Genomic DNA, 144,179 nt, shown 5'->3' on the forward strand with positions numbered 1-144,179 from the left:
TGCCGCCTGTCCTGTTCAGGGTCATAAGGAGCTGAAGCCTATCCCCGCTGATTTCAGATGAAACGGAGACTAGACCATGGAGTGGTCACCAGTCTGTCACAGGGCACATAAAGAGACAGACAACCATTTACACTAATAATTAGTTTACATCACCAATGACCTTTGTATTATGCACAAAGTGAAATTGGTGATATATTTAAAATGTATGTTACGTGTTTCCGCCATGGTGGAGGTCGAAATCGGGAAGATAAACTAGGCTTGTACTGACTCTTGTTTTCTGTTTTTTTTCTGTATACAGTAACCCTAATCAGTTCTTATTAGCTATGTTATAACTAGTTCAATCTCCTTACTTGCTAAGAAGAGGTCTAAAAAGTTGACAGAATATAGAGGAACGCAGGATGCAGTTGCAAAAACACGACACAATGACAAAGTGGCCGTTACACTTCCCTTCGGAATATTCCATAGTTTAACTTACTTTAGGTAAAACACCATTGAATTTGCCTAAATGTTAACCTCAATACTAGCAGTTAGCATGGTGCGAATCAGCTGCCATTCCGGTAATCAAAGTTACTTGTAAGTATGTCTAATACAACCCCACGGCCTGCCACCGGAGCTGCGGAGACAGTTCTACACAGCGGTCATCGAATCAGTCCTGTGTTCTTCCATCACGGTCTGGTTTGGTGCTGCTACAAAAAAGGACAAACTCCGACTGCAACGGACAATCAAAACTGCTGAAAGGATTGTCGGTACCCCCCTACCCACCATTGAGGACTTGCACGCTGCCAGAACTAAGACAAGGGCGTGCAAAATCCTCTCGGACCCTCCGCACCCCGGTCACCAGCTCTTCCAGCTCCTTCCCTCAGGTTGGCGCTACCGATCAATGCAAACTAGAACTAGTAGACATTCCAACAGCTTCTTCCCTCTTGCGATCAACTTCTTAAACACCTAACCTATAATTCCATTACAACAAGCTGAAAATTTTTTGACTTGAGTTCGTTGTCACATTTCTGTGGGGCCAATTATGTATTACTCGTGCACTCACTGAAGTTGTCTCGCCATGCTGCACTCTTTGCATATACTGGCCACTCATGCCAGATTAGCATCTGCTCCATTTGCACACTGATTGAGGAGTATCTGTAACATTTGCACAACCAACATTGTCCCAGATGATCGCACTACTCGTCACTTTAAACCGCATACACTCCTTGAAGTCTCAGCGCCCTTTGCACAATGATCATTGCACCGGACTATTGCAATATTAGTCATTCGAACTGCTCTAAGTGCTAGAGGACTCTGCATCTTTTTGCACAATTGTTTTTTGTCAGTGTCTTTATGTCTCCAAAGTGTTCTGTAAATTGACTGTCTGTTGTACGAGAGCGGCTCCAACTACCGGAGACAAATTCCTTGTGTGTTTTGGAGATACTTGGCAAATAAAGGTGATTCTGATTCCAATGAAGTTGGGAAGTTGTGTCCGGACTGTTATGGACGCTAAGTTCAAAAGCCAGCATCTGTAATGGTATGGGGCAGGTGTTAGTGCCAATGGCATGGGTAATTTACACATCTGTGACGGCACCATTAATGCTGAAAGGTACATACAGGTTTTGGTGAAACATATGCTGCCATCCAAGCAACATCTTTTTCATGGACGCCCCTGCTTATTTCAGCAAGACAATGCCAAACCACATTCTGCACTTGTTACAACAGTGTAGCGGACATGCACGCCGCAACTTTGAGGCGTCACAGAGACTTGCGACCACCTGAGAACTCTCACTCCTCCATGCTGCCCTGCTGTGAGACGGCGACTGGGACAGAGCCTGGTGCACGTCAAGTGGACCTTAACCTAATTAGCAGCTTCCCGTCAAATCTTGATTCCGGTCTTCAAAAGACACCTTCCCGGACCAAATGGTTGGGGAAGACAATGTGGTTAATATCCACCGATGCGCGTGAGGCTCCACCCACTGGTGTTGAGAGCAACAGCAAATGCCAGAACTTGTGAACGTGCCTCTGATGTTTGTTAACAGAATATAAAATGTCAATTTTTATATCTTGCGAATTCTGTAGAAATATTCTAAATGTATGCCTAGGTGTCTGTGTCCCCATTCTCACTTTGACAGGTCCTCTGCATGATTTTGAAAGCTGTTCATGATTTAAAATCAAAGAGTACGAAATGTTGTATCAGAATCAGAAACATCTTTATTTGCCAAGTATGTCCAAAAAACACACAAGGAATTTGTCTCCAGTAGTTGGAGCCGCTCTCGTATGACAATAGACAGTCAATTTACAGAACACTTTGGAGACATAAAGACATTGACAAAAAAAAAACAGTCACTGAGCAGTAAAGGGTTGCTAGTTATCTGGTAATGCCGGAACATTTTTTTTAAATTTTTTTGGACAATTGTGCAAAAAAGCGGCACGGTGGACGACTGGTTAGAGCGTCAGCCTCACAGTTCTGAGGACCCGGGTTCAATCCCGGCCCCAACTGTGTGGAGTTTGCATGTTCTCCCCGTGCCTGCGTGGGTTTTCTCCGGGCACTCCGGTTTCCTCCCACATCCCAAAAACATGCATAAATTGGAGACTCTAAATTGCCCGTAGGTGTGCATGTGAGTGCGAATGGTTGTCTGTTTGTATGTGCCCTGCGATTGGCTGGCAACCAGTTTAGGGTGTACCCCGCCTCCTGCCCAATGACAGCTGCGATAGGCTCCAGCACGCCCGCGACCCTAGTGAGGATAAGCGGCTCAGAAAATGGATGGATGGAATTGTGCAAAACGTCCTCTAGCACTTAGAGCAGTTCGAATTACTAATATTGCAATAGTTCGGTGCAATGACCATTGTGCAAAGGGCGCTGAGACTTCAAGGAGTGTATGCGGTTTAAAGTGACAAGTAGTGCGATAATCTGGGACAATGTTGGTTGTGCAAATGTTACAGATACTCCTCAATCAGTGTGCAAATGGAGCAGATGCTACTCTGGCATGAGTGGCCAGTATATGCAAATAGTGCAGCATGGCGAGACAACTACAGTGAGTGCACGAGTAATACATAATTAGCCCCACAGAAATGTGACAACGAACTCAAGTCAAGAAATTGCCAGCCTGTTGTAATGGAATTGTAGGTCAGGTGTTTAAGAAGTTGATCGCAGGAGGGAAGAAGCTGTTGGAATGTCTACTAGTTCTAGTTTGCATTGATCGGTAGCGCCTACCTGAGGGAAGGAGCTGGAAGAGCTGGTGACCGGGATGTGGCGGGTCCGAGAAGATTTTGCACGCTCTTGTCTTAGTTCTGGCAGCGTGCAAGTCCTCAATGGTGGGTAGGGGGGTACCGACAATCCTTTCAGCAGTTTTGATTGTCCGTTGCATTCGGAGTCTGTCCTTTTTTGTAGCAGCACCAAACCAGACTGTGATGGAAGAACACAGGACTGATTCGATGACCGCTGTGTAGAACTGTCTCAGCAGCTCCGGTGGCAGGCCGTGCTTTCTCAGAAGCCGCAGGAAGTACATCCTCTGCTGGGCCTTTTTGAGACGGAGTTGATGTTGGTCGCCCACTTCAGGTCCTGAGAGACTGTAATTCCCAGGAACTTGAAGGTCTCGACGGTTGACACAAGGCAGCTGGACAACGTGAGGGGCAGCTGTGGCGAAGGATGCCTCCTGAAGTCCACGATCATCTCCAGAGTCTTGAGCGTGTTCAGCTCCAGGTTGTGTCGGCCGCACCGCAGCTCCAGCCGCTCCGCTTCCTGTCGATATGCAGACTCGTCACCATCCTTGATGAGGCCGATGACAGTGGTGTCATCTGCAAACTTCAGGAGTTTGACAGTCGGGTGCACTGAGGTGCAGTCGTTCGTGTAGAGAGAAAAGAGCAGCGGAGAGAGGACACAACCTTGGGGCGCCCCAGTGCTGATGCTGCGTGTGGATGTGGTGGCCTCCCACACCCTGACCTGCTGTGTCCTGCCCGTCAGAAAGCTGTAAATCCAGCTGGTTTCTAGCTCGATTATACAGGGCCCTGTCCCCGCTCTGATATGCGTCCTCCTTAGCTTGGCGAAGCTGCTTAAGTTTAGCAGTGAACCACGGCTTGTTGTTGTTGAATGTGCGAAATTATTTTGTTGGTACACACACATCTTCACAGAAACTGATATAGGATGTAACAGTGTCCGTATATTCATCCAGGCTGCCAGCTGAATTTTCAAAGACACGCCAGTCTGTGCAGTCTAAGCAGCTTTGAAGTTCCATCTTGGCTTCATCGGTCCACTTTTTCACTGTTTTCACTGTAGACTTCGTGCATTTAAGTTCTTGCCTGTACGTCGGTATTAAATGAATTAAGCAGTGATCAGACGAGCCCAGGGCTGCACAAGGTATAGCATGGTATGCGTTTTTTACCGTAGTGTAGCAGTGGTCTTAAGTATTATTTTCCCTGGTGGGACAGTCTGCTTGTATTTAGGGAGTTCGTGGTTGAGTTTAGCTTTGTTAAAGTCCCCGAGAATAATGAGGGGTGAGTCCGGGTGTATTTCTTTCAATTTCGTTGACTTGTTCGGCGAGCGTTAGCAATGCGGCGCTTGTGTTAGCTTGAGGCGGAATGTAGACTCCAGCCAGTATGAATGATGCGAACTCACGTGGCGAGTAGAATGGTTTACAGTTCAAAAACAGCGACTCCAAATGCGGGCTGCAGTGTGTGCTGAGCTCCGTGACGTCCATACACAATTTTTCGTTGATATAGAGGCATATCCCGCCGCCCTTTGTTTTCCCCGATGATTCCATGTCACGGTCCGCTCGATGAATGTGGAAGCCGGGAAGCATGACGGCGCCATCGGGTACAGCGTCGCAAATCCAGGTCTCCGTGAAGCACATGGCCGCGGAACGTCCAAAGTCTTTACTGGTCTTTAACCAGTAAAGACTGAAGCTCATCCATTTTGTTGGGTAGGGAGCGTACATTCGCGAGGTGGGTCGATAGGAACGCCAATCTGTGTCCTCTCTTGCGGAGTTTCATCTGAATGCTGGCTCGCTTCCCTCTGTGGCGCCGTTTCTGTCTCCATGCGCCGAAAACCGCGGACGCCGCTCCGGTGAGTAACTCGGGGAAAAAACTGAGCGGATTTGCGAAAGTTGGTGACAGAAAGTCCGGAGTAGCCTCCTTGATGGTTAGTAGGTCTCCCCTTGTGTAAGTGAGTCGTGTTAGGTCTCCAAAGACGGACGAAAAACACAAAAACAAAACTAGAGAGCGCATTACCGAGGCGACCACACTGGTAGGCGCCATCTTGAACAATAAGCAACCCATCTGCCACGACCAAAATTTAAACAATGATCCTATGCGTGAGAGTACAAAGTTGGGAGTGTTTTAGATTATTATTATTTTAAAGTCCATTTACTCAAATTTGAAGACAAGATTCTGATGGGTGTGGTCTTCTCCAAGTTCTTCTTCTCTGGGGTATTTAACTCTAAACTCACACCTTTCTCAGGGAGTTGCGTTCAGGCTAATCTTGTTTTTCCTCTCCTCGTACCTTGCGGGCAGCTCGTCAGCCAGGCTGGCCATCGGCCACCCCTCCCCAATTTCCCCTTTTGTGCGGGCACACGGTTTCCCAGCCTAAACGTGGGCCTCCGCTAAGCGATTAGAGCCGCTAATACGAAGGTACCGGGTCCGCTCCCAGCCAAGCGGGATCGCGCTGAAATTGCCAGCGAGCCACGAAAGAGGCAGGAAGAGAGATGTCCAGTTCTCCCAAGAAGGTGTGACGACCAGCCATTTTTCTTCTCCCGCCTCTCTTGTTCCCTTTGTTTTTATTTTTCTACATATTTTTCGTCTGCAACCAAATCTGTCGCGTTGCTCCCGGAGCAGCTTCCAAAGAGAGACCACCCCCAAAGACCAGCTGATCTGCATTCGTGAGTCGACACTGCAATCCTTACTTTGATGTACAACATCAGTGCTTAATAATTGTGGGGAAATTACTAGTTTCACCAGCCCTTCCAGCTCCTTCCCTCAGGTAGGCGCTACCGATCAATGCAAACTAGAACTAGTAGACATTCCAACAGCTTCTTCCCTCCTGCGATCAACTTCTTAAACACCTAACCTACAATTCCATTACAACATGCTAGGAATTTTTTGACTTGAGTTTGTTGTCACATTTCTGTGAGGCCAATTATGTATTACTCGTGCACTCACTGTAGTTGTCTCGCCATGCTGCTTATTTTCTTTTTGTAGTTTGTGGTTGTAGTTGTGTGTTTCATTAAATATACCATAAAATTATGTTTATTGAATGTTTTTAAAAGAAAAGCTGATGTAACAAAGTGTTAAACATGACCCTGTCCCAGCTTTTTTGGAACGTGTTTCAGCCATAATATTCTACGTGAATGATTATTTGCTAAAAACAATAAAGTTTATCAGTTTGAACATTAAATATCTTGTCTTTGTAGTGTATTCAATTAAATATAGGTTGAACATGATTTGCAAATAATTGTATTCTGTTTGTGTTGTTATGTTTAACACAACGTCCCAACTTCATTGGAATTGGGGTTGTATAATACCATGGCAAGAATCAACCCTACTAAGCATCTAAAGGATGGATGGACTGGGTTTCTGTCTGAAGTGAGATCAGCTTTGCTGATTTGCAAAAGACAGAATCTCCGTCTTTTCCTTTTATTTATTTTTTTAACCTGCTCTGCTCGGCTGCTTGGTCATGCACAATGGAAGATCTGCATATGTACCTTTTATGCCATAGCAGTTTTTCTGTGCAACAGCGGAGTTTTATCTACTGCTTCTGTGGTTATTTGTATTATGATGGATATTTACTGAAAATTTAAGTTGGACAGAACAAGATTTGAAAACAGAGAGACCAAGAGAAAATAGAGGACAGAGAGACAAATAAGCACAAGACAGGACACTAGCTGTCAGAAAAAGAAAAAGAAACAAAACATTATACATATTCAGTTAGGCGGCAGCTGCCGCCGCCCGAGCACCCACGGAATGCGAGCAAATCCTATACACAGGGTGGACAGCCCAGGCGAATATCCCTTTAGGTCCCACCACTCCAATGCCATGCATAATTGAAAATACTATTATCTAGGACTCCTATCATTCTTGGGCCTTTAGAATTTTCAGCATTTTTCTTTGCCTCTTATGGCACCCCATGGTACACTCACTACACACTTCAGCAGTTTCCCCCCTTTTCATATATCTTAATAAGGTAATCAAGTAATGGTTGCATTTAAAAAGCCTCTCAGCACGACACATAATGAAAACTGAACCATAGCCACAATAGTAAACATTGTTAAATGCTCAGACAATTTTAATCAGAACTGTGCAGTATTATATTAAGAAGGTGGAATTTTTGATACAGCGCTATACGAATACTGTATCATTATTTTGGGTACGCAGACCTAAGGCTGTCATGTGTTGTGAGTGTGTGTTTGTGTAAAAATGACAAAAAATGACAAGACAGTATTTGTATGAATCAATACATGCTGACAAATTCCGTGTTCGAAGGTCACTGTAGCAATAGATTCAAACGGTTTCCTTTAGTTAAATTAGTTGCTCCATAAATACAGTACAGTATTGGTAAGATGAACAAACAAGGTAAATCACAACTTTGGTTCATGGTGAAAGTGTCGGTCGGAAGACCACACATTATTCACATGACAGCAAACATTCACAGTGACTCAGTGTTACAAGAAAGCCAATCAGCCTTTGCTGCTCTTTGTGGAGTGAGTGACGTTAATCGTCATTAAAGCCATTAAAAAGTTGGCAATGAGGCACTAATGTGCTTCCGGCTACAGGATTCAAGAGCCCCAGGATCATTATAGTGGTCAGTCATTACCTCAGCAAAATGGCTTGACACACCGACGACATTTTTTGTTCTACCTGCAGCCAGTGGTGGGAAGTAACAAAGTACGAATACTTTACTGTGCTTCGTGGTCTGTACATAAGTAGATTTTTCAGGTAAATGTACTTTAATTGATTATGGATTTTTTTTGACAACTTCCTGCTTTTAGAATCTACATTTGAACACATACTGTATGTGTACTTTGTACTTTTTTGTAAAATGGGCTCAGTACATTGTCAACCTCCACGTATGACAACACAACATAAAAAAGACGTACATCGAGAAAGGTAAAGTCAACTGCACTTGAGATCTTAATTGAGTGAGTGAGGTCTTTGGGGACCAAAAAGGGACAGCAGCAACATGGAGGAACGTGAACCAGGGAGCATTAACAACGTCAACAGATTATTGATATTCCAAGATATTCCCCATCCATGGTTTTATTTAATTAATTGTTTGATGTTGTCAACTGCAAGAATGATTTGTGGCCAACATGTTGTGCCAGCCTAAAAACCACAAGCTTTTATAATAAGAAAAAACACACACTGGTAAGCTGTACGTTTTCCAGTTATTAACTAATTCAGTTTTTTGTTGTTGCTTTTTTTGCTTTTTGTTACTCAGTTTACAACGTTAGCAGCACCATGGGAACATGTTTTTGATAGCGTAAATAAAAGACACAACCTATTTTGTGTCTTTTATTTACTTTATTTATTATTTTATTAATTTATTTTTATTTATTTTGTGCATAGAAGTTTTTTTTTGGTGCCAAATTAGCAAAACGTTATTGTATATAACTGACAGTAAAAAAAATAATTTTACTTTTGTTGTTAAAGGTCTCGTGCCCTCAAAATCATTTTTTTTCCCACTGTTTTATGCATAACATAGGTCAAAACCAGTCTGTAACCAGGTTTAAGTTTGACATGTACCGGTATGCAGTTTGTCAATTATGTAATAGCCTTTGAAAGGCACAAGGCTTGCAAAACAACCGGATGAGATTTCCGAGTCTTTGTGACAGAGTTACGCTGCTCATTTTTCAAGTACCTGCCCACTTCATGGTTGGCACACGCCCACTCAAATCAGGAAAATGGCCGAGTGACAAAGCAGCTGCATCTTGTGCAAAGCTTTGCGTCGCCTGCCAAACTCAAACAAGTCGAGGAATAAATGGGTCAAATTTATTTTTGGAGAAATGCCAGAGTATTTCGGGACCAAGACTGTACTGTGTTTGGGTACATTTCGTGGAGGACGACTTTGTAAACATAAGCTTTCACATGTGCTAAAAACACATTGCATTTAACTAAACGGGACACAGCCGACGAGCCTATACATACAGTATATTATGTTTTACAACAATACTTAACAACAGCTTGCAGTCATAATCGCCAAAATGTACACAAGCGGTCCGTGCAGTGGCGGTTACCTTCAGGTGAGAGACGCAATATGTCTCCACTCTCTTTTTACTTTCACCTACGTCCTCTCTGTAGCAACCCACTTCTTCCTTGATTATTACTCTTATCTTTTTATGGTTTAATAAAAGTGATAAAGTACAATACAGCCTACTGTTTGTACAGCCTCAAAAGCCTATACAGGCTCACCGTTCAGGGCGTCCAAGATCAAATCGCTCAATGTGCCAGCCAACATGGCCGCCACAAGATGCAGCGATATCACCAACAAGTAATCAGAACAAAGCTGTCTTCCATATTCAAATTATGGAGAACAGCGATCCAATCAGAGCAAAGCTCATTTACATATTGAATATTGGGAAGAAATCCGTCCTTGTTATCTGCCAGACGATTAAACTCAATTTCCAACCTAAATTATCTTACAAACCAGATAAAATGACATAAAAGTTTATTAAGAAAAACAAAACAAAAAAAAGGAAAAAAGAAAAACGGGTGTGGCATGGGAAAGTACATTTCAGAGGCTGCAACCTTTTACTTTTATCCAAGTATTGGAGTTGCATCATTTTCTTTTTTCAGAAGTATCAGCACTTCTACTGAAGTACAAAGTGTAAGTACTTAAGGCACATTTGCCTGCATCTGGCTAGTTTCCTAAACTACTGTTATGTCCTTTATGCATTTATGCAGTCACTCTCTTCCCTCCTCAATCCATTAGAAGCAACATCGTAATTGTTTAATGGAAGCTGTGCCACCTGAAAGCAAAGAGTATTGTGCTCCAAATATTAATATAATCTAGAAAAAAATACAATTAATTTGCAATTTTACCCCCCATTTTACTTGTTATTAGGGAGGGAATTACACCACTATGAAAGCCTGTACGCAAGGTAGACAGACATCATGATATTTAACACAGGAGCTGATGGCAATACACCTCTCTGTATGACCCAGAGATCATACAGAGAGGTGAGTCTCTATGTTGGTGAGTCTCTTCGCATTATTGTTGATCTATTGCCAACTTAGTCATATTGTACTGAGTAGGCATGTCCTGTCTGAGACTGTCTGTGGTGATCAGCACTCTGAGCCCCCTCTGCAGAGCATGGCAGTGCTCTGTTCCTCTCTCTCCCTCCCTCTCCAGCACTGATCATCAACCTCCTGCATTCTCCTGCTTCCATGGACCACCCTCACGCCTCTGGATTCTGGTCCACGCACAACTCCCAATAAAACCCCTTCCCATGACTTCTTCTGTCTCAGTCTGCTTTTGGTTTCATACCATAACACTGTCCCTATGTACGTAAAGGTCTATCGAAATTATGTAATTATTATTTAGTGTTTGTGCTCAGGAGGAGAGTTCCTTCTTGGCCTACATAACCATACGCCCTGAGAAGCCAGGACAGAGATGTGCGCACTACTTTCCTATGTTCGAATAAGTTTGATTTCTCTGCTCTGTGTACATCACATTTTTCCGCCATTGCAATACTTGTATCAGTATTTTTTGCACAAAAAAAAAAAACACTTGTACACCTATAAGATATGCGCAAGTCTCATGTAACATCATGCGTGATAGCAATTGGAAATCTAGATTTTTGTGTGACTTGAGAGGCATATTTTTCTAGAAATCTTCGTCGAATGCCAAATTATACATGATTAAGTGCGTAGGTCTCCTGTGGTTCCACTATATACTGGATGTATCGAATGTGTTATGAATGTGTGAAAGATATCCATCCATCCATTTTCTTTTACCGCTTAGCCCCACTAGAGTTGCGGGCTGCTGGAGCCTATCCCAGCTATCTTCGGGCGGGAGGCGGGGTACATCCTGAACCGGTAGCCAGCCAATCGCAGGGCACAAAAACAAAAAAACAAACCATTTGCACTCACATTCACACCTACGGGCAATTTAAAGTCTTCAATCAACCTACCATGCATGTTTTTAGGATGTGGGAGGAAACCAGAGTGCCTGGAGAAAACCCATCCAGGCATGGGGAGAACATGTAAACTCCACACTGGCGAAGCCTGGATCTGAACCACGGTCCCCAGAACTGTGAGGCAGATGTGCTGACCAATCGTGCCGGCATGTGGAAGATATTGAGATTACTATCACAAATCATTATCATCATTCTTCCTGCTTTAGCCTTCAAAGTTAGTTTTGGGCGTTTTTTTTCCTGTAGGGTTATGCTTTCCGCTCTTAAGGGATAAAAGACAAACAGAAGTGTGTCTCTATTAAAAGCAGTCATAGAGTAGTAGCATCAAGTGGAATCAAGCAAGTTTTTATTCTTTCTCTTGTCACAAGACGAGATAGTAATTTATGCATTTTCACAAAAGCAAAGCTATTTTAATTTAAATGCTGTGGGAGAGGCCAGCACCAGTCGCCAAAGTGCGCTGAAAAGACCCATACGCAGAATTGAAATCAGTTCTGTCATACGTGTTAGGGCATGACTCCTTCATTCGACTGGCTCCAAATCAGCCCTGAGCTCGTTCAGAAATTCCAAAATTGCAATCCTAAATAGACGTTATCGCGATAACCTTTGTTTGCGGCATCTCAAAAATGCTTACTTGAGCAGTAAAATTCTCCCCGCCTCCTCTTATATTACCCGCTCTACAGTCAGCGCTTTGCCTGCTGGTTTGCACCTTCCTTTTTTGATGCGCTTTTTAAATATGCAAAATCAGTCATTGTAATTTAGGTTTGTTAAATCACATTGGGTGTGCTAAATTAATGTATTTATCGATAGATCTCCCGCGTTGCACATCTGACAAATGCAATTCTGGGTGCGCCCAGTTAGTAGATCAGCTTTCATTTGCACTCGTTTTTGGACGTGCAAACCTTTGGTCTTTTACGCCCTAAGAGTTCAGCCTCTGCTTAGGTTTTACCCTCTTAGTCTTTCAGATAAACTTGGCTAGAGGGTTGAGGTTTTTTTCTCTTTAACCTGCAATAAAGGGAGGCTAAATCCAGTTCAGTCAGTCAAGGCGGCACGGTGGGCGACTGGTTAGAGCGTCAGCCTCACAGTTCTAAGGAGCAGGGTTCAATCCCCAGCCCCGCCTGTGTGGAGTTTGCATGTTCTCCCCGTGCCTGCGTGGGTTTTCTCCGGGCACCTCCCTCATCCCAAAAACATGCATTAATTGAAGACTCTAAATTTCCTGTAGGTGTGAATGTGAGTACGAATGGTTGTTTGTTTGTATGTGCCCTGCGATTGGCTGGCAACCAGTTCAGGGTGTACCCTGCCTCCTGCCCGATGATAGCCGGGATAGGCTCCAGCACGCCCGCGACCCTAGTGAGGAGAAGTTGCTCAGAAAATGGATGGATGGATATTGTGAAAGAATGGAAAGTTAGATTTCGGTCTTTGTATTTTCCAGATGGAAACAAGTTATGTGTTACATCTCAGTCCACTCACATACTGTAGGAAAAGGGTGTCAAACTAATTTTTGTCTCGGGCCGCATTGTAGTTATGATTTCCCTCAGAGAGCCATTAGAACAGTGAAATGTTTAATCACCAAATCATATTATTACCATTACACAACAAATTGAGGGATAACTAGTTTTGAAATCAGAAGACAAGGATAATAGTTTGTTCAAGTATTGTTTAGGTTACTGAAGAAGAAGGGTTTGGTAACAGAAAAATGCAATAAGACAAAGACCCCTAATGATGACGACAAACAATGGACTTCGTTTTCCCTTGCCCGGACGCGGGTCACCGGGGCCCCCCACTGGAGCCAGGCCTGGTGGTGGGGCTCGAAGGCAAACGCCTGGTGGCCGGGCCTGCACCCATGGGGCACGGCCGGGCACAGCCCGAAAGGGTAACGTGGGTCCCCCTTCCCATGGGCTCACCACCTGTGGGAGGGGCCATAGGGGTCGAGTGCAGTGTGAGCTGGGCTGTGGCCGAAGGCGGGGACCTTGGCGATCCGATCCCCGGATACAGAAGCTGGCTCTAGGGACGTGGAATGTCACCTCTCTGGCAGGGAAGGAGCCCGAGCTGGTGTGTGAGGTCGAGAAGTTCCGACTAGATATAGTCGGACTCGCCTCCACATACAGCTTGGGTTCTGGTACCAGTCCTCTCGAGAGGGGTTGGACTCTCTTCCACTCTGGAGTTGCCCACGGTGAGAGGCGCCGAGCAGGTGTGGGTATACTTATTGCCCCCCGGCTCGGCGCCTGTACGTCGGGGTTCACCCCGGTGGACGAGAGGGTAGCCTCCCTCCGCCTTCGGGTGGGGGGACGGGTCCTGACTGTTGTTTGTGCCTATGCACCAAACAGCAGTTCAGAGTACCCACCCTTTTTGGAGTCCTTGGAGGGGGTGCACGAGAGCGCTCCCGCTGGGGACTCCATTGTTCTGTTGGGGGACGTCAATGCTCACGTGGGCAATGACAGTGAGACCTGGAAGGGCGTGATTGGGAGGAACGGCCCCCCCAATCAGAACCCGAGTGGTGTTCTGTTATTGGACTTCTGTGCTCGTCACGGATTGTCCATAACGAACACCATGTTCAAGCATAAGGGTGTCCACACGTGCACTTGGCACCAGGACACCCTAGGTCGCAGTTCGATGATCGACTTTGTGGTCGTGTCATCGGAGTTGCGGCCGCATGTCTTGGACACTCGAGTGAAGAGAGGGGCGGAGCTGTCAACTGATCACCACCTGGTGGTGAGTTGGCTCCGATGGTGGGGGAAGATGCCGGTCCGACGTGGCAGGCCCAAACGTATTGTGAGGGTCTGCTGGGAACATCTCGCAGAATCCCCTGTCAGAAGGAGTTTCAACTCCCACCTCCGACAGAACTTTGCTCATGTTCCGGGGGAGGCTGGGGACGAGTGGACCATGTTCCACGCCTCCATTGCTGAGGCGGCCGACCGGAGCTGTGGCCGTATGGTGGTCGGTGCCTGTCGTGGTGGCAATCCCCGAACCCGTTGGTGGACACCAACGGTGAGGGATGCCGTCAAGCTGAAGAAGAAGTCCTATTGGGCCTTTTTGGCCTGTGGGACTCCTGAGGCAGCTGATGGGTACCGGCTGGCCAAGCGGAATGCAGCTCTGGTGGTCGCTGAAGCAAAAACTCGGGTATGGGAGGAGTTCAGTGAGGCCATGGAGAAAGACTTCCAGACGGCTTCGAGGAAATTCTGGTCCACCATCCGACGTCTCAGGAGAGGAAAGCAGTGCACCACCAACACTGTGTATAGTGGGGATGGGGTGCTGCTGACCTCGACCCCCGACATTGTGAGTCGGTGGGGAGAATACTTCGAAGACCTCCTCAATTCCACCGAAACGCCTTCCCATGAGGAAGCAGAGTGTGGGTTCTCTGAAGCGGGCTCTTCTATCTCTGGGTTTGAGGTCACCGAGGTAGTTAAAAAGCTCCTCGTGGCAGGGCCCCGGGGGTGGATGAGATTCGCCTGGAGTTCCTAAAGGCTCTGGATGTTGTGGGGCTGTCCTGGTTGACACGCCTCTGCAACATCGCGTGGACATCGGGGACAGTGCCTCTGGATTGGCAGACTGGGGTGGTGGTCCCCTTTTTAGAAAGGGGACCGGAGGGTGTGTTCCAACTACAGGGGGATCACACTGCTCAGCCTCCCTGGTAAGGTCTATTCAGGGGTGCTGGAGAGGAGGGTCCGTCGGGAAGTCGAATCTCAGATTCAGGAGGAGCAGTGTGGTTTTCGTCCTGGCCGTGGAACGAGAATGATGAGAATCAACACCTCCAAATCTGAGACCATGGTCCTCAGTCGGAAAAGGGCGGCATGCCCTCTCCAGGTCGGGGATGAGATCCTGCCCCAAGTGGAGGAGTTCAAGTATCTTGGGGTCTTGTTCACGAGTGAGGGAAGAATGGAACGGGAGATCAACAGGCGAATCGGTGCAGCGTCTGCAGTGATGCGGACTTTGTATCGGTCCGTTGTGGTAAAGAAGGAGCTAAGCCGAAAGGCGAAGCTCTCAATTTACCGGTCGATCTTCGTTCCTACCCTCACCTATGGCCATGAGCTGTGGGTCGTGACCGAAAGAACAAGATCCCGGATACAAGCGGCCGAAATGAGTTTCCTCCGCAGGGTGTCCGGGCTCTCCCTTAGAGATAGGGTGAGAAGCTCGGTCATCCGGGAGGATCTCAGAGTAGAGCCGCTGCTCCTCCGCATTGAGAGGAGCCAGATGAGGTGGCTGGGGGATCTGATTCGGATGCCTCCCGGACGCCTCCCTGGTGAGGTGTTCCGGGCACGTCCCACCGGGAGTAGACCCCGGGGACGACCCAGGACACGTTGGAGAGACTACGTCCTTCGGCTGGCCTGGGAACGCCTCGGGATCCCCCCGGAAGAGCTGGATGAAGTGGCTGGGGAGAGGGAAGTCTGGGCGTCCCTGCTAAAGCTACTGCCCCCGCGACCCGACTCGGATAAGCGGTAGAAAATGGATGGATGGATGGACAAATGCAATATCTCAACATTATTGTTTATTATTATGAAAATGTTGAATTTGGGTACAGATTTTAGCCAAAATCACGCAAGTTGACGAGCATGATTTGCTTTCGCAGGCCACATAAAAATGATGTGGCGGGCCGCATCTGGCACCCAGGCCTTGAGTTTGACAGCTATGCTGTAGGAGATTGTAATGATAAATGTTGTTCTGGAGGATTCACAAGGAGAATACAGAGGAATTCTTTGGCCCTTTCTGCTCAGTGTCTCAGCCCCTTCTGAGTCAGAGAGAAAACAGACAAAAAGGACAGACAAAAGATAAGGCTGCAGTGTGGATGAACTACTAAAAATAAGTTTCCTCAGAACGGAAACCTAAATAAATACTGGCAACCATCAATGTGGCAAATAACTATTCGTGGTAATTTAAAGGGAAATACGTAAAGATTACATTTGAACCTAGCTATCTCAAGCATCTGAGATATAATATAATTCAAAACCATTAGGAATCTCGCATAGAGCAATAATCCCTGGTTTGTAGAAAATGTTCAAAATTGTCACTGGAGTAAGGGGACAACAAGAACCCATTTGACCCCTTCATCTCAGATATAAAAATCATATTAGAAGGAAAAACAGTACAATCTGCTGCAGTACTGCCCACATCTAACGTATAGCTGGCACTACTTGTTGGACTGACCATACGTATATGCAGCACATAACCACAACATGGCGGTGGAAAATCGCATAAAAGGTCACCACTATGCGAGTTGGAAATGAAAATGACTACATGGGTGTTAACATGAATATATGACAATTTACTGGATTGATTACATTACTTAGGTAAATACATTATTATTTTTACCCTTAGTAAGTACTTTATAACAATATACTTTATAACAACTTATTGTCATATACTCTATGTTTAAACTGTCTGCATGACCTGATAGAATAATATTATTAAAATGATCTTTTGAAAAATTATCCCTATGTGGCACCATTTTATGCATTTAATTTAATTTTAATTATTAGTTTTACATCTGGTCATGGCTTGACAAGAATCGCCAATCAGAGACTGTAGAAACGGGAGCTGTGACCAAATAGTGTCGCAAAGTGTCACAAAGCCTCAGGGGGGCACACCGCAGCCTTTCGCAAAGGTGACTATTAGAGTTTACAGAGATTATTTAACTATGGTTAGCAACAAAAGTTAAAAAGAAGGAATTGGTCAGCTCTCAAAACAATCAAAGATAAACATATACAGCCCCAATTCCAATAAAGTTGGGACGTTGTGTTCAACAAAAATAAAAACAGAATACAATGATTTGCAAATCATGTTCAATCTATATTTAATTGAATACACTACAAAAACAAGATATTTAATGTTCAAACTGATAAACTTCGTGGTTTTTAGCGAATAATTATTAACTAAGAATTTTATGGCTGCAACACGTTCCAAAAAAGCTGGGACAGGTGGCAAAAAAGACTGAGAAAGTTGAGGAATGCTCATCAAATACCTGTTTGGTACATCACACAGGTGAACAGGCTAATTGGGAACAGGTGGGTGGCATGATTGGGTATAAAAGGAACTTCCCTGAATTGCTCAGTCATTCACAAGCAAAGATGGGACGACGTTCACCTCTTTGTGAACAAGTGCGTGAGAAAATAGTCGAACAGTTTAAGGACAATGTTCCTCAACGTACAATTGCAAGGAATACACACACACACACACACACACACACACACACACGCACACACACACACACACACACAGTGGGGCAAAACAGTATTTAGTCAGTCACCAAGGATCATCTACGGTCCATAATATCATCAAAAGGTTCAGAGAATCAGGAGAAATTACTGCATGTAAGCGGCAAGGCCGAAAACCAACATTGAATGCCCGTGACCTTCGATCCCTCAGGCGGCACTTGATAAAAAAATTACATCAATGTGTAAAGGATATCACCACATGGGCTCAGGAACACTTCAGAAAACCAATGTCAGTAAATACAGTTCGGCGCTACATCCTTAAGTGCAACTTGAAACTCTACTATGCAAAGCAAGAGCCATTTACCAACAACACCCAGAAACGCCGCCGGTTTCTCTGGGCCCGAGCTCATCTAAGATGGACTGATACACAGTGAAAAAGTGTCCTGTGGTCTGACGAGTCCACATTTCACATTGTTTTTGGAAATTGTGGACAATCTCGTCCTCCGGGCAAAGAGGAAAAGAGCCACCCAGACTGTTTAGGATGCAAAGTTCAAAAGCCAGCATCTGTGATGGTAAGGGTGCCAATGGTATGGGTAACTTACACATCTGTGAAAGCACCATTAATGCTGAAATGTACATACAGGTTTTGGAGAAACATATGCTGCCATCCAAGCAACGTCTTTTTCATGGACACCCCTGCTTATTTCAGCAAGACAATTCCAAACCACATTCTGCATGTGTTACAACAGCGTGGCTTCGTAGTAAAAGAGCGCGGGTACTAGACTGGCCTGCCTGCAGTCCAGACCTGTCTCCCATTGAAAATGTGTGGTACATTATGAAGCATAAAATACGACAACGGAGACGCCGGACTGTTGAACAGCTGAAGCTGTACATCAAGCAAGAATGGGAAAGAATTCCACCTACAAAGCTTCAACAATTAGTGTCCTCAGTTCCCAAACGTTTATTGAATGTTGTTAAAAGAAAAGGTGAGGTAACACAATGGTAAACATGACCCTGTCCCAGCTTTTTTTGGAACGTGTTGCAGCCATAAAATTCTAAGTTAATGATTATTTGCTAAAAATAATAAAGTTTATCAGTTTGAACATTAAATATCTTGTCTTTGTAGTGTATTCAGTTAAATATAGGTGGAACATGATTTGCAAATCATTGTATTCTGTTTTTATTTATGTTTAACACAACGTCCCAAACGATTACTTCCCACCCCTTTTAAATCCAAATATACTGTACATTTTGGGAAATACCACATCCACATGCCACATCAAGTTGCTTCAATTGGTCATGTGTCTGATTTTCCTCAAAAATAAAAATAAAAATCCCAACTATTGATATTAAAGATCTTGTGATGGTTTGTCAAGTGCTTTTTAATAGTTTTTCCGAGGCAAAACATAGGCTATACTGACAAATGTGTTGACAGCAAAAAGTACTTAGTCTTAAGTCAAATGTTTAAAAAGTATTGTTCACTATTTATCTGCGATTGGCTGGCGACCAGTTCAGGGTTTACCACGCCTCTTGGCTAGAGTCAGCTGGGATAGACTCCAGCTCGCACACGACCCTAGTGAGGAGAAGCATTACGGAAAGTGGCTGGCTGGATGGATGTTTACATTTTACTGCTGACAGAACAGACGTTTCCCTATCTTTTCCCAACAATGTATCCTTCTTCGGGGGTTTGCTTATAACTTTTTTTAAACAAACGATCGGTTGAATTGTGACGTCCCTGTGACACAGCAGGAGTCTAGTGATCTAATATTCAATGACAGATAGAAACGCTCCCTGCTCTACTTCTTATCAAAATTGGCTGCTATGAAGATCGAATGACAAGGAGGAATTATGAACGTATCAAAATGAAGGAAATTCTGAAGGTCCAGAGTATGTATAACCTGTTATAGATAACCTTACTAAAATAGTTGGAGCCATCATTCCACACATTTAATGACTTCACTCTCCTTCTATAAATAGGTATAAACCAGGTTTCACCATTCCAGGGCAATTTAAGCAATTTTCCTCAGTACTTGATCTTTAATCACATTAGGACAGGATATTTAAAGCAAAGCTATTATCTTAATCATAATATCATAAAACCAATGCAGCAGACATGCAGCTTACAGTAGATGGCTCGCTCATCACTAAAGCTTATGTAGCAGCAAGAGGGAGAGATCAATACAAATCCTTTTTGGGGGTCAGTAGAGAGAAGAGCCTCAATGTAAACAGTGGGATGCACAGTCAAAAACAAAAAATATTGAAGCAACCAGGAAATAAAATTCATAAACACTGAGATTGGATGACAAGGAGAAATAATTAGATTTTTAACTCGGGGGTTGTGCATCCAGTAAGGTCTGTAAAAAAGTAAATTGCCTGACTTGCAGGCAATGGGGTGACTTATTTGGTCACACTGGGATTGAAATCATCACAGTCAAGAAATTGTGTCGTTCTAATAATGACCGTCTTGGTCCTGATAAGAGATCTTCCTATGAATTACAGAATCTTCAATCTTGGGCTTGCTTTCATACTTGGTCTGATTGATCTTCTGTTAGTTTACAATGTTGATATGCATTTAACAGTCACTAACTACAGGCCACAAGATTACAGTACTACTGCACAATCTTATGACATCTTATACAATCCTGTCAGAGAGATGTGAATTAAAAAAAATATTATGGGAGCTTTGGTATGCAGTGGTATATAACACAAATAATGTAATAGTAGTGTAATTTCATGGCCGTGAGAGTCGTGACCTTGCAGAGGCATTATATGCGCAGGACTTGACTGGTTTTTGCTTTAAGTTTAATGACTGTTTACTCAGGCTCTACCAATACCAGCAGACTTAAATTAGTCTTCACATTTCCCTCTGCGAGAGTTCACATTTAGTGGTTTCACAGAGATGTTTACTTAAGAGAACAAAATCAGCATTCCTTCATGATTGCAGAAGGTAAAAAGACTTATTTTGGCTGTCTTACATTGGATGATATTTCTTTTTGAACCCAAAGCATAACTCTTTGCTCCTTGTGTTTCCAAAGGTGTTTGCATGGGTAGACAGTGAAACATTCGCAGCTGCAGCTAAAGCAGCATGGTTCCACTGTCCCCTCTTTTTAAAGTCCAAAATAAACATCCAACTTTGACGGTCTTCTTTTCATCAAACTATAAACATCCATGTGGTACTTGTATACCAACAAGGGCAACCACGATTAGAAAATGACAATGACATTACATTGAAATATCATATGTTGTCTTTTTAATGTCAGTGTAAGTTTGCCTATGCACAGACAGTATATAGTCCGGGCAGAACCATCAGTATTATAGACCACTAAAATGAGTGACCCAGGGTTACAAGCCAGTGTAATAATCAATAGATTGAGATGGATCCCTTGGGGGGACAAAAAAAAAAAACAAAAACAAAAAAAATCACATTGCTTCAAATGGTTCCTTTAATAACAAAACAACGATTTGCATTCCACTGGTTGACCTGGCCACATCTCTAAGGAGCACTGCTTGAATGCATCAGTGAGAGGGCAGAAAGTACAAGCGAAACAATATGGGCAAGCAATTTGGGCCTTGAGTGACTTTCTTTTCCAGGAACGATCAAAGCCAAACAGCAATCCCCTTTCAAATGTATTTTGACAGAAATAAATCATTATATGGATACAACAAATCAATAAAGCCCTGGAGAAATTCATAGATGTTTCTGTTGATGTTTGGGTCGTCAAACATGCATCCGTGCACAGCTCCTCTCAGAGAGCTTCAATCATTGATGAGAGCGTAATTGTTTTTCTGAAGACAGAAGCTCAAAAAGAATTGATCTCACAGTGGCATTGCGAGTCTTTGGATAAAGGAAGCTGATGTCATTAAGTATGAGCTAAGGTCATGAAGGTCTGTCTGTCTGTCAGGCATGTTTGTCTCCTCACTGAGCCATTGAGTAAATAGCTTTAAACGATACCCTCAAAGCACAGACGATCAATATTCTTTGAAATAACAGTGCATCACATTATGGTGTGTGTGTTGCATCATTTCCACTTATGAACAAAGCTACCGCGTGCCCTCAGTTCTAATGAGTTTTTTAGGGTCTTTCAAATAATAGGTTTGGTTGACCAACATCGCAGTGATCAATAGGCTTTTTCAGTCACAGAACCAAACAGTCGGATATGGATTGTAACAACCTGAAGACCAAAGCTATTGCTACTCGAACAGATTCAAAAATGAAATGTAAAAATAACTGCAGAAATGTTATTTGACATCTAAAGTGTTTGCTTCTATCTCAGCTTAGCAACATTAAACAATTCTCTAAATAAGGCCATGGATGGGGAATCTGTTGCTGGCATCGTTAATGCTCCGTGGTTCATGTTCCTCCTTGTTACTGCTATCCTTGTGTTTTTCCACCTAAGTCCAAGATCACAATTAATCAAGATCTCAGCCGCAATTGACTTTACCTCTCTCTAGTTACGCCTTTTGTTTTGACATTGTGTCCTCAGAGGTTGAAAAAAAGTAACAAGCCTATTTTGACAGGAGTAGAAAGTACAGATATGTTTTTAGATGTAAGGAAGTAAAAGTAAAAAGCAGGCATACAAATAAATACTCAAGTACAGATACCTGAATTTATAGTAAAGTAACAATGTATTTGTACTTTGTTACTTCCCAGTCCCACCACTGAATCGCCTCCATACATAAGAGCAAACCTTCTGGCCATATGCGCATATAGATGTTCCTTTATGGGGGACCTGCACTATCTGAGCAATTTCTGCAGGCTAACCTCATGTCATCACCAGTGCAATATAGTGATATATAAAACAACCCAGGAATCAGCCAGAAAGGATGATGCGACGGGAATGGCCTGTGGTCTCCACCTGCAAAACCATTACACCAAAACCATTAGGCTAAGGGAGTAAATAAAGTGTGTTGGATGAAGTGTTGATTCAGATGTATAACTCATGTCTGGTGTTTACGTGATGTGCTCCATAGTGACTCGTAATTTTAAGTTAAAGATAATTTCCACAGAGTTTTAATGTAACATTTCCCTGCTGCACGCCAGTCAAGCCAAGTCAAAGGATTTCTGAATTTACAATACCAAGGAAGCAAAGACAATATTTTGCCGCCCCCTAGTGTACACAGAAACCACCCAAAAATGGAAGTCCAAAATTCATTGTCTGAAACGGAAATCACATTTATTGTTTTGTTCTGGAGTTGATTCACCTAAAACTGTACAGTACAGTTGTTTTCTCCCTCAAAAATCTTTTTATCTTCTGCTGTCACTGTTATCTCTTTTGTCTGTTTGTACACACATCTTTTTTGTTTTTTAAAGGGGAACACTAAGGCTCACACAGTGACGCAAGAGTGCAAAGTAGTCCCATTTAAAAGCTTCTGTGGTTGCATTGATCCACGGTAAAATTAAAATATAAAGTTTTCCTCACCTTCAATCACACAGCGACATTCTGACCAGCACCAACAGTTGCTGCGACTAACAGATTAAAAATTTAGAAATGTTCTAAGATTCACTTTGCAGGACTGCAAGTACAGAAAATGCACAGGGAAAGAATATACATAGAACTAGAGGCTGAAATTAAATCACAATGAAGGAAGTAAGATCACTTCTTTTTTCAACTACTTGGCTAATATATGGAACAAAAACAAACGCAACACTTTTGTTTTTGCTCTCTTTTTTCATGAGCTGATCTCAAAAGATTTTAAGAGTTCAGCTCATGAAAAATGGGAGAAAAAAACAAGTGTTCGTTTAAATTTTTGTTCAGCGGAAAAATTGCTAACAGCTCTACTAGTGTCAACAACTTCTTAAGTACATGGAGTTATATAGTGTGTATCTAAATTCCATACACAGGGAAGGGGATCGTTTGAAGCAAACAGTCATGTTTAACATGGGCAACACTGGAACGAACTTTAAAAGTTTCAGCCTACTTATGTTTATGCTTCAGTTTTGCATTGATATAAGCACACTGAAGCAACTTTGAAGGACTAAAGCCCAAAGTTGGACGAATTTCTGTTTGGACTGTGAGCTGAGAGTTCTCCAGAGCTCTGGCTTGGAATGAAGTTTGGTTTATGTTCATGTTTGAACTGGAATCGTCTCCTGTTAACATGAATCCCATGGTGTCTCACTAGGAGGCTGCGTCCTTCAAACGAAGAAGCCGGTAGGCTGCATGTAAGTCGGATGCGGGTCACCGCTGTTCAGTCCATTATTCGGTGAGGAGCCTCGTCGAACTCTAATACTTCTTCCGTCTTCAGGTCCAATGCAAACATCTTTTACAGAGGCAAGACAAGGAAGTAAACAGACTCTTTGGCACAACCAAAACGCCAATGCATATACTGCACGTCCTGATCACACGACATACAATCAGGAGGCCACATAAGTCACAAAGATGTCCGATCAAGCAGTTTTTACTTCAGTCTTTTTTTCATTAAAAACAAAAGCAAATTTGTAATGTTCACCAACTGGCCACAGCATTGTAACCAGCCGCACGATCTAAAGAGAGCCAATAAAAGAGGTGTATCAAATATGCTGACTTAAAAAAAAAAACACTTTAGATTGACACCATCTGAATGGTATTAGGTCAACTATATATATATATATATATATATATATATATATATATATATATATACACACACACACACACACACATAGTGGGGCAAAACCGTATTTAGTCAGCCACCAAATGTGCAAGTTCTCCCACTGAAAAAGATGAGAAAGGCCTGTAATAGTCCTCATAGGTATACCTCACCTATGAGAGACAAAATGAGAAAGAAAATCCAGAAAATCACATTGTCTGATTTTTTAGAGAATTTATTAGCAAATTACGGTTGAAAAGTATTTGGTCAATAACAAAAGTTCATCTCAATACTTTGCTATATACCCTTTGTTGGCAATGACAGAGGTCAAATGCTTTCTGTAAGTCCTCACAAGGTTTTCACACACTGTTGCTGGTATTTTGGCCCATTCCTCCACGCAGGTCTCCTTCCTCTAGAGCAGTGATGTTTTGGGGCTGTCGCTGGGCAACACTGACTTTCAACTCCCTCCAAAGATTTTCTATGGGGTTGAGATCTGGCGACTGGCTAGGCCACTCCAGGACCTTGAAATGCTTCTTACGAAGGCACTCCTTCATTACCCGGGCGGTGTGTTTGGGATCATTGTCTTGCTGAAAGACCGAGCCATGTTTCATCTTCAATGCCCTTGCTGATGGAAGGACGTTTTCACTCAAAATCTCACGATACATGGCCCCATTCATTCTTTCCTTTACACGGATCAGTCATCCTGGTCTCTTTGCAGAAAAACAGCCCCATAGCACGATGTTTCCACCTCCATGCTTCACAGAAGGTATGGTGTTCTTTGGATGCAACTCAGCATTATTTCTCCACCAAACACGACAAGTTGAGTTGTTATCAAAAAGTTGTATTTTGGTTTCATCTGACCATATGACATTCTCCCAATCCTCTTCTGGATCATCCAAATGGTCTCTAACAAACTTCAGACGGCCCTGGACAAGTACTGGCTTAAGCAGGGGGACACGTCTGGCACTGCAGGATTTGAGTCCCTGGCGGCATACTGTGTTACTGATGGTAGCCTTTGTTACTTTGGTCCCAGGTCTCTGGAGGTCATTTACTAGGTCCCCCCGTGTGGTTCTGGGATTTTTGCTCACCGTTCTTGTGATCATTATGACCCCACGGGTTGAGACCTTGCGTGGAGCCCCAGATCGAGGGAGATTATCAGTGGTCTTGTATCTCTTCCATTTTCTAATAATTGCTCCCACAGTTGATTTCTTCACACCAAGCTGCTTATCTATTGCAGATTCACTTTTCCCAGCCTGGTGCAGGTCTACAATTTTGTTTCTGGTGTCCTTTGACAGCTCTTTGGTCTTGGCCATAGTGGAGTTTGGAGTCTGACTGTTTAAGGTTGTTGACAGGTGTCTTTTATACTGATAACGAGTTAAAACAGGTGCCATTAATACAGGTAATGAGTGAAGGACAGCGGAGTCTCTTAAAGAAGAAGTTACAGGTCTGTGAGAGCCAGAAATCTTGCTTGTTTGTCGGTGACCAAATACTTATTTTCTACCATAATTTGCTCATAAATTCTTTAAAAATCAGACAGTGTGATTTTCTGGATTTTTTTTCTTTAAATGTTGTCTCTCATTGGTGACGGATACCTGTGATGAAATTTACAGGCCTCTCTCATCTTTTTCAGTGGGAGAACTTGCACAATTGGTGGCTGACTAAATACGTTTTGACCCCACTGTGTGTGTTTATATATATATTCATTCATTCATTCATCTTCCGTACCGCATATATGTGTGTGTGTGTGTATATATATATATATATATATATATATATATATATATATATATATATATATATATATGTGTGTACACACACACACACACATCATTGCCACCGTAGTTTGCTGTTATTAACAACTGTACTGCATCATACTGAGAGCTGTCCCTAATATTCGGGCTATCTTGGTTAGCTACAGTAAATGAGATTCAAAATATTAGACACAGCTCATCAGCAAATGTAGTTTGACAACACTTCAATCTACAACCACATTAATACAAATTATAGTGTGTCATTCAAAATAGAGCATTATTACAATTAGGCTACAATAAGGCTTTTGTCTTTTTGTCTTGGATCTCAGTAGATTGTGCAGGTGTACTGTACCTAACATTGTGGCTGGTCAGTGTATGAATACACACACAAGCACGCGCACACGCGCGCACGCGCACGCACACACACACACACACACACACACACACACAAACACACTGCACTCGTGTAAATGTGTACAGTTTACCAAACAATCTAAAATTCTACTTAAGCTTTTACAATGAGCTAGTTTGCCACATTCAGGCGCATAATAAATAAATAATTATTTGGGTTATATTAAAAAAGGCAATAAGAAGACGCTAACACTGTGAATGAAGGGTTAACTTTAAAAATGTGTAACCAATATGTAATGGATAGTTTTTTATAAGGCCCCCAAATCTATAGGGGCATAATGAAAAAGATCTGCACAGCAGCAGTGGAATATCAGTGGTATAACATGGGACATATTTTTGAGTAATAAATTTGTGTATATAAAACAAAGGTATGGACAAGTGCTTTATGCTACATTCAAGCAAAATCTATATTTTGGGGTCCGTATTATATTGAGTTGATTTCCCTTTTTGGGTGTGCTTCCACTTCTTGCTCCTTTAAACAAAGATACATTATTCACAATTTCACCCGATCAAATTATTTTCATAAGTGCTCAGTGTCAATGTCAAAAGTGCCATGTCTGTTTTAACACTAAGTGTTAAGGTGTGTTTAAAGTCTCCATTGCAAGACTCACTGGATTAAGAAATCTCTCTCTAGTTTCAGTCAGGATCTTTGAGTGAGACCAGTGCTGCCAGCACGCTCTCTGTGAGAGTGTGCTGGTAGAAATGGTTCTGACCATCCAGGTGGCACAAAGTGTATAAGAATAAGAGAGCCGGAGCGTGATAAGAGGTGCATTAAACTCTTAAGCCACCCGATAAATGGGTTCTGGGGTACAGCAATGGTCCACGTCAACACCTGGACATTCGATATAAACAAGGCATAACAGTAGTTCATCTCGCCGTACAACCTTGGCTGCAAATCGCCCTTAAGCCAGGAGAGTTTCGTTCCCATGGTAACAAGACTTTGTAACAGTCTAAAAAGCTGCTTCAAAAGGTGCTCGTGGCTCAGAGGGCTCTTTGGCCTTCACCAAATGTTGAAGGAGAGTGTTCCCTCCAAAGGAAACAGACAGATGGACTAAAAGAAACTGAAAAGGCAGTAAAATAATAAAAGAAGAGGGGAAGGGGAACAAGGTAGTGAGAGATGATCTTACACGACCTGGGCAGGGAGGGGAATGGGAGCTGGGGTGAGCAATTCCTCTGAGATCTTGACTATCTCAGTGACACAAGGAGCAAGTTCTGCTGGAGGCTCAGGTGAGTGGCTGTTGGCAGCGAGGGAGCAAGTCATGGTGGGGGCGAGGGAGGTCGTTGAGGAGGTGCTGGCGGCGGAGCCCTGGTGGACTGGGGCCGGATTATCGGCCGCAACTTCAGCACAGGCTGCTTTGGATTCAACAGGCATGCTGTAGTTCATCTTGAGAATGTGTTGCTGGAGGTGCCTGATCCAGTCCTCTTGCACCGAGAGCGGACCGTGGAACTCCACCTCGCAGAATCTGAGAGAGCAAAAGGATTTAGGTGACCTGGGATAATAACACCTACAACACAAACTAAGGATGCTCCATTTGGGACATGTTCATACTAACGGTTTGGTTATCTGGTCTGAACCAAAGCAGAAAAATGTTACATCACAAATGCTGGTTCACTAGCGTTCACACTGATGCTTTTAACATTGGACCAGGAAGAAGCAAGACTCACAAACCAATTGGATAGCCTTTGTGACCCAAACGAGAATAAAAATGTTTTTTCATTTGTTATGATGTCATAATCAGCTTCTAAAATAAATTTTAATCGAAAAATAACCAGGAGTAGCATTGCTGCACACACAGATTGAGATATGTTGCAAGGTAGTTTTGACATTTGTAAATACAGTGAAGCCCCGAATGTTCGAGGTTCAGTATTTGCGAATTCGCCTATTTTCTGATTTATTTTTTGGGGAGCCTGTTCTCCATTATTCACTGAAAAAAAAAAAAAAAAAAAATCACCTATTTGCTGTTTTTGTGCTTAGGCCATCTGGTGGTAGCTTTGTACCAAAGAAACATTTTGAAATGAGCTGAGGCGCTTCTTTCGGGCAAAGCAGTCTTTTGCCGCCATCTTATGGCATCTATAGGCAATTACAAACCCTTACACTTTAATATAAACACTGGTCTGTCTGTGTCTTTGGTCAATTTAACATTCACACTTTGCTTGACCTGATCTGAACCAGCAGCATGGTGAAGTCATCGTTAGCAAATTTGCTCCAAAGTCGTGTGGTTGTGGGCTTGCATCTCGGCTCAGGCCTCCTGTGTAGAGTTTGAATGTATTCTCTCCTGGCTTGCATGCGTTTACTTTTAGAATAAATGAAGACTATAATTTGCCCATGGTTGTGAATGCGAAAGGTATTTGTGTCGTATGTGCCCTGTGATTGACTGATGACCATGTCAGGCTGTACACTGACTCTCACATTAATTCAGCTGGGAAAGTCTCCAGCTCACCCGTGACCCTAATGAGGACAGGAAAGGGGAAAAAAAGAAACTGAATGGATAGATAGTATGAACTTCACCAATTTGTTTACAATTTGACAAGAGACCTTTTTTTTGTGTTCACATATATGCACTTGATCTAACAAACCACACTATCGGAGTAACTGCACGAGAGCCTGTTTAAATTGGGGGGGAAACTGCCAACTGTGTACCTATTTAGAGCAGGAGGCATGCCATAACTCTCATTCCCAACAGATAACGACTGTTAGAGCCTCGGTGATAAGATTCTGCAACTGGGACTTGTCACTCACCGGCACTTCAGGGTGTAGAACTTGCCCACCAGCTTAACCAGGGGGTAGGCGGGTGGCTTTGGCACTAAAGCAGGGACTGTGCTTGTGCGTAGGGGCTTTGGGGGGCCACTGTCCCTCTCAGTTCCCTCGACGCTGGATGGGTGCTTCAGGGGCCGACGCTCAAAACCTTTGAGGAGGGGACACTTATTAATAACACTTATTTTTAAAACCATTATATCATTATGACATACTGTAGTTGCAGCTGTCTTTCTGATACCATAAGAGTACTTTTAAATAATTATTGCATATTTTATTTAGTTATTGTTGTACAGTAGACAATGGACTATCACTACAGGTTCACAAGATGGCATCAAATGAATATGCCTTGGCAGAGGTAATAACGATGGGAGCCATCCAGTATTTCGTGACCTTTCGTTTTGGTATGTGACTGTACAAGAAGAGCTTTAACAAAAATAAAACGTGTTAGGTTTTCTTCCAATTGTCACACAGAGTGGCCTGAGGTGTATCTAGCTCCACCGTTATGTTACCAAACTACTCAAGATGGTACCCCAATGACGGGTGCAAAAAGTGGTAAAGGTGACAAAAGTGGCACATTATTTTGGTTCCCTTTACAACTTATGCCAATGGAAAAAATAATTGCGTACCATTATGAGCTGCTTTCCCAGAATGGGGTTGAAAAAATATATAATTTTGCATTGAGTGGGCAACAGTAGCCTGATTTTCAGTGGAAATTTAGTTTATGAATTTTGCAAATATAATTGTACAATTGCATGTGAATAAATAAGAATGAATGAGGATTAGTTTCAGGTCATTTGCAGTATACAAAGTGTATCATATGCAAATAATAATGGCCATTACCTTTGACAAGTAAATATGCAAACAGCATTTTCTTGAATGCCTTTAACTAATTTTTACCAATAAGAAAAATGAAATATCAAATAAAACAAACATCAGAATGACAATAGTACTATAGTATTTATGTTTTCCATGTTTCAATATTAAGGAGGGATGCAGTGTGCATGCAGGTGGGTGTGGCTTCAAAGGGATTCTGAGACTGAAGGAGAAAGTCAACTGTTTTAACCAAGTTTATGATTCAAGATGTTTTTCTGTAATCCTGTCAAATTGATTCTGATTCTGAAATTTAGCAGACATTAAAATTAATTCTTATATATATCCCTGTTAATGGCTACTGTATATAAAGTGTAAAAGATCTGGTATCTTTACTTCCTGTAGCCTTGACAAGCATAAAGATACATTTGATTTATTGTGAAGGTGTATTCATATCCTTTTCCCCACAACTACAACACACAGCTAACCCCAAGTAACTTTTAAAGCAAACACTGGTACTGTGTTGGTAATCTTATCTACCATCTATTAATGTCCTTTGCGTAAGTCAAAGAGCAATGACTCATAATGCAGACAAACATAGTTGACACAACTATTGTTCATTCATTCCAGTGTTTGGATAAAGCACTTAAGGGGGCATTAGAAGTAGCATTTGATTAATATTTCGGGACTAGGATTGTTTTATTATAATATTATTATTACTCTGCAATACAGATTCCTTGATAGTGTTTTTGTTGTTGTTTTTACAAACATAAGAAGGCCAAAATGTAGCAAACACCTGCCACTTCTTTTAACAAAACTCTTGCAATAGATCTTATCAGATTGCGTAGGTTTATCTAACAATGCCGGTGAAAGAATCTTGCATGAAATGGTGTGTAGAAAAACAGAAAAAAAAACGTTTACACTGCTGGCTAAACACCTTTTCCTGGTCCCTGTTCTATATAAACAACACAAACATGGAATAGGGAGAGCATGTTGTGCCGACAATATTCTGTCCTCAGAAGCAGTATCTGAGCCACACAGAGGGAATGTAAAAGTAAATGCTTGAATGGCGGGATGTGTCTGTGAAGTTTCACTCACAACACTCAATTAATCTGCAAGGTCTCTGGAGACTTAAAGATGCCTAGTTTAAAACTTCTTAAGACCACCTGTGTCAATTTTAACAACTCACAGTCACTAAATATGACCACCAGGAGTAGGAAATATGGGCTCAATATTATACCACAATTGTGTCGTCGGGTTCTGTTTGTGTATTTTCCGTCAGTTGGTTCCTCCGTGTTTTTTCTTGTTTCCTTTAGGTGGCGCACTCATCTGGGTGGCGTGAGCAAGGAGGTGCGGACCTGAGAGCTATTGGTAATCAGCTCACAGTTCTGAACTCTGCACCCACATCAGGAAGATGCCAGATTGTTCTTTTTGTTCCTTTGTTCTTGCCATTTGCTGTGCTCCATGCTATCTTGTGCTCCCATTGACGTTTCCTGTTAGTTGGATGTTTTTTTTGTGCTCCTTGTTTTTCACTGTAAATTCTGGCATTTTTTAATCATTAATCTATAATTGTAATTGTTAATAAATTATGGTTTCATTATTTCTTATTTATATGTATTTACTGCGTCAACCTTATAAAGCAGTTGCAGCCTGAATCAAAGAGGATGAGATCTCATTGTGGCATCATCAAAAATATCTGTCTTTGGATTAATTAGCATTTACCGATTCTGCTTTCAACTGTATTAAAGAAAGCAAGTCTATTAAATCAGATTCATCAGATCTCAAAAGTCAAAATCAAAACTCGATCACCACTCTATTTTACAAACAAACAATTAACATGACTGATCGATTGGATCGGATAGTTTATGCATGGACAATAGTACGGTATATATTTATTATACTAATGTACTTTTAAATTTATAGGGCCCTGTACTCAGGTGACATATGAACTAATTTCTGGATCCGGACTGTGTTCTGTATTATTTTTAATACAGAATCTTATTAATTTGCCTATTTTGCTGTTCAAAGTTGGTTACTCTCCACTATAACGCGGTTCCAGCCAGACCTACAGTATGTGACAAGTGTATTGAATCCCTCAGTCACTTTATTTCAGTGTTTTGTGACTACATGTGACGGTAGCTTAGCAATTAGCATGGCTTTTCCATCTTTCTCCTCTTAATTACTCCTCGTGATAACGACACTTGTCACAAGTGTAGCTTATTTGCTGCCGTGGAGGCGATGATAAGTGACTTATGCTGCGTTGACAGCGAACGCGAAGCAAGCTTTTGCCTCCTTCGGCTCGGCATCGTATTTCGCCACGTTAGCTAGCCATAGGCAGCTGTAGCTCGTCTGTAGCTGGGGCAGTGAGAAATACTGTGCACCAAGCATTTCTCCTGTAGTACCATAACATCGGAAAGTACTGTTTAATGTGGATGTGCCTTTTTAAAAAAACAAACAATATAGTGGACACAAGCACGCGAGCATCTTTTTTCAGTAGTTTCATTTCTCTGACAAGTCGGCTGAAAATGCACAATGCCGTTTTCGGTCACCGAAATTTGGGTGTATCCCGAGTTCAAAGCAATGTTTCTGTCTTGACAATTATTTTATGGCACACTAGAGGCTGGCTCTGATGTTATCACAAATCTAATTATCTGAGTGAAGGATGCTGTTTTGCTGTATACAGTAAAAGTGCATGGACTTGCAGCAAAATCCCACCTTCACTGGGTTTTGTGTAAAAGGCAAAGGTGGATATTTTGTGCTAGGCAACATTCTAGGCTATCAAACACGCACTCAAAATGAAGCAAAATTTCCTGTACCTCTTGGTAGACGAACATTGAGTTCACTGCGAGCCACCTGTGCTTGAACTGGGAGGCTACTGACAAGCTGCGAGGGGCTGGGACTGCTGCTGTTAGGCCTGATGTGAGGGCCCCGAGGGTTAGGACCTGCTTCATCCTGTGAAGCCTTGACAGAGCGCTGGCTTAGATCACGGCTCAGCGGGCGCACCAGGTTCACCGCCAAAGCAGAAGACCATTGGGAGAAGGATGAAGATGATGAAGAGGAGGCCTTTTGTGAGGAGAAGGGGAAGCTATGATCTGAATCTGTCGATGCAGGGAGAGGTGAGCTGCTCTTCTGCAAGATGAGAGAAAGAAAGTTATCTAATCAGCAGTTTATGGACGTTATACATTGAACAACTTTGGGGGGAAAAAACAAAAACAACCAATAACAATCCAGTATACAGTGAAAACCCACTATACATCCATCCATCCATTTTCAACACTGCTTATCCTGGTTAGGGTCGCGGGGCGCCGGAGCCTATCCCAGCGGACTTCGGCGGACTACACCCTGAACTGGTCGCCAGTCAGTCGCAGGGCACATATAGACACGGACAACCATTCATACTCACATTCACACCGTCACTGAATGGTAACTGAACCCACGCTGCCCACACCAAAGTCAGGCAAGTGTACCACTACACCATCAGTGACTCCCCACTATACAGTATCTGCTATGTCACTGATTTTTTAAGCGACTGTTTATATGAGTTTTTTACAATATAAAGGCAAGTCCGAATTTAGAGTTGTTGTGCTTTGACTGGATGTCAACTGGATGACTGGATGTTTTTTCTGCTTTGACTGGATGTCTACTGGATGAGATGAGGCATAATTAACAGCAAGAAGAAGAGGCAGAAAGATCCCCCAACTCTCAGGTCTCGTAATAGTCATTCTCAAAGAGCAGAGAAAATACCGGTATATGCCTCAGAGTGTTGTTGTATGCTCTGTTGGTACTGTATGTGGTGCTACACCCATCCATCCAATTTCAACACCACTTATCCTGGTTAGGGTTGTGGGGCGCTGGAGACTATCCCAGCTGACTTTGGGCGAAAGGCGGACTACACCCTGAACAGGTCGCCAGTCAGTTGCAGGGCACATATAGACACGGACAATCATCCGCACTCAAATTCACACCGTCACTGAGTGAGAACTGAACCCACGCTGCCCGCACCAAAGTCAGGCGAGTCTACCACTACACCATCAGTGACCATTGCTAGACCGTGTGTGTTAAAGTTGCAGTTCTTCAAAGGCTTACAATTGTAACATCTATGCTAATTTCAAGTAGCCCATCTATAGCGTTTTGCATATTTGTCAGCATTAAGACAGCAGACTTGTTAGATCGAATTACCTGTAGATGGTTTGGTTGAACATTTTGGCGTTTAAATATGCAATGATTAAGTCACTTTTGTTTTTATGCATCAGTTTTAGAGTAAACTTTAACTGGGAGTGACAAAGCTTTGAAACTCTGACTCTTATTTGAATTAGCTACTTTGTAAGGTAGAGTGAAAACAAGTGCTTCTGTCATAAACGAAACAGAGGATAGGACCCAAAAATGCACGACTCCAAAACAAATGGACAGTTTCAAAAAGAGAAGTTTAATATACGGGCAGAGGTGGGTACAGAGGCAGGCAATCCAAAAAAGGCAACAGTATCCAAAAACGTGAGGCAAAAAGGCAAGGTCGATAATCGGAACAGGCTCTAGTCTTACTGTGAGTCGGTGACGTGGAAACAAGGAATGCTGGAATACGACGACAAGGTGCAACGAACTGGTGACGAGAACGAATGAGACACGAGGTTAAATGCAAGGTGTAATTAGGGTGAACGAGGCACAGGTGGTGAAGATGCTCTCAGGAGCAGGTGTGTATGAAACAAGGGGAAGACAAAAACCGGAACACACACCCATGACAGCTACGGAATTCTTTAAAAAGCGTGTTTTATTAAGTTTAAATTGTGGGTGCGTCTAGACATAACTTATCCCCTGCAATAACTGTGGGTCACTGTAGTTCAGTTCTCCACAGTAAGCATTGCACAGTACCTGTATAACAATAACAATAGTAGCTGAATCACTTGAGTGAATACTGTGACATCAACAGCTCAGTAAAGTGTAAACAGTCAACAAATTTAAATGTATATGCAAATGTGCACAACAAAATATACAATGGCCAACAATGGGGAATATCCTGCATCGCTTCTTTTTTCTTCTTGGTATGTGGAATGGTTATTACAGTATTGATAGACAAGAGACTTTGTTCCAGAGAATGCACATTTACTTTTTTTTCTAATTACATTCCAGTTCTTCTAATTACATTCCTTGACTACTCAAAGCACGTACTACAGTTGTTCCTGCCCGACATTTTGGTGTTGCGGTGTTTTATTATTAGAACTGCAAATTTCTTTAGTTATATTTGGAAATGAAAATGCATGAGTACATTTAGTAAATAAAGTAAGTATCTTACTGAATTGAACCAAACCCTGCATGGTGGAAAACAAGGAGAGGGCACTGGAATTCTATTTGTCATATGAATGTCAACATCAGTGACTTTTGACTAGCATCCAGTCTTGTTTTTGAAAAAAGAGGGATTGGACAGTTTTTATTAACTATGAGGGGACCCCACCGCCACATTGTGCCTGGAAATAATTATGCTACCTGGAAAGGAAGTTGACCAACTGTGAACCTCTTATTCAGGAAATAAAAAGTAGATGTAGGCCCTGGAACAATCCTAATCGTTATGTTTTTGAGGGAAGGTCCTGCGTGCACCAAGTTCATATTGATAACAGGGCAAAAAAAATCAAACAGTTCCCAGTTGGGAACTGTTTGGCGTTAACAATTTTGGGCATAATTGCAGATAATACTGCTCTGTTGGACAAATCAGATTGACCTTCAACTGAACGTAAAGTATCATTTAAGTACAGTTTTTTTAAAATCCTTTTTATCCTCTTATTGCTATATTTAAGCACAGTGTTAATGTTCATCCATTCATTAATTTTCTTTTACCGCTCATCCTCACTAGGGTCGCGGGCTGCTGGAGCCTATCCCAGCTATCTTCGGGCGGGAGGCGGGGTACACCCTGAACCGGTTGGCAGCCAATCGCAGGGCACATAGAAACAAACAACCATTCGCACTCACATTCACACCTATGGGCAATTTAGAGTCTTCAATAAACCTACCACGCATGTTTTTGGGATGTGGGAGGAAACCGGAGTGCCCGGCGAAAAACCACCCAGGCACGGGGAGAACATGCAAACTCCACACAGGCGGGGCCGGGATTTGAACCCCGGTCCCCAGAACTGTGAGGCAGATGTGCTAACCAGTTCCACCGTGCCGGCTGTTAATGTTCTAACTTTGCATACTGTTACAGTGGCTTACAATACTTTAAATATACTTCTTCGGAATAAAACCGTGATTGTAGTATCTGGAGAGCTAAGCATTTTTTTTAGGTGGTACTTACTTGCTCTAAAAAAAAAAAAAAAAAACTTAAAAAAAAAAAGAGAATGACTCTTACGCCTATTTCTAACAAGCAGCACAGTTTGGTTCAGTTCTCAGTTTACAGGGCAATTTTTCATCGACTTTGCATCAATCTTTCTTCGGGGTACTAGTCACAATACTGCGGTAAGGCACTTGTGTAGGGGGGTGGGGCGAGACATGCTGCTGTGTGACTGGTCCACACAGGATGTTGCTTCTGTGTTGGTAGGAGCGAAACATTAAAAAAAAAAAAACGTGACATCTGCAGAGATGCCGAGGGTGTACCTGCCTGTCATAGTAAACAAAAAGCTGAGCCAAAAGGCGAATCTCTTGATTTACAGGCTCCTATCCTTGCATATAACTATGAAGTCTGTCCTGAAAAGGATGTCCCAGAAAGAAGCGTTGGAAATGAATTTTCTCTGTAGCTTGTCTGGACTCATTCTTAGAGAAAGATTGAGAAGCTTAGTCATCCGGGAGGGGCTCGGAGTAGAGCAGCTGCAATGCCACATCAAAAGGAGGGAGTTGATATAACAGTGTTACAGATACCTTCTGAATAGGGATCGGCATAAAAATCGATTCATTCATTCATTACGTTTCTTTCAATTTCTTTCAAGCAATTGAGGCGAAATGAAGTGCATTACCCTGTTGATTTAGTTTCAACTAATTTGCAATTTCATGAAAAACAACATTAGGTCACCTGTGAGCAATAGAGCTACATCCACTAAGACTTCCTCCAGGCAACATTAATTTGCTTAATAAGACACTGGCATCCAAAGAGGAGTCCGAAACATTCTCAGTAGGACTCTCCATGAAATAAAAGGCATTCACTGTATTCATTTTCGACTACTTATCCAGTTCACGGTTGCAAGTGAGCTAGGCTCTATCCCGGCAGACTTTTCAGCAAGAGGCAGCGTACACCGTGGACTAGTCGCCATTCAATCGCCATGTATAGACAAGCAAACATTTCCAATCACACCAATGGGAAATTTAAAGGTCCCATATTTTGGCTATTTAGATCTTCATAGAGTGAGTCTGTAACATGGACTTAGTATTCATCCATCCATCCATCCATTTTCTGTACCGCTTATCCTCTCTAGGGTAAAAAAAAAACACCTTGGTTTTGTCACACGACCTGCCGTGTCCAGAAAAGGCCCCTCTGACAGCTACTTTTGTTTGGCCCAGTTTTGTATCCACTTTGTCCATATTTGGCTAAGACTGCCCCCTTTGGTTGATTGGTTGCCTTCGTGTAGAAGATCCACTTGTGAGAGCACACGTATTTGTTATGTTGAAGAGCTGGCTCGGGGGCGGAGATATTTGCTAGTGCCCTACATAAGCTCAAGAAATTTGAATGACTTGATTTCAGGCCTATCAGCAGAAAAATGTATGTAACTCAGGAATGTGTGGACAATTTTAATTCGTATTTCACATGTTTACTTAGGCACCATAGATCCCATATAATATCCCAAATACAGTACTAGAAAAACTTGGTTTGTTAAAATATAGGACTTTTAAAGTCTTCAGTTAACCTAACACACATGTTTTCAATCTCTACACAGGAAACCAAACTCAGATTTAAACCCAGAACCTCTAGATTGTGAGGCAGATGTGCTAACCAAATGCTCCATGGCGCATTTGAATAACAACAATTAATAAATTCAAGGATAATAGATTTTTGCTATAAATGGTGAAAAACATTTCGTAAAATGCCCGGTTGAGGGTACTAGGCATGTGCACTTTATTATTATTTTCTTTTTTCTTTTTTTTTGCTGAAAGGTACTGTTGTCGAAGATTTTTTTGTAACAGAAAAAAAACATTTCAAAACATCCATCCATCCATTTTCTGAGCCGCTTCTCCTCACTAGGGTCACGGGCGTGCTGGAGCCTATCCCAGCTGTCATCGGGCAGGAGGCGGGGTACACCCTGAACTGGTTGCCAGCCAATCGCAGGGCACATACAAACAAACAACCATTCGCACTCACAGTCACACCTACGGGCAATTTAGAGTCTCTTATTAATGCATGTTTTTGGGATGTGGGAGGAAACCGGAGTGCCCGGAGAAAACCCACACAGGCACGGGGAGAACATGCAAACTCCACACAGGCGGGGCTGGGGATTGAACCCGGGTCCTCAGAACTGTGAGGCTGACGCTCTAACCAGTCGTCCACCGTGCCGCCCATTTCAAAACAATGAATAAAAATGATTTTATTGCAAAAGTTTTAGAACACCCTAATTTTTCAATTTTTTTTAAATTTGAAAGTAAAGTAGTTAGTCCAATGGGTAGCTTGAATTCGTACAAACTAAAATACCGGTTAGTGGTGAACTGCCAGTGGTTAAAAACAAACAGGTAAGGTTACCAAACCTAAAAAATTCTGTACATTTTAGAATTATACGAAAGGGCACAGGCTCAACACTTTAACCACACCGAGCTGGTTTGGGATGAACTGGACAAAAGTGGGAAAGAAAAGCAACTTACAAGTGCCACTCAATTGTTGGAACGTCTGCAACAAAGTTGGGAAGAACTTTCTGAAGAATATTTGATTTCCATTGTAGAAAAATTTCACAAGTGTGTTCACCTGAAATATCTGCACAAAGTGGCTACTTTAATGAGTAAAAGTTTAGAATACTTTTTTTTATATACATAGATGGATTCCATGATTTATTTTGTAACTTAAATTGTTTATTTGTTCTGTGCCTTCATTTCAGATTATAATGAGACATCAAACTGCATGAATTTCAATTTAAAAATAAATAAAATTATATATATATATATATATATATATATATATATATATATATATATATATATATATATCTCATCATCATCAGCCATTCTCTATTCACTGCAGGATGAAGGCCTCTTCTTCATGTTTCCAACTACTACGACATTTTGCAATTTGTTGCCAGTGTATTCCGCTGTTCATCTATCCATCTACTTTTAGGTCTTCGCCGTGGTCGCTTTGTGTCCAGTGGAATCCAAGTGATAGCTTCTGTGGTCCACCTTTTGTCAGCTCTTCAGGCAACGTTGCCAGCCCATTTTCATTTAAGGTTTTTTATTTTTTGAATGACGTCGGTAACTCGCGTCTGCTGTCTTAACCAACTCCATCTTTTCTTGTCGTGAATGGTTATTTTCAACATTTGGCGTTCCATGTTCCTTTGGGTTACACGTAGTCTTTGTATAACTTTGGCATTCGTAGTCCAAGTTTCACCACCATAAGTGAGGACTGGTAAAATACATTGATCGAAAACATTTCTTTTCAAGCAAATGGGAAGATTGTTCTTCACTATAACACTAAGCCTCCCATAAGCCTGCCAGGCAAGCGTTATGCGGCGTTCGACTTCAGTGCTTGTATTTCCAGCCATTGTTACAAGTTGGCCTAAATAGATGTAGTTGTCGACGGCGTCTAGGACATAGTCCTCCATTTTGATATATTTTTTTGGACAGTAACGATTGAACATGACCTTCGTTTTGCTTTTGTTCATTTTCAGACCTGAGCGACGGCTTTCTAACTAGTTCCTGAATACGACGCTGTAGTTGTTCAGCATCGTAGGAGAATAAAATGATGTCGTCTGCAAAACGAAGATGGCTCAAATAAGTACCGTTAATCTTTAGTCCTTCTTTTTCCCAATTGAGCTTTTTAAATATTTCTTCAAGGCAAGCTGTAAATATCTTTGGAGACAGTGTGTTGCTTTACCTGACCCCTTTTCCTTGACTTATTCGCACTCTTTCATCATCAATTCATATTGAACCTGAAGAATCGTTGTATATTGATTGTAGAATGTTGATATAGGTCGGCTCTATCCCTTGATTTACTAGCGCCTGCAGTATCGAAGTCGTGGTGACTGAGTCAAATGCTTTTTCATAGTCGATGAAAGCTACACACAGAGGCATTTTGTACTCTTTGTGTCGTTTGATTATTCGTTGAACTGTCGATATGTGGTCCATAGTATTAAAACCGCTACGAAAACCCGCTTGTTCTATCGGCTGTGCTTCACCGAGTTTGATTCCAATTCGTTTGTCCAATATCTTTGCAAAGACCTTATAAATTGTTGAGAGCAGGCTTATTGGGCGATAATTTCTTAGGTCCATTTATCGTCTGATTTATGTAAATACCCCTTTGTCGTTGGACAGGAAGTAGTCTATGATGCTAGTGTTACCTTTGGGGCTTATCATGTCCACTTCCTGTTCCTATATATATATGAAAAACTAGGGTGTTCTAAAATGTTTGACTGATATGGCACATATACAATTACAATTCAATTACAATACAATTACAATCTGTTCGTTTCATTCATTCATAGTTATATCTGAAATACTGTGGGAGTCTGACTCAATCTATTTGAAACACAATGGCATCTCTAAGGTAATCCATTCTGTATGTGTGTCCCATCACAACCCAGGCAAAAGGTGTGACAGTGACGCAAATGCACCAGAAACTAATTCAGGAGGGAAGAAAAACATTGTCTTCAATCAGCAGCACACCATAATTTATGTGAAGATGAAACATAAGCTGCAAGGCACCCTGGTTACTATGGTAACTATCAAGTCAATAGCTCACTTGTGCTGGCATGTCTCCACAGTGATGTTTGCACAATGTAATGACACTGAATCTACATTAACACTCAAAGTTGATAGACAACACGTCTTAAGTATTCCAAGACACACAATGCCTATCAAACCACCAGCTCAGGCATATTAGATCTCCAAGCATTTGACGCCTATTTAGAGACGTAGAGAGCCAATTGAGTCAGATGAGCACTGCAGTGGGTTATGATTTGAGCGGCTTAGTTTGGTGTTTCGTCTACATTTATTTTTCCTTTAGAGCTCGCAATAGACTGAAGTGTCAAAGGTAAAAGATAAATGCAGTAAAGCCCAGGAGCTGAGCTTGTTGATAAAAGTATTGGCTGGGCTGACCTACTGGACTAACAAGAATAAACCAGACTGCCTCTACTTACCCTTTTGGAGGTGGGGCGGTTACCCTGCATGTAGCTACGGTGCATTTCCAACACCTTCTGTGGCCTGCTGTGAATCCATGCACTCAGTGTCTCAATGGGGGATCCGTTTACACACCACTCAGTCACCCCAAACTGCCTCAGGTGGGCTCGTGCATGGCTCGCTAGTGCCTTGCGGTTCTCAAAGTAGAAGCCACACAGCTCACAGCTGGGATCTGAAAATACAGGACAGGGGGAAGGGAAGATCTTTGAGAATAAAGACCATCTCAACATTACAGTTTTAAAATGCAGGGCAGAATTCTATCACTTACCCTTACGGACGTACTTGTCAGGGGAAGGTTTTTTTCTCAAAGGGAAGTCGTGTGGCAGTGGTGAAAAAGTCTTACGTTGATGCTGTACAGTATTGGAAGTATCCATAGGCTCTGCTTCTTCTGACTGTTTTCCTAGTGGGTAGATCCTGACAATCTTCGGTGAGGTTGGGATAGATAATGGTCCCACAGAGCTTAGGCCTTGCTTAGAAAGCCTGGACCCTGATGATAGCATACTAAGAGGGGATTTATACAGTTTGGATGACTGGAAGCCAGAGATACACAAACCCTCTGAACCTTTGATTGTGTTCCCCCATGAAGGACTTTTGACAACCTCCTTCTTCACTCGCTCAGACTGAGAGGACACACTTAACCCTCTCTTGTGCATAATATCCCTTAGGGTGTCAATGGGCGACCCATTGACTGTCCACTCAGTAATGCCCATTTGGCGCAGGTGGGATCGAGCATGACTAGAAAGACCTTTGCGGTTCTCAAAATACTCCCCACAGAACTCACAGCGAATATCTCTTGTAGGCTCCACCTCACGAGACATGGCTGTGGTGAAAGCAGAGAGAGATAGTTAGAAAAGGTAGCTAAATCCCCTGAAGCATTAATAAAAGCTTAGATGATAAAGCTTACCCAAGTTGAGGGGTAACGCACTGTCAGAGACGCGCCAGCTGGAGCTGAGAGGATCAGCTGAGAAACTTTTCACTGCTTCAGGAGTCGTGACCTCCAGCTGCATTGGTTCAGGCTTCAGCTTAAGGATCAGCCCGCTGGAGGACATTGGTGGAGTTGAGTTTGCCTTTGAACCTGGGGGCTGAGGAGGACTGGAGGAGCAGGGGAAAGTTAGGCGGCTGAGGAGGGCCGATGGCGAAGAGCAGGTCGAGAGAGGGGATTGAGGGTGTCCAGAAGAGGATGGAGGGGGAGTTTTGCGAGGTTTTAGAGGACGGGCGCAAGGCAAGCCACGTCTTGAGATGATTTCCCTTAGGGTGTCGATTGGGGAACCGTTGACCGACCACTCAGTAATACCCATTTGACGCAAGTGGGAGCGAGCATGGCTGGACAGTCCCTTACGGTTCTCAAAATATTCCCCACAGAATTCACAGCCTATTTCCTTTGTAGGTTCACCTGATCAATTAGAAAAGCAAACAGAATATTGCATTATTTGTGTATATTGCTGCACATGTTCGGTTATCCCAGTGAGCTAATGACAACACTCACTGTGTGGAAGGGCCATGAGCTCGCCACTGCTCAGGCGGAAGACCTGCATGGAAGATGATTTGAGACGCTTGGCCGGCGGGCCAAAGGATGAGGGAGAGGTAGCTTTGGAGTTCGACCCGCCTCCCGCTGTTGTCACCTTATACAGTAGGGATGGAGAGGAAGAAGGGAGCATTGCCTTCTTTGGGGAGGACAGCATGGTAGGAATACCTCGGGAATCAGTGTCAAGCTGGAATTCACTGGCTTTGTGCTTGAAGTCATCAGAGTCCATGAGCTGATTCAGGAGGGTGATAGGAGAGCCTTTAGATTCAGAGTACTCCACCCCAAAGTGCCGCAGGTGGGCCCGGGCATGGCTGGACAAGCCTTTGCGAGTCTCAAACCAGGCACCACACAGCTGACAAACTATGTCCTTGCTGGGCTCCACCTCAAGGGCTGTATATTTAGAAAGACATTTAAAAAAGAAATATTGATTAAGAAACATCTTGTTCATTTGAAAAAAAATAGACAATTAGAGACTTACTGAGGTTGAGAGGAGCATCATTTTCGTGTGGGGCCCAGATTGGTTTGGATGGTGAAATGGTGGTGGAAGTTAAGAGGTTTGAGGTCAAGCTTTTCATCCCCCCGGTCTTGTGCTCTATGGAGCGCAAGGGGGAAGAGGCTGGCAGTAAAGAGGAAATAGGGGCTTTCCTGACTACTGAAGACGGAGAGCATGCATGAGCCAGAATGGGAGAGTGACCAGGAGAAGAAGTAGGTGTAGAGCAGGAAGGGGACGTCATTGCTTTAACTGCTTTGGTCAATATGGAAAGGGATATAGGTTTCTCATCCAAGTCTTCTCCTTCCTCATGTCCTTTGTCCTTATGGTTCTCTGAGTCAAACAGAGAGGAACTCTTAGCTGAGTGAGGCTCCAGGTGAGGTGAGCTTATTTGGCTGTCTCGGTTACGCTGCTTTGCAGTTTGGCAGGGAAGGTCAATGGATGCAGCACCGCTCTCAAAAACACTGAATTCCCGCTGCCTCAAGTGAGAGCGGGCATGGCTGGACAACTCAAGCCTGGTCTCAAATTGAGCGCCACACAATTCACACTTCAAGCCATGAACTGAAAGAAAGACCAGAAAAGCTGATTGAGAAATTCCATTAATTGTGAAATGATACATTCATTTGACCCAAAGAAGTACATGTTTTTTTTGTATAACGGTTTCAGTAACTGTACAGTAGTGGACCTCAAAATACTCAACCCATAACTTCAGCACCCTTTCATTGGTGTACGGTTTAATTTTACAGTGCTAGACACTAGTGCTGTCTGTTGACTGGTCGACAGAATTTGCACTTCTGTGAAAAAGACGGAATATAAGAATGGAATGGAACAAAATGTTGTTCTATTTGAATTTTTTTTTACAGCATTAGTGTTGCTTTTTACCCAAGCCTCATCAGTATTTACTAGGGGTGTGCATCTCTCCAATAAAAGACGATTTGATACGTATCGCGATACATGGAATGTGATACGATTCAAGGACGGTACATTTTAAAGTTGACCGAATCAATTTGTTTTGATTCAATGGGCTTACGATTCGATGCGGTTCAATTCGATTTTATTTTTCATATAAAATCCAAATTGCTTCCACACTTTGGACTTTAAACTTGCCAGGGCGTTGTGAATCCTGTCCGAGTCCACAATTTCTCCTGGTATTTTCCCAGAAACTTACAGCACTATTTGATGTAACTGCGACAAGTCTCGTGAGAATTTTAAGAGAGCAGGATAAGGTAAAAGAAGGAGATGCAGCTTTGTCAGCAACATCAAACCGATGTTTTACTTTTGACCGGGCGATCAGCTAGTTCAAGATACATTGAGTTCTATGCGATACAATTCATTAGTTCTTGTACCGATGCACTCCCTTCTTTTAACTCAAAAAAATAAATTTTCGATTCAAATCATTTTTTGTTACACCCCTAGTATTTACTGATCTCAACCATAACATGGCAAACTGAAATGAACTGTACTGCCTGGTGAAAACATGGCTTTAGTCTGTTTCCACTTAGGTCAACTGTTTACTTCAATACAGTTTTGAAAGATAACCGCTGGTATCTGTACATTGAATGAGGGTTGTGTTGAAATTAACCTAGGTATCGGTAGAACACATTTCAAACTGTCAGTCTATCAAAACTATTAAAGAAGACATTTCTGCCTGACCTGTGGAATGCTAATACTAAAACAGCAAAGTGCAGTGCTTCCCTTATCATTTGCGCCTTGATCTGCAGAGATTAAAACAACCCAAAGAAACAGACACACCCCCAACTAGACAAGCAACATTATTTGTACTGTTCATCTGGTTTAATTTGTTCATCCAGTTTAATTTCTCATCCCAAAAATTCATTGATAGTTATACCAAATCAGTTATACTGCAAATCAGTCGTTTCTATCTGTACACAACACGACTGAAAATTTAAAAAAATAAAATGTGAGTTTGATACAGTGTAAGCTGCAAATGAATTCAACTAAAAGGAAGGAGTCACAGTAAACTGCTGCAAGATGACCTCATCACTGAATAAAAACAGAATAACAAATTGAATCCTCTCTCCACAAGACTTTTAAAGTGGCATGATGTTGCTTCACCATTTTGGTACCAAGCCACTGCTGTAACTACCCTGATGGAAGGGTGCCAAAAAATTGATAAAGAATAGGTAACCTATTGTGGAACCTTATATAATAGATCTTGAAAAGCGTTTACTTTCTCAAACTGAAACAAACTGCACTGCCTGTTGAATGGTGGGTCTAGATTTCTGTCTACCTCACTGAGCTCACGTCAACTTAGAGGGAGAAAGTTGAGTAAACTGTCTGTGCAAGACCCACGTAAGAAGTCATTGCCATCTTGATTTTTTTTCCGCCTTTTGTCCGAAGTGAGCTGAGATAGAGTCACTGATGGTGTAGTGGTACACTCGCCTGACTTTGGTGCAGGCAGCGTGGGTTCAGTTCCCACTCAGTGACGGTGTGAATGTGGGTGCGAATGGTTGTCCGTGTCTATATGTGCCCTGCGACTGACTGGCGACCAGTTCAGGGTTGTTGTCTGCGTTTCGCCCGAAATCCGCTGGGATAGGCTTCAGCGCCCCGCGACCCTAACCAGGATAAGCGGTGTTGAAAATGGATGGATGGATGGAGCTGAGATAGGCTCCATTACCCCGCGACCCTAACCAGCATAAGCAGTGTTAAAAATGGATGGATGGATTATTAACTAAATTAATCAGTTTATAACTTTCACCTGTATCAGTAGTGTTGACAGCAACTGTATCAATATTTGATGCTGCTGTATCGATTCTGTACAACAAGAGATAATGATGCAACATATCTCTATATCGCTATTTCATCCTGCCTGGATGCCATAATTACACTCTCAGGAGGGAAAAAGACATTGTTACTCTGGGGGTAATAATGTCTCCCTGGGAATATTACTCTTAAAAGCTATTGCTTTTGTACAATTAACAATTTAAAAAAAAAAAAGTTGTTCTTTCACCTTTGGGTTCTTCATTCTCCCCTGAAGATAAGCAATCCTCATCTACACTCAGCAGCCGTGTTTTCTTTGGGCTCGAGCTGAGACCATCAACAGCCAAGTATTCAGGCTCAACGTGTTCTTCAGCCTCTCCGTCACCTAAAATATAGCACACACTGTGCCTTGTAGTATAGAAATACAATTTTGAATAAGACAATGAATAGTGATTCATGTGAGAAAAGAACCCCCTGTTTCATTATTCATTGTTTTATGCACCAGGACATACAGTAAAATACATTCTCAGATGCTCTATGCCACAGGTGTCAAACTGGTGGCCCGGGGGCCAGATCCAGCCCGCCATCTCATTTTATGTGGCCTGCGAAAGAAAATCAAAATTGCTAATACTGTTCCAATGTACAACACCAATTACAATGAAGTTGCGACATTGTGTTAAACATAAATAAAAACAGAATACAATTATTTGCAAATCATGTTCAACCTATATTTAATTGAATACACTACAAAGACAAGATAGTTAATGTTTAAACTGATAAACTTGATTGTTTTTAGCAAATAATCATTAACTTAGAATTTTATGGCTGCAACACGTTCCAAAAAAGCTGGGACAGGTGGCAAAAAAAAAAAGAAGAGAAAGTTGAGGAATGCTCATCAAACACCTGTTTGGAACATCCCACATGTGAACAGGCTAATTGGGAACAGGTGGGTGCCATGATTGGGAATAAAAGGAGCTTCCCTGAATTGCTCAGTCATTCACAAACAAAGATGGGGCATGGTTCGCCTCTAAATAGTCGAACAATTTAAGGACAATGTTCCTCAACGTACAATTGCAACGAATTTAGGGATTTCATCATCTACGGTCCATAATATCATCAAAAGGTTCAGAGAATCTGGAGAAATCACTGCATGTAAGCGGCAAGGCCGAAAACCAACACTGAATGGCCGTGACCTTCGATCCCTCAGGCGGGACTGCATCAAAAACTGCATCAATGTGTAAAGGATATCACCACATGGGCTCAGGAACACTTCAGAAAACCAATGTCAGGCAAAAGCCATTTATCAACAACACCCAGAAACGCCGCCGGCCCGACTAAGATGGACTGATGCAAAGTGGAAAAGTGTTCTGTGGTCCGACGAGTCCCCATTTCAAATTGTTTTTGGAAATTGTGGACGTCGTGTCCTCCGGGCCAAAGAGGAAAAGAACCATCTGGACTGTTATGGACCCAAAGTTCAAAAGCCAGCATCTGTGATGGTATGGGGCTGTGTTCGTGCCAATGTCATGGGTAACTTACACATCTGTGAAGGCACCATTAATGATGAAAGGTACATACAGGTTTTGGAGAAACATATGCTGCCATCCACGCAACATCTTTTTCATGGATGCCCCTGCTTATTTCAGGAAGACAATTCCAAATCACATTCTGCACGTGTTACAACAGCGTGGCTTCATAGGAAAAGAGTGCGGGTACTAGACTGGCCTGCCTGCAGTCCCGACCTGTCTCCCATTGAAAATGTGTGGCGCATTACGAAGCGTAAAATACGACAATGGAGACCCCAGACTGTTGGACAGCTGAAGCTGTACATCAAGCAAGAATGGGAAAGAATTCCACCTAGAAAGCGTCAACAATTAGTGTCCTCAGTTCCCAAACGTTTATTGAATGTTGTTAAAAGAAAAGGAGATGTAACACAGTGGTAAACATGACCCTGTCCCAGCATTTTTGGAACGTGTTGCAGCCATAAAATTCTAAGTTAATGATTATTTGCTAACAACAATAAAGTTGATGTAGATGATGAAATCCCTAAATTGTACGTTGAGGAACATTGTCCTTAAACTGTTTGACTATTTTCTCACGCACTTGTTCACAAAGAGGTGAACCTCGCCCCATCTTTGCTTGTGAATGACTGAGCAATTCGGGGAAGCTCCTTTTATACCCAATCATGGCACCCACCTGTTCCCAATTAGGCTGTTCACCTGTGGGATGTTCCAAACAGGTGTTTGATGAGCATTCCTCAACTTTCTCTTTTTATTTGCTACCTGTCCCAGCTTTTTTGGAACGTGTTGCAGCCATAAAATTCCAAGTTAATGATTATTTGCTAAAAACAATAAAGTTGATCAGTTTGAACATTAAATATCTTGTCTTTGTAGTGTTTTCAATTAAATCTAGGTTGAACATGATTTGCAAATCACTGTATTCTGTTTTTATTTAAGTTCAACACAACGTCCAAACGTCATTGGAATTGGGGTTGTAATGATGTTGAGATATTGCAAGCATTTTTGTTTCCAATCCCGCTTTGAAAAGAAATCTAGTAGTTTTTAGCGGCTTCTGATTTCACAACTAGTTGTTCATCAATTTGTTGTTTATATGTAATTATATAAAGTGATAATTCCTTCATACGGGCTCACAGTCATAACGGCCCTCCGAGAGAAGTCATAACTACGATGTGGCCCGTGACAAAAATTACTTTGACACCCCTGTTCTATGCTTTTACAGTACTTATTTAACATCAACTTAGCCAATGCAAAAGCAGTGTGTGAGTACACCAGCATTAAGTAACGTGCTGTTAATGCAGTACACTTGATTAAGGAGTGATTAGCAAGTGTCATCACCTCTTTAAAGTAGAAGTTTTTGTATTTTGCAGACCTGGTGCATTTGGGGGTGTGTTAATACAATACCGAGAGGACAGCCATCTGCAAACATCTTCAAGTCCATCATTCTACAGTGAGAAGGACATCCTTGTAATTTCAGTCCAAGGCCCTCACAGTTCTGAGGTTTGGGGTTCAAATCCGCGTTCTGGCATTGGAGTTTGCATGTTTTCTTGCACAGGTTTTCTCTTAGTACTACAGCTTCCTCTCACATTCCAAAAACATGATTCTTAGGTTCATTTAAGACTCTAAATTAATGCAGCCCTATGGGGGCACAAGCCAGTGCAAACTGTAGGCCAGTCCCAAGCCCGGATAAATGCAAAGGGTTGTGTCAGGAAGGGCTTAAAAACTTTGCCAAACAAATATGAGCGTTCATCCAACGAATTCCATACCGGATCGGGCGTGGACTGGGTTAACAATAGGCTTTACACGATCAGGATTTTTGGGGCTGATCACCGATCAGCAAATTTAAAAAGACAGATAACCGATCACCGATCCGATCACAAGATGGAGAAATGTGTCTATTTATATGAAGTGTTCATTTATTGTATATACTTGTGTACTGTATACTGTATCCATCCATCCATCCATTTTCTGTACAGCTTATCCTCAGAAGGGTTGCAGGCGTGCTGGAGCCCGTCCCAGCTCAAATTATTCTCTAGCATTTTAGACAAAAGTTAAAACACCAATGACCTCTAGGGGGCATTCAAGGATTGGCCACTGACATAAGTTTAGGTCAAATCAACATTAGATGACAGAAATAATGGGTGCAAACTTACTGCAATTAAATTACTTTATTGCAATTAAACTTTAATAAATACTGTTAATGACGTGCTTACTCAAAATTTCTCATTGTCCCAGCTATATGGACGGGTGTTGTCCAGAGTCCGTCTAACTTTATTTTTTTCCCCCCCACATTGCGTTGCTTGAACGTGGCATGCTCCTCGTGTACATTCTTCAGGTGCTCGATCAAATTTGTTGTGTTGAAGCATTTAGATGACGTACTTCAGTTGTGCACAGACTGCAAATAACTTACGTGTTGTTTGTCTGTTTTTTCACCGACAAGATTGAAAAAAACTTTGTTGGCCTTCAGATAGTTACAGTACTGCGCAACAAGACACGTGACAAGGGGAAAAAGAAATTAGCTTTTGGATTCATACGCGACGTAGTGTCTTGTGTGGAGCCGATCGATGACGTCATTCATTGATCGGATCGGTGATTTATGACATGAATGCCGATCAGCATAAAATATTAATTATTGGCCGATACCGATAACACCGATCAGATCGGTGTAAAGTCGAGTTAACAACGTCCGCCACCGGTGCCGTTAACCTGCAGGGTGCCGGTGGAAATTCAGCTACTATGGGTCGAAGATGAAGGAGCAGGAACATAGGGTGACCTACAAGAGCGGAGGTACAAGCACGCGGGTGGATTACATCTTGTGCAGACGATATAATCTAAGGAGGTTACTGACTGTAAGGTAGTGGTAGGGGAGAGTGTGGCTAGACATCATAGGATGGTGGTGTGTAAGATGACTCTGGTGGTGGGGAGGAAGATTAAGAAGACAAAGGCAGAGCAGAGAACCATGTGGTGGAAGCTGAGAAAGTAAGAGCGTTGTGTGGCTTTTCGGGAAGAGGTGAGACAGGCTCTCGGTGGACAGGAGCAGCTTCCAGAAGACTGGACCACTACAGCCAAGTTGATCAGAGAGACAAGCAGGAAAGTACTTGGTGTATCTTCTGGTAGGAAAGGAGTGAAGGAGACTTAGTGGTGGAACCTCAAAGTACAGGAAATCATACATGGAAAGAGGTTTGCTAAGAAGAAGTGGGACACTGAGAGGACCGAGGAGAGGAGAGAGGAATACATTGAGATGTGACGTAGGTCAAAGGTAGAGGTGGCATAGGCCAAACAAGAGTTATAGGATGACATGTATGCCAGGTTGGACACTAAAGAAGGAGAAAATGATCTATATAGGTTGGGCAGACAGAGGGATAATGATGGGAAGGATGTGCAGCAGGTTGGGGTAATTAAGGATAGATATGGAAATGTGTGGACTGGTGCCAGTAGTGTGCTGGATAGATGGAAAGAATACTTAGAGGAGTTGATGAATGAGGACAATGAGAGAGAAGAAAGAGTAGAAGAGGCAAGTGTGGTGGACCAGGAAGTGGCAATGATTAGTACCACGGAAGTTAGAAAGGCATTAAAGAGGATGAAAAATGGAAAGGCAGTTGGTCCTGATGGCATACCTGTGGAGATAGGGAAGCATCTCGGAGATTGGCTGTGGAATTTCGGCCAGCTTGTTCAACAGAATTCTAGCGGGTGAGAAGATGACTGAGAAATGGAGGAAAAGTGTGCTGGTGGCCATTTTGAAGAACAAGGGTGATAGGATAGGCTGTGAACAAGGCTGTGGGAACTATGGAGGAATAAGGTTGATGAGCCACACAATGAAGTTATGGGAAAGAGAAGTGGAGGCTAGACTCTGGACAGAAGTGAGTATTTGCGAACAACAGTATGTTTTCATGCCTAGAAAGAGTACCACAGATGCATTATTTGCCTTTTGGGTGTTGATGGAGAAGTACAGAAAAGGTCGGAAGGAGCTACATTGTGTCTTAGTAGATCTAGGGAAAGCTTATGACAGAGTACCCAGAGAAGAACTGTGGTACTGCATGCAGAAGTCTGGAGTGGCAGAAGTATGTTGGAATTGTACAGGACATGTATGAGAGCAGCAGAACAGCGGTGAGGTGTGCTGTAGGTGGGACAGAGGAATTTAAGGTGGAGGTGGGACTGCATCAAGGATCAACCCTGAGCCCCTTCCTGTTTGCAGTGGTGATGGATTGGCTGACAGATGAGGTCAGACTGGAATCCCCATGGACCATGATGTTTGCGAATGACATTGTGATCTGCAGTGAAAGCAAGGAGCAGGTGGAGGAACAGTTAGAAAGGTGGAGGCATGCACTGGAAAGGAGAAGAATGAAGATTAGTCGAAGTAAAACAGAATATATGTGCATGAATGAGAGGGGTGGAGGGGGAAGAGTGAGGCTACGGGGAGAAAAGATAGCGACGGTGGAGGACTTTAAATACTTGGGATCAATAGTCAAGAGCGATGGTGAGTGTGGTAAGGAACTGAAGAAACGGGTCCCAGCAGGTTGGAACGGGCGGAGGAATGTGTCAGGTGTGTTATGTGACAGAAGAGTCTCTGCTCGGATGAAGGGCAAAGTTTATAAGACAGTGGTGAGGCCAGCCATGATTACAGACAGTGGCACTGAAGAGACAACAGGAAGCCGAGCTGGAGGTGGCAGAGATGAAGATGTAGAGGTTCTCTCTTGGAGTGACCAGGTTGGATAAAATTAGAAATGAGCTCATCAGAGGGACAGCCAAGGTTAGATGTTTTGGAGACAAAGTTAGAGAGAACAGTCTTCAATGGTTTGGACACGTCCAAAGGAGAGATAATGAGTATATTTGTCGAAAGATGATGAGGATTGATGGATGGAGTGAGGGAAGACAGAAAGGAAGATGCAGGAGATATAGGCTTAGATGGAAAAGGATGACACACTGTGGCGACCCCTAACGGGACAACCCGAAAGGAAAAGAAGAAGAATATTTGAGACTATGAATTGTCCTTCAGTGTTAATGTGAATGTGAATAGTTGTTTGTCTTCCTGTATATGCCCCGCAATTGGGTGTTGATGAGTCCAGGGTGTACCCTGCCTCTCGCCCAAAGTCAGACAGGATCGTCTCTTGCTCGCCTGCGACCCTAATGAGGAGAAGACCAATATAAAATCGATGGATAATCTATTTTATACTTATTATTAGTATGACAGTTAAGAACCAAATGGATTGCCAGTAGAGTTAATAAAGGTTTTAAGATCAGTTGGATTTTTATTACTTGCTATGAGAAAATTCAAACAAATCAACAAGCGTGTTTGACCTTAGAGGCCTCACAGAGTTTTTTTTCACTACACATTTCTGTGGCATGCTGGCTTTGTTTTTGTTCAATAAATAATGACAGTGGGTATGTGATGTGCTATTATTCAACTGATGTTGTAATTTTATGACCAGATAGGGACCAAATGTGTCCTGATACTGTAGATAGTCATAATTTTAAGGTGAAGACAATACATGAATTCAAGAAGGTCTCAATAATGTGTGTAAAGTGCACTAATGACACCACGACATACAAAAGCACAACCTTGACAGCAGGAAAATATGAGCTCCGTCTTTAGAATAGTAGCACACTTTCACATATTCCATGCATTAAAAAAAAAAAACTGCAAAAAAATTAGCCGATAAGTGGCAAAAATAAAGGCAATCTCCTGCAGTTACGCATTAAAAGGGCAAACGTGCCATTTTCTGCGACAAACGGGTGAATCAGAGGAGACGTGGAGACACAAAGGTTTTTGTCTGGTGGGCGGGCCCCTCATCTCTTAACGGTAATGGAGCGGCGATGTGACACCTCGGGGTACAGACGAACAGCGCCAGTGAAGTCATTATCTTAACGCGTGGAGCAAAGTGAACCTCGCGCTCCACTTTGAATGCACTCAACTAAAGTCAAACTTCCATCGGGCTACTGGTGCCAAATAAGTGTTCGGTGCACTAAGTTAACATCACGTTTCAGACCACAAGCACAACGAGATACAAGATGCTTTCACGTAATGGAATCACAGCACATCCTCTTACGAAAATCAAAGTGAAGTAAAATGGCGAGGATTGGGAAACTGGAGGCAATTTTAGGGATGATCGGAAAAGACTGACTCATAGAACTGTGAACAACGTTCTATCTGCGATTATAATGCGATATACACACCAAGACGGCCGCCTTGTAATGCCCATAGTAATGACCTGCTTAACGCGCTTTGACGTGCGCGCTACCTGCAAGGGAGACGCGCATTTCCTTCCTTGACACTTTTAATGGCTCTTGTCTGCCCACAATGGGACTCGAGATGCGGCTCGAGCGCATCGCCGCCGTGGGAACTGAGGGCAAGCGAGTCGACACCGGCCGCTACTCACATGTCCGCGACCGCAGCGCATCGGACTCCCGGCAGCCGGAGCGAGACAGTTTTTCCGCTATTGTTTGGGTTTGCGGGGAGGTGGAAGCAGCCATTTTGCCCCCATATGCACCGCTGAGCTAAGGCGTGACCAATCGAGAGGAGGCGGAGGTTGGGATGAACGCACCGAGTGGAGTGCCACATCAACCGGCATCGGGAGACTTTCTCATTACACTCCTCCAGAATCCCCCCTCCCCTCTGACACACACACTCACACACACACACACACACACACACAAACCGGAGCAGGGTGACACCCAGGTCAGACACCCCTGGTTTGATTCCGCATTCAAAGTGACAGGTGAACCTCAAGCATCTGAGTTCACATTTTCCCACAGTTCCATGCATGTCAATATCATAAATATCATAAAATGCCACACGTTCTTCTGGGTGACAAATGTCCAAGTGTTCTCCGATGGCACCACGAGTAAACAAACCTTCCATGTCATTTCACCAAGGCAGAGTGATTGAGGAAAGAGGGTAAGTGGCGAAGTGTATCCAGTTTGTGCAGTTATACTGCACTCACATTGGCACATATTCAGAAGGCATCAGATTTGTATCTATTTGGAAGACACCTGACTCCTATCTAAAGATATCTCTGTTCTGTATCCATGTTTTTTCCCCCTTTACAAGGTCATTACGCAGATCCCAATTGTGCCACTTAAGAGCAAAAAATTCGGATTCTACTCAGGGAGGAAGCCAGAGAACCCCAGAAACATTCAAACAAACTGAGGATGAAGACTGATGAAGTTAACACCACTCTTATTCATCCATCCATTTTCTACACAACTTGTCTTTATTAGGATAGCACATCGTCTTGGAGACTATCCCAGCTGACTTTGGGTGAGAGGCAGGGTACACGCTAGACTGGTTGTAAGTCAATCATGGGGCACATACTGTTGAGACAAACAACCATTAACACTCACAGGACAATTTAGAGTCTTTAATTAACCCAACCTGCATGTTTTTGGAATGTGGGAGGAAACCGGATTACCCAGAGAAAACCCACACATGCACTGGCAGAACATGCAAACTCCACAAATACATACAACCACCACTGGACAATTTAGTCTTGAATCAACCGACAGTGACTATTAAAAGTCTTCACAACTCTGTTCAAATGCCAGGTTTTTGTGGTATAAAGGATGAGAAGATAACTCATTTTAAAACTTTTCGCACCATTACTGTGATCTATATTATAACCTGTACAACTCTCTGTTGGTTGTTCTCAGTAAAGTTTCCAATTAAGAGCATGAAGGAGAATCCTGGTTTTTAAGCAAATAAATGGGCAGTTATTATAAAAAGATTGCATGAGTGTAATTTCTATGCGCATCCAGCTACTGCCAAGACATTTCAAACAAAGATTCCTCTTTAGCAGACTGAGATTACTTGCATTATTATGCAATTACTACACAGCTCCCGTTCAGAGTCACAGCAAAGCTGGAGTCTATCACAGTTAAAATTAAGAGTTTATGTCAGTTAACATAACATGGATATTTTGAGACAAACCCAGAGAGGACGGTTAGAACATGAAAAGGTCTGAGCCACCACTCACTCAAACCATCTTGCAACGAGCTGAGGCCACTGTGCTGCAATTTGACCTACAACTAATTCAAACCATAAAACATACCTTCATTTACATCCTCCTCCTCATTCAAAGGTCCAGGAGATGCAGAAGGTAGAGAAACAGGAGAAGCAGCATCTATCCTCCTCTCACCTGTCTCCCCCTCCAACTTGACCTCAATGATCCCATCTTCCTCTTCTTCTTCTTCTTCCTCTTCCTGAACAGAGATAGGGCTCCGTGGGGGAGCTGTGGGGATTACAAGGTCCGGTCTGCTGGAGAACAATTTTCTTAGGATGTGGATCGGGGAGATGGTAACATCCCAGTTAGTGATGCCAAAGTCTCGGAGGTGCGCCCGGGCATGGCTAGACAGGCCGGCGCGAGTGTCAAAGCCAGCGCTACAGAACTCGCAGTGCATTACACTGAACGTGGATGGATCAAAATTGGCCACTGTGAAGAGGGGGGAGGGGGGGGGGGGGAAAGCAATAAATGTTGTAGTTCTAGACATGTGACTGAAAATGCAAATGTGCCCAATCACTTTACCTGCAGTTTTAATTGAAATAACTTTGCTAAAAAAAAAAGTCTGTTATCAAGTGAAAAGGGTCAAGTATTTACACTAATGATTTTCTTCAACAAAATCGGCTAAATCATCACTTGACATTTTATTTTCAGTTTTCATGCCCATCCTGCTCACATCCCTTTGTGGGAATAGCTGCATGATGTATGTATACTTTTTAAAATTTTTATTTTTTTGGACAATTTAGCTCTGAACAGAATTCTCAGCATTCAAACAAAATTTGGGGTGTAATAATTAATCGATCGTTAAGACTTCTGTTGCCTGTTTGGAATTACATAAACTCAAATAGATTATTAACTGGTGTAGTTGTAGGTTGTGGATAGCATGTCTGCCTCACAGTAAAAGGTTCTCGGTTCGAATCTCAGCCCCGACATTTCTGTGTAGCGTTAGAATGTTTGGCGGTTTCCTCACCGATACCAAACAATGCATTGGTGAATTTAGGATTCTAAATTACGTGTGAATGTGTGTCGAAATAGTTGTGTTCGACAGTGTATGTGCCCTGGGATTGACTGGACATAAATTCAGGGTTTATCCTGCCTTTTGCCCCTTAATCACGTCTTGATGTAATTGAGGGAAAATAAAGTGTACTATGTAATAGGTTCCAAACAGCATTCAATGATTCAACAATTCTCAACTACCTATCTGGTTTCTAAAGAGAAAAATTATGTCAACTATGGGAAGCTGAGCTAAAGTCATGCAGGATTCCTTATGGCACAACTCCTCCAGGCATCGTAATTCAGCTTAATACAAAACTGGCATTGACAAAGGAGTTCAAAACATTCACAGAAAGAGATTCTCCCATTCCATTTAACATATCATCACATCATTGTGACCTGTATTTTCATGTTGGTTGGCCTGCGTTGTCTATTTGAAGACATAATCATCGGCATGTTTTTATTGATAAAGCAATTATTAATCTGCTTCCATTTTACCTTTGTGATTTAATCAAGCAGAGAAATGTTGGAACCTACAGTCTTCGTTCTGTTACTCATTCACAAGACCTGTTTTTGCTGTCTGTTCCTAAAGTACGTCTTGAAATGGTAAAAAGGAGTTTTAGACATGCGGCTGCGGCAGCGTGAAATCTTTTGCAGGAAAAATTGGGCTTCAGGGAGCGGGTCTCTTTAAATGTTTTTAAAAGTAAATTGAAAGGGTTGGATGATGATGCAACAGGTTGTAAATTATTTAATAGCTAAGCTTTTGAGATTTCACTGGATATGTTGATGTGCCTCATGTATTTATTTTGTACTGCTTATGTTTGGTGAGTGCGAATGGTTGTTTGTTTCTATGTGCCTTGCGATTGGCTGGCGACCAGTTCAGGGTGTACCCCGCCTCTCACCTGAAGAGAGCTGGGATAGGCTCCAGCGTGCCCGCTACCTTAGTAAGGATAAGCGGTACAGAAAATGGATGGATGTTTATGTTTGTCTCTATGTTGCTTCCATGACGACTTGTTGTCTTGGACCAGGACACTATTGTCAAGAAAATTTTTAATCTCAATGAGGCTTTCCTGGTTAAACAATTTCAAATAAATAATTAGTTAATCTATGGTTAAAAAGTGGTGAAAACTTGAGAGTAGATCTGTTAACTCTCTAAAACACTTGAACTATCTGAGAAGTGTCACATAACTCCACCTCTTCTTGAACCCACAGAAACCTCAAGGCATTATGTCGCCTAAAGATTGAAAGTCTGTATGTTTTTGTTTGTTTTTAATGAGTGAAAATAGGTTATATAAACTTCAATAGACCTGTTTTGTTGAGAATCTATAGCTGTCAATGCTCCATTGCAGAAGGTAGACCGTCAAACACGAAGATAAGTTTGCGTGCACATTAATTTCCACCTATTACTAGGGTTGGGCATCGAGAATCGAGAACCGATTGGAACCGGGACTAACGTTACGGTTCTCCTGGAATCGTTCAAATTAAAAAAATTCGGTTCCCAGTTTCGATCCCTAGTCCGCCCACCCCGAAGAAGAGTGTGGCGAAAACCAACGAAGAAGAACGTGCACGAAGACATGCTTGTGCCCAAGGGCAGCGGCGAACAAAAGTGTGTCTTGACTTTGTAAAAATTAATGGCCAGTCGCCTCAGTGCAACACTTGGAATAAGATTATATTGTGCAAAGGAGGCTTTGCCAAAGTGTAGCGTCGAACGTGCTCCCTCCCACTCCGAGCCTCAGCCTACACCGCAACGGAGCTTCAGTGAAGTCAACCCTCAGTCAATTGGGTGAGTGAAACACTAAAATAGATCTATACCAACATTGAGGCAGTTAACAGGGTAAATGGTTGCACCTTTGCACTGATGATTTTCACCGTTTATTTTAGTCTTCAAACCAACGTAAGAGCCAATGACAGAAAAAAAAAAGCTTAACATTGAGCTAAAACTTCACCATAGCAACTTTACATCACAATGAATTGAGACAAAATTCACATAAACCTTGTCTCACAGTATCACAAACACTAACCTTGTGCCTCATCGGGGGGTAGTGAAAGGAATCAACTTTTTATAGCATTTGGTTCCATCCATTAAAAAAAATAACAATAAATCACCGGTGCCGTGTGAGGCGGCACGGTGAACGACTGGTTAAAGCATCTGCCTCACAGTTCTGCGGACCGGGGTGCAATCCCCGGCCCCGCCTGCGTGGAGTTTGCATGTTCTCCCCGTGCCTTTTCTCCGGGCACTCCGGTTTCCTCCCACATCCCAAAAACATGCATGGTAGGTTAATTGACGATTCTAAATTGCCCGTAGGTGTGAATGTGAGTGCGAATGATTGTTTGTTTGTATGTGCCCTGCGATTGGCTGGGAACCAGTTCAGGGTGTACCACGCCTCCTGCCCGAAGATGGCTGGGATAGGCTCCAGTACGATCGCGACCCTAGTGAGGAGATGCGACTCGGAAAATGGATGGATCGATGGACGGTGCCGTGTGAAGTTGCTTTTCGTGCCAAAATGCTGAGTTCCAGTGCATACCCTTCAAAATAAAAGGCTACAAGCTTAAAACAGGAAGTCAAGTTAAAATTTGCACATATAAACCATTTGACATGATAAAACAGTCCCAAATAATTTTAACAATGCTATATTTAACTTTTAACTGAAACATTAATTAATAAGGCACGGTGGACAACTGGTTAGCACATCTGCCTCATAGTTCTAAGGACCGGGGTTCAAATCCCGGCCCCGCCTATGTGTTGTTTGCATGTTCTCCCTGTGCCTGCGTGGGTTTTCTCTGGGTACTCCCACATCCCAAAGACATGCAGGGTAGGTTAATTGAATACTCTAAATTGCCCATAGGTGTGAATGTGAGTGCGAATGGTTGTTTGTTTGTATGTGCCCTGCGATTGGCTGGCGACCAGTTCAGGGTATACCAGCATCTCGCCCGAAGATTGCTGGGATAGGCTCCAGCACGCCCATGACCCTAGTGAGGATAAGCGGAACAGACGATGAATGAATGAATGAATTAATGAATATTAAGTGAATTGGGTTAGTTCCACACACATTGCCTTTTAGTTCATAGGTTTGTTATTGTTATAAAGAACCCCGAGTCAAATGTTCATCTTCGTCTATACTGCGGACTGCTGAGAAAACACATGTTCATATTTTGACACTCTTTATTTAAACTATGCACATTTTTTTGACACTGCCCCCTAAAAGAATCGGAATCGAGAATCATTTGGAACTGGAATCTAAATAAGGAACCAGAATCGGGACCGAAATTGTTAAAATTCAAACGATGCCCAACCCTACCTATTACACTGTGTCTAGTGAGCTCATTGTTTGTTTGTTTTTTAATTTCATATACCGGTTTAGGGGTGCTGGGATTCATTTTTCGGTTGCTTCAGCACACCCAAAGATGGGTTAGAAACTCCTACGCCAGTCAGTAAGCTATTCGTAGTACCTTGGCTAATGTTATCACATGAACATAACACAACAACTTAACTTCTCTCGATCCAATTCAAACAGAGGACAGTGGTACTGTCTGACCACCCAGATCGTTTCGTATAACTAGCAAAAACGTAAACTAAATCCTACCTAACAAAATAAACTGCAGAAACACCTATGGTGCCTGTAACATTCTAATCAATGACAGCGTAATGAATTAGCAATTTTTTTGCAATTTTAACTTGTGATTGAACATAATTATGGGGAGGGGTTGTGTTGATGGTGATGCACAAAACAAGTAAAATAACATACAATACCAACTTTAACAATGCGGGGTTTGGTATCTCAAGCAAGATGGCTGTTTTTTTAATTCCTTAAATGTACTGGTTTTGGAGATGCAAGGATTCTGCCCAACAACGACGATATGGGAAATATATCAAGAGGTCTGTAATTTTCCGTCAATCATGGATATTTAGTCAAAATCCCAAACCACTGCAGTACCAGCGCAAATGGAAATATCTAATATAATGTAAGAATAAAAACATACTGTGTAACACACGATAATAATAATCTTATAGTCTCTCAGTGTGTCTTGGAAGGTGCCACCAATATTCTTTTTCTGTCTGTTTCCATCACATTAGTCTTAGTCAGAGGTCTGAAATTTCCGAAAACACAGTTTATGTAATGCAGCATTTTAAAAGTAGAGACCAATTTAAGACTAAAATCAGTATCTTAGCATGTTTACAACAGCACTTTGTTGGATTCACTTTATGTCTTATGTTGGCTTAGTCTCTGCTCTTATTTCTTTTCCAATCAAAGATAAGCAAACAAATTTGTCTTGGTGAGTTTCACAATTTAATTTAAGTAAAAAGATGCTGACCTTTTTTCTTCTTCTTCTGATAGGAAAACCGCTTCTCAATAGCTTTGACCTCCTCTGGGGATATGAAGTGGCGCACATTGTAGCTGACGCCCACCCGGTTCAGGTGCCCCCTCACGTGATTGGCGAGGCCAATGCCGTTATGGAATCGATCGGGGCAGTAGGGGCATTTCCTCTCCACGCTCTTCAGAGCCTCGGAGACCTCATCAATCTCATCTTCGACGTCATCCAAGTTGTTCCCAGACAGGAAATGCCGCACACGCTCATCATCAATGTCGTCATCATCACCATCATCACTCTCAATTTCTGCAATAGTAGCTGTAATCCGGTTGCTTCTCCTTAAAACAAAAACTTGATTACCAATCTCCTCTTCTTGCCCATTTTTCTCCTTTAAACTATTCCTCATCTCTGGAGATAATGCAGCACTCAGGTTCTCTGAACACTCATCTGTAAAAAAAAAAAAAAAAATAATAAAAGTGTACAGTTTAGGCTTTAAATACTGCTTTGTGGTGTCTTCAATTTACTTTATAGCCTCACCTGGGTCAGATCCAGCTCTGGTGCGCCCTTTCACTACCACCTTCCCAGGGTCATTCTCTGGGTTTTCGTCCTGTTCCCCCTCACTCCCTGGAAGTTCCTCTTCATTTGGTCTGGACCCAAACCTTGCTCTCCTACTGACCCTCCTGTTCCTATTATATCCGAGGACTACCTGGATTGCCGCATCATTCTCTGAGATCTCAATTCCTTGACACCCTTTGGTTTGACATGAGTTGGGCAGGGATATAGAGTCAGAGACACAGTTGGAATCCACGGTGGCGCTAGAAGGACAATCATAAGACGAATGGCTGAACTCAGAACCAGCCTGTGCCCTACAGATGGAGTCCGGTCCTGTGTGGGCCTGTTTCCTCTGTCTCTTTGTGATGACTTGACTTGAGCAAAGAAGAGATGAACATGACGGGGGATCAGGAGAGGAGGAGTTGGATTTAAAGACTAAAGTTGTTTTTTTTCTCATGTGTGTCTTAGTGTGATTAGCAAGCGCCTGGGAGGTTCTTGTGCTGAAGTTACATTGGGTGCACACAAAGCGGCGACGGTACAAAACAGCTCGGGGCTGGAATGTGGTTCCAAAAGAACCTGGAGAACTTTGAGGTGTGTTTGATTCGAGAGCCACTTGGCCCTCATCTGATGTTGACATTGGAGCCTGGTATAAAGGTGGACAAGTGTCTGACACTTTGCCTGGAGTAGGAACTGGACGCATATTTTTCAGGCTTTCCTGCTTTACGACCTTAGTTTGTAGTCTCTCTTTTGCATTTTCATTTTCATTCAGCTTCTCAATTTCTGACAGGATCTTCACACGAGATTCCTGGTGCCGTTTTTGGTGGTCGGCTAGTATGACAGAATCAGGCAGGTCCCATCCGCACTCAGTACACTGAAAACATTCTGAACCTTCTTCACCTGTTTGACAGTGTTCAATCATGTGCTCCTTCAGGTGGACCTGTTTTTTGAAGTATATGCTACATTCGACACAGGTGAAAATATCTGTACCTTGCTCAAAACAGTCTTCGTGCTCATCTACTTTTTCTTCTGCATCTCTGATCATGACTGGATCTTCTAACAATGACTTCCCAAAATTATCAAAAGAGTATGATCCTCCACTTTGACTTGGTGGTGCCAAATCAGTAGTTGTTGATCTTTGTGGACTCCCACTTGCTTGCGTACCGGCCTCAGGAGATGTGTGTGGTAAGGTTGCAGAGAATGGCGTGGGTAAGACTTTCTTCTTCCTGCACCTCTGGAAGAGTGTACAGTGAGTCCACGGAGCAGGTGGGGAACTCTCAGGGTCAGAGTCTCCCGTGAAGGTGTACACATCCATCTCACGCTCCTTGCTATCTTCTCCCTCTAGGCTTTTCTTTCCCTCCCTTTTGTCTGTGTCCTCCTCCATCAGGGAAGTGTCATTTGGTTTTAATTTGCAGAGGATGACCTCAGCTCCCACAGATATGTTACAGCCATGGCTACCTACTACTGTGAAGCAAAAGTTGTGAATGAAAAAGAACCTTACAGAAAACCATGAAAAGCAGATTTTGTTCTGCCATGTGGGTACTTACACTCTTTTGGGCCAGGATGAGATGTATTTGGTTCTTCTCTTTTTGTGCTTTCTTGACTTTCTTTGCACACCTCCCCAGAGACAGACAGCCCAGCCTCATGCTCTAAGTGCTGTAATTTTCCAGGTTCTCTGTCATCCTCACAATCAATTCTGGACAGCATCAAAATAAATAAATAAATAAAACAAAATATACATTATTTTATTTAACATTATTTTATAATTTATATATAAATGTATTCATTTATAGACAGTATATAAACATACAGTATATGCATACACTGCATATACTTAAACATCCACAAACTGTATACATACATACATATACAGACAGTATATACATATACACATCCGTCCATCCATCCATCCATCCATCCATTTTTTACACCGCTTATCCTCACTAGGGTTGCGGGAATGCTGGCGACTATCCCAGCTAACTGTGGGCAGGAGTTGGGGTACACCCTGAACTAGTTGCCATCCAATTGAACTGGTCGCCATCCAATCACAGGACACATACAAACAAACAACCAATAGCACTCACATTCATACCTACGGACAATTTAGAGTGTTCAATTAACCTACCGTGCATGTTTTCGGAATGTGGGAGGAAACCGGAGTACCCGGAGAAAAAGGGTTAGGGTTAGAGACGATGCTGGCCATGCAAACTCCACATAGGCGAGGCCGGATTTGAACCCACGTCCTCAGAACTGTGAGGCGGATGTGCTAACCAGTCGTGCACCGTGCCGCCTACATATACAGTACACATATATTATATACAAACAAGTACATACCTATATATACATGTACAGTATATACATACATATGCATATATACACATATTTAGTGTATATATATATATATATATATATATATATATATATATATATATATATATACACACACACAATGTCACACTAATGCTTTTCATACATATGCAATAGAGGCACTAGCTTTGAATATAACTTGTGTGACTGGTGCACCCACCAGGCAAAATGTCACCACATGAACTCACTCAACAAACGGGGGAAAAAGTCTGCAATTGAATGATTACTGCAGTGATTAATATGTTTTAGCTCTCTACATAATAATAATTAACATTAAATGACTAAAGTGGGGGGCGGCACGGTGGATGACTGGTTAGAGCGTCAGCCTCACAGTTCTGAGGACCCGGGTTCAATCCCCGACCCTGCCTGTGTGGAGTTTGCATGTTCTCCCCGTGCCTGCGTGGGTTTTCTCCAGGCACTCCAGTTTCCTCCCACATCCCAAAAACATGCATTAATTGAAGACTCTAAACTGCGCGTAGGTGTGACTGTGCGTGCGAATGGTTGTTTGTTTGTATGTGTCCTGCGATTGGCTGGCAACCAGTTCAGGGTGTACCCCGCCTCCTGATTGATTTCTGGAAGCCAGGTAGCTGTGCAAAAGCGCACAGTCACATGAGCATACGACCTTCTGTGTCAAAGGGAAAGGCAGTTTATTCGAGGACTTTCAGTTGCTGCTCTGATGAGGCTATTTTGAAAGGTCTTTGTGTAAAAAACAGCTTTAATTGATGTTACTGTGCACCACAGTACCACCTTCCTCACCTGGGTCCGGAGGAAAGAAATCCTGGGCTGTGAGCAGCCAGACCATGAGGGTTAGAAAAATGCTGCAGCTCCTCCTCTGACATATAACAGCACACACAAACCACAAAAACGATCACTTCACAGCCGAACAGTTAAAATCCACAGTCAAAACGATATTGTCTTATATGTCGCTTACACAGAGAGAGGGAACTGAGAGACTTTTGACTACAAAGAGACTGAATCACATTTAAAATGATAAGAAGACAACAATGATAATGGTTGTATTTGCTTGGCTTGACTAGTTACTTCACTCTTGAAGATGCAAAACCTTTACAAGATAGGAAAAGTCATGTGTTACCATCAAGTGTTTCTTTCTCCGAGTCAGAGTCCCAGCTCAAGGAGGAAGGAAAGGCTGAGGACTTGAATCTCCTCTGTGCACTCCTCGCTGGGTCTTCACTGTGCTCAGAGCCCTCGGTCTGCTCGGGACCCTCATCTCCATCGTGACATTGTGAGCCTTTAGCAGAAGTCAGGACGTCGCTCACATCGGAAGAACGTGAGGACTAGTAGCAAGAATAAAAAATATATATATATACATATATATAGCATATTTTGAATGGTTACTGTAATATATCTAAGAAAGGCACTGTTTTTTCTTTGTTTCTAAAAAAAATATTTTTAATATTGTTTTGTAATTGAGTCCAGGGTGTACCCCATCCTCCACTCCAAGTAAGCTGGGATAGGCTCCATCTCACAACCATAATGAGCATAAGCAGTACAGAAAATGGATGGGTGGATTCCATCACAAAACTAATGTGTATCAATGAACCTGTCTCACAATTATTAATTTCCTCAGCATGTGTCTGCCTAAAGGCACAAGGCCATCAGCTCCAAGTTTTCTAATCAAACCACCTCCTGGGTGTGACTGGCATATGTAATTTTTTTCCACTGGGCTATGCGGGTCACAAACAATTGTGCTTCACAAATTCTATCAGCCAACATATATGTGGCCTGACAAGGAAAAATAATCCAAGCGACTCTGTTGATCTACAGTACCATGCAAAATTCTTCAACAACACTACCTTTGTTGTTTTAGTAATCATCGACTGCATTCATAAAACCGTAAATAGGAGCAGGTTTGTAATCAGGGCGTAACCGAGGTCCAGAGGCACAAGTTAAGAGGTTTAAATCTTCAAATGTTTATTCGACTTTTTGAAAATGTATAACTTAGAAACACAATACTTACTGTAATGTACTACCATACATTTCCCCCCAAAATCCCCCACATGCAGTATGTGTTCTGTAAATACTTGTAAATATGTATGATGACTCATGGGCACCTCAGCCTTGAAATAAATTTTACTCTGTGGACCGGTACAACAGAAACATATTTGTTTGGCACATCATGCAACTGGTGAGTCAACTCATGTACTGTACCCACAAAATGTATGTGTCTGAGAGGGCTGACTACGGCTATAAATAGAAGGGCAGATACAGTTGGCAAGATTATATAAAACATATTTACACAAATCCCTGTTGATGGATTCTATACAAATTTGTTTTATTGTCATTTTCCAGTCATCCAGTTTCTATAGCACTTGTCCTCATTTGGGTCACAGGTCAGCTGGAGCCTGACTTTCTCCAGCCAATCATATGGCACATATAAACAAACAACTATTAACATTCATATCTATGGATACTTTTGAGTCTTCAATGAGCCGAACATGTGAAGGAAAACACACGCAAGCCCGAGGAGAACATACAAACTCCATGCAGAAAGACCAGAGCCAAGATTTGAACACGAACCTCAGGACTGTGAGGCAGATGTGCTAACCACTAGTTTGCCCTGCTGCCCTACGGTCATTATAGTATTGTCACAACAATAATTCCAATGGTGGCCTAAGACATTTGTCTTTCAGTAGACTTTATAATAAATGACTAATTATTTATATTGCTTGTGTGATTTGTATAACATTGCCTATGACATGCCCCACCATTTTCTCACCTTAAATGTAAACAATGACTGTGACATGAGGGCTTTACCTGCTGTAAGGCTGAGGTGACAGGGTTTTGTGCAGAGTTCAAAGATGGGGGGACATAGCTGGTCCCTGGGGTAAGGGGTTGCTCTTCAGACTCCATTGCCCCTCCCACCCAGAGAACAGTATGGAGTCCCACTGGTGACCAGCCTGCCTACATTGTGCACTCCTCCTTGTCTTCTGCAAACATCCAAACAGGAAGAAGAAAAGGGGGTAGTTAGGCTTTGTGCCTTCAACCTTCATACATTGCTTAACACGACTGATTGCATTCATTGACATGACAAAACTGCAGTTGGTGTGCCAAAAGCAGGTATGTCAGACAATGCAAATGATTGCAGAGTTGCAGAATGTTGATGTTTTAGCTGTCCACTCCTAAGTATGCCCCCCAACCAGCAGCCGCTATAGGCCTGTCTGACCCACTTTCACAACACCTCTGCTCATTTAAACGAGACAGTGTGCCCGAATGGTTCCATAAAGATGTGGCGTTTATTTTCAGGCCCACGTCCTTTCTGTCGCTCGTAGAGACAGAAAGAAATAGCCGAGACGTCAAAATGTACAGCGGCTTGGCTCGGTTTGTGTTAGCCCACAGTAAGTACGTGGCCAGTGTTCGTGATCGGTCGTTGTCAGGTCAATCTAAGAACCACGATGCATTGCAAGGTGCCTTTTCCAAGCACAAACACGATTTACCCGGAAAATACTCACTGATAATCGGCCTGGTTTGCGGATTCAGAGGAAGGAGTCGCAGCCTAAGCGACGCTTGTCATAGTTGAAGACCGAGTAAGAAGCTTGACGCCCCGGAGACGATGCTGGCTACAAGCCCCCGGCTGCTTACATGCACGAATCTGCTCCTTTGGTGTCACTCTAGACTGTTTTGGGATGTTTTGCATGGCTCCCTTGCAGGCGCCAAGCACAGGACTCCATGTTATTAGATTTGCAGGCACGCCACGGCGGCGGCGGCGGCGTACGTAACATCGACTGGGAGGTGACGAGAAGTTGGAGTCGCCCTCCAGCAGCAAGTTCATATTTTCATTTTTTATTTTTATTTTTTATTTTTTGTACTCGTACCTTCCAGGTACGAAAATTAGTATTGGATGCGTATTTTGTACATTTACGTTTAAGAAAAATAAAGTGTAATAATAGTGGTTTACTGTGTATATGGTAGTACTATATACTGAAGTGGATTATTTACGTTAATAAATCTCATTGATATTGAAGGTTAGACACTCCAGTCCGAGTGCAATTGTAGATGTCATCATTCGTTACTTGGCAATTAGTTTGGATTACTTAAACGCTATCCCTAAAATGACTCACTTTATTCGGTGCAATTCTAAAATCAGGTGTATAGAATCTCGTTTTTGATTTTGACATCCAAATTAACTTCGCTAAATACAAAATGCTCGATTAAGAGGCTTTAAATAGTCCTTTACCGGACCCTAGTGGCCATTACTAGAAGTGGGTTTTCGTCATCTGTATACGTTTAATTAAACTAATTGAGGCCTTTAATAAATCTTGCTTAAGATAATTATAGTCTGATGTCCAGTAGTGTTTCCTTTTTGTTGTTTCACATTAGTTTTGTGTATATAGCACAAGGGCTTCTATTGAAACGTGTTTGAACCGTTCTTATCCGAGAAGAACTAGTGTATAACAAGTGTAATAGAATACAGTACATTTAATCCATGCAGTTTTGACTGTAAAATTGTTTTATATCAGTGTTTACCAACCAGCGGCAAGGCACATTTAAAAAAAATCACCAAACAAAAGAGAAAGTGGATATACTGTACATACAGTTTATCTATTTTTTAATTTTTAAATGTACCTCCTGCCAGCTAATAGATGAGCATTTATTAGTTCTACATGCTGGAATGCATAGTTAAACAAAGATACATTATTTGTAGTAAACTAAAGACACATTTTTACCTGTGGCACACTAATTAAATTAAATTAAATTCAAACAGTGGTTTGAAATTGAAGAGATCATCCTCAATGATTTCTCCAACTTTTATACAAAGGTTTGCAAGCCCTGATTTTCAATGATGTCGAGAGGACATTGGATAGAAACAAAACAACAGAGCAAACATTTAAAAAAAACAGTCAAATTAAAAAGAAAAATAGTTTGTATTGTTATTTATTGTTTGCACTGCTCTGGATACATATCAAGTAGATCCAATTTCTGAGTAAAAACATTTGGTACATGTACAGTACCTGTACAGTTTTTGTTTGGAACGTGCAGTCTCAATTTGAAACTATAGGTGGCGGTACTAAACAGTCTATCAATGCCTGAGGAAACGTCACCAGAAAAGAGCGACGAAGAAGACAGCTTACCCTGCAGGCCACCATACGGTTAGTTTGGCTTACCAACTACTCCTCAATTACATATATACATATTCATTTTCACCATCACCATCATTATAGACTGGGGACTATTAGTCAATAATATGGTTCCTTTTCCGAAATAACTGTTATGCCGTATTCTCCTGTAGAAAACGACAGCTAGCTAGATAGCTAACACCCTGCTGGTAGCGTTCGACTGAGATATTGCTAAGAATAAAATAATGATATATACAAAGTTAGTATGCTGTTTTATGGGAAGTCTAAGTAACGCTGAGGTGTCATAAATGTTATTGTCATGTGAAAGGATGTTCTTATAATGTGCTTGCTTTTCAAACCATATTTAATTTGTCATTCTGGTAGTTCGTAACAATAGCAATTGCCAATTGTAAGTGTCACAGGAAGGCATGGAAGTGGACGTCCTTGGGGTGGGGGGTGGGGGGACTTGCCGTTCATCTCCTTTTTAGAGAACAGCAAGTTGTACAAAAGTACTGAAACACTGAACAATTGGAAATGTGCATTCAAAGGTTTTGAGACGGTCAAATTAAGTTCACCATTAAATGTTGTACTGCATTAGGTTCGTCCTGAAATTTCACCCCAAAGCCGGAGATCCCTGTCTTTTTGTAAGATGTGCATTTAAAATTGTGTTTTCCATGAAGATGTTGCATTATCCAAAGCAGAAAAATGTGGAACATTATAATGGTGTTGTTGCTCTCTAAATCTGTTGTGTCCCCCATTTCAGTGGTACTAATCTTAACTGGCTTTAGTCTCAGAAAATGGACACCCGGTTCACTCGAGGGAAATCCAACATCTTGGAGCGCCCCTTGACAAGACCCAAGACTGAAGTCAGTGTGAGTGCTTTTGCATTGCTCTTCTCAGAGATGGTCCAGTACTGTCAGAGTCGAGTGTACTCTGTTTCGGAGCTGCAGACACGCCTGGCTGACATGGGCCAGAGTGTGGGAGCTGGCATGCTGGATGTGCTGGTGCTGAGAGAGAAGAATGGCAAGAGGGAGACAAAAGTGCTCAACATGCTGCTTTTTATCAAGGTTTGTACCGTCAAAGAGTCTAAAACTTTAGTTGTGGGCTGCCTGTGGTGGGAAGTAACAAAGTACAGATGTGTTGTGACTGTGCTTAAGTACAGTTTTCACATATACTTTACTGGAGTATTTATTTTTCAGATGAGTTTTAATCCCTATATTTGGAAACAAACAATGGTAGTTTCTACTCATTATTTTGTCAAAATAGGCTTAAATGCTATTTGGGTTCATAGAGGGACACTATTTTAAGTTCCTCCCCTCCTCCCATTGTTCCAAGTTTTCAAAATGGTTAATATATTTCAGTCTGTACTTTTTTTTTTACTTGTGTAAAATACTCAAATCAGTACTTCTACTTTTACCACAGTATTTTAATGCGCAATTATCTGTACTTCTAATTGAGTACAGAGTACTTTTGCTAGCTCTGTTTGCTGCTGTTTTATTGATGGCTAACTTTTCCCACATGTGATTGGTTAAATGGAGAAGTAAATTGTTTGGGAGTGCATGTAAAATGAATTGAAGTTGTACATACTCTTTCCTTTTTAGGTGAATGTATGGAAGTCTTTGTTTGGGAAGGAAGCTGACAAACTGGAGCAGGCCAATGATGACGACAAGACTTACTACATCATAGAAAAGGAGCCCCTCATCAATGCTTACATCTCTGTGCCCAAAGAGAACAGTAGCTTAAACTGCGCTGCCTTTACAGCAGGCATCGTGGAGGCCATTCTCACACACAGTGGCTTCCCTGCCAAAGTCACTGCCCACTGGCACAAAGGCACCACACTCATGATCAAGTTTAATGAGTCGGTCATAGCCCGGGACAAAGCTTTAGATGGCAGATAAAGACAGCACGGGAAACCAGGGAGGTTTGTGTTTTTTTTTTTTTTTTTTTTTTTTTTTTTTTTTTTGTTCTTCAATGCAGGACAAAGATAAATATTTAATTGCAATTATTCCTTTATATTGGAGTAACAGATTTATTCCCATTATACTTTCATTATATAAAGTGACTGTAGCCTCTTTCACATTGGCTATCGACCTGTAAGCTGACATTTTCCCAGCTTGCTGTCCTGTGTGTAAGGTACCAATGCGCGAAGGGGGTTGAAGTTGACTTGGACATTTGCCAGCTTCCACTAGCTACCGACCAGAGTGTGAAGTTTAACACCGAGGGATTCACTGTCTACACCTTTTTGTTGTAAGCGATTGCTGTTGTCACACTGACTTTGCCATGGAATTAATTATCTTAATGGTGCACGCTGAATGTCCCGTTTCAACGAGTTCTGCCTGAAAGGCACAGGCTAATAAATCCTGGCTCTACTGTTGTCACTTCTGCCCCAATTTACAGGTAATGCAGTGTAAAAATGACTTGTGATAGGCATGGACAACAGCCTTCGTCGGAGAAGATGCTTTTAGTTGTTTTCTCAGTCTGTGTTCATCATGCCCTACTATATTTCATGAAATAGCACTTCATGGGAAAAATTCATATTTGTACCATACTGAAAACATCTTTCAATATTGTATTATTCGTTTATATAATGTATAATATGTAAGGTATTTAATTGAAAGCGCTTATATTATTTGATGAATGAATCCACATTTTACAAGGCCTACATTAATTGGGAATATTATTTCTGACGTACTTTTTATACTCGTCTCCTCATAATCATGGCTGATGAGTATGGTTAAAAAAACGGGCATATGCTAAGGAGCTATTGTCTTACTCATTTACATGCTGCATAGATGAACAGTTATAAATAGATTTTTCTTTTAAAACAAAAAAATATGTACAATAATTCATATATATAGAATTAATGGCAGATTTAGCCCAACAAAAGTTAGATGTCAGGTTGACATTGTCTTGCATGTAAAGGTAACTTTAGTTTATTTTTATTTTTTTAAATGTACTGTCAGCGTCCCGGATCTGTATATAATAACACAAAGTACTCCTGGTACATGAATGATTTTATGATTGTGGTTATGTGTCTAATGGGAAAATAAACAAATTTGTATGTTTAAAAGAAACAGAATATTCATTGAGTGAAAGGTTCTGTTTCTTTTGAATATTTTGACAAAACTTCATAACATGCACGTATATAACTGTAGTGTGGTGAAATATGGAAAGAGGTGTGGTACAAGTGCCGTTGCGTGTTTGGGCAGTGATTTACAGTACTAAATAGCTAATTTCCTGCGTTGTAAATCTTGCTCATTCCATCGCATGCACATACAGGTGAATTGCAATAAATCTGAGGATAGCAAAGATATTTCAAACTCATAGATTCACTATACAGAGAAATATTTCACTATTTTTTTCATAATTCTGATTATGAATGAAAAGTAAATAATCTTAAGAAATTCAATCCAAAATATTTTCAATACTGGAATTAGATATTACATGTTTTGTGATGATTCTTATAGTTTCTGAGCACATAGGGTACTTGTGTCTCTATACAGTGTTGTGAAAAAGTTTAGCCCCACTTCTCAAATTCTTACATTTTTGCATATCAGACAAATATAACCCTAGTAACCTTAAAATGCTGTTTTTAAATGGTCATTTCATTTATTAAGGACCACAAAAAATGCAGTTACCTGTAAAGTAATGCCCCCCTAAAGCTAATAACTGCTCTGGCCAGTCTCAACAACAAGTGAAATCAAGCGTTTTCTATAACTGTGAATGAGTCGTTCACGTTTCTGTGGAGATACTTGGTCCCAATCTTCCTCGCAGAATTGTTTAATTCCAACAAAAATTTAGGGTTTTTGAGCATGGCCTTTTTAAGGTGCAACTGCATTTCAATTGGATTCAAGTCTGGACTTTGACTAGGACACTCCAAAACCTTCGTTTAGTTTTGTGCGTTTTAATGAGTTTAAATGTGTTTATAGCGTGTAGGAACGTTAAAACTGTATATAAATGTTTTATTTTTTTATGGTATGTCGCCACGTATTGTCACGTATCCTGGGTGGGTCTGAAGATGTAAACGGGTGTTGATTGTACATTTTCTTCTGTGACAGGCTGACATAACATCGGTGGCTGTATCACATTTTAAGTGTTAACTGTTTCATAAGACACTGCATATGGTCATTGTTTGGAGAGCTTAATCATAACACAGTTGATAAAAAAAAATATTGTTTGGTGAAAATATTTTCCATCGTGTGTGCAATATTCAATGTTTTTGTTACGTCACTGCCCGGTGTTGGTGACAGTAGTCACGTGACAAAGTCACGTGGAATTCAGGAAGCAAAGCTATGTTTCCTATTCCACGGTTTGTCGGTGCACTGCGACGCTCAGCCGCAGAATTTATTTTTTTATTCAGAGACCCCAAAAAAATTGGAAAATGATCATCCTCCCGGCCAAGTTACTGAGGTAATATCCAGCCTTTTGTCTCCCTTGTGACCGGCCAAACATCCCCATGGCATCCCCGAGGTGCGTTCAGGACCTTTCCACAGGTTTGTTCAAAACGCATCATCTGTTATTCAATTGCGGGGGTATATGTCCTTTCTAAAATGAGATTACATTTAACAACATATTGCTATTTATTAAGCAAGTAATTATTTGCATGGTTAAACCCATTAATTTCTTACAATTTATTCGGTGATGTGAGGTACAATAGGACCAAGAATCGAGCTGTTTCTCATGGGGAAATACATATTCAAACCCAAATTGGCATTTTATTGTTTTTCACCACTTGAGGAGACCTAGATGATTTGATGACTACAAAACATTTGTGAAACAGAATAAACCCCCACAAATGGCAGGCACTCAATCGAAAAAGAATATGATATTGAATTACTGTATAATGTATATATTATTTCATAAACTCAGCAGGAAGCAGGAACAAGCCAGAACATTGACAAGAACTGAACCAACAACTTTCAAGAGGCGTGACCGACGTGAGGTCAAACTAATGACCCATAATAACAGCACAATACAAGCACAGATTTGCACACATTAACCCCAACTGGGTAACATTATCGATAGTACTGTAGTAAGAAATTATAGAGAAAGTACAACAGAAATATTCCATCCATCCATCCATTTTCTGAGCCGCTTCTCCTCACTAGGGTCGCGGGCATGCTGGAGCCTATCGAGCTATCATCGGGCAGGAGGCGGGGTACACCCTGAACTGGTTGCCAGCCAATGGCACATACAAACAAACAACCATTCACACTCACATTCACACCTATGGACAATTTAGAGTTGTCAATTAACCTACCACGCATGTTTTTGGGATGTGGGAGGAAACCGGAGTGCCCGGAGAAAACCCACGCAGGCATGGGGAGAACATGCAAACGCCACACAGGTGGGGCCGGGGATTGAACCCCGGTCCTCAGAACTGTGAGGCAGATGCTCTAACTAGTTGCTCACCGTGCCGCCACAACAGAAATATTCTCTCATAAATTTAGTTTGAGATGTTGTCCATCCATAACACAGGTAAATATACGTGAGATGGATGACATCAGCCCAATGTGACATCCATCCATCCATTTTCTGAGCTGCTTATCCTCACAAAAGTCATGGGAGTGGTGGAGCCTATCCCAGCCATCTTCGGGCAGGAGGCGGGGTAAACCCTGAACTGGTTGCCAGCCAATCGCAGGGCACATACAAACAAACAACGATTCGCACTCACATTCATACCTACGGGCAATTTAGAGTCGTCAATTAACCTACCATGCATGATTTTGGGATGTGGGAGTAAACCGGAGTGCCCGGAGAAAACCCACGCAGTCACGGGGAGAACATGCAAACTCCACACAGGCGGGGCCGAGGATTGAACCCCGGTCCTCAGAACTGTGAGGCAGACTCTCTCACCAGTCGACCACCGTGCTGCCCAATGTGACATATTGTAATTAATTCCTGTAGATTGTAATTAAATAATGAACCTAATTTGACTCAATCAGATTGCAATTCATATTAAAAATAATAATAATAATAATACTGTAAGAATGGAATGGTTTCAGCTGTGCATATGCCAATCAATTGCACTGTGTATCAGAATGAGCTTTATTGGTTAAGTATGTTACAATACGCAAGGAATTTCTCTCCGGTAGTTGGAGCAAACAGCCACTATCACAAAATATACATTAAGGACATTAAAAAAAAAACACCAGTATGGAGTCATTGAGCAATGAAAGTATACCACTCGTGTGGCGATGTTGATGTAATGGCATTGTGCAAATGATGCAGAGTCCTCAAGCAATTTAGAGCAATTTAAAGTGATTAATTGTGTGATGATCTTTGTGTATTGTTGTGCATTGCCACTGAATGAGGGAGTGCCGTCCTCCAGGACTGGAGCCCAAGTAAAATCAAATGCAACCAATTATTAGTCTTATTGATTTCACCTGATTATATTATCTGCAGTTTTTAAAGTCCCTTTTGAGCTGATGATGTCACCAGGCCAGTTGCTTTGTGAGTTGATGGTGTTTGCCAACCTTTATTGAATCAAGGCACCCATTTTACATTCGAAAAATATCACGGCACACCACCAAACAAAAATGACACAAAACATAAGAATACTGAAATAATGGTGACCTGATCTCAATTTACTCATACATTTACTGTGGCCTGTTAACCTGAACACAGAACTGAGAGTCACATGAAGCCATGACTTGTTCTGTTGTATGAATGGCTACATCTGTGATATATTGTACTGTGATGTACACTAACCCACAGCAACATTATGATCAACAAATGGAGACTCTCTTGTAGCTAATCATTGTTAGTTATTGTCATAATAATATGCATATATCTGAGCATAATCATCTTTTTAGAGGAACAGTTTGTGCTAAAGCGCTTGTATTGCATCTCATTAGATTGTGCTAGATTGTTAAAGTAGTTCTAGTGTTAAGAGTAATGAAGTTGTTGCTTTTTCTTCTGTCGCAGAGAAGGACAGTCTACTCTCTTCCATGGGTCTCAGCTATGGGTCTCAAGATCTTCTTGGGCATGGACCTATGGGCTCCGATCTCCACCGACAACATGAGGAAGAGGAGGAAGAGGCCCTGAGAAGAAAACTAAAATATTTCTTCATGAGCCCTTGTGACAAGTATCACGCCAAGGGACGCAAACCATTCAAGTTAGGCCTGCAGCTGCTCAAAATCATCATTGTTACAGTGCAGGTACATGTAAAGCAAGCCTTTCCACTTTTTTTCATCTTTTCCTGTTGCTCAAAATGTTCCCTTCAAATCCTGGAAGTCATTTCTCACATATTGCAAGGAGCAGAGGCTGTACAATAATTAGCAACATGGTGACCGAGTTTAGTCTCCTTCCCAGTTCTGATATTTGCGGGGTTCCACTCTCAGCTTTGGCCTTTCTATGTGGAGTTTGTTCCACCCACATTCCTAAAACATGCAGGTTAGGTTACCATCCATCCATTTTCTGAGCCGCTTCTCCTCACTAGGGTCGCGGGCGTGCTGGAGCCTATCCCAGCTATCATCGGGCAGGAGGCGGGGTACACCCTGAACTGGTTGCCAGCCAATCGCAGGGCACATACAAAAAAACAACCATTCAGGCAATTTAGAGTCTCCAATTAATGCATGTTTTTGGGATGTGGGAGGAAACCGGAGTGCCCGGAGAAAACCCACACAGTCACGGGGAGAACATGCGAACTCCACACAGGTGGGGCCGGGGATTGAACCCGGGTCCTCAGAACTGTGAGTCTGACGCTCTAACCAGTCACCCACCGTGCCGCCTTAGGTTACCAATAATTGAAAACTCTAAAAATAGGTCATAGGGTGGCGGCCAACCAAGTGGAGTTAATCATCCATTTTGCAGAGCATAATTTGTAGTCACCTAACAAGGAGTTGTCATCCATGTTCACCTTAAAGTATCTCCACATGGCTGACATGGATCCTACTCAACCTCCCCAAAAGTCATGTCAGGCTGGTAAAGTGGTATTGGTGTTGTAGTATCAGAGCATTTATTTATTGATTTATTTTAGTCCGAGTACCAGGACAGATGTACAGTATCGGCACTGGTATCGGTGTATCCCTATTTCGAACTACTTAAACCTGAAGTACGTAATAGTACACGCTGTAAATGGTTGGCTAAAATAAACTCAAGAAAGTTGCCAATTTAGATTAATCAACTCATTTTTGTTGAAGGAAAAGCAACAGCCATCCTGTCCATGTACAAAACTGTTTTTGCTAATGTATAAATATAACTGACCTTATTTATTACTGTGCAGCTCCAAACCATTTTTACAATGTTGTTTATTCTTGCCAACTTTGAAGCAGTGGTAATTTTCAATTATAGTTTTAGGAGAGAAACTGTAATGTCAAATCAAATCTATTCTAGTTATTGCATTCAAAATTCCATTCTTAAACTAGCTATAGCTTCCAGTGTAAAATATTGGATAAAAAAAAAACGACAATACATACATTATGAATGTTGGACTAGCTGTACATATACAGTACTGTACTTTGTAAATTTTACTGTCTTTGTTCTCCCTGCTTCTCAGTTGGTGCTGTTTGGCCTGAGCAACCAGATGGTTGTGACATTTAAAGATGAAAACACGGCGGCATTCAAACATCTCTTCCTGAAGGATTACCAGGATGATGCTCCTCAAGCTGTTCACACGCAGCAAGAACTGCACAGTCATATCAACTTTGCCATTGATCAGGTAGCATAGGAAGATAGAGTAACTGCACTGCTTTGGTCACTCTATCGAAATGGTCAAAAAACATCAATACCTTTAAAATCTAACATTGCTATTCAGATCTCACAAAGCAGTTTAGAATTAATCATTCTTTCTTTCCTGAACTGTACAATAGAAACTAATTGCCAATTGTCATTTCCCTGTCAGTACCTAGCTCTACCTCAAATCTCACTGGGACAGTACGCCTATGTACAAGGTGTCGGAGTCAATGGAAGTGCACTCTCACTGTGCCAGAGGTACTACCGGAGTGGCACCATCATCCCTGTCAATGACACTTTTGACATCGATCCTCATGTTGTCACTGGTAGGATGGCCTTCATCTTTCTTATTTTATACATTTTATCCACATATGCAGAGTGTACCAAGAGATGCTCATTTTATCTGATAACATAGTGGTAATTATTTTCTTTGTACATAAGGCACAGACACAATATTTTGGACCCTTCCATTAAACACAGAAAACCCTACAGTAGAAATTGAAATAACTTGAAACTGACAGGGCAGGAATTTGCCAAAATAAGAATGTCCTTTGAACAGATGAGCTAAAACTGCAGCTTTCTAGCAAGTCACATAATATTTAAAAAAATAATTAAAAATAAAGCACAAAATGAAAAGAACACTACTGTGACACATGGATATGACTTTGTTATATTGTGGGACTGCTTTGTTGACAAAGGGTATCTTGAATCTGTGTAGGGTACAGTGAAATTAAGTGGAAATTTGCTCCCCAGTGTCAGAAAACTTGGCCCAGTTGCAGGTCATGGGTACTCCAACAGGATAATAAGCCAAAACACAGCTAAAAACACCCAAGAATGGCTAAGAATAACTAGACTAAGACTATTCTAAAGTAGACTTTTATGAACCCTGAACTAAATCCTATTGAACATCTGTGAAAGGAACTGAAACATGCAGTATAGAGAAGCCTGCAAACAGCTGGAGCAGTTGGATCATTTTTGTCCAGGCCAGTTTCATTCGGTCTATTCTGTTGGTCCTTAAAAATAAAGCAATGCCTGATTATCGTTAGGTAATTTTCAGTAAATTTGTTGTTGTTACGTTTGTCAGTTTCAAGTTATTAAACTGACCATTTTGGATTGTAGAAAAATGTACCATATGTCCGTAAAACCTGCTAAGATGTGATGATGTACTGTATATTGCGCTAATTAAAAAGAAAAACCAATAGAGCACAGTCCTCTGACAAGGCGGAAAGATTGTGGTTTGCATACCAGCAAAGAATACTGTAAAAACACATCAGTTTATTCATATTGTACCTGTGTAAAAATGAATTCAATAGGGAAATAGTATTTCAAGGCACTCTCCCAACTCAAAAGGAGGCTAATGAAAAATCAGACTGTTCACTGCATGCATTTTTGTTTGTGCTCACTTTCCATATCTAAACTAATCTGAATACAATGGGCATGCCCAAATTCACTTGTGCGTCATCTGAATAAAATCCAACAATGAGGTCTCCTCATTTTTAAATGTTTTGCAAGCCTTTAAATTCAACAAAATAAGTTTTCTTTCATAACCCATACAGTTGTAGCTTGACTTACTAGTTCACCAATTTACGATTTCTCCGAGTTACAACCCGTCACTTGTTCAATTTTTTGTGGTGTTTGTATTACAAATCAAAATTTTGTATTTTTTTTACAGTCTTAATTCTATCTGCTTGACTGGCAGAGAAAGTGATTATTGATTATTGCATGACAAGTCCTATGAATTGCATTCAGAATGCTCACTGTATTTTGTACTCTGATACTTTTAAGGAAGTGGAAAAGTGTGGATTGTGCTTCATGTGATGTGTAAAAAGAGACTCATCTGTGTGGTTTTAACATTTCCACGTGATATTAATTGGTTCCTCTAAGGCCTTATTCTGCTTCCTTTATCCAGACTGCATCGGACTGGATCCGCCGACCTATGGTTCTCCTCCTGAAAACAGTGACTACAAGAACTTCACTCTCAATTTTTACAAGTTAGATGCTAACTTATTATCTAATTTTATCGATCAAAGGTTTGCACTGTTTGCAGTTTACTCACAAATCTCTATGATGTATTCATTAATCTCCAGGCTGATCAATGTAACGGTTGACTTCCAGCTGAAGGCTATCAACATTCAGACCATCATAAATAATGAGATACCAAACTGCTACACCTTTGCTATAATGGTGAAATATTAATCTTCTTTCTAACCAAGCAACTTTATGGTAGATTTCCATATACAGTACAATATTAGAAACAAATACCTGGTAGATACATTGTGGTCGTCAATGTCTATGCATTTCTATTTGTGTTCAATATGTGATACCAGTTCACCTGATTGAACATTTACACCTGGATAGTTTTTTTGTATTTATTGAGGGTTCTTGTATGTGCTACTAGATTCTCATGGATAACAGAGCTCACAGTGGCAAAATTAAGATCAGTTTACAGAACCAAGCCTCCATAAAGGAATGTAAGGACCCTAACGTGTCTGGACACGGTGAGTAGCTGCACGTAAATTGCAGCAAAGGAATCATAACTTTATTTATCTTCAAACTCTATAAATGTCCTTTGACCCTATCCTTTCTCTGATATCCTGTCAGCTGAGAACTACGCCCGAGAGTTCTTTGACGTGTTAGTTGCACTTGTTTGTTTGCTTTCTCTGCTGCTGTGTGGACGCTCCATCCTCAGAGGTGTCCTTCTGCAACACGTAAGAAACCAAAACACAAACACTTACCTCTTCCCAGTACTTTGTCCCGTCATATTTGGGGGACAGAATATTGAAAAAAAGTCAACTTAAATTTTTTGTAGGCATACAAATATTTGTGTTTCTGGAGTTTCTGCTCACACATTTCACAAGTGTGAAATTAAACAACAACCAAGTACAGTCCAGTAAATCTTTTGTTTGCTGCCTATTTCAGAAAATGTGTGTAAAAGTCAACTTTTCGGAATTTAGCCTGATTGTGACATAAACAATATTGGCACACAGTATCATCATCATCGTTAGCATCTAAGTTGTAAGTGTAGGAGCGGTTGTATTTGTGTTTGGTGATGTGTCCACCGCATGTGCTAAATGCAGAGATCCGCTACAAATATTGACAAATGAAATTCGGCGGTTTGATGATGACATGCTGCCTACACAGGTAAAATTGCAAATTATGTTTTTATGACCTTCAAGATGACTTCCTTTTCTCTACATACTGGGTTGTTTGAGAACAAGTAGCTGCTGGCCTTGTCCCAATGCTCCAACTCCACCCCTGGTTGTCATGGTAATAAAAGCTGTATTACGCATTGCACAGGCTGGTGGCGTGAGCGCTGGCTCATTTGTATGAGACAGAACCACCCCCACAAAACAGAGTGATTTCAACTGTAATGTTACCAGTGGATGTTGAATATTCTGTAATTCTTTATCCTGTGTACTTCGTCCGAAGAATGTCAGAGACCTTTTATTAAGACACCTGGAAACCGTTTTAGATTTGGAAAAAAAATGCACAATATATCTTACGCGATTGGCTGATGACCAGTCCAGGGTGTATCCTCCCTTTTGCCTGAAGTCAGCTGGGATAGGCTCCAGCACACCCGCGGCCCAAATGGCAATAAGCAGTATCGAAGATGAATGGCTGGATGTCCCCTTGAACACACCCAAAATCTGACGTTTGATAATCCCGGTCCACGTTATAACTTTTGTAGTCTATTAGTAAATTGCTTTCTCCCAAATTCAAACTCACAAACAAATCGCTTTTACCCCTATCAGGATGTACGTGATTGACATGTTGTATGCTCTTACTGTAATATAGCATTAAAATCTAAAGAAAAGAAAAAAATCTCAAGAAAGCAAAAATCTAAAGAAAGCAAAAAAGAACAGGATAAAAAAGTGTATTTATTGTAAAAAATGCATTCGTAAGAAATATAAATACAAACTATACATAGATTGAACATTTCTTGTACTTCATTAGAAATATAATTCAAACGTAAAGACATTGGGAACACATGAATTGTAAAGCTCAAGAGGACTGAATGAATGATAAAGAATGTTTGTTTGCAAATACTGTTGTGTAGAGGGCACCAAACAATTTGGAAACTGAGAGCTACTTCTTTGGTAGCGATTAATGCGAAGGGCTACGAGGGTAAAACACACTTATGAAATAATAAATTTGCTCAAATTATTTGGGGGTAAATCATCGTCTCATCATAGTTGCGCCTGCAAGCTTGTCTCCACAAACGCTATGGTTTGGTTATGTGCTACATTGCTGACCTTTGAACTATACTAGTTTTTTTTTTTTTTTTTATAAAATAAACCCGATAAAAACTAGATGTGTCTCACTGGTGAGCTATTTTTAGAACAGGTCCACAGGTGACTCAAGTGGTCTTTGGGGGCTACTGTGTTAGTGACCCCTGCTGGAGTGAAACATATTTTTGTGTGAAAACTGCCACAAGTTTTTAACGCAGGAACTCCATTGGTCACAATAACGTCGTCTTAAATTGACAACCTAATCAAGAAATAATAGTACGCTTTACAATGTTTGTTTTTTGTTTAAACAATACTTTTCAAAGTTTATGGATAACAATAATTGGTTTGATAAATAGCCAAAACAAGAAATGTACTTTAGCATACAAACCCTAAAGTGCTGTTTTGTTTGTGCCCAATGGATGGCAATGTTACACACTGTACTAGGCTTGAAACGTTAGCCATTATTCTCCATTAAATGTATTGAAACGTTTTCATTTTAACATTAAGTCTTTATAATTTGCCCCAAGAGGCTGTAAAGTAAGTCATGGAAAAACACGTTCCCTCTTCGGCAATGCTATAAAAAAAAAAAAAAAAAAAAAAACAGACAAAAAATGTATTATTGATACACAAAACAACAGAAGACTGTAAGACAAAACTAGTGCTGTTTGTTTCCTTTGTGAAGAAACACCTTCTTACATTCACAATGGCCAAGGGTACTCTTGAAGAAAGTAGGCATATCAAATTTGTCAGTCTCTTCAGTCAAGAGGCAAGACACCTTCATCAATGTAAATGAAGACTGAATGATTCATTGTAGATTTCCTGATTTCTAAATTTACTGCAGATTTTGTATTAAACATGTCATGGGCCGTTTATTTATTATTGTTGCCATATATTTTAGCTGACAAGGAATTTTTGAGACGACAGCAACAAACGCCTAAGCTCCTCATAGAACAACTGCTCTGTATTTACACTGACATTATTACACACAGTTGGACTAATTACCACACCACACTTTTCTGATTTTTATTTGTCAAAAAAAAAAAAAAGTAAACCATGTATTATTTTCTTTCCACTTCACAATTATGTACCACTTAGTATTGCTCTATCTGTGTAAACTTTTGGGGTTGTAACATGAGAAAATGTTGAAAAGTTCAGGTATATGAATACTTTTGCAAGTCACTGTGTACTGTATACATAAGTTTAAAAAAAATCTTCCAGGAGTACGCACAGTTTTTCCAGACAAGACTTGACCGTGGTGTAAGCTGGGGAGACAGAATGGAGTTCATCAATGGCTGGTATATTCTGCTCATTGTCAGCGACATGTTTACCATCATTGGCAGCTTCATCAAGATTGGAATTGAATCCAAGGTAATACAGCGGAGCTGTATTATTGAGCATGTTATTTTTTTAGTTTTCTTGATTCATAGTCCTTCCCATGGGCTCACCACCTGTGGGAGGGGCCATAGGGGTCAGGTGCAGTGTGAGCTGGGCGATGGCCGAAGGCGGGGACCTTGGCGATCCGATCCCCGGCTACAGAAGCTGGCTCTTGGGACGTGGAATGTCACCTCTCTGGCAGGGAAGGAGCCCGAGCTAGTGTGAGAGGTTGAGAAGATCCGACTAGATATAGTCGGGCTCGCCTCCACACACGGCTTGGGCTCTGGTACCAGTCCTCTCAAGAGGGGTTGGACTCTCTTCCACTCTAGAGTTGCCCACGGTGAGAGGCGCCGAGCAGGTGTGGGTATACTTATTGCCCACCGGCTCGGCACCTGTACGTTGGGGTTCACCCTGGTAGCCTTCCTCCGCCTTCGGGTGGCGGGACGGGTCCTGACTGTTGTTTGTGCCTATGCACCAAACAGCAGTTCAGAGTACCCACCCTTTGTGGAGTCCTTAGAGTGGGTGCTGGAGAGCACTCCCGCTGGGAACTCCATCATTCTGCTGGTGAACTTCAATGCTCACGTGGGCAATGACAGTGAGACCTAGAAGGGCGTGATTGGGAGGAACGGCCCCTCCATCAAAACCCGAGCGGTGTTCTGTTATTGCACTTCTGTGGTCATCACGGATTGTCCATAACGAACACCATGTTCAAACATAAGGGTGTCCACATGTGCACTTGGCACCAGGACACCCTAGGTCGCAGATCAATGATCGACTTTGTGGTTGTGTCATCGGACTTGCGGCTCAAACGTATCGTGAGGCTCTGCTGGGAACGTCTGGCATGTTCTGGGGGAGACGAGCGACATCGAGTCCGAGTGGACCAAGTTCCGCGCCTCCATTGCTGAGGCGGCCGACCTGTGCTGTGGCCGTAAGGTGGTCAGTGCCTGTCGTAGTGGCAATCGCCGAACCCGTTGGTGGACACCAACGGTGAGGGATGCCGTCAAGCTGAAGAAGGAGTCCTATCAGGGCTTTTTGGCCTGTGGGACTCCTGAGGCAGATGATGGGTACCGGCTGGCCAAGCGGAATGCAGCTTTGGTGGTCGCTGAAGCAAAAACTTGGGTATGGGGGGAGTTGGGTGAGGCCATGGAGAAACACTTCCGGACGGCTTCGAGAAAATTCTGGTCCACCATCCGGCGTCTCAGGAGGGGGAAGCAGTGCACCATCAACACTGTGTATAGTGGGGATGGGGCGCTGCTGACCTCGATTCGGGACGTTGTGAGTCGGTGGGGAGAATACTTCGAAGACCTCCTCAACTCCACCCACACGCCTTCCCATGAGGAAGCACAGTCTGGGTTCTCTGAGGCGGGCTCTCCTATCTCTGGGGTTGAGGTCACCAAGGTGGTTAAAAAAACTCCTTGGTGGAAAGGCCCCGGGGGTGGATGATATTCGCCCGGAGTTCCTAAAAGCGCTGGATGTTGTGGGGCTGTCCTAGTTGACACGACTCTGCAACATCGGGTGGACATCGGGGACAATGCCTCTGAATTGGCAGCCTGGGGTGGTGGTCCCCCTTTTTAAGAAAGGGGACCGGAGGGTGTGTTCCAACTACAAGGGGATCACACTCCTCAGCCTCCCTGGTAAGGTCTATTTGGGGGTGCTGGAGAGGATGGTCCGTCTGGAAGTCAAATCTCAGATTCAGGAGGAGCATTGTGCTTTTCGTCCTTGCCATGTAACAGTGGAACAGCTGTACACCCTGCCATGTAACAGTGGAACAGCTGTACACCCTCGGCAGGGTCGTCGAGGGTGCATGGGAGTTCGCCCAACCAGTCTACATGTGTTTTGTTGACTTGGAAAAGTCATTCGACCGTGTCCCTCGGGGAGTCCTTTGGGGAGGGCTTCAGGAGTATGGGGTATCAAACCCCCTGATACGGGCTGTACGACCGGTGTCAGGGTTTGGTCCGCATTGCCGGCTGTAAGTCGGACTCGTTTCTGGTGAGGGTTGGACTGCGCCAAGGCTGCCCTTTGTCACCGATTCTGTTCATAACTCTTATGGACAGAATTTCTAGATGCAACCGAAGTGTAGCAGGGGTCCGGTTTCGTGGCCTCAGAATTGCATCTCGGCTTTTTGCAGATGATGTGATTCTGTTTGCTTCATCAAGCCGTGATCCCCAATTATCACTGGAGCGGTTCGCAGCCGAGTGTGAAGCGGCTGGGATGAGAATCAGCACCTCCAAATCTAAGACCGTGGTCCTCAGTCAGAAAAGGGTAGCGTACCTTCTCCAGGTCGGGGATGAGATCCTGCCCCAAGTGGAGGAGTTCAAATATCTTGTACGGGTCTTGTTCACGACTGAGGGAAGAATGGAACGGGAGATCGACAGGCGGATCGGTGCAGCGTGTGAACTGATGCAGACTTTGTATCGGTCTATTGTGGTAAAGAAGGAGCTAAGCCGAAAAGCGAAGCTCTCAATTTACCAGTCGATCTACGTTCCTACCCTCACCTATGGTCATGAGCTGTGGGTCGTGACCGAAAGAACGAGATCCCAGATACAATCGGCTGAAATGAGTTTCCTCCGCAGGGTCTCTCCCTTAGAGATAGGGTGAGAAGATCGGTATTCCGAGAGGGGTTCAGAGTAGAGCCGCTGCTCCTCCACATTGAGAGGAGCCAAATGAGGTGGCTGGGGGCTCTAATTCTGATGCCTCCCAGACGCCTCCCTGGTGAGGTGTTCCGGGCACGTCTCACCAGAAGGAGTCCCCGGGGACGACCCAGGACACACTGGAGAGACTAGGTCTCTCGGCTGGCCTGGGAACGCCTCGGGATCTCACCGGAAGAGCTGATGAAGTGGCTGGGGAGAGGGAAGTCTGGGTGTCCCTGCTAAAGCTCTTGCCCCCGCGACCCGACCTCGGATAAGCGGTAGAAAATGGATGGATGGGTGGATGGATGGATGGATGGATGGATCGTCATAGTCAGTCATTAATGAATTGTTTCTATTTTGATGCAGAATTTAGCATCATATGATTCATGCGCAATCCTGCTGGGAACGTCCACTCTGCTGGTGTGGGTGGGAGTCATTCGCTATCTCAGCTTCTTTCAGAAATACAATGTAAGACATGTGCACACACAAAACATGAAGGACATCACTCTCTTCACTTTTTTTGTATCTCTCTGACAGAAAATGTAATTCTATTGTTTCCTCCCTTTGTATTTTTCACCCAGATCTTGATTGTGACACTCAGAGCTGCCTTTCCTAATGTTATCCGCTTCTGTTGCTGTGCGGCTGCCATATATTTGGGATACTGCTTCTGTGGATGGATAGTTCTGGGGCCATATCATACGAAGGTAGTGTACACACACAACCAGCTATGAGACATTCTGGCTCGAAGCACATGTCAGAATAGTGTAACTTTCAAAAGATGACTTTAATTAATCATAAGATATTAGTCATGGAAACATTTCCTTATATTGTCGCTCCTGCTCTTAGGCCTAAAACTACATTCAAACTACCTCCCAAATAAATAATAATACAATAAAGAAATGGAATATACCGTAGATCAAATATATACGGTAATTCAAAACCTAAATAATGGAATTATTCAACTCATCAACTCAAAAAAAAGTTACAATGGTAATTCACTTAAATCAGGTTTGATCACTTATTGTGGACAAATACTGCAGAACCTTGTATACCTAAAACGCACTACATCATGTCTTAAGGTATCCTTACATAGGTACCAGAATGAGTGATTTTTTTGAATACCTTTATTTCATGGCTGTTTTTCATATTTACAGTAACTGATCTCTAAAGCGACTTTCAACATTATTAGTATGCTAGTTGTAGAAGTGTCATGTTGCTAATTCAATTGTAAATACATCATGCACATGGTTGTTGAATGGTTGTTTGTCTAAATTTGCCATATGATTGTATGGCGACCAATCTAGGGTATACCCCGCCTCTTTCTTAAAGTCGATCTGGATAGGCTCCAGTTACCCATTAGCCTAATGAGCACAATCGCTATAGAAAGTTGATGGATGGGTGGATATTATGTTACCAACCTTTCAGCTTACAGGTGTTAAGCTTAGCACAAAACCTGAACATAGCATGAATGTCATCATGTCTTGTTTTTATTGGTTTTAGTTTATTTTTGTTGGTGGTGTTTTTTTTTTATTTTTTTTTTTACATTTGTTACGACTAGTAGTACACTAACCGGCTGCTTGACGATCAGATAGGGAAGGCACAAATAGGATACAGGAAAACACAGAACAAAACAAAATTAGATCAAAATACAATGCAAAAGCAAATCTAAAAGGTCAACAAATACACGGATCATTTAGGAGGGAACCAACACCTGACATATAGTAGTAAGTAATATGCTGAAATTAGACTCCAATGTAGTGTAAGGGAATTGGCTGTCTTGCTTTTTCAAGTGCTGTGACCACAACACACATTTTAAAAATTTCACTACAATAGGCTCACAATGTGATGTCTGGACTGATTGGAAATGGCTTGCAAGTTCTGTTTTTTGAGGATAGTCTTGTAGAATCCAGTGTATGTGCAGCCTACTTCCGCTTTCAGCAAAATGGGTCTAAGCACTTCCTGCTGGTTCGGGTGAATGGTGAAGGGGGCTGTGACAAAGCAACATTACGAACTTAAAATGTCTACAATGCCTTTTGTAACACAAGATGTCACCACAGTCACCAAAGATTGCAGTATTCAATGTTTAGGCTTTGTTCGCGTTTACATACTGTATATCATGCTTGTATAAATGAATGATCAAAATGCATGTAACTTTTGTCCAAAGACACCGGCCATAAAGAAAGCAAAATTTAAACAAGTTTGGCTTCAAACAATCACACTGTAGTCATGATTGTTAGTGTAGCATACACAGGAAGACAGTTAACCTGTTTCCCGGGTTTGGTCATGTAATGTTCCGCATGTAGCGGATTGGTCCAAGGAGGGAAAATTGATGAACAGGCCTCATCATGGGCAGTTGTGCACCAAAGGTGCATTGGATCTAGGTAAAGGAAGGGAAGGTCAGCTTATAGCTATGCCCATTTTACCAGCATTGGTGTAACATGGGTTCCCAGTACCCAGGGTAAGAGTATTTGCTCCCCCTAATGCATGGACATGTGGCTCTCCCATTGCCTCTTCTACCAGTCCAGTATACAGGCTTTATTTGACCCTTTAGGGCTATTGAGGTCCAGTTTCGCCAATGAGAAAGTGAGACAAGTCAATTTTGGCATACTGTATATGTATCAAGCTACATCATGTCTGTTTGATGACATTAGATGACTTTAGGCTGTTTAGATCTGTTTGACCAATTTCATTTCCTAATCTCTGTTGTATTCATACTGTCTGCAATAACCACCACCACTACAGAAGTGCTTTGACTGATGAGAGTGCATGTATTTCTTCCTTTTTATTAACTTCCCTCCAAATGAACAGTTTCGCTCCCTGCCCATGGTGTCAGAATGCCTCTTTTCTCTGATCAACGGAGATGACATGTTTGTGACGTTTGCTGAGATGGAGCAGACTGGCACACTTGTGTGGATCTTCAGCCAGGTCTACCTTTACACCTTCATCTCCCTCTTCATCTATATGGTGCTGTCACTGTTCATCGCACTCATCACCGGAGCCTATGACACCATTATGGTACAGTCAGTCAATTTCCTAAATGTGAATGGCTTTAGGTGAAGAAAATAAAAGATCAGTGTAAGCATGTGACATTTGTAGCTTAAAGAGGATATACAGTGTTTTGTTATCTTGAACAGGCCCAAACACAGGAGCAGGTACGCATCACAGATCTTCACGCATTCATCGCTGAGTGCACAGACACACCTAGCTCTGGGAAGTTCCGCAGTCCTGAAGGGTCATCATGCTCCTTTCTCTGCTGCTGTGATTGGTGAGGAGTGGACTGGGTATCACATATGAATTTGTGTGTCTAGATATCAGATTTTAAGTGGACATAAATTCATAAGGCAATCACTTTCCTTTCCATGTAGACATAAGATGTTCTTTTTACAGGACAATTCTTCATTCAGTCAAATGTACCATATTTTCACCACATTTCCACCTGACTGCAGCTGCACACCTTTTTGCAGAGTCCCAGCAGGGAGGATGATGATGCCTGTGCAGAGAACTGACTGACCTTGAACCACTCTGTCCCCTGTCTTCCTGTGTTTGAATTTGGATTCCTAATCCTGCTCTTACAGTAGGACTTTCCGGACAGACTTCAGCCAAATTACCTGCTTTGGTCTTTGTTCTGTGTGAATAATTCATTGTTTTCCTATGAAATTGGTTATGCCAGTAAACAGCTATTGCTTAAACTGTAAAATAACATCACTGTTTACTTGAAGTAATTATTAATTCTCATTTTAAAGTAGGTATCGTTTTTTGTTTTGCCTGGTGATGATGTTGGTGTATTTTAAATGTTCCTAGCAGTAGACTGGACACCAAAAGACCAACACCTGACTTGTGTATATAGTGTACTGTATCTCTGCATGCATTGCCTTTTGTTACATTTACAGTCAAGGCTGTTCCTTCATACTCTGTTTGACTCTTCCCCCCTTTGTTCTTGTCCTCCCTTGGTTGAAAATATTTGATGGCTGGACGTGCAAGGACGAGCCCTGCAGCCAACCAATTATTCATCAATATGTATGAACTGTAAAAAGACTGCACACCAATGCACTGAGCAATGAGGCATTTCTTACTATATGCTTTTAGAGTATTGCATGCAGGTTGGTGACTTTTCTGCAGCAAATGAGCAGTGTGGTTTACTGTTTTTTTTTTATATTTCAAAGTACATTTGTCAAAGTCTAACACTTTAGGCCAGGTTTATGTTAAATTTTAAGTGTCCGACAATGTCTGTAGGCTGACATTGAAGCCATTTGAGAAAGGGTAATTGCTCATTTATTTTATCTGATTTAAGGGCACATGTACAAACCGGTACTTCTTAAACCATGTGAAAGGGCACAATTGTTCAGAAGATAACATAATGAAATGTTAATGTCATTATAGTTTGCTGTGTGAAGGACACTTTTCAATGGATAAAATTGGTCTCCACTTAAAAGGTAAAAGGGAATTTAATTATTTTTCTCTCACTTGATTCCTTTTAAAGTCACGCAAGTTAATATTTATGTGCACTGATTTGCACTTTAGAATTACTGATTTACCGCTTAACTTGCTGAAATGGCTCACACTAGAGCTAAAGTGCACACTGTGTTGTATAGGATTGTTTACAGTTACTAGTGCATGGGTTCTGACAGCTCTGGGAAATTTATTTAATGGTACTTAAATTTACTGGTAAAAGATGTTGGGTTGTCTTAGCTCCTAGTTTGTTGGTCTCTGTAAAGAACGGCCTTGTAAAGCTATTTACTTGTTGTATTGTTCTAAATATTGAATATTCTTTGTAAAGAATGGTGGCTCATACCCATTGGGAAATTAAACTAATGACACTGAAAAGGGCCACAAAAAAAAAGCAATCCTGACCAGTCTCATGATATCAAGTTCTTGTTTGCATGTGAGTTATTTCCTATAGAAAACACGCTGTATACATCCGACTCACTGTGTGACCAGTTGTAGAAAGAACAAAAGCAGTCTCTTGTGTGTTGGCGAAAGTTGCAATTATGTCTGTATCAGATGTCCTGGAAATTGATTCTTACACTGCATATGTATTCATATATCTCACGGGAAAAGAAAATACTTTAATTAGTCTCGAATGTACTAGGAATAATGATTCCGTTATGCAGAACAGTTCTGCCGTTCTCTTAAAACTTTAACCTGCTGGTGATGTAAGTGGATCAACTAATTTTTTTTCTTGCTCTCTTCGTGCAGTGGATGCCGAAAACAAATATTGATTAGTCTATTGCTGTTACTATCATATTTCTTCAGATAATTGCGCAAAGGTGTTTACTTAGTCAACTGCACAGCGTACCAGGTATCTGTTCTGTTTACCTTTACACATATGGGGGTATCACATGTCATTGTAAAGGTATTGTAATTACAGCCACCTCATGTTACCACTTGTATTTGTTTTACAAAGGAGGGGTAGATATGTGGATCAAGAACCTGGCAATTATTTGTGGCATGCTGCCTGGTAGCGCTTGGGAAATCCATGTTTGAAAAGGCAAAAAAGTTACCTATAAGTAGGTAGGCGCATCATTGCATATTACTTAAAGTGAAATGTGGTCTGTAATTATGTATACTTTGATAAAGTATATCTTCATACATTGATCCTGGCATCCAGACCAAGAGCTCAGGAGGATTTGTGCTTGAGTTACCCTGCAACACACCATACTAGGTTTAATAGGTAGCAGATCGTTTGGGATGGGCTGGTGCTGTCGGGGTCCACCACCACGACAGAGAGAATGCTAGCTCTGTCTGGAGCCAACAGCCATGTTCAAATCTCATGCTCAGAACTAGAAACAAAAGGGATGAGACATTAAGAAGTTCCTGACATTGTAAAAGAAGAAGAAAAACAATATATATATACATATATATATATATATGCGCTGGGATAGGCTCCAGCGGGGGTGCTGGAGCCTATCCCAGCTATCTTTGGGCAGGAGGCGGGGTACACCCTGAACTGGTTGCCAGCCAATCGCAGGGCACATACAAACAAACAACCAGTTGCACTCGCATTCACACCACCAACTGCCCTCATGTCTTCCCTCACGACTTCCATCAACCTTCTCTTTGGTCTTCCTCTAGCTCTCTTGCGGGGCAGCTCCATCCTCATCATCCTTCTACCAATATACTCACTTTTTTTTTTCCTCTGGACGTGTCCAAACCATCAAAGTCTGCTCTCTCTAACTTTGCCTGCAAAACACCGAACCTTGACTGTCCATCTGATGAGCTCATTTTTAATTTTATCCAACCTGGTCATTCCAAGAGCGAACCTCAACATCTTAATTTCCGCCACCACCAGCTCTGCTTCCTGTTGTCTCTGTTTGATGAGCATTCCACAACTTTCTCAATCTTTTTTGCCACCTGTCCTAGCTTTTTTGGAACCTGTTGCAGCCATAAAATTCTAAGTTAATGATTATTTGCTAAAAACAATAAAGTTTATCAGTTTGAACATTAAACATCTTGTCTTTGTAGTGTATTCAATTAAATATAGGTTCAACATGATTTGCAAATCATTGTACTCTGTTTTTATTTATTTTTAACACAATGTCCCAACTTCACTGGAAATGGGGTTGTATATATATATATATATATATATATATATATAGACCGATTGCTCTTCATCTATATGACGTTTATATCCCATTATCATAAACTAGCCTGAGGTTGTGCTACAGCCACAGAAAATGCACATTAACAAAGATGCAGATCACCAACGGATGAAAATGAAAAAGCATGGGCTACAGGCGATATGTGTACACTCACTCCTCGTAGTCCAGCCGAGTGGTATGGCTGTCCAATATCCTTAGTACATACATGCATTATTTACTTAAGGATGCTACCGTGGAAAAGATGAAGCACTTAGAATCAGACGAATAGGAACTGGCCAACCTGCTCTGGACAGCATCAACCTTCCTTAAAGGAAACCTTCAGTTTGGCTCTTTGTTCACTCCCTTTCCCACCATGTTAACTGCTACTATGGCAACCAAGATACAGATAAAGGAAGAGGTGCATTACCATTACATGCTATACTTCATTATGATATACAGTTAGATATAATGCATCTGGGCCATGCAACAGAATAATACTTAGTGGTAGTGTGTTAAGGAGGGCTATGCAGGTTTGCATACCCTGTATTATAAAATTTTTATTTCCAAAAACTACAAAATTTGTCGAGATGCAATGTAACTGTTGTATCAATTATTTAGCCTTTACAAAGACAATAATGTCAACAATGCCAAGACTGAACATGATTATCTTTTTTTGTGGCAGATTTTTTTTATACCATTTGTATTGGATTGTGACAGGTTATATAGGCATCTCCAATGTTCTTCAGTGTATTTAGATATATGTTATGCCTTCGTCTTCACATATTGCCCGACAACACATTGAAGGATTTGCTGTGCTGGCACAGTTTGCTCATTGGTAAATCGATGAGGAGAGCCAAAGCTGCAGCTGTGTATGCTAATCTGCCCATTTTCTATCACACACACCATTTGGAACATAATAATAATCACATAATGATAATGGAATCTTACTTGGTTTATGAGAACACTCTAAAAGAGCTTGCTTTGGGAGTAGCTTGAGCAAAAGATGGAGTCTGTCTGATGTGATGGGTGTGTCTAATTACTTGTGAGCTGTTTTCTTGTGTGGTTTGGTCAACTTTGACCATAGAGATGATGTCTTTTTGCTGGTTTCTGTAAGACTGAATGTGGTCAGAAGCAACATGGGTACACGCCTAAATAAAATCTATTTTTCTGAGTTTGCCAGATAGCCTCTTTGTGTTGTCGTTCAGTAGCTGGACAGTGCATGTTCGGGTCAAAACAATGAGATAACACGGAAACTGTGCAGCGGGGTACACAGCGCGGCCTTTTCCTGTCTGTGTTGCCACATGCAATAGCTTATGATAAAAGAAAAAAAACCCACCTTCCTCTCTTTGTTGGGCTCCTGTAGGCTATGCCAATATGTCCGTCAGCATCAAGCCAACGTGCATTCGTAGCCTCCCGGAATCCCCGCCTTCTTCACAGTTTCCTTCGCTTCGATATCAACACAGCTTCCTGTGTACAGTATAACCAGCTGTTTACCAAACAGCCATATGATGCAATTTTAATGGATCCGTTCATTAGTTGTTAAAAGCAGGACAAGCATTGTTAAACAGGACATAATGCCGAGCAATATAAAGGAAAAGCTTTCTAATTGCCAGGAGGCACTGGCCTTGAGGATGATGGACAGAGCTGTCTGAGGCCAGTCGACGGCTGAGGAACTAAAAGAAAACAATGCACGGGAAAACTGTAGGCAACTTAGAGAGAGACCAAGAAAGTGTCAGAAATGAGGTGCATACGGTGGAACCTTCACAGTGGAGCTGGAAATGGAAATGTAGAATGGGAGGGCGGTAGACCCGTTTCTGTCTGTGTTCAGTACAATACGATAAACAGTAAAAGACAAGCGAGCAAATGACGAACGGGAAAATGTTAATGTATCTGTGAATATTCTCATTCATCCAGGTTATTGTATTCTCAGGGCATTGAATCGATCGCAACTCTCAAATGGATCCTTAGAGCAGTGATTTTCAACCTTTATGGAGCCAAGGCACATATTTTACAATTGAAAAATCTCACGGCACACCAACAAACAAAAATGTCACAAAAAGTGGATACATTAATTACTGTATGTACTTCCTGCCATTTAATAGAAGAGCATTTATTTGTTCTGTATGTCACTATGCCTCACTGGCATAAATAGTTGACTAAAGATACATTATTTCTTGGAAATAAAAAATGTTTTGAGCAATTAAGTAACATTTTATAATTTCCCACGGCACACCTGAAGAGCGCTCATAGCACACTAATGTGCACACTGGTTGGGAGTCACTGCCTTAGAGGATACAGACTTGGGTCCTGTACCAAGCTTCAGACTTGATCCGTCGTATCTGGTCTTTGAGCATGAACTGATGAAGTCTGCGCAGATGAGAGGCAAAAAGTATTTTAAGACAACTTGAACAGTCCAGTTGCGATCAAGCCTTGAGAATGATAACGAGAGCTTACCCTATTACAGGTCCTTGATTTCCCCCAGAATGCTGTTGCTACAGCAGCAACGTAACCTGTATTTGTACAATCACTAACCTACTCTAATGCAGTAGTAAACTCATAATTACGTTATTTGTAAAGACAAAAACAAACATAAATATAAAACAAATGAAAACCAGTAAGTATGGCAGTAACCGAGCATGCCCGTGTGCTGATGTACTGTTTTCTTGCTATAACTGCAGCAGTGCATATTTTTGCTGCCCTCTGTCTCCTCTCAAACAAAATTTGTCTTTCGAGAAGTATATGGAAGACCATATTTGTCTGGCATATCTTCTTCTGACTTAATGTGTTAATTGTTGCGTGCATTCCTGCGGTGAGCACACATTAATTGTTTCAATGTCTTATTATTAACAGTGATTGACTTCCATTCACACTTGTATGACAGTCAAAAATATCAAATGTTACTTAAAACCTGGTGAAGGTTTGACTCGGGAACAGATTGTCCTTCATTTCTAAGGAAACATTTTGGGGAAATTCAAGCAATCACGATGCAGATTTTGTTCAAATTTGGAGGTTCTCCTTTTTGGGTTGACTGCAACGCCAGAATAAAACTCCCCCACTTAGAGAAGAGCGCTCCACATTCTGGAGTCTCTGCACACAAAAGAAAGACTGCCCATGCAGACTAGAGCAGGACACAAAAGCCTGGCTCATGCAGACTGGCTACGCAGCTGCTGGGAGCTGAGCAACAGCCCAGCAGACAGTCAGACAGGCGGCATGCCCACCCAGTCTATGATGAAAAGCCCCATTTGATGAGGAGTGCGGCGAAGAAACAAAGCTTGTAAACTGTGAAACAATGCCGGTCAGTGTCGAATTGTATAAATTAACCAAAACACGAGTGCTCTTTCTCTTGATTTATTTTTGATTTCTCAATTTCTATTCTGTTTGCTTTAGCTGAATGGGCCAACAGGTGTTCCATATAGATGCATGGATGCCAAATATCCAAGTTCTAGGGTTTCACGAAATTGTCTTATTGCACATATTTATGGGGGTTTGTCCAGACTTCAAATATGATAAATGTCAGAAACAGGTTTATAGACAGATTTACAATCTTGCAATGCAACATGAGAGGTGTGGGTGCCTGTGAGTATGTGTGTGTGCGTGCGTGTTTGGGTGTGGGCATGCATTCATCCATGAAGAAAGGAAGAAAAGGTTTTGGAGAGAAAGGGGGTCTTGGGGGGCCTACAGGGAGGCAACAGACAACTAGGAGAAACTCTGGCAAGAGATAGGGTGACTTGCAAGAGGTGACATCATCTCTAATTTGAATAATCCCTCAAACAGGGATGTGATTGGCTGTGCTTGGAAAAAGAAGTGTGCCCCCTGCTATTCGCTATTCACGCCTTTCAATTTCGGCATGGCGCGCTGTCTGTTGAATGATGCCTTCAGGTAATATTAGTAATTTCCGCTTCTCGGTGGGTTATCATTATATTGTTACAGTATTACATATTTTATTTGATGTTTTTAACTATAAAATAATAATAAAAATTCACTCTGATAACAGTTCCCACTAAAGCTCATGTCAGTTTGCTCATAGACAGACTTAATGTAGACTGATAATCAAAATAAATTCAACCCAAGCAAATTACTTTTGTCAAATGGTTTACCAGAACATGCAACATAATTCCACCATGTATTTACAGTACACATAAAACAGCCATAAATGGATTAGTGGCCCATTCAAACAAACAACTGATGGTTGATTCTATTCCCATAGAACCAGTGTTGGGAAGGTTATTCTGGAAAGTTACTCGATTGAAAATGTTACTTTATAATTGTGAATTACTTTTTCAAAGTAATATAACAAATTATTTTTGATTACCTTTTTAATATTATTCTTAATTTTGAATGAATGCATCAACAGCACCATTGGATGTTTCCTCTAAAAAAAAAAGTGGCTTAAAACCATTATTTAGGAATTAACCACATATTTGTTCTTTTACACCAATAATTAACTGATAACACAACATGATGAAATGTAAATACATAATGTTTTTGTTGCATTATACGTGTACCACATGGAAAACACGATACCATGTTGACCTAATGACAAATGTGCACAATTTAGACAATATTGCTTTATATGACAACCCAGATAAGTAAATGTTTCATTAAAAAGTCATAAACTATGAAGATGAAAATCCATCTATCCATCCATTTTCTGAGCTGCTTATCCTCACAAGGGTCGCGGGAGTGCTGGAGCCTGTCCCAGCTATTATCAGGCAGAAGGGGGAGGGGTACACCCTGAACTGGTTGCCAGCTAATCGCAGGGCACACATAAACAAACAACCATTCGCACTCACATTCACACCTATGGGCAATTTAGAGACTTCAATTAACCTACCATGCATGTTTTTTGGGTTGTGGGAGGAAACCGGAGTGCCCGGAGAAAACCCACGCAGGCACGGGGAGAACATGCAAACTCCACACAGGCGGGGCCGGGGATTGAACCCCGCTCCACAGAACTGTGAGGCAGACGCTCTAAACAGTCGGTCACCGTGCCGCCAAGATGAAAATGTATCCATCCATCCATTTTCTGAGCCGCTTCTCCTCACTAGGGTCGCGGGCGTGCTGGAGCGTATCCCAGCTGTCATCGGGCAGGAGGCAGGGTACACCCTAAACTGGTTGCCAGCCAATCGCAGGGCACATACAAACAAACAACCATACACACTCACATTCACACCTACGGGTAATTTAGAGTCTCCAATTAATGCATGTTTTTGGGATGTGGGAGGAAACCGGAGTGCCCGGAGAAAACCCACGCAGGCACGGGGAGAACATGCAAACTCCACACAGGCGGGGCCAGGGATTGAACCCGGGTCCTCAGAACTGTGAGGCTGACGCTCTAACCAGTCGCCCACCGTGCCGCCAGATGAAAATGTAAAAAACATAAATAAAAATCAAAGTTCTTTTATGTATTCGAAAGTATCTATGAGTCCAACCCTTTCAAATATAGCAAACAAACTTGTGTCTCTTTCAAAGGAGGAAGTGATATATATATATATATATATATATATATATATCCTAGATCCTAGCCTGCGATTGGCTGGCAACCAGTTCAGGGTGTACCCCGCCTCCTGCCCGATGACAGCTGGGATAGGCTCCAGCACGCCCGCGACCCTGGTGAGGAGAAGCGGCTCAGAAAATGGATGGATGGATGGATGGATATATCCTAGCCATTTTTCAAATGTAGCTGAAATTGTAATCATTGCAAATTTCAAAAGCAACTAATTTAATGACACATTTTCTCCTAGTAATGTAATAGATTACTTTTACATACATTTTGTAATTACATTATGTAATAGACCCTAGTGAGGCTAAACGGTTCAAAGGATGGATGGATGGATAGTTACATGTACCGTAATGAGATACTCCCCAACACTCTCAGTTTAGTAAGTCGTTCGGTGTATTGTGTTGAGTTTTCCGACATTTAGATGACACGCGAAGGCAGCCCTCGCCTTGGTCTGTCCATCCGTGGCTTCAGCGGTGTGCGCGCGTGCGAGTGAATGTGCTTAATGAAGCGTCACTCTCTCTCTCTCTCTCTCTCTCTCTCTCTCTCGCTCTCTCTCTCTCCGTCTTTCTTCCTTCCAGTGAACAAGCATCACTTGTGAAGAAAAAAAAACGGCGTTGAGACCGAGAACTTTCTTGTCCAGCGGCTCGACTCGAAGTCTCTGTCGCAGGTCCACGATTCTTCCGTTTTCATCTTCACTTTCTCTTTCTTGTTTTGATACCCGGCGCGAGGATCCACCCGGGGCGAGCCGGCTAACACTGGGCGTAGCTGGGGAGGATTTTGCTAGCTCATCGCTGCACTCACTGGTAAGAGCGAGATTGAGATTTAGCTAACACGCTGGCGTCAATTTATTACTCGCTTGAGTTGTTAACGCCAATTTTAACAAAGCCTCACTTACTTTAACGCCCTTGCAGTTCAAAACGGACGTCTAGCGTTATTCTACATACCCCCGCTACTCAACAGTTAGTCTGAATCATGACATCTCATGATGTAAATGTCAGTATATTTTCTTGGTGACTATAAAACTACGTGTGTATAAATGGAATGTAGGCTATTTCACATTCAGAATGTGCGGATGGGGCGGTGGCAGGCAGCGTGGTAGCTGGAAGAGCCCGCCACCACACCAGTGAAACTAAGATGAATCAGATATAGTCTAGTTTTGCATAATAATGATCGGCCTTTTTATTTTATTTTTTTTAGATATTGTGCTCTTACGTTCCACAAAAAGATTTATCAGTGTTTTCCCCATTAAGCCCCTCTTCCTCTTCCCCCCTTCCCCATCGCTGATGGCCATTGTTCTGGGATTGCTGGGTGAGTGCTGAAAAAAAATCTTGTCTCTAGGGAGGAAAATGCCAATCATGTTGTTTGCATCCCAAATAAAAATCAACTTTTTATATTCACTCACTCAAGTTAAATTGAGACATGGTCGATGAATAATTCACCCTGACCTAGTAGAGACTTGTTTAAAGCTGAAATATATCATGTGGCTGGGACTCAAGCTGGCATGTTATCACGGCTGATTAATGTCACCCCCAAAAGTGATCAGCTATTGTGCTTTCGGAGTTATTGCTGTGGGGGCTGAGAGCTGCTCCTTTACAGACTCACTTGGTGACTGAGCGCAACAAGACACATAACACTGCCGCCCTCTAGAACAATGGGGAGGAGAGATGGCTGCCAGTTTCCACAGAATTACTTACCAAGAGCATTTAACAATGTGCAAACATCAGAAAATATTTCTGCCCATGCCATATTGCTGTCCTTTTCTCTCTGAGGTTAGGTAAACATTTTTGTAGCTACAGTGGGCGTGGATGGGTGTTGATATGTCATTGAGGTATTGCCATCATTCAAAGTAAAAGGCATTTTAGCTTGCCTAATAAAAGCGCTTTTAAGGTTGAGCCACAAAGGTCTTGGAGACACCCCATTACTCTTAAATGTGAAGTAGCCAAAGACATCAGCTTGCCCGCCCCCATGGTGCACAGATGAGAGAATGGCTGACTCACACTGTTGGTGGTGTGGCAGGGAAATGGAGGACAGAAAAGGCAAGGCACACAGACTTCAGCCTAATGCAATCACATGAAATTGAATTTCGCTGCCATTAAAAGCCACACTCTATTTTTATTAGCTAATTTAAATTGGTTTTGAAAATACAAGAGCAGCCTTGCCCTCACCAGCTGTTGTTGTAAAGCAGGACAACTCTCATAGGGAAAAATGATAAAATCACAAATAAAAAGTCTTAATTTTCCAAGAATGATGCCATAATATTGTGAAAAAGGCCGCAATGTTACAAGAATAAGGTTGTATTATAAGAACAATGTTATCATGTCCCAAGAATCAAATAAATTTTCCAATTAATATCAATCCCAACACAAACGACAATGGAGGGAGTAAATCCAGTGTTCCTGTTGCAAAGCCAACCGGTTCCCCCACAATAATGCTCCACCATGCAAAGAGAATAAAATCCTAATTTTAAGGCGTGAATGTTAATATTCCCACACAAACCTATACACAACAGTCAGAGACCAGTGACTGCTGTCCCTCTCTATAAAGGCCTGCCAGATATGTGAATTGTGTCATATCACCAAATATAGGTAAGAAAAAACAACAACAACACTGTTTTTGGATTATGATTTAAAAAACACAACACAAGGTGATTTTAATGTGTTCAGTTCTTTCTCAATGTAATTATATTAAACTGTTGTGTGTTTATACTGATGATGGTGTTGATGTGTCAAAACATTGATCATTTCATTGTGTGTCAAACTTGTACTATAGTATTGCAGGTAGGTTTTTAGTTCTGTTAAATTGCAACTTTTTTCCCCCCCAAATATTAATATGACTTCATTCACGTAGTTGGATTTTATTGTTGTGATTCTATAGGTCCTCCCAAGTAGCTGGTCTATGTATACCAACATGTATCACTCTTTCCCTTGTCATGAGCAGATGTGCACCCAGTTGGAAAGAACTGTAACAGGGTGAAAAAGAGTCTGTTATGTACAACCCCAATTCCAATGAAGTTGGGACGTTGTGTTAAACATAAATAAAAACAAATACAATGATTTGCAAATCATGTTCAACCTATATTTAATTGAATACACCATAAAGACAATATATTTAATGTTCAAACTGATAAACTTGATTGTTTTTAGCAAATAATCATTAACTTAGAATTTTATGGCTGCAACACGTTCCAAAAAAGTTGGGACAGGGTAATGTTTTCCACTGTCCACATCACCTTTTCTTTTAACAACATTCAATAAACGTTTAGGAACTGAAGACAATAATTGTTGAAGCTTTGTAGATGGAATTCTTTCCTATTCTTGCTCAATGTACAGCTTCAGCTGTTCAACAGTCCGGGATCTCTGTTGTCGTATTTTACGCTTCATAATGCACCACACATTTTCAATGGGAGACAGGTCTGGACTGGAGGCAGGTCAGTCTTGTCTAGTACCCGCACTCTTTTACTACGAAGCCACGCTGTTGTAACACGTGCAGAATGTGGTTTGGCATTGTCTTGGTGAAATAAGCAGGGTCGTCCATGAAAAAGACATTACTTGGATGGCAGCATATGTTTCTCCAAAACCTGTATATACCTTTCAGCATTAATGGTGCCTTCACAGATGTGAACACTTTTCCACTTTGCATCAGTCCATCTTAGAGGAGCTCGGGCCCAGAGAAGCTGACGGCGTTTCTGGTTGTTGTTGATAAATGGCTTTTGCTTTGCCTAGTAGAGCTTCAAGTTGCACTTACACTTACATGTAGCGCCGAACTGTTTTTACTGACATTGGTTTTCTGAAGTGTTTCTGAGCTCATGTGGTGATATCCTTTAAACATTGATGTTGGTTTTTGATGCAGTGCCGCCTGAGGGATCGATGGTCACGGGCATTCAATGTTGGTTTTCGGCCTTGCCGCTTACATGCAGTGATTTCTCCAGATTCTCTGAACCTTTTGATGATATTATGGACTGTAGATGATGAATTCCATAAATTCCTTGCATTTGTACGTTGAGGAACATTGTCCTTAAACTGTTCGATTATTTTCTCACGCACTTGTTCACAAAGAGGTGAACCTCTCCCCATCTTTGCTTGTGAATGACTGAGCAATTCAGGGAAGCTCCTTTTAATACCCAATCATGGCACCCACCTGTTCCCAAATAGCCTGTTCACCGGTGGGATGTTCCAAAAAAGTGTTTGATGAGCATTCCTCAACTTTCTCAGTCTTTTTTGCCACCTCTCCCAGCTTTTTTGGAACGTGTTGCAGCCATCAAATTCTAAGTTGATGATTATTTGCTAAAAACAAACAAGTTTATCTGTTTGAACATTAAATATCTTTTCTTTGTCGTGTATTCAATTCAATATAGGTTGAACATGATTTGCAAATCATTGTATTCTGTTTTTATTCATGTTAACACAATGTCCCAACTTCATTGGAATTGGGGTTGTAGCTGCCACCCATTGTCAGGGAAAAAAACCCAACCTAAATGAAACTCAGATGGATGCAGACCTCAAGCAAAGTAGAACTATCCCAATTCAGATCAGCACAAAAATTTACACATTTATAGAATCCACCTACAGAGAAATGAAAGAAAATGTCAAAAAGTGAAAAAGAGAATCCCGTCTTTGCATGTATATCTGGATCTGTACTACAAATAGAATAGGCTTTTCCTTGTTTCGACAAAGTGTCATAGAAAGCTGTTACGTGATTGCTGCAAAATCCTGCTTACTACCAACAACAAACGAAATAAATTGCAAAAAATCTTGGCGGAGGTAATGAGATCGTTTTTCCTCTTATAAACCTCTTAAATCCTGCAGCTCAGACTCATGCATTTGAAAATATGCAGTATCGTATATAGTACTTCAATGGACTTCAAAACAAAAAAATACAATGACAAATGTAATAATTTTAAAACTATCAGTGAAAATCTTTCAAGTAGAATGTCCTTTCAAATTAATATTTTAGTTGTGTGTCAAGGACACTACCGGAATTTAATAATTTTGGTATGAACTATTATGACTTGTCTTACAATTTAACACACATTTGCTTTGTCACTCAAGAATTATTTATTGAAATACATTCTTAATGACCATGAACTATCATATTGTCATTTTCATATGAAAGCTTGTGTCTTATGGCCATTAAGAATTTAATGACCTATTTTGCTCCCAGCTGGCCTCTCAAGCCAAGAGGGGAGATGATTGTTGCATTAATAGACTTGTGAGTCAGTTTGCCCTTAGCCTAAGGACTGGTGTTGGGTGAATGTGTGACTCACAATGAAATCCCCCCACAGTTCTCTAAATCTCAGTTGTGACAAGGGCAAGCCTGTGCCTCTGGTCATCAGTCTGTTTTCATCCAGAATGCGTGATCTCTGCACTTCTCAGCATCATAAATTATGTTGAGCTCTGTTTTAAACCATGGTAACAACACTGGAGCCAGTTTTAGGATTATTTAATCTGTGGAAATTTCTGAATCTCCTCAACCTTTTCTGACTGTCTGAAAAAAAACTGCTGGAGGCAATGCATTTAAAAAGTATACACCGATGACAAAACAGATGAATATTGTTATTGTCTTTGCGGTTTTAGTCTTGATTGCTCTCGTCAAAGTTGTGAGGGTTGGCAGTTGGCCCTCGGGCTTTATTCGCCAGCAGCTGCAATAATTTGCTGTGTTTGGACTTTCTGAATGCCTTTAGTGGGTGGATGATATGATTAACAATCCCTTTTTTGTTACAGTTAGGTGCTATACATATATGATAAATAAGGAAAAAATGGCCACAACAGTTGCAGGAAGTTTGTCAAGATATGCTCGTCAGCCTGTGTCACGTGCATATTGGTGTCTGCATTTGATATCGCTTCACATTTACTTGTCTGGTGCAGCAGCTATTGTGTGTTGTTTATGATTATGTCAGAGGTTTTTGACCCGCCTATACTATATACATGTGAAATGTCAGGCATCCATTTGCTAAATACTCATGTTGACAGAATAACTTACCCCTTTTCCATAGACAGCTAGACAACATTCTTAATAGCCACATTTCCTCCCAATATTTTAAACTGGATTTACTTTTGTTTCAGTTTATTTTTCTTTGGGTGGGTTGGGGGGCTTGGCCCAAGAGTAGTTAGGGATGCATCGTTGCAAGCTAAGCACCATGTAGTTTGTTCAGAGTTGTAGTTATTAACTTTGTGTGTTTGGTCAACCATCCACATTGTTTGTCTTCCTCCAAAGGATCAGATTCCATCTGGAACGTGCCTTGTTCCATTTCAAACAGGTCATAATCCTCTTATGGACACAGTTGTTCCACTTATACTTGCCCAGTCTGTGTCCATGTCCTGTGCAAAATCCAGAGTGCTGAATCCTCTTGGGTGCATATCTGCCACCCTGTCCAGATGCTATGGTTTTACCTCTTCCGCTGTGTACGTATCTGCTCTATCTTGTGTCACCGATCCAAGCCACCAGCTGGTCCTCGGCTCGGCTGATCTCATTTACCCCCAGAGAGGAGCTTGTTTGTGGGCAGACAGCCCATTATGGAGATGATCCAGCAGCTCTTCAAGTTACAAATTAGCCTTAGTTTGCCTGTTGCTGGATCCTCTCTATGCATTGCGTCGACTAAAAAAAGAGTCTCTAGCATCTTTCTTATCTCCAAGGGGAAAAGGTTAAAAGCATCAGAGAAACACCTGCCCACTAATGCACCTCCTCTACAGTGCTCTTAGCCAGACTCCCCGCATTGTCTCGTGGGATCAATATCCACACAATTAAGCTCTGGACTGTCACTGAAAGTCTCCGTAGGTGGTGGGCACCAGCTAGGCTGTATCAGGGCCAACACGGCTGGAGCCTTGTTTGTGGCTGGTCAGTAGGCACTGTGTCTACCCTCTTTTGTTTAGTGACTGACTGAGCCTGAACCTTTTCATCACCGCAGTATTGTTTAATTTCTGGGCCACACTGAGTTCACAGCTATCTGTAGTGTCCCTCCTTAGTCTCCCATGTCATGATCCTCACTCTGCCCCTCTTGCCCCCACAGCTCTCGGTTTTGCACTGTTTGAGGGTAGTTGGGGGCAACTGTACAAGATCAGCGTCTCTCTTTGTCCAGGGTTAACAAGTTCTGTCTCGTGTTAATCTACCCATCCCCAGAGGTGGCGGGGGAGCTACATCTCTGTCAGTGCGACAGCAATAAGGCAATACCTGGTTGTGACATATTGTCTGCATTGAGGTGCCTCAGGGAAAGAAATATATTGCCCAAAACTATGATTGATATTTCAGTTATATTTATGACACTTGTTCAGATGTGTTCATATGTTAGTGTTCCTCAAGACATCTTACAAATGTGTATGTTTTATAGAATCTGGGTAGCTGTCACACTGTTTATTTAAAGCATTCAAGGGCATTTAAAAATCTTTAAGTGAAAGTCCAATGGGTCCTGAGGATTAGTACCAGCTTTCCTAATCACTTGTACAGTATCTGTGAACCAGGTGCCTGTCACGCAACCTGCTGCTCTCTTTCAAACATGTGAAGTAAACAAGGAGAGACAAAACGACTTGTTCGTCCTCACAGTGAGACTTTTGAGCTATTTGATTGTCTCAGTACTATCTCAGACTGTTAAACTACTGGAAACTGATTGATGCAGATAACTGTGCACAATTAAGCAGAGACAATTAGGGGAGGAGACTTGTAAGGTTGTCTGCAGTCGGTACAAGGTAGGTTTGTGTAATTTTTATCTTAATGTATTTTACATTAATTTCTATTTTTGATTTAGAATTTAGATCAATTTTTTGATGCAATGTAATGTAATGGGGAAAAAAAACATCTCATCTTCAAGCTCCCTGCTCGCTCAGACCTCCTACTGACTATTCAGAGCAGCATGCTTTGTTTGGAATTTGTGTGAGGGACAGAGGCGGTGTCCTGACCGCAAGTCGGGGGTGTTTGGAGAATGTTTATGCTCTGATAAGTGTTCCGTTGATGGAGGCAGCTCAGTATCTTTAATGCTCTACATTTTTGTGCGACAATCCTGCAACTGCTATTTCCCTCGTAATTAGAGAAAAGAGAAACATTTTTGTCATCTCTGTTTTTTGAGAAATTGTCGCACAATTCTTAATGCATAATATAGTTTGTATAAAATATAACCCTTGGGTTTAATTTAGTGTAACTGGGATAGATAGTTGACCCCTGCAACTGCTATTTCCCTCGTAATTAGAGAAAAGAGAAACATTTTTGTCATCTCTGTTTTTTGAGAAATTGTCGCACAATTCTTAATGCATAATATAGTTTGTATAAAATATAACCCCTGGGTTTAATTTAGTGTAACTGGGATAGATAGTTGACCAAGACAGCTGTTGTGTTTTCGTGGTGATTGAATGGGCAATCTCTGACCCCATGCCAGAATGTGGCATCTTGATTCTGACATTCACCCCCTCTCTGCAAGGGGTTGAATATGACATTGTACACCCCCAAAGAGGAATAACTTTACTTGCAAAGAGGGTTGTATACACACACACACACACACACATACACACACAGACACACACAGACACGCACACTCACACAATTTTGTATCATTGGAGGCCACTTGAATCAGGCTATTGGCCCATTTGCACTTTTGCTCTAAGCAAGTGAACATTAAATTATTCAAACAGCGGGGCAATGTTCGGCTTCAGGTTTTGAATTATTATGAAAATGTTGATCTATTGCAAACTTTCAAAATAAAAAATACAACACTATTGAAGGGACAAGTGTCTGAAAAACATGATGACACAGATATGGAATTTGTTGCCTAGACATTTGCTACAGCATTGCTTGACAAATGCAACCTTTGTTCTGTCACAGGACTGAGAATGGTTTATGAACAGGTCAGAGATCAAACACTGCAGCTGAGCATCTTGTGTTTGCTGCTTGTGGAGATAAAAGTACATCAATTACAGGGTCAAAGGCCACCAAACGCTCATTAACCATGTCCTCAAAAAACAGACCCATAGGATCCATCCTTGTTTCCCGCTGCATGTGTCATTGATGAAACCTTTTTCATTGGGTCATCATCTCAAATGATTCACTCAACCTTAAACAGTGGATATAAAAAGTCAATTGTCAGGTTTTTGTAATACAGTAAAGAAGAAGAAGAATCACCTTTTATTGTCATGAACATGCATGCATGCACACGAAATTTTTTCTCTGCATTTTACCCATCACAGTGAACACATAATAACAACTAGGGCTCAGACTCGCAGTTAAAATCCCCAGCTGCTACTGGTATTGACAGTAACTGATTTCCGAATCAGAATGGAATTGTTACTCCTTGTACTCGTCCGAAATAATAGTTCAACAAATGAAAAATCCAATTTGATTACTGTATTTGAAAGAGAGTATGTTAGCATTTTTTGGCTGATGCGTTTTAGCTGCCGCTTTTCCCTCTGGAAAATTGTTCTTTTTAGTTTACCATGGCTTACTTTAAGGCTAAGAATTGTGAAATATTTTATATTTTTTAAGTAAATGTAGCGTGGCAGCTTTACAGCTCTTTTCGGAATAATATTTTATTATTTGATTCACTGCGATTTGAATCTGAAAATGACTCACGTGCCAATTCAAGTCACCACCCATTCATGCATAGCCCGAGTAAGAATCGTAATAACACATACAAAAAAACAAAACAAAAAATCTGGTATCACGCAGGACTCCGAAGCATGACCAGTGATATAGCGTGTGGTTACTTTACAGAAAAAACATTAGACCAAAATATAGAATTTAAAAACTTTTTCCGCCTTGATTGTGACCTATAACTTGTACAACTCAAATATTTTTCAGGAGAGGTGAAGTAAAAATAAACAACTGGGATAATGTGGTTGCACAACTGCGCACACCCGCTTATAACTGGGATGTGGCTGTGTTCAGAATTAACCAATTGTATGTTAAGTGGGAGTCGGCACACACCTGCCACCACAAAGTCCCTCTGATAAAACCCAAAATAAAACACATTTTCGCACGTGTAGGACATTTTTTTATGGTTCAGTGCAAGGTTGAACTTTTTGACCATAATTGATTGATTGATGGAAGTTTATTTCAAACATGCAGTCTAAAGAAACAAGAAGTGGAACAAAAAAAAAACTACAATATAAATACCTCAAAATGAAACATGGTGCCAGCACAAAACTGCTGATCGCCCCCCAAAAAACATCGTACCTACAGTAAAGCATGGTGGTGCCATGGCACTATCATAGGCCATAGACAAGGTGGAAGGAATTATTAACAGTTTGAAATAGTTGTCGGTGTTTACACAAAACCAGCAGGCTTCTGCTAGTAAGAAAAAACAAATTGTAAAAGCCTACAAGAATAGATGAAATTTATTTTGGGTTTATCAGAGGGGGCGGCACGGTGGCCGACTGGTTAGAGCGTCAGCCTCACAGTTCTGTGGACCCGGCTTCAGTCCCCGGCCCCGCCTGTGTGGAGTTTGCATGTTCTCACCGTGCCTGCGTGGGTTTTCTCCGGGCATTCCGGTTTCCTCCCACATCCCAAAAACATGCATTGATTGGTGACTATAAATTGCCCGTAGGTGTGACTGTGAGTGTGAATGGTTGTTTGTTTGTATGTGCCCTGCGATTGGCTGGCAACCAGTTCAGGGTGTACCCCGCCTCCTGCTCGATGACAGCTGGGATAGACTCCAGCACGCCCGCGACCCTTGTGAGGAGAAGCGGCTCAGAAAATGGATGGATGGATGGGTTTATCAGAGGTACTATAAATGGTGGCAGGTGTGTGCTGACTCCCATTTAACATGAGTTTGAATTTTATTGCTTAATTGTGAACATAGCCACATCCCACTTATAAGATGGTGTGCATTCTTGTGCAACCACATTAGCAAGGTTATTTATCTTTACTTCCCCTCTCGAAAGGTTTCTAAGAAAAATTAAATTTAGTTATACAGGTTATATAGTTATACAGGGGTACACCCTGAACTGGTTGCCAGTTTTAAAATGTATCTTGTTCTCAGGTTGTTATATCACAAAAACCTGACATTTAAGCAAAGGTGGGTTGACTTTTTAAAATCCACACTATATATTAGCAAAAAGCTGCATTGTCAATGACGTACTTTTTTTCCAATCTTTTGTGCCGTCTTCCCTACCCCACCCCCCACCATCGCTGCTTCCTTCCCCCACAATCCCTCTCTTTGATTACTATTTAGAGTAGGCCCTGGGGATAGAAGAAGGTCCACAGAATGCATTTCTGTGTACACAGTTGTGTACTGTGAAAGCAGGGTTGAATTTCTGCTCACACAATTCGTACTTGCCCACGGATGGTCGGTTGGCTAAAGTGAGGCAACGAGAGGGTGCACTTTGATCTAACCCCCTTTCTCGATGAAGCGGCTCTCTTCTTTACAACCGACAGTGGTTAAGTCCAGATATGGATACACACTATAAGCAAAGAGAAAAAATTATATGACTCTGAAACAGAAACCTATCTTTGATTTCAATCAACATTTATCTTTTTATAATTCGGTTAAATTACACTTTCAAAAAATAGTAATTGTTCCTTAATCATAGAACATGCATAATTGTTATTATGTTACCTCATTGTCCCATATATCATGCTTGTTGATGCAAATAGAGTGAAGGAAAAAATCCGCTGTGTTTAAATATGCTGATGACCTGATTATTCAAGAGCAGTGTGTTTGTGTCTAGACATGCAGAAAAGCTTAGATCCCTATGCAGAGCTGGAAGTCTTCCAGTTATTGACAGTGTTTATCCAAGCACCGTACACACACGTTTTGTTTATAGTCCAGTGCGGGTATTAAGAAGGGATGATTCAAAGGGGGATGATCTCACCTTGCAGAGCTCCCTTGCCCATTATTAGCTTCTGTTGTGGCATATTAAATGTAATAAGTAAACATTGTCTGCCTCAATACAAAACCAACAAAAATGTCTTAAGAGATTTCCAAAAATAATTGCACTTTTTAAGTTACAGGCTAGTCTGCTCCAGATCTCTTAACAATTTTTGTGTGGTTCTTAGCATTTGTGTGGGTTTGCTTGATCACAATAACTGTGTAGCTCATCATTGAGTCTTGTGAGAAATTTATTGTGGGAGGCTATTTGGAGGCTCAAGCCAGTACTTATGACAAGGCCACACAACACAGGCACTATGACAACATACAACGATAGAACACAGAAGCAAAAACAATTATGAAGAAATTAGCCAACCTGAGAGGAGAATACACAGTTTTATTCTTTGCTCCTTTGTGCTTTCTTTTGCTTTTGTTTGGGTTTAACAGGGAAGATAGCAATTCAGGAAGTAGTAACTCCAGATATCCTTACACATCCTCTGGGTATAGATCATCTTTGTGTGTGTGTGGTCAGGTTTTTGTGCAGTTGGCAGAAGCTGCCTAGCTACCGGGTTTCACTACTAGAAATGCTGTTCACTTGTTTTCAGACAAGTTCCACATTGGAAGGCCAAGCCGAGATTTGAACCCAGGAATCTTTCGACTGTGAGGCACATGTGCTAACCACTGCTGTATATGTGTATGTGAAATGAACATAATGATGAACATAAAATAATTAGGCTTTACACGATCACGATTTTTGGGGCTGATCACTGATCACCGATCAGGGAGTTGAAAAAACCATAACCGATCACCGATCCGATCACAAGATGGAGGAATGTGTCTATTTAAATAACCTGTTCATTTACTGTATATACTTGTATATTTAATTGCTCAAAAATTATATTTACAATAAATAATGTATCTTTGTTCATCTATTTATGCCAGTGAGGCATAGTAACAGACAGAACAAATGAATGGTCTTCTATTAGATGGCAGGAAGTACATACAGTAATGTATGCACATTTTGTGACATTTTTGTTTGTTGGTGTTCCGTGAGATTTTTGTAAAAAAAAAAAAATATATATATATATATATATATATATATATATATATATATATATATATATATATATAAAATAAGATTGTAAAATATGTTCCTTGGCTCCATAAAGGTTGGAAATCAATGCTCTAGTCAGATCGTGTATTCTAATCAGTCAGGTCAAACCAACATTACATTACAGAAATAATGGGTGTTAACTTACTGTAATTAAATTACTTTATTTTTAATTAAATTGCTTCACCCACACCGAAACATTAGAGCATGATTTGACAGAATGGCGGCATGTTTACGTCCAACCGTTCGTGGTACCACTAGCTTGCTAGGCTACATAACGTTTTGTTGCCTGCTTGCGAGCCGTATTGTATTCAAAGTACGGGAACATACCTCAAGCAAGCCTTAAACGAACGTCCTCTCCTGTCCTGATCACCGGTGACCACCAACACACGTTTTTCACCATTTTGTCCTTATAATACAAAGTCGACTATACTCTTGTTGTCGTCGCCACGGTAAAGAGTGTATCCAGTCGCATTTGAATTGACAAGATAAAGCCCAATGATCGTAAAAAACGGGATGCGGTGGTATCGGAATACAATATTTTATTGCAGTAGTCTGACATAGTGCAATCGTGAAATTGCAAATTTGTCTTGTAGTCTGGCATTACTTGTCGTCTGTCTCAGACGTGTTATCTGTTCCACACCGCTGACTTTTTTGAAAAAATAACTTTATTGGCTGTCAGATATTTCCAATACTCCATCAAAAGACACGAGAAAAGGCTAAAAATATACTAGCTTTTGGATTAAAATATACTGTGCACGATGGCGACGCGGAGTAAATGTCATTGATCGGATCGGCGAATTATGACATTGAAGCCGATCAGGATAAAATGCAAAATATGGGCCGATACCGATCAGCCTGATAAAATCGGTGTAAAGTCTATAAATAATGAACAATAAACTGGTTCTTACCAACTCTTGCTGCATAGGGTGTTTCCATACCCAATGATTGATTTTTCTAATTCAAATCAGTTGAAGCGTTGGTGAATTTAGTAATTTCCCAGCCTGTTCAGTTAATTTTCACACAATAGAAGGAATCCACCAAAATGAAAATGGGTATAGCACAGAAAAGACTTGTCCTTCGTTGGTATCTATCAGTGTAAAAACAGACATGCTTAAGAAGGAAGCTTAAGAAGGAAGTAAAGGTAAGACAAGATGATGACCTGTCTACATACTCAACCAAACACATGTTCACTAAACCCACAATCTACAGTAATTAATTTACACTCTACCCAAAGTTACAGTATCTTACCATTATGCAATTTAAGGTCAAACCTGATTCGTTTATTGACCATTTGAATTGGATTGAGGCTGGATCACTTTTTCATCACCATTTAAAAGTGCCTAAAATTTGGACCAGTATCGTGACCACATCTTCCACTATTTGCTTAACTGAAGGATGTGAAGTATGAAGCTTCTATTTTTCTGCAAAGGAGTACAAATGTGTTGGCTGAACCAGTAAAGTAGGTACAGTGATCTTTCCTTCATATTCTTACTTTTTCCATCTGTAGGTGTACAACTGATGTGACTTACAAAAGGCTGTTATGCCTCATTTGTCAAAAGGACATTCTCCCAGAAGCTTTATGGCCGGTCAATTTGCATAAGTGTGTATGGTTTTTTTTAATCATTGAGGCTGTCCATGAATGTTTGTTTTTGCTATTTGCTTAAACTGTTTTAGTTTTTAATCTGCATCTGGTGCTTGGATTTTTTTTTTCCTCCCAACTATGGTCCAAGTGATCTTGGCAGGGAAAGTGTCGTATATTTTATTTTCTCTTCTCTTCTATTTCCTCACACCAGTACATTTGTTAGCCTCCTGTTAAAATCTGTTGCTCTGTTGGCATTTAAAATCCCCCTGTGACTAAAGGGTTGGGCACATGTAGCTTTTCTCACTGCCACCCGTTGTCATCTGCTTAACTTCTCAGGTTGTTCTAGGTGGCAGCCTGTTGGAATTGCAGTCTGTATGACATTGCATATTCTGGTTGCATGTTTTTTTGTGCTTTGCCTCTCCCCCTCTGGCCTTGCTCAGCTGCTCTGGCCATCTGTGCAAAGGCAAAAGGGATTGAGTGCGAAGAGTTGTGTTGGTGGGGACTTTGGGGTGGGGAAAATTGAAAAGGTTTGCTAAAAAGTGATGACATTTAGTTTGGAACATGTGTAAGAGAGGACTGAAGAAGGATAGAGAGAGATGAGAGAACAAATTGTTTTCACAAAGTTTTGGAGCGCCACGATGATGATATGTCACCTTCCAGAAATAGGACAGTGACTTTGTGCCATAAAAGTTTACGTCAGTGGAAACTAGGATGACAAAACATGTCTGGATTTCAGAGTTAGACTAGCAAATACCACCCCATGGTGAGCTCATTTTGTTCACGTTTTGTTTTTTTCCTTTTCTGCTCCTCTTTCCCACCCGCCCCTTTGTTCCCATGCTCCACAGGCCAAACATCCTCCTCTGAGTTGGCCTCTGCTTTGCCTTAAAGGTTGCCTCACAACCAAAAGCCAGCTAATCATTCCATTTGTAAATATTTCCTGCTCGTCCTCCCACCTCTTGTCTCCCATTTTCCTCACCCCATTCCAATGGAAAGTAGCTGATGAAACAAAATGAGAAGCAGTTGTAATATTGATGCTGACAACATATGACAGCTTTTATCACATATGGTTGCCCTTTATCTCCCCCCATATGCTTCACATCCTGTCTCTTGTCCTCAGTTGTTCATGTGACTTCTCTGTCATCTGTTTGTGAGTCTGTCTGCAGCATTATAGTATTGACCCACTTACACCCATCTAAGAATTTTCTTACCTGACCTTTCTGTGTGTACCAGTATTATTAGCTTACATAAAGTGTGAATTGGGCTTTATTGTCCGTGAAAAATTTGCTACTCTTATTGCAGGAAGGATAAGGGTGTGCTAAAGCTTATTGCCCTCCTTTAAGTTTACTACTGCTGAAAACAAATCACTTACGTAAGTGTGGCTGACATGATTTAGCATCAGGACAAAGTAAGTCATCACAGTAGCTACAATAACCAAGTGCAGAAGTATGTGTTTTTAAGAATCACATTGAGTGGGCCACGTGCCATTGTGGTGTCATATGCTGCAACTCTGGCTGTTGTACAACCCCAATTCCAATGAAGTTGGGACGTTGTGTTAAACAAATAAAAACAGAATACAATGATTTGCAAATCATGTTCAACCTATATTTAAATGAATGCACTACAAAGACAAGATATTTAATGTTCAAACTGATCAACTTTATTGTTTTTAGCAAACAATCATTAACTTAGAATTTTATGGCGGCAACAAGTTCCAAAAAAGCTGGGACAGGGTCATTTTGACCACTGTGTTACGTCACCTTTTCTTTGAACAACATTCAATAAACGTTTGGGAACTGAGGACACTAATTGTTGAAGCTTTGTAGGTGGAATTCTTTTCCATTCTTGCTTGATGTACAGCTTCAGGTGTTCAACAGTCCGGGGTCTCCGTTGTCGTATTTTAGGCTTCATAATGCGCCACACATTTTCAATGGGAGACAGGTCTGGACTGCAGGCAGGTCAGTCTAGTACCCGCACTCTTTTACTACGAAGCCACGCTGTTGTAACACGTGCAGAATGTGGTTTGGCATTGTCTTGCTGAAATAAGCAGGGACGTCCATGAAAAAGACGAAAAAAAGACTTGAATGGCAGCATATGTTTCTCCAAAACCTGTATGTACCTTTCAGCAATACTGGTGCTTTCACAGATGTGTAAGTTACCCATGCCATTGGCACTCACACAGCCCCATACCATCACAGATGCTGGCTTTTGAACTTTGCGTCCATAACAGTCCAGATGGTTCTTTTCCTCTTTGGCCCGGTGGACATGACGTCCACAATTTCCGAAAACAATTTGAAATGTGGACTCGTCGGACCACAGAACACTTTTCCACTTTTCATCAGTCCATCTTAGGTGAGCTTGGGCCCAGAGAAGCCGGCGGCGTTTCTGGGTATTGTTGATAAATTGCTTTTGCTTTGCATAGTAGAGTTTCAGGTTGCACTTATGGATGTAGTGCCAAACTGTATTCACTGACATTGGTTTTCTGAAGTGTTCCTGAGCCCATCTGATGATATCCTTTATACATTGATGTCGGTTTTTGATGCAGTGCCGCCTGAGGGATCGAAGGTCACGGGCATTCAATGTTGGTTTTCGGCCTTGCCGCTTACATGCATTGATTTCTCCAGATTCTCTGAACCTTTTATGTACCGTAGATGATGAAATCCCTAAATTCCTTGCAATTGTACGTTGAGGAACATTGTCCTTAAACATTTCTCACGCACTTGTTCACAAAGAGGTGAACCTCGCCTCATTTTACCTTGTGAATGACTGAGCAATTCAGGGAAGCTCCTTTAATACCCAATCATGGCACCCACCTGTTCCCAATTAGCTTGTTCACCTGTGGGATGTTCCAAACAGGTGTTTGATGAGCATTCCTCAACTTTCTCAGTCTTTTTTGCCACCTGTCCCAGCTTTTTTGGAACATGTTGCAGCCATAAATTTCTAAGTTAATGATTATTTGCTAAAAACAATAACGTTTGTCAGTTTGAACATTAAATATCTTGTCTTTGTAGTGTATTCAATTAAATATAGGGTGAACATGATTTGTAAATCATTGTATTCTGTTTTTATTTGTTTAACACAAGGTCCCAACTTCATTGGAATTGGGGTACTTGTAAAGAAGAAAATCATCACCAAAACACATTCTACGTTTCACTTTTGATATTGCATTGCTCTGCTTGCATCCCTCAGTTTCAAACTTCCAATTTACCATAGCAATTATCGTGAACAAATAATTATTTGTTTGTAGATTGTCTTTAAATGACAGGTAGGTCAGGTTAAATATATCACAGCCATGACACTTTATGCTCCAAACAGCATGTATTCTTTCTTAAATCTTTGTTCAGAATAAAGTTCTTGACAAATCACAATCACATTGTGTGTATGTGTGTGTCTAGCGATGACACCACCTCTAGTCATTGCTTTTTAGGTTTTGACTCCCTATGACAAATAAATTACAGGGAAAGCAAACATGTCTTTTTTATGTCTGGTCTTGCTGTTTTATAACTAACTTTTGTTATTTTTACAATTTGTCTCTGCAGAATAAGACCTGTGTCCAGATCTTTGTCAATTCAATTAGATCTAAGTGAACTGGACAGACCACTTCTCTAGAAGGGGAGATGAAACCAGATGGGGTTATCACAGGAGCACTGGAGCCAATGGAAACTTTAGAATCCAATCCAGTAAATGAGTTATCACCAGGTACAGGGCAGGACCCCAGCCAGACACCCAGTGCAATGGAACAGGAACTAGCACAGCTGACTGACGATGTGGTGCCACCCCAGCAAGAAAAAGCCAAGGAATCGCCAGCTGCCAAGACTAGTAACAAAATCTCTGGAGACTCCAAAGCCAAGACCATGAACAAGACAATGCAGAAAACAAAACCCAGTACAACCAACATGACAAAGACCACACCAGGCCCACGACCCAATATGACCCAGAGCCGCCTATCAAATGGCTTGTCTAAGCCCCAGAGCAACGGTGTGACTAAGAAGACCACACCTGCCCTGGTTAAAAAGAGCACTCCAACTTCAACAGCCCCCAAGAAACTAACAGTTGGGGTCCCAGCCTCTAGGAACACGCCTAAAGTTAATGAAAAAAAAGCTGCATCCCCAGCTAATAATGGTGCGAAGCCCCCAGTGGGAACCACGGCAACTAAGAAGGCAACAACGACAACAGTTAATGGTGTTAAAACCAGCACGGCCACTGCTATTAAAAAGCCCCCAGGTTTGTAAAAATGTCACCATTTAAACCATATAATTCATTTGCTATACATATCTAAAATACATATGTCAGATGAGAGGCTATTAGCAAGATATTCATTAACAGTTTTTTGCAGTTCACAGCTCTAATTGGAAAATGGGATACATTCACACACATTAGACATGCAAGAGTGACGACTGCTTTTGCCCTAGATCCTGATGACATACTGTATGAAAGAAATGTGTCTGACCTATATGGCTAACTGTACCATACATTGTTCTTCACATTCCTCATAATTTCTCCTCTGTTGTCACCTTACCATTTTCTTTCCCCACTCTTTTCACTGCTTTCCTGTGCTACAGCTTCTAAACCTGCCTCTGCAACTTCCACAAAGCCCACCACTGCATCGAAGACAGATAAGCTCCCTGTTTCCAAGACCAGGTAGGTGTGAATGAATGCCAGTTTAAGGCAGAGTAAAAGGGTCTATTAGTGTACAGAGCTTTCTTTGCTGCCAGAGTAAGTTGCACAAACGCTTATTGCAGGAAGCATAAACCATTATAATTCAGAGTTGCCGACCTATAATATACATAATTAGAATATTATACATGAAGATTAGTTATACAGCTTTGTATCAAAACAAATGCTATGTTAATTCAATGTGAGAAAATAATAGGGCCCCCCCTCTGGAGCCAGGCCTGGAGGTGGGGCTCGAAGGCGAGCGTCTGGTGGCCGGGCCTGCATCCATGGGGCCCGGCCGGGCACAGCCCGAAAGGGTAACGTGGGTCCCAATTGCCATGGGCACACCACCTGTGGGAGGGGCCTTAGGGTTGTGGTGCAGTGCGAGCTGGGCGGTGGCCGAAGGCAGGGACCTTGGCGATCCGATCCCCGGCTACAGAAACTGGCTCTAGGCACGTGGAATGTCACCTATCTGGCCGGGAAGGAGCCCGAGCTGGTGTGTGAGGTCGAGAAGTTCCGACTAGATATAGTCAGACTTGCCTCCACACACAGCTTGGGCTTTGGTACTAGTCCTCTTGAGAGGGGTTGGACTCTCTTCCACTCTGTAGTTGCCCACGGTGAGAGGTGCCGAGCAGGTGTGGCTTACTGCCCCCCGGCTCAGTGCCTGTACGTTGGGGTTCACACCGGTGGACGAGAGGGTAGCCTCCCTCCGCCTTCTGGTGGAGGGATGGATCCTGAATGTTGTTTGTGCCTGTGCACCAAACAGCAGTTAAGAGTACCCACTCTTTTTGGAGTCCTTGGAGGGGGTGCTGGAGAGCGCTCCCACTGGGGACTTCATCGTTCTGCTGGGGGACTTCAATGCGCAAGTGGGCAATGACAGTGAGACCTGGAAGTGTGATAGGGAGGAACGGCCCCCCCGATCAAAACCCGAGCGGTGTTCTGTTATTGGACTTCTGTGCTCAACACGGATTGTCCATAACGAACACCATGTTCAAGAATAAGGGTGTCCAGACGTGCACTTGGCACCGGGACACCCTATGTCGCAGTTCAATGATCAACTTTGTGGTCGTGTCATCGGACTTGCGGCCACATGTCTTGGACACTCGGGTGAAGAGAGGGGCGGAGCTGTCAATTGATCACCACCTGGTGGTGAGTTGGCTCCGACGGTGGAGAAAGATGGCAGTCCGACGTGGCAGGCCCAAACGTATTGTGAGGGTCTGCTGGGAATGTCTTGCAGAACCCCCTTTCAGCAGGAGTTTAACCTCCAACAGAACTTTGCTCATGTTACGGGGGAGGCGGGGGACATTGAGTCTGAGTGGACCATGTTCCGCGCCTCCATTGCTGAGGTGGCCGACCGGTGCTGTGGCCGTAAGGTGGTCGGTGCCTGTCGTGGCGGCAATCCCCGAACCCGTTGGTGGACACCAACGGTGAGGGATGCCGTCAAGCTGAAGAAGGAGTCCTATCGGGGCTTTTTGGCCTGTGGGACTCCTGAGGCAGCTGATGGGTACCAGCTGGCCAAGCGGAATGCAGCTTTGGTGGTCGCTGAAGCAAAAACTCGGGTATAGGAGGAGTTCGGTGAGGCCATGGAGAAAGACTTCCGGACGGCGTCGAGGAAATTCTGGTCCACCACTCGGAGTCTCAGGAGGTGGAAGCAGTGCACCAACAAAACTGTGTATAGTGGGGATGGGGCGCTGCTGACCTCGACTCGGGACGTTGTGAGTTGGTGGGGAGAATACTTCGAAGACCTCCTCAATTCCACCGACACGCCTTCCCATGAGGAAGCAGAGTCTGGGTTCTCTGAGGTGGGCTTTCCTATCTCTGGGGTTGAGGTCACCGAGGTGGTTAAAAAGCTCCTTGGTGGCAAGGCCCCAGGGTGGATGAGATTCGCCCGGAGTTCCTAAAGGCTCTGCATGTTGTGGGGCTGTCCTGGTTGACATGCCTCTGCAACATCGCGTGGACAACGGGGACAGTGCCTCTGGATTGGCAGACATGGGTGGTGGTCCCCCTTTTTAAGAAGGAGGACCGGAGGGTGTGTTCCAACTACAACGGGATCACACTCCTCAGCTTCCCTGATAAGGTCTATTCAGGTGTGCTGCAGACGAGGGTCTGTCGAGAAGTCAAAACTCAGATCCAGGAGGAGCAGTGTGGTTTTCGCCCTGGCCAGGGAACAGTGGACCAACTCTAGACCCTCGGCAGTGTCCTCGAAGGTGCATGGGAGTTTGCTCAACCAGTCTATATGTGTTTTGTGGACTTGTAGAAGGTGTTCGACCGTGTCCCTCGGGGAGTCCTGTGGGGGGTGCTTCGGGAGTATGGGGCTGTTTGGTCCTTGATACGGGCTGTTTGGTCCCTGTACGACTGCAGTCAGAGTTTGGTCCGCATATCCGGCAGTAAGTTGGACTCGTTCCCGGTAAGGGATGGACTCCGCCAAGTCTGCCCTTTGTCACTGATTCTGTTCATAACTTTTATGGACAGAATTTTAAGGTGCAGCCGAGGCGTAGAGGGGGTTCACTTTGGTGGCCTCAGTATTGCATCTCTGCTTTTTGCAGATGATGTGGTTCTGTTCGCTTCATGGTGATGTAGCACAGTGGTAAAAATGACCCTGTCCCAACTTTTTTGGAACGTGTTGCAGCCATAACATTCTAAGTTAATGATTATTTGCTAAAAACAATAAAGTTTAGCAGTTTGAACATTAAATATCTTGTCTTTGTATTCAATTAAATATAGGTTGAACATGATTTGCAAATCATTGTATTCTGTTTAGCGGCACGGTGGCCGACTGGTTAGAGCGTCAGCCTCACAGTTCTGAGGACCCAGGTTCAATCCCCGGCCCCGCCTGTGTGGAGTTTGCATGTTCTCCCTGTGCCTGCGTGGGTTTTCTCCGGGCACTCCGGTTTCCTCCCACATCCCCAAAACATGCATTAATTGGAGACTTTAAATTGTAGGCATGACTGTGACTGTGAGTGCGAATGGTTGTTTCTATGTGCCCTGCGATTGGCTGGCAACCAGTTCAGGGTGTACCCCGCCCCCTGCCCGATGACAGCTGGGATAGGCTCCAGCACGCCTGTGACCCTAGTGAGGAGAAGCGGCTCAGAAAATGGATGGATGTATTCTGTTTTTATTTGTTTAACACAATGTCCCAACTTCATTAGAATTGGGGTTGTATAATAATTCAGCTCTTAACATTACATTGATACTGAACATGTATTCCTACAGTCAAGCAGTGAGTTGCACATACAGTTGTGAATAGAGAAAGTTATGAAGTGTTGGTTTTTCAGTGCTTTGTTAAAATATCAAGTATTTTCAAGTCAGTGGGTTCAAGTCCAAGTTAAGTCACGCGTCACTGCTGTTCAAGTCCAAGCCGAGTTGCAAGTCTTTTAACATACTGTCAAGGCAGTCAAAAGTCATCAAATTTATGATTTGAGTCCAAGTCATGTGACTTGAGTCCACAACTCTCGTAAAATGATCTATGCAATGATTTAGGAAATTTTATTTCCCACCAATAAGGAGTTGGCTGGGCTTCTTTTAGCAATGGGTTCACAAAGGTCCCTTTTTGTTAAATAAATACAGCCGATAGGAATAAGGGACAATGATATCCCACGAAGAGGCTTGCTGGGGCCACCAACCACCTGATGTTGAAACAAGTCTTAGAGGAATGCCTTGAAGAGGCTTAAGCATTTTACACGTCTGTGTGTATGGAAACATGGTTCAGTCAGAGAAATGTGCGCAAAACTGTTCATCATTTGACATAAACATTTTTTTTTTTTTAAATGGGATTGTCAATTGGTGTCACTAGTAGGACTCTCCCACTTTACACCAGGGTAAAGTAAGTTCATCCTTTGTAAAAAGTAATTATAATACATTAAATCACAGTAACTTGAAATCTGTAAAGTAATGGAATTAAGTGGACAGTGAGCTACACTGAATTACAGGCCTCAGTTTCAAAGCAGGATGTGCCCTCTGGGCGCCTCCCCCTTCTACCTGCCTTGGGTGGCAGTTGGATTGTGGAGATTACACTCAGATTATAGCTTTATTCAGTGGTAGATGCGTAAACAGCTCATTAAAAGTCTTACACAAGGGCATGATGGTCATTGCTTCTATAGCAGAGAACTCTCACTGTGCCATCTTGTCATTCATTCATTCAACTATCAATCAATTTCTTCCAATCTTCTTTAAATTATAAGTTTTTATTTCAAATAGGCGGCACGGTGTGCGACTGGTTAGAGCGTCTGCCGCACAGTTCTGAGGACCGGGGTTCAATCCCCGGCCCCGCCTATGTGGAGTTTGCATGTTCTCTCCGAGCCTGCGTGGGTTTTCTCCGGGCACTCCGGTTTCCTCCCACATCCCAAAAACATGCATGGTAGGTTCATCGATAACTCTAAATTGCCCGTAGGTGTGAAGGTGAGTGCAAATGGTTGTTTGTTTATATGTGCCCTGCGATTGGCTGGCAACCAGTTCAGGGTGTACCCCGCCTCCTGCCCGATGATAGCTGGGATAGGCTCCAGCACGCCCGTGACCCCAGTGAGGAGAAGAAAATGGATGGATGGATGGATATTTCAAATACAGATTCATCGATTAATGTAAATCCTATCTATAACAGAGACCTTTTTCTAAATGTTGTTGGAACTTGGACATGAAGCGTGCATTATAAATATTTAAACATGTAGCAATATCTCAATTGATACACATTTAAACTATTTTTAAACTAGCACATGTTTACGTGGCCTAATTTTTTATAATAGTTTATTTTATGGTGGCTGGAATTGCGAGAAAAAACCCAAAAACTAAGTAAATGGTCAGGACAACCTAATTTTTCAAGGTGACTACTGGTAATTACAAGATTATGATGTCAAAAAAAGCTAATTATAAAGTTAAGATGTAATTAACAATAAATATTTGTATACATTTTTATATGATCTGGATAACAAGCAAAAACCTAGATATACACTGGACCCAGGCTCCTCACAGGGACATAGGGTCCGACCGCAAAGAGCAGAAATCTGTGACTAATTGATGGACATTATAATTCAGAGTTGCCAACCTGTACAAATTCACTTCCAGAACAATTTGTCCAAATTTGTCTGAATTTCCATACTTTCAAAATTTCGTCAAGAACATTTCCGTGCAACAGTCATAATCTTAATCGTTAATAAATGATGTCTTCAATATTTGCCATTTTAATGTTTTTATTACATCAACCTTGTAATGGTGGGCGCAGTTGCAGCCTGAATCAAAGTGCCAGTATATGAGATGTCGACATTCCATCATCCAAAATATCTGTGTCTATGGATGAATTCACCTTTGCCAATTCTATTTTCCCCCCCAAAAAAACGCAAGTCTATTCAAGCAGAGTAATCAAATTTCAAACATCAAAATTTCAATTCAGCGCTCTGCAAACAAACAAATGACATTGGTGAGAGACTTAATTGGATATTTTATATATGGACAATAGTTTTTGTTTCTATTTTGTGCAATGTACAAGAAGAAATGGAATTACGTCTTCTCTTGCATGCTACTTATCCATCCATCCATCCATCCATCCATCCATTTTCTACAGCCCGTATCCTCCCGAGGCGTGCTGGAGCCTATCCCAGCTAACTGCGGGCAGGAGGCGCACCCTGAACTGGTTGCCAGCCAATCGCAGGGTACATATAAACTTTTTTTTCCAATATCCGGAACAATCAGTGTTATTACCGTAATGAATCAACGTTCAGTAATTTCCGTAACAAAATATGGACATCCGTAGCAACTCTAATAATTGCACTGAAAAATAAAAATAAAATGTAACCCCATAAATTCTTTAATAAGTGGTAATATACCGCCAATAAGTGTTTTCCACGGAAAATGGATGCCCCCCCCAAAAAACTAAACTTTAAAAAACATTTTTAAAAGAAAAATAATTGGGCGGCACGGTGAGCGCACAGTTCTGAGGACCCGGGTTCAAATCTGGCCTCGCCTGTGTGGAGTTTGGATGTTCTCTCGTGCCTGTGTGGGTTTTCTCCGGGTACTGCGGTTTCCTCCCACATCCCAAAAACACGCATGGTAGGGTAATTGAAGATTATTAAATTATCCGTAGGTGTGAATGTGAGTGCGAATGGTTGTTTGTTTGTATGTGCCCTGCGATTGGCTGGCAACCAGTTCAGAGTGTACCCTGCCTCTCACCCGAAGATATCTGGGATAGGGTCTAGCACACCCCCAACCAGGAAAAGTAATTGGGAAAAAAAACACAACCTTAGGAAGGATAAGGATTTCAGAAAATAGATGGATGGACATTTTTGTGAGCATGGCCGAAAAATCATGGTTTTCCATACAATCTACAGACACGGTTTTATCAGAATCATCTTTATTTTGCCAAGTATGTCCAAAAAACACACAAAGAATTTGTCTCCGGTAGTTGGAGCCACTCTCTGTAAATTCTGGAATTAAAAGCACATATAGCCTGCTAACCTTACCCAACACACTCATAATACAAGGAGGAACAAATTGAAGTCATTATCAATGTTTAGCTAAGCTTGTTATACCATATAGTGCCTTTTTCTTTGTCGTTTGTTTGGGTTTGTGCTGGTTCGCTAGCTAACAACCAATCAGAGTGATCAATTGTCACCGACGGGCGACGCCATTTTGAAAATTGAATCTGGCGAAAACGCAGAGGACGAAATGTGCTAGCCACGCGTGAAAACTGCCCAGCGACGACGGCTCATTAATTTACTGCTCAAAAAAATGCACAGGCCCCCTGAGTACTTTGCCCCTCTACTCCACAAGCCCTTCCGCCGCCGTGTCCACAACTATCCATCTATGCATCAATTTTCAGAGCCGCTTATCCTCACTAGGGTTGCGGGTGTGCTGGAGCCAATCTCAGCTGACTTCGGGTGAGAGGCGGCACACACAACTAATTACTCATTAAGCGATCCCACAACTTCCGTGTTCGGACTCAGGAGACGACCACGCTATTACTACATGCGCTGTTGAGCCGATGACACGTCAGCCAATCAGTGCAGCATGCACGTGTCACATGATGCATATTGCAGTACCAAAGGCTTTTAGGTAGATTTTACTAGATTTTTTTGGTAACACTTTTTACTGTTGTCAAATACAGTAGGTGGTGTAGGTAAAGTTTACCCTATATTTTAGGGTATGCTATCTATCTAAAATAATAATGTATATTTTAGATAATTTTCATAGATTATATTTACCACTCTCCAATATATATATTTTTTTTGAGTGTAGAAAAATGTATCAGTTCTCAAGCAAGATTATTATTTACTAATGATTTAGGTTTTGTCAATTTAAAGATGCTGCATTTGTGTAGTAAAGTCAAATGTGCTACATTCACAAGACATGTAGCCCAGAAAATCTTTCCAAATCACAGAACCATGCACCCTTTGGGGCAGGCGCTAAGTGTGCGTGCATGTCAGTATTCCTGCATGTGATGTGTTTTGACAAGGACAAACATTTCTCCTTTAATTATATTTTGCCCTTTTCCTACCTTGCTCAAATCCTTAATTCAAGCCTGCTATTAGCAGAGCTTTAGAGTGCTTGACAGCCACATTAATTGCCTCGCCAGACTTGCCCTGCCTTCGTAGTTGTCACTCAGGCACTTGTCACTCACGCACTTGTCCATTCCTTTTTTTCCAGTGTAACACTGATGCTCACTTGATTTGCACAGAAAGCTGCATGCAGTTGAATGGCAAAGGCAAGTCACTAAGTGACATTAGACTCATTCAAAGCCTCAAAAATTTAAATAATTTCCTTAGGCTGATGACATTAGCTCTACACTACCGTTTCCGTTTGTTTTTCTTGATGGCTGTGGGGCGAGGGTTATGTGCTGCAGAGCTTCTTTAACAAGGTGTATTTTCTGTGTCCTGTATACAATATGTGCTGCTTATGCCTCCATAGTGGGAACAGCGTATCATTACAGAGCATGCTCATTTGTCAGTGTATTACTCAGTACGATACTGGAATGAAAAGGAGACGGAAGGGCTAAACGTGGTGCATTCACAGGGGCCTGCTTTCCCTGCAGGTGCTGCACAGTGAAGTGAAACAAAAATGGTGGTGTGTACTGTATAAGAGCTGCATACACAATGCGTTGTGTCCTGGGTGTCGTGCATGGCGCATGGAGAGAGAGAGAGAAAGAAGTCATAGTTCGAGTAAAGCAGCCGTGACCATGTAGTCTATACTGTACATACGTGGGTGAGAAAAATATTATCTTTTAGGACAGTGGTTCTCAAACCTTTTACATAAAGTACCACCTAAAAAAGTACTTAGATCTCCAAGGACCACCATGATAACCAACATTAAAATACAGCAACTTAGTCGGCCCAAGTGTCCATCCAAAAATAGATGTTTTACTCCTACAAAGTATGTGTACTATTATTTGTAAGCCAGTGTAACATTTTGCACACACATTAACACTCCACTTAAGTATCAAGCCATCCATTGTTTTTTTGTACTCACTTATCCTCATTAGGGCCAGGGGTGAGCTGAGCTAAATTACTTAAATAATGACTACATTAAAATGTATTGCATACAAAGGTTCAATACAAATTGTAACTACGTAAATGTTTTCAAGCAAACAGTTATTAAATATTAAATGCAAATGTTTTTAAACTTAAAAGTTTAATACAACTGTATTGTACCTAGGTAGTGATGATTTCATAAACCACATAACCACATAAACCACTAGAGGCACTTGTTCCACGCTTTGAGAATCACTGTTTTAGGACATTAAAGGATAAAACAAGGGCATTGCATTTGTCTGTATTTCAGGTTCAAACTCGGACCATGCAGCCGGTCAGGTTTTTATTTTGGACATCAGGTGAACTTTCAATTCTGCTTTTATTTTCCTGTGATTCACTCAGCCGCCCATTCTCTCATTAGTCTTGGTCTTTTTCTCATTGATGGTCCCTCTGGGATAGTAAATTATTGCAGCGGATTCAATTCAACCCCCCTTGTGATCTAACAAATTGCCGCTGATGTAATGGTCTAACAGTAAATGCGTGTGGTCATCAGGTTTCTTGCCCAGACACTGTGGCAGGGGCTGTAAATCATTTGTCCTGCTCTGGGTGTGACCAATGACTGTGCAATGCAGTCTTTCATTGCCTTGATTTTATAGAAGTGGAACTGCAGACCTTATTAGCAAATGGGTATCATGGCTATCAGTGGGAGGGGTACATCGAAAGGGAGCATGAATAAAGCATTGGTGTCGTAGTGGTTTAAATGTAAAAGGTTTTTTTTATGCATGACCAATATGATAATATTTTGACATTTCTTTTTCTTTCTACTAGGGCAACAGTAGTTAAGAGTTATGATGTAAAGTGAAACCTCTTAGTGTGAACACTAGGCAGGAGGCTGGTCATCCTGACTTTGTTCTGATTTTGAAACATATTTTTTCTACTTTTTTATTTTATTATTTAGAATTAATCGGTTCCAGGCTCAACTACTGTCATCATAAAATCTTAAACAATAAACAGATAATATTTTGCGTAACATTTTAAAAGTCATACAGTTGTGAAAATAAATTAACCTCCCTGTGTACAATACCTGTATTGTATTGTACTGTACTGTATAGGACGTTAAAAAATTGTCTCGTGCACTATGCTGGCATCTCACATGATGTAATTCATGACACCAGCGCATCTTTGTGAAAAAGTGCTGCAAAAAAAAAAGCCAAAGAAAAAACATTACCCACGCCCAGAGTTGTGGATTATACAAGAAATTTGTTCTAAGGATGGTGATGATGACTTCAGATGTTAAACTGTGAATAATTAAAACCAATTCGATACATAGCATATTAACGTATAAATAATGTCTCAAAGTAATTGTACAGACTGATATGTTTTTCACCTCTGCTAAAGAGGTTTTGTTGACAGTGGTTATTGTCTCGTTTTGTTAGCGGGTGTGGCAGTGTTCATGAAAGAAACCAGTACGTTCGTAGAAAGTTTGTTTGTCATTTGTACATTCAAATAGACATTTTAGATTTTTATCGAGGTTTGGTAAAGATGCATATTCAGAAAACCATATCTAGTTCTTACTAAAAGTTCTTTCTGACCATGAAGTACTCCTTTGAACTGAGCCTCTTCATCAGGCCTAATAGCTCTGAAAGGGATTAGTTTAGCTTTGCGACTTACCAAGTGCTGTTGGGCCAACAACAGGACAACACATATGAACAACAGTTTAATGACATCTTGTTGCATCATTCAGTAATGTGTAACCTGGTGTGCTACCCCTTTTCCCGAACTAAATCTGTGGCCATTTTATATTTTGTTTGTGCTACTCTGTGGCATCACTTGCATATGGGCTTGTTTGTGCCCTCCATTTGTCCCAAACAGCACTCCTGTTGTTTTCTTTGTCTTCCAAAACTGATAACTGCGGCATTACACTTGCAGTGTTTACCATTTTAGCTCCAGTGTGACCGAGTTTAACCACCAGTTACCATTGTCTTGGTAGGACACCTGCAGAGAAATGGAAGCAGAGGGAAAAGAGCTGTCATGATCTCATTTGGAGATGAGGATCATTTAACAATAAAATACACAAAGTGCCCTCAGTCGCATGATTGCATCTTACCTGATGTCTCTGCTTCAGGATTAAGATCATGCCTCTATATTTGTGGTGCAAAATTATCATTGATTCATTTTTAATATGATGGCAATGATCTTTCAAAGGGTGGTTTTGGCTGTGCAATACAATTTGTGTTGCCTTTGCTGCGGGCAATGTCCTCATGCATGCTCTGCTCCTTTTGATAATGAATCCCATTATTCAAATCTTAAACTGGCTGGTGGTTGAAGGGGAACAAATCAGCCCCAGCAGGCAGCCATGTTCTCACACAGTTATCCTTTTTTTGGCTGCAATAATTGAGTACATTTGTATTTGCAACAAAGCTAGTGTTATCATTACTCCTCAGGCAAACTTCTTGCTTGCTTCTTGCTGTGTGTGTCTTAGTGTGCCCGTAGCAACTAACCACATGAGTCATCTGATTTTGCATCTCCAGTGCCTTTCTGGGATCCCTGTTTAACATTTACTTCAGCTCTAATGCGCTGTGGTGTAAATGCAGAAAAAAAACAGCTGTTTTTGTTTCCTTGTTTAATAGCTGTGCTTTGTATTTTATATTGGGGCCAAGTGACCTCCTTTCAGTACTACAATATGTCTTCTGTGTCATTCAGCTGTGAAAGCAATCATGATAGCAGAATGAATGGAAGCCTAAAATAATTAAATTATCAATGTAGCACTGTTTTCAGATATTGTTCCAGTTACCAAACATGGGAAGCATCTTGTAATCTCAAAACACACGAGACCCCAACAACTGAGCAACTGTGGCCTGGCCTCGTCTCTTAAATACTGTAACAGATTTTCAGCTATGCTAAATACTCTTTCATTCGCAGAACAAGGCACAGAGATAAGATAATGTGTAATCGGATGAATATTTCTCCCTCAACACTCCTGCTCTCATTTATCTCTCAGTGGACTGGTTCTTTTCCAGCGCTCTATAAAGTAGTCTTGCCATTTCAGATGACCCCTTTACTTTGATGAGCAAACCGATCATGAACACTGTCCTTGAATTTCCCGTCTGCAAAAATATGTAATGCCTGTCTGTATCTTAGATCTGCACAATTAGCTTTGTCCTTTCTTCGTTTGTACTTTCGTCACCTTATTTCTCAAGTGCATAGCTTTAATATAACTTGTGAATGGTCAGGAATGTTTTCCTGAGGGGTGGAATTTGCCATGCAAAACATATCTGATTGACTAGCTGCATTTTATTTCAGAAATGTCTCTATACGTGAACGTACTACCACTTTGATTTGGCAGTTTTCCTAAATGTGTCATAAAACAGAGGACACTCAAAATTTAATATTATCTGATTTAAGGACATCATTGGTTTTGGGTAGTGTTGGTCTTTTTTTTCTGCTGATACCTATGTTTGGTAATGCAATTACTTCTGCCATGTCATCGTCCTGATTTACCTAAATATTCCAACAACCTTGAACGCTGTGTGAACGCAAAACAACAGCGAGAAACTTTTGTCCCAGGAACTAATGTACCACGAAACCAAGTGAAATCATGTTTAGTTTTTTTTTTTCAGTTTTCCAACTAGTGTTTACCATTTTCGTAACAATAGTTATTTGCAATAGTGTTTGTTGAAGATGAGTTTTATAAGAGTGTATAATGTTTTGCAAGGATCTGATGTTCGCCCACATTTCAATACCAGCATATGTGCAGGCAAATAAGCATCTCCCCAACTTTTTAAACTATCCCTGCAAAATATATAGGAACAGAATGCCAAAAGAATATTCAGTCTTTGCTGGTAATTTAATAAGTTATTATGTCACTCTTTTAGCGGTCTTGTCACAACGATTTTGTGGGAATATCAGCATCTAAATTTCAAAACACAACTTTGTCCTTTTGCCACATCCCGTTTAGTTACTGCGTGTTGCCCCTGGGCTTATTTTGTGTTTCCAAAACCATGTTCCATTACTTTTTCCAGATTGTGACCTGGACAAAGTACTTGCTCATACACTATGAGTGTGCTTGTAGGGGAAGCGGAGACGTTTTTTTCCCCCTTTCACTATTAAAGATTAAGTGGCCCCAGCCATCTTCGCATTGCTCACTGTTCTCTTTCTGTCAGTGCTAACTCAAGTCTTTATTTAGAAACTGCCGGTTAGTGTAGCATGTACCCTGAAGACTGCACACCAAAACCTCGTCAGGGCAACTTGATGTAGGTTACTTTACTCAGGCCTGACACACAGTCAGCTTCAGGGCCAGGCAGGCAAGCCTAGCACACAGGCTGATGCATACTGCCTCTCGTGTCATTTCGCCACGGGATAAGGATACTGTCCAGAGACCAAGGATAGCGTGGACGCCAGTTGGGATGTCTCTCTGGGGAGATTGTCATTCACTTACTGTCCCATTTAATGGTTCCTAAGGGAAGATTTTCATGAGCTTGTAGTTGAGAGAGAAGTGTCTGGGCATGTTGTTACAATTTTACAATTTGTTTTTACTATTTTACAAATTGTAGGTGAACTAGATAAACTGAATTTGGATGAGAAGGTGACAAGGAAGCGTATTTACTTCTACAAATCCTAGAAGGAGTAGTTTTCAGGTTAAGATCAATTTCCTTAAACTGCTTATACAAGGATTGGGGCTGATGCCACACCTGTGTAGGGTAAGGTCAGTTTCCGGTCACCACTTAATCAACACTAATCTAATCTAACTCATTAAGAATAGTCTATCCTCATCTTATTAGGTCGAAAGTCTTATATGTATTGTTTTCTTTGGCACTGCACTATTGGTTTAATTTACACTGTTTCTTCAATTATCCCGTTTAACCTGTTATAACACTTACCGACACATGGTCAAAGATTGACTGCTGACTCCTGGCTGAAATTTGAGAGATTGAGAGATGTTCCTTACCTGTGTGCAACTGAAATATTTCACAATTTTGTCCATTCTGCAGACCCACAAGTGGCACAACAGCATCCCGTCCTACCACAGGCTCAACTCGACCACCTTCCACCATCACAACCAAGAGCCCTGCAGCTACACCCAAACCTGCCACCCCTAAAATCTCCACTATCAACAACGCTGTATCCAAATCAGCCTCATCAACTCCCTCTGGTGTCAAAACCTCAGCATCACAAATATCTAGAAACATAATCCCTGCAAAAAAAGGTACACCGTCGACTCAAAAGATATATTCTATAAAATGCAAACCCCTAATCTGAATTTGCATGGAACTTGCCGCATTACTTGGAATCAAATAGAAAACATTTGTTGTCGAACAACCTAAACAAATTGGTGGATAAAAATAAAGAAATTGACAATTGTTCTGAAACTATCATCTAATTCAAGTCCATAAATCCATTTTCCGTACTGCTTATCTTCACTAGGGTCGCGGTCGCGCTGGAGCCTATCCCAGCCGACTCTGGGCGAGAGGCGGGGTACACCCTGAACCTGTCGCCAGCCAATCGCAGGGCACTTATAGACGAACAACCATTCACACTCACATTCACACCTACGGGCAATTTAGAGTCTTCAATTAACTTGCCATGCATGTTTTTGGGATGTGGGAGAAAACCGCAGTACCTGGAGAAAACCCACCCAGACATGGGGAGAACATGCAAACTCCACACAGGCCAGGTTTGAACCCGGGACTTCAGAACTGTGAGGCAGATGTGCTAACCAGCCGCCCACTGTGTCACCCAAATTCAAGTCTTAATAATAAAATGCTTTTTTTGCACACTCCATTGCATAGAGCGTATCCACACTAACGCTATGAGCTATTACGATGGTTAAAGGTTCACAAATATTGGCCTTTACGGTAATAAGAGATCATGGATGGGGTAAATGATGTTGCAGGAATAAAATGACGTTGCCTCAGTGTCAGGACTATTACTGATACGTGGAGAAAAATAAATTGTATTGATTTTGATGGCTGCAGTTTTCTGCTATTTTATATTCTGTGGACTTGTTCAATTCTTACCAGCGATTTGACAAAGAAAACAAGTGCCAGAAGTTTCTCTGCTGCACAAATGGACGAAACAGCGGTTTAGCCTTCACCCTCTGCTGCAGGTCATTAAATTGTAGCCACAGTCAGTCGATACAATGTATTCCCTAAGGCCATGCATATCTTGTCATATTAGATACGAATATACTGTAATGACTAATGTACACTGTAATGAATAGTTTTTTATCTATCACCACAGGAAACGTTAGTATTGACTTAAATACTTTTTGTCCCTATTATATGGTATTATTTTCATAATATTGTTTTGATAATACTATTTGTTTTCCTCCATAGATGTTACCAAATCTGCCACCCCAGCAACCAAAAAGCCTGCAGACTCTCCACTTAGCCGACCCTCAACAACAATGAAATCAGTAAAATCTGAGACACCTAAACCAGCTTCAAAATTAGACAATATAGCCAAAAAAACATCTGTAAGTAAAATTGCAGAGGCAAAGACACCAAACCGTTCCAAAACACAAGAGAATAAGTCCACACCTTCCAAGGATGCCTCTAAGACCCCTGTCTCAAAAACAGTGGCAATCAAGAATACCAGCGTCAAGAAAACTGTGGGCAGCAGCACCCCGACACCTGTGAAACGTGGACCCAAAGCAGAGGGAGCTGCTGAAACTGGAAAGGAAATTGCTGCTGCTGTCGCTACTGCTGCAGCAATTGCTAGTGCAGCAGCTACCATTGTAGGGCCAGAAGAGCCACAACCACCAGCAGAAGTGGCCCTGGTGGAATATCTTGGAGATACTGCAGAACAAATTCCTCCTCAGACCCCATCAGCCTTTGCTGTACAAGGAATAATTCCAGAGCCAACTCCAGAACCATCACCAGAACAAGTACATGAACTAACACCAGAAATTCAACAAGAAACATCACCAGAACCAAGCCAAGAACCGACACCAGAACCTGTACAAGAAACTATACCAGAACCCATGAGAAAACCAACGCCAGAGTCCATACCACAACCAACACCAGAATACATTAGAGAACCTACACCAGAATTTATACGAGAACCTACACCAGAGCCTCTCAGAGAACCAACACCACAGCCCATACCACAACCAACACCAGAATACATTAGAGAACCTACACCAGAATTTATACGAGACCCTACACCAGAGCCTGTCAGAGAACCAACACCAGAGCCCATACCACAACCAACACCAGAATACATTAGAGAACCTACACCAGAATTTATACGAGACCCTACACCAGAGGCTGTCAGAGAACCAACACCAGAGCCCATACCACAACCAACACCAGAATACATTAGAGAACCTACACCAGAATTTATACAAGACGCTACACCAGAACCTGTCAGAGAACCAACACCAGAGCCTATACCACAACCAACAGCAGAATCCATTCTTGAACCTACACCAGAGCCTGTCAGAGAACCAACACCAGAACCCCAAAAAGAACAACCACTAGAACTTTTCCAAGAATCATCACCAGAACCTATGAGAGAACTTACACCAGACGCAGTTCAAGAACACAGAACACCAGAATACTTACACCAGATCTCACCACAGCCCCGAGAGCTCACACCAGAACCAATACAAGATTCAAGTCCAGAACCCCTACAAGAGCCCGCAGCACAACCTTTGGGAGAACCAACACCAGAAGCCCTACGAGATCTCACACCAGAACCTATACAAGAACCAAACCATGAAACCCTACTTGAATCAAACCCTGAGCCACTGCAAGAATTGACACCAGAGCCCATGAATGAACTAACTCTGGATCATGCACGCAAAATATCTCCAGAGGTCCTTGATGAAACATTTTCTCAGTTTACAGAGGAGCCACACCTAGAAGCTGAATTAAGTCATGAACCAGCCTACAACTTTCAACACCTGCCACAAAATGACCTTTTCAAATTTGAACAGTCTGTAAGTGAATCAGTTCCCTCCCTTGGAACTACCATCATGTCTCCTCCCTGTTCGCCACCAGGACCTGTTTCTCCTGTCACAGAATCTCAGAATCCCTCTGCTCAGCTGAACGTGGTTATCCAACCAGATCCCTGGAACATGAGCCAGACGGAACCAGGTGATATTGATCTCCAGGGATCTCACAGTATGATGAATTTCCCGACAGAGGAGTATAATGAACAGGATGAGGAATGGGAGACAACGAGAAACGAGGATGAAACAGAGGAAGATGAAAAAGACAATCTGATAACATCCACTCCTCCTTCCACAGAGACCTTCAGTATGATGGGAGAGTCGCAATTGTTGGGTGCCTCACCCATTGAGGATTTTACTTCCAGGGATATGCTGTCGCCTCATGAAAAGGAAGTAGCAGTGGAAAAGGCAGATGAAGAAATAAATGAAGATGATGATGAGGATGAAGAAGATGAGGAACAGAGGAGATTGGGCCATCAGCTTTCCTCTATGATAACTGATATGAGCACATCTCAGCCGTCTGAGGAGTTCCAAATTAGACCTTCAGCTTTTGGTGGTTCTACCGCCTGGCCCTGTGATGACCTGTTGTCAGGAATGGACTCTGAGGATGTTAGCAGCTGCACCAGCAGCCGACAGCAGGGCATGTCTGACCTTAGTAGCACTCAGCACACCGCAATACTGGAAGGTACTCAGAGTTCAGATGCCCTTATTGACTCAAGTCTCCGTGGCTCTGAAGGTGATGGTAACTTCATGGGCTCTCCGAATGTAGAAACCCTGGCCAATGAGGAAGATGATGAAGAGGATGAACGTGTGGATGAAATGGATTTAAGTTCAGAGAGAGCAGAGGGGCATCTTAAGGTGTTCCAGCAGCAGGGACGAGATGAAGACGAAGAGGATGAAGATGTAGAAATGCACAGTGAGGGAGTGACAGAAAGCTGTGATAATGCAGAAGAAGATGACTTTAATGAGGAGGGACATTTAGAGAACCTCAATCGCGCAGATCCACACCCTTGTGTCCCTCCCACCACCTCCTGGGGTCAGACCAACCCCTTTTCTGATACCTGGGCTCAGCCTCAGCCAGCCTCGCTGCTCTCTGTCTCCTCCCCGAGCCCTGTCTCAGATCATGGCGCAGGAGAGTCTGAAAGTCCCACGCAGTCCCCTGCCCAGACTGGTTTGGATTGCAATTCCCCTTTCTTGGCACCTCTGTCAGGGCAAGACTCCGAGCAGCAGCAGTCATTCTATGAGATGGACACCTGCATCCCTGAAGATACTCAGAATATGCTTGCTCCCACAGCTGTAGGCATGTCCCAGTCCGGCACTTTGAGTGGTACAGCACTGGCCATCCACAGCGGCAGCGAGACAAGCACACCAGAAGAACTTTGCGACTACGACAGCAGCTCAGGGGTTGAATCCCGCTCTGAAAAACAGCAGACTCCGGTTCCTGTGTCAGTCCAGCCTGACATGGATCAGGATCTGGGTATTCATTTGGAGAAAGGCGATGGAGAAGAGGAAGAGGCTACGACACTGCCAGCTGATGAGGTCCTGGGAACAGGACCCCCAACTGCTCCAGCATCAGCCCCGTCTTCTCCTACCACCTCTGTAGATGAGGCCAGTGACACCGAGGGTGAGATGCAGATAAATGAACCTGATGTACCAGTGATGATGGATGAAAGAGCTGCATTTGACAGCCCTACTCCGACATGCAATTTGCCTGCTCTTGATGAGGAGGCACGAGAAACACCAGCTGGAGAGGGTGAAGAGGATGGAGGTGGGACCACTCCTCAGTCAGCCAATTCTGTGGCATCCTATGGCTTTGACTGCACCACATCCAACTCTAATGCCCACTCCATGGCTGAAAGCTGTGGAAAGAGCCCGGGGATCTTCTCCTTGGAAAATGAGGAGCAGTTATCCGAGGAGGCCAAGGACCCGTCACTCATCAAGGAGCTTACCCTGCCATCTGATGCTGCTGCTGCTGCTGCTGCACAGGCCGAGGACCTCCTGGGCCGACCTGTGGACCTGATGCCGTTGAGTTTTCCAGAAGATAAACAGCCCAGTCTAGATGACCACCACTACATGCTTGGGGGTGAGATTACAGCACACCACCTCGAGGAGGTGGATCCATTTGAGGCTAGTCATCACCTTGGGCCTGTGGAATCTGCAAATACCGATGAGGGCCAGCCGTCCTACTACTCTACCATATGTGATAAGACTGATTATCTGGAAGGTAATGTATAAGCCCCTCACAAATACCCCTGGAATGCACCTTTTCCCTGCAACCCTCCACCTTTACCTAGTGTTTGTCTTCTCTCCAGTTGGGTTAGTTTGCTTAGAAGAACAAAAAAGGAGAGCAAGATTTTAGGAAATTATTTTAAAACAAATACCGAGGGGATGAAAATGTTTTTTAAACGAAGGCTCCCTCGTCATACTGTTTTGGCCATGGTTTTGAGTCTTCGGCTTAAATTTATCCAATGTATAATAACGGAGGCCATTTTCTAGTTGAATGTTCTTTACAAGTCACAGTGCGTATTCGGTAAAGGGTATTGACTGATTGGTCCAATGTGACTGAACTTTTAAACTAAAAAAAACCCAACAAAAAAACAGATGGAACAAAGTGGACTGTATTTATCCTACTGTTTTTACCAATCAAATGTCAATGTTTTTTGTTTTTGTATTTGGTTATATTTTGTTTCTTTCTGTTCATCCCAATCCTCCCTATTTTGTGTCTAAACACACAATGTTCAGCAGCACCGTAGATAGTTACATGCTCTTTTAAAAGGTTTTTGTTGCGAGGTTTTACTCTGTTCATAGAGGCTAGGTATTAACAATTCTACTTTGCCCTTAAAGATGTGTCAAGGTAGGTATGGAAGTCTTAGAATCCAGTTGGTTAAGGTGAAGTTTTTAATGTGTCAGGTTGTTGTTTGCATAGATTGCTAAGGTGTATAACATGCAGCTGCATACAGTATTTCTGGCTTTCAGTTTTAAGTGTCTAAACTACAAACTGCAGTTGGTGCATCCGTTGTGTCGCTTAAGAGACTAACGAGTCTATTATTTGTGATTAGACCATGAATTGCTCTTCATCTCTATCGCAGCTTTACACCCATAGTAGGCGTTTGGTTAACTCTTTCAATACAATATATTGCATGTTTAACTAGCAAAAAGACTGTACTACCTGATAACATTTAAGGAATTCTGCTCTAGCTATATTCATAAATTAATGGTTCACGCTAGGTTGTCTTTCAAAATTCCATTAAAACATCATTGCAAGGCATTGTTCCTGTTTCTTATTTTTCCTCTGTCTCCCAGCAAATTACTACCCTTGTGTTTCAGTCACTGTATTGTTTGTCAACACATGTATTTTCCCATGGCACCGCCTGTTCCTTCCCATGGGAATAACCCATAAACAGGAAGTGATGCAAAATGGAATTTTGTCAAATGAAAGTATCCAGAGGTTATCCCAGTGCCTTGCACCATGCTCATGCACTTATGACTTGACCAGTCAACATCACATTCAGACCGCATCTTTAGCAGATGGCGCTCACTAAGGTGCTCTGTGGAGCTTTCTGAACACATTCAGCACATGTCAAATTTTGACATTTTTACGTTTACTGTACCTTGTCAATGGATCAAGTCAGTAGCGGGGTTATGTCTGTTTAAGTCACAAATCGTTACATGGCTCCAAAGCTATTTTCTTTTTGCCAACAATGTGACACTAGATTTTGTAATATGGCAAAAACATTTCCCTTCCACTTTTTAAAGATTCTAACTCCAAGAAAAATACTCTTATGACTGATAGAATAGCCTCAGTGGATTTTTTTTCCCACAGAACAAAAGCATTTCTGACTGTTGGATCTTTATAGCAAAGCTTTAAAAAAGAAACAATCAAAACAAGCAAATAAGGAAAACTGGTTAGTACTGTTTGCACACTGCACAAACAAAACAGGGTATAAGTAAAAAACAAGTAAACACGTCTAAGTAGAAGTCAAAATCTCCACAGGGTATCTTCCACAGCCTAGATAGGAACCATTCATCTTAATGTTTTTGTGCTGTGTCAGCCTGCAAAAAGTCACTTAAAAATTCTGATTTTTTCTTCCTTGCACAAGCCACACAGATGCCTCTGAATGTTGAGGTCCCCGTTCATCTATTTATCCTATGACTTGCACACTCCCGTCCTGACACTTTGGACCCTGACATACAGCATGTGAATACTACACCTGTATCTTGTACTTGTTAAGCCTGGGCTACCCATATGAGACTAGTTGTGGTTGCTACGAGCCAGAAAACAAACTGTAGGAGTCTATCACTGCCCTACATTGCAATCAGTAAACTGGAGGCAGAAGGTTTTAGGAAAGTGCCTTTTAGAAACATTGTGGCAGTTAAGTTTTAGTCCCTGTTAAAGCGAGACCATTCTTGGAATTTAAGTGAATACAAATAATGTGTTACTGTACTTAAGCACATATCTGTACTTCATTATTTACAACCCCAATTCCAAGGAAGTTGGGATGTTATGTTAAACATAAATAAAAACAAAATGCAATGATTAGCAAATCATGTTCAACCTATATTTAATTGAATACACTACAAAGACAAGATATTTAATGTTAAAACTGACAAACTTTATTGTTTTTAGCAAATAATCATTAACTTAGAATTTTATGGCTTCAACACGTTCCAAAAAAGCTGAAACAGGTGGCAAAAAAGACTGAGAAAGTTGAGGAATGCTCATCAAACCCCTGTTTGGAACATCCCACAGGTGAACAGGCTAACTGGGAACAGGTGGGTGCCATGATTGGGTATAAAAGGAGCTTCCCTGAATTGCTGTCATTCACAAGCATAGATGTTCACCTCTTTGTGAACAAGTGCGTGAGAAAATAGTCGAACAGTTTAAGGACAATGTTCCTCACCGTACAATTGCAAGGAATTTAGGGTTTTCGTCATCTACGGTCCATAATATCATCAAAAGGTTCAGAGAATCTGGAGAAATCACTGCATGTAAGCGGCAACGCCGAAAACCAATATTGAATATTCGTGACCTTCGATGCCTCAGGCGGCACTGCATCAAAGACCGACATCTGTGTGCAAAGGATATCATCACATGGGCTCAGAAACACTTCAGTAAACCAATGTCAGTAAATACAGTTAGGCGCTACATCCGTAAGTGCAACTTGAAACTCTACTATGCGAAACAAAAGCCATTTATCAACAACACCCAGAAACTCTGGGCCTGAGCTCATCTAAGATGGACTGATGCAAAGTGGAAAAGTGTTGTGTGGTCCGACAAGTCCACATTTCAAATTGATTTTGGAAATTATGGACGTCGTGTCCTCCGGGCCAAAGAGGAAAAGAACCATCCGGACTGTTATGGACGCAAAGTTCAAAAGCCAGCATCTGTGATGGTATGGGCCTCTGTTAGTGCCAATGGCATGGGTAACTTAGACATCTGTGAAGGCACCATTAATGCTGAAAGGTCCATTCAGGTTTTGGAGAAACATATGCTGCCATCCAAGCAATGTCTTTTTCATGGACGCCCTGCTTATTTCAGCAAGACAATGCCAAACAACATTCTACACGTCTTACAACAGCGTGGCTTCGTAGTAAAAGAGTGCGGGTACTAGACTGGCCTGCCCGCAGTCTAGACCTGTCTCCCATTGAAAATGTGTGGCGCATTATGAAGCGTAAAATATGACAACGGAGACCTCGGACTGTTGAACAACGTGAAGCTGTACATCAAGCAAGAATGGGAAAGAATTCCACGTACAAAGCTTCAACAATTAGTTTCCTCAGTTCCCAAACATTTATTCAATGTTAAAAGAAAAGGTGACTAACACAATGGTAAACATGACCCTGTCCCAGCTTTTTTTGGAACGTGTTGCAGCCATAAAATTCTAAGTTAATGATTATTTGCTAAAAATAATAAAGTTTATCAGTTTGAACATTAAATATCTTGTCTTTGTACTGTATTCAATTAAATATAGGTTGAACATGATTTGCAAATCATTGTATTCTGTTTTTATTTGTTTAACACATCGTCCCAACTTCATTGGAATTGAGGTTGTATATTTCTTGCAACTTTCACTCCACTACATTTCCTAAATGTATATTTTTGCTCTATACATTTACCCTAACCATCTTCATTACTCGTTCCTACAAAATAAAATCTCTTTGATTTAATGCTTGAACTGCGGTTTGCCTCTACTGATGTAGGCAGATGTTATGAAAATTAGACACAGGAAATCAGGAAGTCTCTATATGGGCACACTGGTAGTGTGTCTTGAGGCCAGCAAACACAAGTGGAGCTTGATGGCCAGGCTAACTTCGCTTATTCGCCAACATGCATATCTTTAACTACTGTGCACCACTGAAGTAAACTAAATGGAAAAATAAAAATAAATATAAAAAAACAAGCGTGGGTTTTTTCCAGGCACTCCGGTTTCCTCCCACATCCCAAAAACATGCATGGTAGGTTAATTAAAGACTCTAAAATTGCCCGTAGGTGTGAATGTGAGTGCGAATGGTTGTTTGTTTATATGTGCCCTACAATTGGCTGGCAACCAATTCAGGGTGTACCCCGCCTCCTGCCCGATGATACCTGGGATAGGCTCCAGCACTCCCGTGACCCTTGTGAGGATAAGCGGGTCGGAAAATGGATGGATGGATTAAAAAATAAATAAATACAAATTCTACCCACTCATTCTTTTGAAATACTTTTACTTTTTATACCTAAGTACATTTAAAATACATATAATAACGTCTACCAAAGTTACTTTCTGTTAAGATATTTTTATTCAAGTATCGCCTTCAGGTACTTTTATAGAGACTGAGCGAGACTGCATTACATTAGCCCCAGGTTTCCTGTCGGAATTTTCCATTTGTCATATTGTTTTCGACCAAGGATGATTTTGCTCTCAAAGCAAGAACCCAATTGATTTTAAAATGGTATGAGAAGATGACAGAGGTAGCTTCGGTCAATTGTCAAATCAGTTTTTTTTTTGTCATTTATCAATTACATTTGACGGCACGGTGCCTGACTGGTTAGAGCATCAGCCTCACAGTTCTGAGGAGCGGGGTTCAATCTCCGGTCCCGCCTGTGTGGAGTTTGCATGTTCTCCCCGTGCCTGCGTGGGTTTTCTCCTGGCACTACGGTTTCCTCCCACACCCTAAAAACATGCATGAATTGGAGACTCTAAATTGCCCGTAGGTGAGAATGTGAGTGTGAATGGTTGTTTGTTTGTATGTGCCCTGCGATTGGCTGGCAACCAGTTCAGGGTGTACCCCGCCTCCTGCCCGATGATAGCTGGGATTGGCTCCAGCACGCCCGCGACCCTAGTGAGGAGAAGCGGCTCAGAAAACGGATGGATGGATGGATCAGTTACATTTGTCGACCAATACAATACAGTTCCGTGTTTAAATAATTTTCTCACTATGGGGGTTTGAAAGGGTCTTCTCGCTGATATCTAACAGCTTCCTAGAGTACAGTATCTGCTGTACATATTGAAATTGTTGGAGATATATCATACAACTAACACAATTCATCAAGGTTTCATTGTTCACTGATTATGTATAGCACAAGTTTCAGTGATGCCGATGGCAGTTATATATTTTTTTGTAATTTAATACTGATGTATTTTAAATTAATGACTAATATACAAAGATTATAATTATACTTTTTTTTCAGTGTCTTTGTTATTCCCTTTCTATCCTATTACATGTATTGTATGTCTGCAGAGAATGACAGCTGTTCTGTATGATAACAAACACAGAGACAAGTACAAGCATTTCTATTGGATGGCAATGTTATCATGCGGATCCAGTTATTCCTGGTGTAACGTCATGTGAAACGCCTAAAATGCCCTGCAAATAGTAATGCTTTTTTAAGCTAAGATATTTTAACGTTTTTACTGTCCACAGTCTTGGTTGCTGCAATTCTATAGTCTTTTTTTTAAGGGATGTTAATTTCAGTTGTTTTCCCGGTGTGGAGAACAAATAATTGAGAAGCCAGAGGCCTTCATTTCCTACTGTACACAATAAAATAATAAGATTAAATTAAATTGGAATTTTTTTTTAAAATGTGATACGCACATCCACTGCACATCGTTTTATTGAGTAAACTGTTGTCATGAATATTACTTCCCTTTGAGTTGCACCTTCACCCTGTGAGATTTCTCCTGAACCCACTTCCTCCTTGTCCCTGTTGTTGTGCCACCTGTTCAGTTTCTGCATGCATCTAACAGATGCACAAAGTGATCTTGAATGTCTCACAGGAGACACGAAGAGAGGGGAATTGGATGAGTGGCTGCAAACACGCTCCCTGGAAGACAACCGGAACCAGAACCATTCCAGCACAGTTCCCATAGCGAATGGTCACTATCTGGCACTGGTTCCAGGCAACAGGAGGCCCATTGACCCAGCTGTTGCAGCACAGTTTGCTCAAACTGAGCAGCCTTTAATCCAGAGCAAAGATGAGTGTGGTTTGTATGGGGAACAATTGCGGAGGCTGGTGCAGCACCAGGAAAAGCTTCAAGAAATGCAGCACCGCCAAGAGCAGGAGAGGCAGAAGAGGCAGTGGTTGGAGGAGGAGCGGCTACGGCTGGAACAGCAGAAGCAGTTGGAGAAGCAGCGGAGGGAACTTCTCCAGCTTCAGCTGCAACAGCAGCAGCAAGAGCACCGTCATCGCAGGCAGGCTCTGCAGTGGCAGCTTGAGCTGGAGCAGCAGTACCGCGTGCAGCAGAAACAGATCCAACAACAGCAGCAGCTGAGGAGGAGCCCGACTGGTGTCATGCTCTCGCCATCTTCGGGCTTGTGCACCATCTACGAAGCCATGGAAACCAGCGATGAGGATGACGACGCCAGAGTAGCGCACAACAGGAACACGCAAGGCAAGAGGAGGATGCGAGACTTCCAGAGAGAGCTGTGTCCATTTCCTCCTCAAGAAGCAGAGTGGAACCAAAAGGTGGACATTGTTCAACAGCTTATCAACCACACCCTGATGTTGTCTGAAAATGGAGGATGCCCACCCCTGCTCGTCCTACCTGTGGGGACAGGTGGAACCTTGAATCCCTTAGATAGCACCAAGTGGCCCAACCTACTGCAACAGTTCAGTCCTGCTACAGCTACTGTCACATCAGTCAGCAGCTACTCCCCAGACGACCAGGGGGCCTCCCCACCTGGAGACTGGACTGTGGTGGAAGTGGAGACTCGGCACTAGTCAACCAGTACACAAAGAAATACATAAGACAAAAACAATAGTTTGGTCTTTTGCAACATACTTATGGGTAAGTTAGGTGGCAGGATTCAGGACAGTCTTATCATAATACATTAAAGTAACAGTGTAAAATAGCAGGACCTTAAAATAACAGCTTCACTAGAGGTCTATATATTTTGGATTTTGAAAGACTTCTGTTAGTGTAAAGCTGCTATAGCACTTACTGTAATATTGGCGTGTGGTTACCCAAAACAGATATGGAACAAGATCTGCAGTGTAAGTTGTTCGGCAAATCCACTTGGACAAACTAAGTGCCACGAAGCCCCAAATTTAGATAACAAAAACAAAAAAAAGTTCAACATTATTACAATAGCCGTTAGGGGAAATACATCCACTGGTGGATCCACACACCCCAAATGCAGTGTTATAGAGTCAACTCAGTATAAGAATTAAACAATGAAATACGCAGCCACACATAGCATTGTTTAGGAAATTACTGTTTTCCACTTTAGTGTCGAAATCGGACCTCTGATAAAACGCAGTCACGATGTGACCAACCCTAACTGTTTATCATGGACATGAAGATATAATGTGTTTTGTACTGCAAATATTGTACATATTTGAACTTCTGTATGCATGTTAGGTTCTACCCATGACTATCGGGCAACAATTGCATCTTTATTTTACTTTACAGAGTAAATTTCATCCAAGGCTAGAGCTGTAGCGGGAGCCATGTCGTAAGCAAATTCAGGGCTACATATACCAGTTAGCTACGCACACATACTTCAAAGTAATGGACAAAAACTAGTCTCGGTATACATCTTTATTCTTTTTATCATCAGTGCAACACTGCATGTAATCACAACGTTGATGATTTTGATCAAGTCTTTTAATCAATCAAAAGACTACAAGAAGTTTCATTTAGCATCCATTCATTTTAAAGTATACTGTGTCATTGATTTCTCTTATCCAGACCTGCATATCGTGTTGTTAAAAAGTATGAGAGCATGCTTCACGGCTAAAATTTGTTTTAATGAATTTAAAAGCACTACATTTGGTATACAATTGTTATGTTATGTGGGTACTACACGCTAGAATATATCTATTCTAGAGCTATATTATTGGATGTCAGACAGATAGATAGATAGTTTATTAATCCCTTGGTAGGGGTCCCTCGGGGAAATGAAGAAATTGTGCAGGTGTACTAATGTTGTGGTTCTGTATCTGGTTCTTGAGCTATGTCAAATTGCACTTCTGTTTTACTTTAATTATCATGTGAGTTTAAGTGTCTCTACAGGTAGGTGTCAGTTTTGTTTCTTGATGTACATGTTAATGGAATTGTGGACCACCAAACCTTCATAGTGGAGGGGGGGGAAAACGAGTGCAATGGAACAGACCATTGTGTTCATCAAATAGGATTATTTCCAGTCTGAAAAGGCTTTGGGTACATTCACCAGCATCCAGTCACTACATATTGCTGTGACTCCATCGGACAACCAGGATTTCATGGACCCAATAGAGGCATCAGTCATGGAGGACTGGAGGAAGGGGTGTGAGAGAGAAGAAGGCCCTCCTTGTCCTGTTATGGGAGGAGGGTACTGAATGGACTGCTGAGGGGTTTTCGAGGGTGCTGGTAGACAGGGTGGGGGTGTTAGGGGTGCAGTTGTTGTCATCCCTCTCACATTCCAAAGCTGTCGGCTCATTTCCCGGGTCGGCCAGCATTCAGGGAGTCGCCAAGGTTCCCGATGATGTCATGGTGAGGGAAGAAGGGTATTTGGGATGAGACAATTTACCATTTTGGGGAGGCACTTGGTGGGGAATTTTTATTCATATAAGGTTATTATGCTAAGAGGTTTTTATACTGTATATGCTGTGTATACATTGCACTTTTATAGACTATTTTGTGATTGGTAATGGCGGAATCAGAATTTTTGTGATAAATTGTGTCATATCACTATATCCTAATTTATTAATACACGTGGGGCATGTTAAAATGCCAACTTTTTAAAAAAAGAGCCCAACATTAATCATTACAAATCTCCCCCCCCCCCCCCACCCCCAATTAATGTGATATAT

The 144,179-nt window shown here is 41.9% G+C and overlaps 4 protein-coding genes across 11 annotated transcripts in view; 3 read left to right on the plus strand and 1 right to left on the minus strand.

Moving 5' to 3' along the window:
- Positions 1 to 25,499: 25,499 nt before the first annotated feature.
- wizb (WIZ zinc finger b) lies at positions 25,500 to 67,004 on the minus strand. Of its 4 annotated transcripts, none has more exons than XM_061701063.1 (17): positions 66,769 to 67,004; positions 66,074 to 66,246; positions 64,392 to 64,593; positions 64,055 to 64,130; positions 62,479 to 62,627; positions 60,920 to 62,392; positions 60,386 to 60,829; positions 55,130 to 55,510; positions 45,821 to 45,955; positions 42,838 to 43,410; positions 42,321 to 42,749; positions 41,739 to 42,227; positions 41,103 to 41,654; positions 40,795 to 41,006; positions 32,365 to 32,677; positions 28,721 to 28,886; positions 25,500 to 27,443 (listed from the first exon to the last, which is right to left on the minus strand). In XM_061701063.1, the coding sequence occupies exons 2-17, from the start codon at positions 66,167 to 66,169 to the stop codon at positions 27,104 to 27,106; spliced, it is 6,030 nt and encodes a 2,009-aa protein (XP_061557047.1). In that variant the 5' UTR covers positions 66,170 to 66,246; positions 66,769 to 67,004; the 3' UTR covers positions 25,500 to 27,103. The 4 variants fall into 4 exon arrangements, with proteins under 4 accessions (XP_061557047.1, XP_061557046.1, XP_061557049.1 ...); XM_061701062.1 differs by having other exon boundaries at positions 60,920 to 62,395; XM_061701065.1 differs by lacking the exon at positions 55,130 to 55,510 and having other exon boundaries at positions 60,920 to 62,395.
- Positions 67,005 to 68,326: 1,322 nt separating this feature from the next.
- Positions 68,327 to 71,671, plus strand: trappc5 (trafficking protein particle complex subunit 5). Of its 2 annotated transcripts, none has more exons than XM_061700357.1 (3): positions 68,327 to 68,406; positions 69,137 to 69,440; positions 69,975 to 71,670. In XM_061700357.1, the coding sequence occupies exons 2-3, from the start codon at positions 69,171 to 69,173 to the stop codon at positions 70,269 to 70,271; spliced, it is 567 nt and encodes a 188-aa protein (XP_061556341.1). In that variant the 5' UTR covers positions 68,327 to 68,406; positions 69,137 to 69,170; the 3' UTR covers positions 70,272 to 71,670. The 2 variants fall into 2 exon arrangements, with proteins under 2 accessions (XP_061556341.1, XP_061556342.1); XM_061700358.1 differs by having other exon boundaries at positions 68,359 to 68,406; positions 69,162 to 69,440; positions 69,975 to 71,671.
- A 973-nt stretch (positions 71,672 to 72,644) lies between these two features.
- LOC133414756 (mucolipin-1-like) lies at positions 72,645 to 91,112 on the plus strand. Of its 2 annotated transcripts, XM_061700356.1 has the most exons (14): positions 72,645 to 72,866; positions 75,301 to 75,533; positions 76,874 to 77,035; positions 77,219 to 77,375; positions 78,959 to 79,040; positions 79,137 to 79,233; positions 79,448 to 79,547; positions 79,651 to 79,757; positions 82,497 to 82,646; positions 85,649 to 85,750; positions 85,864 to 85,986; positions 88,091 to 88,297; positions 88,417 to 88,547; positions 88,670 to 91,112. In XM_061700356.1, exons 1-14 carry the CDS (start codon positions 72,830 to 72,832, stop codon positions 88,764 to 88,766), a joined length of 1,785 nt encoding a protein of 594 aa, XP_061556340.1. In that variant the 5' UTR covers positions 72,645 to 72,829; the 3' UTR covers positions 88,767 to 91,112. The 2 variants fall into 2 exon arrangements, with proteins under 2 accessions (XP_061556340.1, XP_061556339.1); XM_061700355.1 differs by having other exon boundaries at positions 78,959 to 79,233.
- A 6,742-nt stretch (positions 91,113 to 97,854) lies between these two features.
- prr36b (proline rich 36b) overlaps positions 97,855 to 144,179 on the plus strand; it is a 53,593-nt gene continuing 7,268 nt past the window's right edge. Inside the window, exons 1-6 of one of the 3 annotated variants that reach the window (XM_061700916.1) lie at positions 97,855 to 98,166; positions 115,381 to 116,065; positions 116,404 to 116,482; positions 129,942 to 130,156; positions 131,286 to 135,128; positions 141,163 to 144,179. The exon at positions 141,163 to 144,179 is cut by the window's right edge and continues 1,482 nt beyond it. In XM_061700916.1, coding sequence (XP_061556900.1) covers positions 115,459 to 116,065; positions 116,404 to 116,482; positions 129,942 to 130,156; positions 131,286 to 135,128; positions 141,163 to 142,106 — 5,688 coding nt within the window. In that variant the 5' untranslated portion in view covers positions 97,855 to 98,166; positions 115,381 to 115,458 and the 3' untranslated portion in view covers positions 142,107 to 144,179. Of the gene's footprint in view, positions 98,167 to 104,790; positions 105,043 to 115,380; positions 116,066 to 116,403; positions 116,483 to 129,941; positions 130,157 to 131,285; positions 135,129 to 141,162 lie in introns of those variants that run through there. The other 2 variants (XM_061700917.1, XM_061700918.1) reach the window with 2 other exon arrangements.

This window comes from Phycodurus eques, chromosome 16 (assembly GCF_024500275.1).
Source record: "Phycodurus eques isolate BA_2022a chromosome 16, UOR_Pequ_1.1, whole genome shotgun sequence".
NCBI classification, from domain to species: domain Eukaryota; kingdom Metazoa; phylum Chordata; class Actinopteri; order Syngnathiformes; family Syngnathidae; genus Phycodurus; species Phycodurus eques.

Excerpts from the sequence above, each read along its gene's own strand:
- trappc5 (XM_061700357.1), top strand. The coding sequence starts at position 69,171 with ATGGACACCCGGTTCACTCGAGGGAAATCCAACATCTTGGAGCGCCCC. Across the intron at positions 69,441-69,974 it reads ACATGCTGCTTTTTATCAAG|GTGAATGTATGGAAGTCTTT; the intron begins GTTTGTACCGTC and ends TTTCCTTTTTAG.
- LOC133414756 (XM_061700355.1), top strand. The coding sequence starts at position 72,830 with ATGGCATCCCCGAGGTGCGTTCAGGACCTTTCCACAG. Across the intron at positions 72,867-75,300 it reads CGTTCAGGACCTTTCCACAG|AGAAGGACAGTCTACTCTCT; the intron begins GTTTGTTCAAAA and ends CTTCTGTCGCAG. Across the intron at positions 85,751-85,863 it reads GCTTCTTTCAGAAATACAAT|ATCTTGATTGTGACACTCAG; the intron begins GTAAGACATGTG and ends TTTTTCACCCAG.
- wizb (XM_061701062.1), bottom strand. The coding sequence starts at position 66,169 with ATGGAGTCTGAAGAGCAACCCCTTACCCCAGGGACCAGCTATGTCCCC. Across the intron at positions 45,956-55,129 it reads GGAGGAGGATGTAAATGAAG|GTGACGGAGAGGCTGAAGAA; the intron begins GTATGTTTTATG and ends GCTATATTTTAG. Across the intron at positions 27,444-28,720 it reads TTCTACACCCTGAAGTGCCG|ATTCTGCGAGGTGGAGTTCC; the intron begins GTGAGTGACAAG and ends TTGCTCTCTCAG.